Source organism: Equus asinus, chromosome 18 (genome assembly GCF_041296235.1).
Source record: "Equus asinus isolate D_3611 breed Donkey chromosome 18, EquAss-T2T_v2, whole genome shotgun sequence".
Taxonomy (NCBI): domain Eukaryota; kingdom Metazoa; phylum Chordata; class Mammalia; order Perissodactyla; family Equidae; genus Equus; species Equus asinus.
This window is the reverse complement of record NC_091807.1, coordinates 3,045,482-3,189,660: the sequence shown is the minus strand read 5'-3', so window position 1 is coordinate 3,189,660 and position 144,179 is coordinate 3,045,482. Positions and strand designations below refer to the sequence as shown.

The window sequence follows — 144,179 nt, the reverse complement described above, 5'->3', positions numbered from 1 at the left end:
CTAAAATGATATAGGTGTCATGACAATATGACATTTTCCCAATCGTGTACTCTAGAACTCATACATTGAAATCCAGTCAGAGAAACATTATTTAATTATATATTGAGGGTGGTGACATGAATCTGTGACATGCAGCAAAAGTTAATGCACTATCGATATTTCTTTCATAGAAAAGTCTTCATAGATGGTTTATTTTGATCTCAATATTGGCTTTAGCATCTTTTAATTCTTACATGAAAGATACAATGACCATTCACTGTGACATAATGATCTCCTTTACTTTTAAATTCCCAATAAAAAAACTGCAAAATGGAGATATCTATACAATATCAAAATTATGATGTCGCTATTTGACTTGAAGGTCACATTCTTTTGGCAGCTCTGAGCTGTCAGTCCAATGAGAATGGTCTCTGCTTCCTTTGACAGATAACTCTAAGTTCCAAGCACAATAAAATCATCCTAGTATTCTTCGGAACTGTGGTACATTTTTAATCACTTTCATTCACTTGGTCTACTTTACCAGGACAGACAAGATCACTTAGAATATCTGCTACAGCCATGGAAATCCTTAATTTGGGGAACGATTAAGGACTTATAATAATTGGGATCTAACAGTAGCTATGAGTTAATATTATTAATTTTATTTTCTATGTAAAAGTGCTTTGCTTATATGTAAATTGCCAAACCTTTACAATGATATTGTTATGACGTTATTAATTAATATTTGTTAGGTGGAGCACAGGGTGCCGATGGGGGGCCAAACTTCAACTAGAGATCATAAAAACTGGAATAGCCAGTTGATTACTTGCAGGTCCCAGAGGAAGTACACAGCACGCCTCAAGGGGTCACACGAAGAGGTCAAGGCAGGGCATAGGTAGAGAGAGACAGGCAGGACCTGGGACACACGCTTTATTTGGGTTCCTGGGTGGAATGCTTTGGGGATCCCTGGTTAAGACCAGATTGGTCAATTCAAACCCAAAGAGAGGGGTTTTGGTAAGCCCCACGGGGGTCTTATCTGAAGGAGCGTAAAGAAAAGGTCCTCGGAGGCAGGGAGACTATGGTCTCAGTGGCTGCTGGGGAAGTCACATCAGGAACTTAGAATTGCTGTGACTGACAGCCATCCAGGGCATGCCCTTCACCAGGAGCCAGTGCCAGTTTACCCCCACAGGCTGCTCGGCCAACGAAAATCGACGTGGAAGCAGCAATACCATGGAGTAGCTTAGCCAAACTCTTGACAGTATCTTACGCAAGAACATGTAAAGTTCTGGAACAGCATTTGCTCCACGATAGCAGTTCTGTGAATTGTCCAAATTCTGGTTTGTACGGACAGCAAGATTTACACTTTTCCTGAGTTCACTTGAGATTTAACAGGGATGCTTATTTCTGTATTGTCAGGCAAGTCTGAGCATGGCTATGTGCACTATTAACCCGGATACAATATACTTGCTTCAGAGACTCCTTTTATTTTATCCATTTGAAGACTTTCTGACTCTAGGTATAACTAGAGCTTATATTAATTAAATAAGGTCTTTCAAGACCTAACTTTTCACTATTTACTTTTAAGGTAAACAACCTGGAAGATATACGTCTTCATGAGTTGGAAAACCAAAATTCTCTTTGCATTTTTGCTCATTAAACATATATAAGTTACTTAGAAACTGGCCCAGGGCACTGCCAGTTGAAATAAACTAAAAAGGAAACTACTTTCCATTCTCCTTGTGCTGGTCTCATGGAATAGTCTCATTCACTCTTTAAACACGTCTCTCAAGTCTGACCATGGCTGGGAAGTTAAGAGAACATAATCACAATCTGGTCTCCTTGAATTGGGTGTGTCTGCTGGCCATCTTTCCTTTCCTCATTCACAATCCCAAATTAGCCTCGCAATTAATTAATAATCACTTTAATTCCTTCCCTGAAAAGCATGATAAAAAAGTTATATCCCCAAATTGAAATGTCTAGAGAGATAATCATCTGGAGATGAGGATAATACCTGCCTGACTTGATTTCAGTCTTGATATTTGGGAATATTTGAAAACCTAACTAAACTTTTTGTTTTCTTTCAAATTCTGTACCTTTTTTCTGGGCTTTTAGTGTTAGATAAACCTAACTAGAGATGATTTGATAATTTTTATAGGAAGCATTTGAGAAATTTATGTAGGAAACACTCATAGCACTGTGTTCCTTTAGATTTACCAATTTTATTTTCCAGAAGCCAATAGCTGTGGATCCACAAACATTGAAAAACAAGAGCTAACTCTTACTGAGGTGTTACTGTACGAGCTTCTTGTGAATTAGCTCATTTAATCTTCATGATACCCCGATAAGGAAGATACTTTTTTGGAGGGGAAGAAGGAGTCATCCTCAATTATAGGTGGGGATTCTAACCCAGAGAAGGTCACAGTAAATGGTAGAATTGGGATTTGAAGTCAGGCTATTTAGCTTATCTTGTCCTTACCTGCTATATTGTTCTTTCTCTCTATATTAGATTTAGGAAGAAATTATTCGTAAAAATTCAATAGCCTTACGATAAGTCAAAACAGAACCAACACATTCAAAATTGCATGGTGTGAGTCATTGCATAATTTTCAAGTCTATGAACTTCATTTATGCTGAACTCAACACCTTAACCACGTAGGAATATCTGATCTTAACCTCTTTTGGTGATGGACACTCTTCTTCATCATTTCCTGTGTGTAATATATGATTATCATTTGGATAGAAATGTGTGTGTATATATGTATTTATATACAAAACAGTCATGTGTTTCTTAACTATGGGGATACGTTCTGAGAAATGCATCATTAAGTGATTTCATCATTGTGCAAACATCACAGAGTGTACTTACACAAACCTGGATGGTATAGCCTACTACACATCTAGACTATATGGTACCAATCTTATGGGACCACTATTGTATATGTGGTCTGTTGTTGACTGAAATGTCATTATGCAGCGCATGACTGTATATTTACAGAAATGTGTATATATATATATACATATATATACACATTTCTGTATAAAAATGTGTATATATATTTCTGCATGCACATAGATATACAGGAATGTATATATATGAATGTGTATATGTATATTACAATATATATATTAGGAAAAGTATTGTTATTACTATTAGATTTTAAAACATAACTTTCTTTTTAAGTTTACATTGTTCTGAGGAGCTTCGAGAAGGAAAAAAAAATGAGTCAAATTACATTTTGGAATTTCTTTTTCCTAAATTAATGTTCTACATTCAGTGACCTCAGGAAGATATTCCAGAAAGGGGAGATAAACAACTTTAGAAGGTGGAAGCATTTCACGTATTTTGATGTTCAACAACACGGACTGTTAAGTGACTGAAACATTGCCAAGAAAAGTAAAACTCTGATGTCAAAACAATAACTATTTTTGTTATATTTACAACTGGTCACAGTACTTAAATGAATTTTGATCTCATGGATATATCAAACACATACCATTAGATACAGCAAAATTCACTTTAGGAAATTTCCAAGATGATTTATAGAATTTCTTAAAGGTGTAAGAAAATTTCTACATTAATACTTAGGAACGAGGGAAATATTTCTTAAATACAGTAAGACAGAAATAGCAAGAGAAAGTTTTTCAAAATGGCTGTTTCTTATAGCTTGTTTAACAGAGCCTTTCTTGTGAAATCAAAAATGTAACCCGTCAGCAAAATGTGCTTGCTAACTTCTCGCGTGTAAAACGACCAGCACATTTTCCTTAAACGCTATTACAGGGTGCAAGTTTTCTGCTCTGACTGTGCTAGGTTTGGACTCATTAAAGTATAAATTCAAAAAATTCCTATTGGAAAAGCATTACAACTAGATGCCCATATAGGCCCTTCTCATGGTCTCTTCAGAAGTGAAGAGATTTTTTCAGACATTGTTTAGTTTTAGCATTTGGTCAGCGAATCAATAAATGTAAAAGTTGTAACCTCGATGGAGATCTGAAAAGATTTGACGTTAGGTGTGGATGTGAAAGAGCAAGAATTGTTGAGACATTATCTTGGCAGCGCTTTCTGAGAACGTTCTAAGTTCCCTGAGGCTGGGACCATCTGCTTTTCATCTTGAGTTGAACACAATTTCTGACACATAGTAGGCAGTTAAAAAATATTTGTTGAATGGAAAAATGACTGAATGTACTTAACTGTTCCTGCTTAGCATTTAGAGGTTATTTTTAAAACTGTTAGAGTGACAAATATACTCATTGAAAACAGCAGAAAATATTTTCCTTTCACAAATCTCCAAGGCCTTTTGTGAGGTATGCTGGTTCCCCAGTGTGCCAAAAGCTGTAGTCACTGTTTTCTTTTAATGCAAGCACCGTGGAAGTCTTTGATTAAAGCTTAAAGAACCTAACTTTGTACTTCCAATTGTTCTCTTTGTGGAAATGTTAATTTATATCTTGAATTTTCCATTTTTTAAAATATCATTAATGGTTTTTCTGCATGATGACTTATAAGCAGTTTTCCTTAAAAACAATTCTACCTATTAAATACCATTTAACAATTATTTTATTATACATAACCCTCATAACAACCCTAAGATGTAAGTATTACAATTATCATTCCTATTAAACTAGGCCTGGAGACGTTAAAGAATCTGCCCGGGTTTATTCGACTAGTAATAGGGCCAGACTTGAAGACTAAACTGTCACCACCATACGATAGTCTGCGGTAAAGTTATTTTTGTTGGCATTGTAGTATACGTGCCACATTTATTGCTTTTATATACACATTTTATTAATTGATTTCTGAGTTTATATATAATCAATTTAGAATCTTTGCTTTAGCAAATTAATTTCTTTCAGTCTAGAATCAAAAGTACAAGGCTGGAAATGTCAATTTTCAAAGTATTTCATACAAATAATATAATTTATTTTTAATATTTTAAAATGTATTTTCTCTTACTTTTCAACATTCTTAAAAGGGCTTCTGCCCAGAAATATAAAAGCCTGAAGAATAAAGACAAAACTTGTTTATTTTTAAACACTAGATTTGTTTTTCAAATGGTAAACACTTCAATTTGTTTTGTTTTCTTACTTCCCAAAATGCTTCCATAGTCATGCCTGGATACAGGTCCACTGGTTTATGATATTCTAGTGTTTTTCAGGCAAAGACAAGTTTATTTTTTTCATACCATTCTTTTATTAATCTAAGTCAATATACCACTAAAAATTCTATAAGAACAACTGAATTAAGGGACAAATCTGAAACCATATTGTCCAGAAATGAGTGGAAAACACATGTATTTAAATTACAAAAATAAGTGCTCATATTACTTCTTCAATCAGCACAATTCAGATATGACTACTGATGGAACACACTCTCCGAGAGCCATAATTGTATTCCTATTATGCTATTTGGATGCTCTTAGCTGCTTGTGCGTCGGGAGCCACATCATGACCACAGAACAGACTGTTTCTTGCTGAAAGCAGCAGCACTATAACATAGTTCTTTATGAAAAGAGAGGCCAAGTACCGCCATGTTCATATTTTTGCATTTTCATTATTTTTGGAAATTGCTTCTATTTTCAAAATTAAACATTCATCAGGGTGGTTATCATATCCAGAGATAACTATATAACTCAAAGTTATTTTTCTTATTGTGGTAGTGTAACAACTGATTTAGGGGGTCAATATAAAACCTTAATTCTATTATAATCCTCTTAGTACCCGTATTTCTCTTTATATTATCTAGATGGACAAATAAATTGACCAATAAATATGTAACTTATTCATAAGTGAATAAAAACCCATAAATTTAGAGGAAAGACTTCCCCTGATTGTGTATGGAGATAAGCAATCCCTAGCTCAGTCCGTTTACATATTGAGTAAATTAGAGAATAAATGAATGAACTGTGCCCATCTTAGCTGTTTGTGAAAAAAGTCACAGTGTGGCCATGGTGGGAGACCATAGATGCCCACTGGAATATTACACATACTAAGGGAGAGAGGAAATCTGCCCCTTTTTTAATTATCGGAGTTTCTTAATGGCATAAGGTGAGGATTGTTGGTTGAGGTGTCAGAGACCCGAATGCTTGTCAGTTCTGCGTCTAACGCTGTGTGTCCTGTTGCTATTTATTTAACCACATTGGGTCCCAATTTCTTCATAAAGACTATCATCACTTTCCTTGACTCATAAATTTGTGGTGGCTATCAAAAGTTAAAAGATACTGTGCAAAAAGAACCTCCCAAACAAAAAACATTGTCAACTGTAAAGAGTCACTAAGAGATTTTTCTTATCAATATAAAATTGAAAATTGTCTGGAGTTTGCCTTATTTAGATGGAATCTCAGCCCTTAGTAGCTCGTACCTTTTAAATCTTTGGAATTTTCCACGTCTACCCCAAGAATAGCAAATGAAAAACTTCCTTGATGAGTTTATAGATCACAGAGATGACCAGGGAAAGCATGCACGTCATTAAATCAGATGACTAAACTGAAGCCATCATTCCAGATTGCCCCGTAGTTTCATGTACCCAAACCAACATCAACAGTCTTGTGTGTATGTGCATGCTCTCATGTGTGTTTGTGTGTATATTTGTCTGCATGTTTGTCTTTATAATAAACGCTTATTATCCCTTCAAGGAAATGTGCTAATATTCAACTCCTGAATAATCCACTGCATGTAGGAACTATTCTAAGCCAATAGTCTATGTCTTCTAGGAAACCCCTCACAAAGAAAAGGGATTTGTGTTTCTCACAGGACAGCAGAGCACAAAGATATTTTACAGGAGAAATAACTAGTTTGTCCAAAAAGACCAGTCTTGGGCCGGCCCGGTGGCGCAGCGGTTAAGTTCGCACGTTCCGCTTCCCGGCAGCCTGGGGTTCCCCGGTTCGGATCCCGGGTGCGCACATGGCACCGCTTGGCACACCATGCTGTGGTAAGTATCCCACGTATAAAGCAGAGCAAGATGGGCACGATGTTAGCTCAGGGCCAGGCTTTCTCAGCAAAAGAGGAGGACTGGCAGTAGTTAGCTCAGGGCTAATCTTCCTCAAAAAAAAAAAAAAAAAGAAAAATTAAATAAAAAAGACCAGTCTTAAAAAGACACATGTTTTATGTTACCTGGTGGAAATGATGGACTGATATTCCTTGTAAAAGGGATCAAATGGCAATAAGAGGAAGCATATCTGATAGCTACAATATCAGGAACAATTAGACAAAAGGGGACAGCAGCACATAACAGACAGCATACATCTGTTGCTACAGTGTGACTCCTCCAAGGAATCCGAGGATTACACAGAAAGATGAAGGGAATTTCATACATTTTGTCTCTAGTTGACATTTCAGCTGCAGAGACACCATAAACTTGTTTTCAGGCTAGACTAATACAAGCAAAAAAATCTAAATCTCATTAAGCACATGTGATACTCAAGAGAAAAAGAAAATGTGATATTCAAGAAAGAAAAAACTTTGTTTTCCAATAGTTAGCTAAAAGAATATATACTATTTCTTTTGTTGAAAGAGTAGAGTCAGTCTTGAAATAATTAAACTTTGCAATACACACAGCAAGAAGCTAATTTATGATTACCACATAGAAAGGTACTCTTTTTTCTATTAAGAAATTGAGGAATGACCATGTTTAAGTTGTACCGGGTTTCAGTGGCTGTGATGTCTTATTGTAATCAGCTATCTAATTATGTTGGAATGGTGTAAAATTTATGTGAATTTAACTGTTCAGTGGTCAAGATATCCCAAGTTAGCACATAGAGCTTGGAAAATGAAAGCAACGTAGTCTAAAACTTTTTAGGAAAAGATGATTTTTTTGTGGTAAAGTATTAACCTATTGTTCAGTTTCAAATACACCTATCTACTTTCTCTTTTTTTTGAAAGATTTTATTTTTTTCCTTTTTCTCCCCAAATCCCCCTAGTACATAGTTGTATATTCTTTGTTGTGGGTCCTTCTAGTTGTGGCATGTGGGACGCTGCCTCAGCGTGGTTTGATGAGCAGTGCCATGTCCGCGTCCAGAATTCGAACCAACGAAACACTGGGCTGCCTACAGCAGAGCGCGCGAACTTAACCACTCAGCCACGGGGCCAGCCCCTACTTTCTCAGTGAAGAATTATGACTAAAAATATATTAATGATCCTTTCTTTAATCAGCACACTTAACCCAGGGGACGTTTCATTTATAGTGTCTACTCTTAAAAGAAACCACAACACAATGAACAAATATGATAACTGAGGACTTATTGAAACTATATTCTAAAATCTCTGATATATATTCTTCTATCATCCTAGGAACAATGAAATAAAATTACTTATAAGAAATATGCCAAAATTATGTTGCAATATTTTCTTCTATAAACTTGGCAAATAGTGATTTTTACTGTGAAACCAATAAAAGTATTTGGTATGATTCTTATCACATCATTATTTTTTTCAGCATGCCTTCAACTTTCTCTAACTTACACATGCCATTGGGACAGAGAAACATCGCCCAGTTTAGTAGCACACAGCTGATGCTATGGAAAGAGAGTTTGCTTTGCCTTTGGAATAGTTGATATCAGAATGAGGGGTCGGCTGTTTTTAGGTTAACAAGTAAAGAGAAGTATTTGTTGGGGTAGAAAGGTTAACGTACATAGTTATTTTTCAGTGACCACTTTGCATTAGGTCATAGGCTGTTTAATGACTTAGTCCACTTGGAAATTTAAAAATTCAGAGGGTCTTGGGAGAAAAGAAAAGAAAGAGTTACACAGTGCTAAAATATTTAGAAATATTAATTGCTTTTCTCCTACAAGGCTGTGGTTTATATAACGTTGAGTTAAAATACAGAAGGACTTCATTGGTAAAAGCAACAGATGCAGGGAAATTCAGATATAATGATGGTGATGATTATCTATGACGTACACAGTACTTATATGTGTCAAGAATTTATCTAAGACACACGTATAGATAAAAGATAGATAAATAGATATGCATATATATAACACATGTATATATATAGAGAGAGATACATGTCGATATGTATATGTACACATAGATATAAGACACTTGTGTATGCATATATGGAGAGAGTAAGACAGAGACAGAAAGAGAAAATGTCTTTACCACAATCAAGCATGAGGTAAATACTATTATTACCTCCATTTCACAAAGAAGAAACTGGCACTAAGAATCAAATTAACTTTTCCAATATCAAACAGCAAACAAGATGTGGAGGCAGGATTCAAAATCAAAAGCAGGAAGGCCTTGGAGTCCGCATGCTGAACCTCTACACCAACCTGGCTTTCACTGCTCATTAAAGCCCCAAGCTTCTATAAAGAAGAAAAATGTCAAGTTGTACCCCTAAATCTCCCTTCAAGCAAGTAGCTTATGGTCAAGTTGTTATTTATTGTCCCTCATTCCAAAGTGGTTCAAACACTTGACAAACTTCAAAGTCTGTTGTGGTTGAGTTTAAATCCTGACCAACACGTCACTTACTGGATGTGCGACATGGGGTTAGTCACTTACCATTTCTGAGCCTCAGTTTCCTCATCTCTAAACAATAAGGAATAATAATTTTCTTTTACTATTGTATACAGAATTAAGCAAAGATCAATCCTATGTGATCAACGTGAAAATCTTGGCATAGAGGCCAAGAAATAGAAAAGGCCTAATAAATGAAATTGTTATTATTAATATAAGGTTGCCATCATCATCATCATCATCCTTTGGCATGATGTTCACTTTTTTTAGACAAATTAATAATTTGCAAGAAGCATTTCCTAAATATATATTGAATAATGAATAAATGTTCATGCTATCCTGCAACATTTTAAAGAATATCAGCTCTAGTGTATTGATACTCTGATTGTTTTAGACAATACTAACCCTTTACATTAAATTGAGAAAATATGCTTTCAAGGTGGCTTCTAAACAGTAGAATTTCATGATCCATTTGCAGAGATGGCCTAGGAACCACTAAGAAGTGATTCCTTGGGATTAATACATTATTATGTGTTGATGCGTCTCCTTCCAATGTATACCCATCCCTCTCTATTCCTTCACTGAGCCCAAAGCTATATTCATATTGGTATCTATCTGACTTCAATTTAATCCCTGATAAACTTTTGTGGTCTAGCCTTTTGCTCTGAGCCTTTGGATTCATCTTTTTCTACAATAATAGCCCTGATAACTTCTGTACTTAACTGGGGTCTTAAAGCCCAGTTATGTTTATGCAAAGCCAAGTTAAGTTATGTTTAAGGAAAGCTGACATCTGGCATAAGAAACACCTTGTCATTAAGCCATCTTTGAGGAATGAAGGTCAGTTTTCAGAGATCCTCAGCTCTTTATATAGATAGTCTCCACAGTCTTGAACATCTCTAAAAAATATAATGCTTTATATATATAAAAAATTTACCATGTCTGGTGATCCCATTTTAAACAGATTTATTATTGAGATCACATTGTAAATGTAGTAACAAAAGACTAGTGTTTTCCTTCACAAGAGAAAACGTTTCTCCACAGACTCCTTACAATTTCTCTTTCTTTTTCTTTTTTTAAAAATTAGCAATAACAGAATAATGATCTTTATATGCAGATCTAAGAACCAAAACATTTTATTTGGTTCAACAAACACTTATATTGTACCTACTACTAATGATATCAGCTGTGATTCATTATCTATTTCACATTCATTATACATTTTAATTTTGGAAAGAATCCCATAAGGTAGGTATTATCTCCACTAACAAGAGAGGGAAAACTAAGAGCAAAGAGATACATAGTACAAAAGACAGTGCCTGCACTTAATAAACTTCACAATTTACTATGGTGGGAGACAACTGTGAACACAAAAAGCTTAACACTAGCAATGACATAAGAATAGGCTATACAAGCCCCCTATATAAGCAAAGTGCTTTGAATGCACAGAGTAAGGAGTACATGATACTGATTGGAGAAAGCTGGGAGGAACTGGCCTTTGAGGCAACTTGAAAGAATGAGTGAACATCTGAAAATGGGGGAGAGGGCTGTTGAGGCAGAAGAAACAGTTCGAGCAAAGGCACAGAATGTGAAAGCGTGATGTATAATTGGAAGAGAGAAGGTCAGCATCTCTACACTGACATGTGGCTGTAGTATGGAACGTCTGAGGAGGAAAGCAGGGGAGGCATCATGGTTCAGAGCTGCTCGTCTCAAACTTCAGTGCACGTCAGTATCACTCAGTAGTGATTCCTGCGTGGGCCCAAGACTTTCCATTTCTAACAAGTGACCAGGTGATGCTAATGCTTCTGATTCAGGGAGCACATTTTCTGAATTACTTGTTTGGGGACATATGAGTTGTATATTTTACTTCTGAATTAAAGTTAATTGCAGAATGTAAAAAATTTTATTGTTTATAATTAGTAAAACAAGATTCAATTTTGGCCTGCAATGTTAAAATCCTATGAGTGAAAGGGTAATTGAATACAAGCCTGAAGGGCCTACTGAGAAAGGACATATTACAATGGAGTCTGCAGTTCATATGACTGTATAATGGAGTGCTTGCTCACAGCCTTAAGGATGAAAGCACTGTTGATATTGGCCTAAGACCAAGGCGCTCCTAAGAGCAATAATTAAAGTAACAATCAGTGCCCTGGCTGTAGAAACACATCAACAATACACCCCAAATGGAGACTAGAGTGGCAAAGCAACACTATGTGACATATGCTAAAGGAGATGCCTTGTAAGAAGAGACCAAAGAAAGGTCTTCGAGGTGTCTCTATTTGAAGAACTACTGCAAATGGTCATGAAGTGATATGCAGCCCAATGATGTCCAGCTGAAGTGGACAGGGGGAATTAAAGTCCACCTCCAATCCTTGCACCTTGATTCCTGACATTGAGGCACGGATGCAGTTTTACCAGCACAAAATAACCATTTGTCTAGATGGTGCATCCCTTTCTCATTCATCTCCCCATTTTGGGAGTCTGTTTTTTCATTAAAACCCAGGAAGCCAAAGAATTTGGGACAATCTGTTAGTTCCTGAATTATGGAGAGAAAGCAAGCACAATCCTAAGGCTGGTACTGTAGTAGTTGGTTACATGACCTTAAGTAGGTGGTCTAACTCTTCTGGGCTACAGTTCCTTAAAACACAAATTGAAGTAGGTGGAATATGTAATCTCAAATACTCTTTCATCCCTGAAATTTCACAATTCTACATTTAAAATAAAGGAAGAGAGTATGTGAATAGCAAAAAAATTCACAAGCATTGATACCTGGCAGATCTGGGTTGAAATTCAGAATACTTCCTTGTTGAATGGCTTTGGATGCATCATTTATTCTGAGTTTCTGCTGACTCATCTGCAAAATAGGGGCAATAATTCTGACTTCATAAGAACAAGTAAAACCAAAGAACAATGGCTTTCATCACAAATATTTTCTTAAACTCGTTGAAGAAAAAAATTTCTCCCATTATTTTTCTGCCATTGGTAAGATAAAGAACCACATAGAATGAAAATTCACACCACCCCCATATCAAGTCTCTCCTCTTTGAATCCTACTAGGTTTAAATCCATAGATAAATTTCTTTAAAAACATAGGAAAGAAGGAAGGAAGAGATGGCAAGACATGGAGGAGAGAAAGAGGGAAAGGCTATAGAAGAGAAAAGAGATGTCTTTTAATTCTAGAAGAAAACTTTCTTTGATCCACAATGACTAAATTAAATCATGGCAGAACAAGGACACATTGAACACACGGAAAGTTACATACAATACAAATTAAATTTCCAACAGCTATATATATGAAAAGGATGACCACAAAAGAAACAAACATAAATGGCAAAAGGAATATTTAATGGGTATCTGTATAAAGAAAAAAATCAGTCCATAAGATCTTAAATTCTCAGGAGGGTTCTTACAGGATGAGAAGTGCAATACTATTTTCTAGGAATGCTGGAAACAGTGTGGGCCTAGGGGCTGAAACCAAATCCTATCTGAATCTTGATTCCAACACTGGTATGCCAATAATGTGAGCTTGGGCCAGTTATTTACATTCTCTCACCTTAATTCTTTCATCTATCAAATGTAGATAATACTACCTACTTCTCTGATGAGTTTGTTGCTTACTAACCCAGTGCCCACATAATAAAATCAACTTAAATACTCTCAGCCCAGTTTCTGAGCTATCTCTAAGTTTTATCTCTTATTGGGATTAAAAGAGATATTATATTTAAAATTCTTGCACACAGTAATCATTCAGTAAATACTAGCTTTACTAATATTAAAGGATTAGCATAAATGTGCTCTGGGAACATGCAGTTAAAGATATTTACATATAGATACCATCATTTCAATTATTTTAACATCCTAGGATTTTTAGCTCTGTCAAATTAATCTAAAATATTTATGCTTTCTTCAAAAACTGATAAAGGTTAAATGAAGATTAAAGAATTAATTTTCTACAGATCTGTTACTTTCTATGGGACAAAGGAGAAATATGACCACCTCAAGATTCACATTTTCTATACAAGTCAAGTCATATCACCACCATTTCTGAATGTTGGTCAATTTATCCAAGCAACCAAACACAGTGACACCAGCAGTACCTGCCTAAACACAAATGAAACAGTCAGCCATCTACGTGTGAGCCCTGAACATTGTTTTCCAGAAATCTCAAGATGATAATGCCCCAACAAGTATCCTTTATCTTCTTAGTACCTGAAATTCCAAACTTTAGTGTTTAAGTTTAAAGCTACCATCCTTCCTATCACATTCCGATGCTCCTGAAATACGCATTGTCTTGTGTAATCATTGGCCTCCATACTTATTCTCATTTACAGTCATGATTTTGACCAACGGCCTCACCTAACACAGTCAGCTTCATAATCCGGGTGACTTTGCCACTCCTTGTTGACTATGTATTTATAGTCCAAATGTAATCCCATTTGAAATGATTAGAGAGCGGGAATACTGCTCAGGCCACAAACTAAATGTTCTCTTATTACCATATTTTATAAGCAAATATGTAGGTACATTGTATAGATTTGGGAAAGTACAAAAAGTCAATGAAGAAAATCAGTATCACTTTCCCCTCAGAGACACCCTATGTGAAGAGCAACATAGAACTCATACTCTGCTCTTTTCATACATCATAAGTATTTTCCCTGGTGATTAAATATTTTTGTAACTGTTCTAATGAGTGTGTAATATGCAGTCATACATTTGTACTATAATTCATTTCAACAACCCCATCGTTGATGCCAATCTTTTAGTATCATAAGTGCATGACAATAAATATATTTATAAATAAACATGTGAGAATTATGTATTACTTCAAAATAACTTCCCAGGAGAGGAATTCCTGATCCAAAGTTAATAAAGCATCTATTTTTGGTAAGTACTTTATTTTGCTTTCCAGAAAGATAGTACCAGTTAACATCAAATAAGATGGCTGTTTAAAATTTTTGCAGTAATATGTACTTTCAGTTTAATGGAAATATAACTAATTCATTGTAGAAAATTTAGAGAATATAGGAGAAAATAAAAAAATTCCACTGAAAAATTTTACTGTTTACAATGAATAGTTCTTTTTTTCACCAGAGCTTTTTTGTGTGTATTACACACAAAGGACAATTCAAAACTCAGAGGAATCACTCTAGACATGACTGTCTCCCTTTTGTCTAACACCAAGTTCACCGGCCCTCAGATATCCACCTATAGAATAACTCCTACGAGCTTTGGGGCTCCTCTCCAACCAATTTTCCACTATTTTTCTCACTTGTGTTGTTGTAAGTACCTCCTATCAGGTCTTTCTATGTCCAATCCAGCCATCTTATATTCCATACTACATGATGTTGGAGAATCTTCCTTCTGATATTGAAATACAACCCTATCATTACAATGATTACAATGATTCATTTAAGATAAAATTCTGGTTTTTCAGTTGTGACATTGTTCCCTTCATTCATCTCTTGACATTGTTCCAGCAGTAATTTGCCCTCAGGCAAGGCCAAGCCACTTGTTCTTCCCTGACTGTGTTGCTTTCATTAGTATGTCAATTACAGATGGACGCTTTCTGTAGCAAGCAGGGGCTCTGGAGGCACACTGCCTGTGCTGAAGTTCTGGCTGTGCCGCTGTTGACCTCGGGCAGTTAACTTACCTTTTCCATGCTTCAGTTTCCTCACTTGTAAAATTGGGATGGTGACAGTGCTTACCCGGGGATAGTTATGAGGACTGAGTGAGCTAATATTTGTAAGGTGCTTGGAACAGTAACGGGCACAAGTGTCTATTAAACAAGGGCTTTCCGTGTTGCCTGTTATACTGCTTAATTTGTACAACCTGCCTAAAGTTGATATCTCTCCAAAAGTTTTTCTTCTGAAACTAGACTGAGATGCCTGCCTCTACTCTTTTACCTTTGCCCTATCACTTTCACAGTGTTGAAACGGTCCGCATTTGTGACTCCCCAAACAGACAGTCGGAGTTGTCGGAGAGGAGACGTGGTCTTTCCTCTCTTCTTTGCCAGTATCCCAGCACAAAACCTAAGCAATGCCCTCCTAGTTGTGGTCTGTTAGTATCTGTTTTGCAAATGAACAATATTTTATAACTGGTAGTTTTGGTTAAGGTCTTGTTCACCACTTGTTCTTTTTGTGTGCATTATGTTTTCAAGACCCTAGTTAAATAAAAAAAATGTTTTAAGGGCCAAGCCTCATATTACAATAAATTACAAACTTGTAATCTAATTTTAAAAAGAGACTGAGTCAAAATCCACTTTGATCTGGTATTTTACTGTGTTGTTTTCACAGAGAAAACAAGGAGCACAGGCCACATAATACAATGAAAATTAACAACCAACCAGCCTTATTTACTGAGATCATAAGTTGTAGTAATCAGAACTAAACATGATGAGAGGACATGAAAGAAAAAAGTCATCTACCCTGCTTTAAAAGACAGTTGAGGTTTTCTTGGGTTTCAGAGCACATACCCACAAGATGATTTAGGAGTATCTAAAGATGTATAACAGGCTACAATTCAGAAAATAAGCAAATAAAAACATGCAGTGCCCATAGGTATAAAGAGGCCATAAATAGAACAAGTAAGACAGAAACTTTGACCTCAACATTTGAGTATTGAAGGGAGATAGAGTTTTAATTCAGATGATAGGAGATAGATGATAGATAAGACAGAGACAATTGTACAAAGATTTGAAGAGAGAAGGCTAAAATAGCTCAGAGAGATGAAGAGCTTACTCAAAGTACTGAAAGTGGAAATAAGACAGGCAGATGGAAAAGAAGTTTTTGGAGGATGGAAAACAATTGGCAGATTTTCTCTGCCTAACAGTCTATCAGAAAATGAAATAGGTGAATGTACTACAAATCCTGAAGTCTTTTCCACACGTGTCTAAGCAAGGATGAGTGAGGTAAAAGTACTTTGTAAATCATGTTATAAAAACATAGATATTCTTATAATACCACTAATATTATTATGTAGTTTATAACAACACTAGTAACAGTAAATAATAACATAATAATAGTATTACAACTGATGATGATGAAGATTACCATTATGATAATAGACTAGGGGAAGCAAGACATAAGTACAAATACAGATACTCTACATAGCGTTATTTATATTCTTGAAAAACTGAACACCTGGGTATCTAACATGAACTACACCAAAGAATATGGTATTCTTTTCCTAATGAAAAGAGCTTCAAAGGCAAATAAATAATTTCCAAAGTCTTTTGGTCTCTGAGTCTCTCTTACACAAGAGGAATTTGATGAGTTAAGTGTAAATGCATAAGAAACATGTGGATTACATTTTCTTTAAAAAAACACAAGGGTTTAAATATTAAGGAGAAAAAGTGTTTGGCACAGTGTATTTTTTGTGAAGCCAAACCAAAAACATTCAAGACAGTTTCAGATTGTAGTATGACCTTTAACGTTGTTGTGTTTATGTCTATTAAGCTAATCTAAAAATAAACACAATTTTTAACTAGGAGAACTGAAGCAATCAAACCTGCACAAAGGTATGGACTTGAAAGGATAATTTCTTAAGGGTTTTACTGAGTTTCTTCTTCGGTTTTTTTTTTTTAATAATCTGTCATCTAGAGAGTTGTCCAAACAAATGCCCACCATATGTGTCATACTCTCTGTCTATTCCACTGTTTCTTTATAACGTTTCTGGTTCACGTAGTAAGGAGAAAACATCTGAATATGTGTAAGAAAAATGTCAGTCCTCCTCTAGTGGTGGGATTAACTTAATTACAATGTGCACTCTTCAGTTGGTTCAAATGTGTTTTCAACCTGAATCATTTTTTAAGACTTTTGGCCTGTACTCTACTATAATCTCTGCCTATATATTTGTTGGAAAGACACTTTCTGGGATGACATTTTGTTTCCGTAAATAGGCAAGATTATTATGACACTTGAATAGCTGGCATATTTTGAGATTTACTGGTAGGTAAGTCAACGTGATGGAACATGAGCTACGACAGGTAATGTCCATCTTGACAGCCTACAGCAAGGGGAAAGAACAATGAAGTAAGAATAGGACAATTGGTGTTTTTATTTTTGTTATTTGCTGCTGGCTCACCTGGTGACTCTATTCAAGCATGCTGTTTCAGTGATTTGGGCTCATTTCTTTGTTCTCCTTGAACCAGAGGTACTATAAAGAGCATTTTGCTATTCCTCAGATTCTCCCAGTCATCTGGCTTTGCCCTCATCTCCTTCAGCCATTTCACACCAAGTATAAAATCCTGTCAGTTATTCCTTTGAACGTTTCCTCAAAATCATGCTTTATTTTCTCTTCCCATTGTCATCTTCCAAAAGTAGGCCCTTCCCTTATTTCTCTACCCCTAAAGTTTTAAAAAGGGAGAAATCATCAGTCTCTCTTCTATTTGAAGTATGCCCCATAGCTTGTTGACAGCAATTTAACACTGGAAGAATAAAAAATCTAAAGCAGATTTTTCATTCTATCACTGTTCTACTTAACAGTCTTCAACAACACCTTATTATTCAAAAGCTAAAAATCTAAACCAGAATACTACAAAGGAGTATTTACTCAATAAATATTTGTTGAAAGAATGTATTCCTCTCATTCATAGCCCTCCAAAACCTATATCCAAACCACCTCCACTATTTTTTGAAGCATACAAACCTTCTGTGGTAGGCAGAATGACTCTCCAAAGATGTCCATATCCTAATTGTTGGGACCTATGAATATGTTATGTTACATGGCAAAGGAGACTTTGCAGATGTCATTAAGGTTACCAACTTTTAAAAAGGGAGTAGTCTAGATTACCCAGGTGTGCTCAATCTAATCACACCAGCCCTTAAACACAGGAAACATTTTCTGTCTGGAGGGAGAAAAAGTGTCGCAGAAGGCAAAGCAAGGGATATGCGGCAGAAGGGAAAGTCAGAGAGAGTCCAAGCATGAGCAAATTTGACAGGTCTTTGCTGGCTTGAGATGCAGGGACCCAGATATAAGGGCCTAAGAGATCAGTAGGAGCTAAGGGAAGCTTCCAGCAGATAGCCAGTAAGGAAACAGGAACCTCAATCCTACAACAATAAGGAACTCGATTCTTCCAAAAACTTGAATGAGTTTGGAAGTAGATTCTTCCCAGGGTCTCCCAATAAGAGCCCAATTACTAATGTTTTTATTTCAGCCTTATGAAAAAGCTGAAACCCAGAGCAGAGAAACTAGCCAAGTCAACAGAACTGTAAGATAATAAATTTGTGTTGTTTTAAGCTAGGTTTTCAGTAATTTGTAACTGCAGCACTAGAAAACTAATATTCTCTCAAATATGTTGTCCTTGAGTTATGCCCATGTGTGTCATTGCTTCTGTACCTCTGACTGGCACACCTGTGACAATAACACACCTTCTATATCACTTCCCGACTCAACTCTAATCCACGGAAACTTCTTTTAAAAAACTGTAATGGATCCCTCACAGCAAAATATTTTAATTAATTAAGATTTGAAAAGGAAAATACTTAGGAGAGTCTTTTAGGTTTGACTGAAAAGGGCAATATACCTTTTGGATCACTTGCTATTATGTATAAAACTTTCTTGTTTGACTTATGACCATAGGCATTTAAGTAAAAAAAACCATTTTAAGCCAGTGCTTAGTGAACATAAATATGCATGTATGGCACCTGGGGATCCTGGTAAAATGCATATCCTGGTACAGTAGTTCTGGGTAGGACCGGAGATTCTTCATGCCCCGTGAGCTTTAATTGTATTGTCATTTACTTTTTGTGTGACCTTGGGTAAATTATTTCAGAATCTAAATCTAAATTTTCCCATCCATAAAATGGATAAATGAGACCATAGATATAAAAGAAAGGCTTCTTTTTGTGCCCTATGGCACATCTCCTTGGCCCACTCTAATCTAAGCTGTTTTTGTCATAAATACGGTACATCACAGTCATCAGATCCCACATGAAACACCAGCTATATTTCTCTGCTTTTCTGTTACAGCAACTCAAACAGACCCAGCAAAGCATCCCAGAAATGCAGTTAATGTCTGTGGAATAACCCACCAGTCAGTGGGGCTCAGGAGCCGGGGATGAAAGGCCCAGGCTCTGGATTTTCATTCAGAAGTGGATCCAGCACAGTTCTTCAGAGAGACTGAGCCCCACGGTGGGCCTGAGTCCTAGTTGTTCCCAGTGGGAACAAGCTTTTTTTCCTTTTGTGTAACTTTCGCCATCCCTTCATTTCTGTTTCCTGGGATTGCTTTCCAAATAAACCACCTTTTCATAAGTCCTCGTCTCAAGCTCTACTTTTGGCAACACAAATAATAGTCTCACCTGTTTTGGAATGGGATGAGGGGCAGGAGAGAGGGCAAACATTCGCTTATGGAGTAGCTCTTGTAATTGAACTGGGTGGGGAAAATGGCAATCTTAAAGATTATGGAATTAGCTCTCATTTTTATTTGCATTGGAAACCTTGGAGAGAGAGAACAACAGCCTGATGTCAGCCACCTACCAACTCAGGGAATGCTGGGAAGGCCAGAAGGCCTTCCCAGAAATTTTTGAAGACCTTCGTGTCCTTCAGATTGGGGGTAGACTTTGCTGAAATTCAAGCCCAGGATTTGATAGTAAAAATGGCAAAGGAGACTCAATGTTCAGTTTTAGTGGATCTTCCATGCTAAAATTAGGGCAAACATACAGAATAAGTAGGAGCCTGAGATCTGGGATGGCAATTTTTGGAAAACATGCATTAATGAGGAAAACACTAGCATCTTTGAAAAGTGCAATGTGTCTTTTACTGTAGGACAGAATTAATGGAAGGAGGTGATGCCGTGAGAGAGAGGCCCCTAGTGTCAATGAAGATGACATAGTTCCAGAATAACAAAGCTGGCACCTAGCCATCAGAGTAATATTAAGGAAGGATATCCAAGATCTTTCAAGAGATCTTGAAAACTGAGTCTTACTTGATACTGAAATTTAAGTGCCCCTAAACCCTGGTATCTTACAGCAAGGCAGTAAGTGGATCTCTGGCCTAAAGCTATCTTGCAATAAATCCAATTGTTCCAGGACTCACCTTGTGGACATTTCTCAAGACTCAGTTTTTAATCAGACCAAAAATATTTAGAAGCTGGTACAACCCTCACATTGGATTTTCAATCTGCAGAATAAGAGCTATTGGGGTGGAAGACCAAGAGCAAACTTGAGGTTACCCGCCCCTCTCCACACGCAGTCATGATAGTGAATCAGAAATAATGCTACATTCAAGGTGGGAGTGTGTGATCACAGGATCAGAGACAACCTGACAGAATGTAAGAATGGCCTCTTGAAGGCTCAGCCAGGGTGCCAGCCTGGGGAAGACACCTATGTACTTAGGACACTGCCTTCTAAGACACAGTTTTCATATTTAATCAGCAGCTACCGTATGATGCCTTGTACCCAGTACTAGAACACACAGATGTGGGAATCAAATGTTCAAAGAAGGATTGACCACTCTCACCATCCCTCCCAGTGACCCACTGGGGAACTTGTGCTGCTCACTCCTGCAACTTTGGACTCTGCAGGATTCAAGGTCTTGAACTCTAGTAGGAAAATGCTTCTTTAAGGGGACATACTAAACGTCCTCTGAACCTAAAGCTTCAACTTTTGTCTAGTCACGTTGGGCTTCATATGCCCATAGACCAGCAAGTAAATAAAGGAATTAGTAAATTGACAGCATTATTGACCATGATTATCATGAGTTTCTACAGTCACTGCCATATAATGGAGGCACAGAGGAAAGTGTTGGGCACTGAAGAGGATCACTGTGGCATCTCCTGGTGTTTCTATGCTCAATAATAACAGAAAAAGGCATTGGCAGCATCAATTGCCTGATAAGGGGTGAGGCAACCAAAGACTCAGACTCCTAAGGGATGAAGACCTGTGCGTTTCTTTCTGGCAAGCAGCTTATATGCCAACTGGAGAGCCAGCTAAGTATGAGGGGACTCTAGAATGGGTGGCAGAGCAGGGAGAGGAACATCAGCTACAGCTCTGACACTCACTGCTAGAGCAGGAACTGTAGCTCGCTACACTAAACCTGTTTTAAATCCTTTTTTCAAGAGGTTATGGTCAACCAGGACTTTGAAGAATTATGAAAAAATTGAACCTAATGTGAGGCAGTGACATTTTTGAGTATGAAAAGGGATGCTGGGCTGGCCAAGTGGCACAGTGGTAAAGTTTGCACATTCCACTTCAGTGGCCTGGGGTTCGCCGGTTTGGATCCCGGGTGTGGACATGGCACTGCTTGGCAAAGCCATGCTGTGGCAGGCATCCCACATGTAAGGTGGAGGAAGATGGGCATGGATGTTAGCTCAGGGCCAGTCTTCCTTAGCAAAAAGAGGAGGATTGGCAGCAGTTAGCTCAGGGCTAATCTTCCTCAAAAAAAAAGAAAGAAAGAAAAGGGATGCTATAGTAGACGATTTGGGGGTTCTGTGTTAAGGTCCCCTAAGCCCACCTATAATTTCAGCTGCATTTGTGGAGAGCTCCCATGCACTCTGGCAGCATCTAGTCTCAGGTGTCTGCTTCTCTGCTTTTCTGCTTTATAGCTCCGTGAAGTTACTGGAAGCTCACTCACTCTGCACACAGGGCAGCATGGAAGTGCAAGATAATTAACGCCACTGGGGCACAGCCCTCAATAACAGTGGACAAGAGTTATGATGAAGGCTCATCCTCCCATCCTTCAGAAAAACAATGCTAAGGCCTCCAGCAGGCCTGAGCCCTGCTTGCCCATGGTGGTAATCCACTCTTATTGGCGTTTCTTCCTTCCGTGTCTCATTCAGCTTACTCTGTCATGCAGTCTGTCTGCTTTCCTCACTTCTACAATAGTTGTATTAACAAACATGGGGCGTCCCTAGGTCCGTTCTCAAGGATACAGGAAGCTGGTTACAACCCTACGACAAGTGCCTGCCCCTTGCTTACACCACAGTCTTCCCAAGAGCACCTGCCTGAAGGCAATGTGTTTGAATCTGGCACAGTCAGACCTGGAGCAAAACTGTGCCTCAGATGAAGGCGGATAGAGCTTAAACTTTGGGAATTGTAACATTCCAGGCTCAAGGTGACTCCTAATTGGTTCCATTTAAAATAGAACCACTTATGTCAAGAAAATGAACGTGAATAAAATGATAAGTAGGTGAGAGTATGAGTAGGCATGCTATGGTTAATTGATATGAAACATAATCATTTTATCAAACTAGATATGCACAGTGAATAGATAAGAATAGTTAGAATGTTTTATAAAACTTTTGAAGAAATAATTTTTTTAATATTATTTCTGTATATATTAGATTCAAAGACTAAGAAAAGTCCTAGGATCACAGAATGTTAAATAAGGAAGGACTTTCGCGAGTGGCTAATTCCATCCTCTGTCCTTCTGTTGTCCTGCTCACCCAGAAAATGCAACAGTGTTGAGACTAAACACAGTACCTGGAGCCCCATGACCTTGGGTCCAGTCCCTCTGTGACCAAGTTACCTGCTTCCCCATCTCGGTTTCTCACCTGTGCAGTGGGTGTGATCACAGGAGTAGCTAATTGCAGGGTTATTGATGAACTGAGTGACTCAATACATAGGGGATCTTGGGACAATTTGTCACACGCTAAGAACACAATAAATTTTATTATTATTTTGTTTTTCTTCCTTCAGCAACTGTTTGTTGAGCACCTACTGCATGCAATCATTGACCAGATACTGGAAATATAAAGACAACCGTCACAGTCTCTGCCTTCAAGATGCTGAGAAACTGGAAGAGATGAACACAAGATTGCACAGGACACCACAATAGTGTAAATGAACTGATTTCCCTGGAGCAGTCTTTACAGACGAGATGATGGTTTAACCAGCACTGGAAAGTTAAGTAAGAGCTCTCTGGGAAGTTGCTGCTGCTGCTGCTGATAATGACGATAAGAAATAGAAATTAATAATACAATCTTTAGTTAGTGGTCAGCATTTACTGGGCCCTTATGTTAGGCCAGACAATTTGTAGTATCAATATGTATTATTTTGTTTAATCTTCAGAAAGATCCCATGAGTTTAGTTTCATTTTTGTCTCTAGCCTTGAACATAGAAAACTGAGGCTCAGAGAGATTGTGACCCTTTCCCAAGATCACTGGCGAAGTAAATAAACGGCAGAGCTTCCCAATGAGCATGGATAAAATGCTTTATAAGCCACGAGACAAAGAGTGGACAGCACACCTAATTGGGAAAAAGCAAGGCATGACACTGCAGGAGAAAAAATTCAGAGTGGCTTGAGCACTGAGTGATCAACGTGCTAATGATGGTGGCAGATGGCAAAGAATCTTGAATATTTTGCTAAAGCTTGAAAGTAATACAGCAGGACCCAGTAGGAAAGGAGAAACCTGTGGAAGTTTATGAGGGGAGAAAAAAGAGTGATTGCTACCGTTTACCAAGAAATTTACTTCCATTCACTCTCTCTCTTAACTCTCCCTACCACCTGTGTGCTACGTAAGCGTAAGCATATGCTTGTTTGCACAGAAAAGGAGGCTCACATTCAGAGAGGTCAATCATTTGCCTTGGGATTTGGGGAAGATCACTCTGGAGTCAGCGCACTGGAGACAGATCCTAATTGGAGAGGAGGGTGAGAGGCAGGGAATGATGACGTCAAGAGTGCCAGTGGATTCTGGAGTAGGGCACTGAGCAAGAAATAATTCCATTCAATGAGATTTCACAGTCCAGTTTGAGGGGTGGATGAGGACAAGGAATTCAGGCTTTTGAAACTAGGTTTCAGAAGAAATGTAAAGGAAAAAAAGATGATGATAGTTACCATATCAGTAATATTTTACAAGACAGTGATCTTTAGTTCCAACATTGTAGAGAAAAATAAAGATGAGTTTGATTTCTTTAGTTTTCATTTCATATATAAAGGGCTAAACCAAGTGTTTTCCAAGTCAGAGAAAGCAACCACGTTCCCCTGAGGTTACTACAAGAAGGAAGGTGGCAATGCGCTAAGTGAAACAACACTGCACCCTGACCCCAAAGGTTGACCCAAGAACAGAGCAGGGGACGGGGAGGCTATGTCTTGGTATTCCCTTTCTGGGTTTGACCTGGGAGTGAGGAAAGTCTGTTAGATAATTTGAAGAGAGTACTAAACTCAGGGACTTGTGACTCACTCCTTCAGTTGAGATCGTTTGGGTGGAACCACTATGCTCTCCAAACTCTGCTTCCATGGGGTGGCCCAGTTTAATAAAGAAGGGGGAGTAACATGGATGACGCTCTCTTGGTCCTGCTGTAGTTCTAAAGTGGGAAGTCACCAGGTCTGTGAGCAGCCTTTCTATAGTGGGATGAGGAAGATTTGTGTCAAGGCCAGGAAGACACACGGATGAGAATTGTGTGTCTTAGCCAGCTGAAACGCGGGTAAGCTGAATTAACTAGGTGGAAGCAGACCATGCTCCTGGAAAGACTGTCACAGCCATAGGTTCAAAATCTCAAACTTTACTCTCAGAGGCATGTGAGAGGCCCAACCACAAGGTGGATGAGACTGACAGAGAAGACGTCACCTAGAACATGTGCAGGAAACAGAGGAGGCCAAACGAAAACAAGACAAAACTAAGGCCACCGTGAAGACACATGAATGACACACCCTTCCTCTATCTCAAAAACCCAACCTTTTAGCAAGTGAAGGAGGGCAAGGAGGGGCATAGCTGAACCGAGTTTCTATTAGTTCTTTGTTCCTATTTGTGTCTTCCCCTCTTTTTCTGCTTTTTGTGGTTTTAATTGAGCATATTATATGATTCCATTTTTCTCTCCTTTTTTTTTTTTTTTTTTTTGCTGAGGAAGATTCGCCCTGAGCTAACATCTGTTGCCAATCTTCCTCTTTTTCGTATGTGAGCTGCACCAACAGCATGGCCACTGACAAGTGGTGTAGGTCCATGCCTGGGAACCAAACCCAGGTCACTAAAGTGGAGCACACCAAACTTAACCAATAGGTCACCAGGGCTGGCCCTTCTCCTTTCTTAGTATATCAGTTATACTTCTTTAAGAGGTTGCCCCAGAGTTTGCAATATACATTTACAGGTAATCCAAGTCCACTTTCAATTAATACTATACCACTTCATAGATAGTGTGAGTACTAAAAATGACAAAGTAATCCTAATTCCTCACTCCCATACCTTGTATCATTACTGTCATTCATTTCACTTACATATAAGCACACATTGCAAATTTATATATGATATATACATAAGCATACATAATTGAAACTTTGTTGCTATTACTTTGAAAATATCTGTTAGATCAATGAAGAAGAAGAAAAATAAAAGTTTTTATTTTACTTTCACTCATTCCTTCTTCAGTGCTCCCGCTTTCTTTATGTAGATTTGAGGTTTTGACCTATATTATTTTCCTTTTCTCAAAAGAAGTTTTTTGCATCTGGCCCCATGGCCAAGTGGTTAAGTTTGTGTGCTCCACTTCAGTGGTCCAGGGTTTTGCTGGTTTGGATCCCAAGTGTGGCTCGAGCACTGCTCATCAGGCCATGCTGAGGCAGTGACCCACATGGCAGAGCCAGAAGGGCCTACAACTAGAATATACAACTATGTCCTGGGGGGCTTTGAGGAGAGGAAGGGAAAAAAGAAAAAAAGATTGGCAAAAGATGTTAGCTCAGGTGACAATCTTTAAAAAAAACAACAGGTTTTTTCCCAACATTTCTTGGTCTACTGGCATAAATTTCCTCAATTTTTGTTTGTCTGAGAAAGTTAATTTTTCCTCACTTTTGTGTGTGTGTGCATGAGGAAGATTCACCCTGAGCTAACAACCATTGCCAGTTTTCTTCTTTTTTTTTTTTTTACTTGAGGAAGACTAGCCCTGAGGTAACATCTGTGCCAATCTTCCTCTACTTGGTGTGTGGGACGCCTCCACAGCATGGCTGATGAGTGGAATAGGTCCACACCTGTGTTCCAAACCTGCAAACTCGGGTCACTGAAGCAGGGCATGTGGAACTTTAACCATTCGGCCATGAGCCGAGCCCCCTATTTTTCCTTCACTTTTGAAGGATAATTTCACAGGGTACAAAATTCTAGATTGGTGGGTTTTTTCTTTCACATTTTAATATCATGTTCTACTTTCTCCTTGCTTGCACGGTTTCTGAGAAAAAGTTGGATGTAATTCTTATCTTTGTTCCTCACTACATAAGGTGTTTTTTTTCCTCTGGCTTTTTTCTTTATATTTGATTTTATGTAATATGAAAATGATGTGCTGAGCTGTAGTGTTGTTTGTTTCGGCATTTATCCTGCTTGGTGTTTTCTGATCTTCCTGGATCTGAGGTTTGGTGTCTGACAGTTTGGGGAAATTCTCAGTAATTATTGTTTCAAATGTTTCTTCTGTTCATTTGTCTCTTTCTTCTCCTTTCTCAATACATGTATGCTACACCGTTTTTAATTTTCTCACAGTCCTTGAATGTTCTGTTCTGTTATCAGTCTTTGCTCTCTTTCCATTTCAGTTTTTGAGGATTCTATTGATAGATCCTTTAAGTCAGAGGTTCTTTCCTCAGCGATGTCCAACCTACTAATAAGCTCATCTCTGCTTGCATTGTCCATCTCTTCTTGCATGCTGTCTACTTTATCCATCAGAGCCCTTACCATCTTCATCATAGTTGTTTTAAATTCCCTGCCTGAGAATTTCAACATCCCTGCCATGTCTGGTTCTGATAGTTTCTCTGTCTCTTCAAATTGTGTTTTTTGCCTTTGGCATGCCTTGTACTTTTTCTTGAGAGCTGGACATGACATGCAAAGTAAAAGGAACTGTTGTAAGTAAGCCTCTAGTAATGTAGTGGTGAGGTGTGGGGAAGGGGAAACAGTCTATGGTCCTGTGAGTAGATCTCAGTCTTTCCGTGAGCCTGTGCCTCTGGACTGCGACCTTCACAAGTGTTTCTCAGCTTTCTTCTCCTCCCTTAGGTGGCACAGGATGGCTAGGGTGGGCTTGAAGTATTTCCCTTTTCCCATATGGAAGGCTAGAGTGGGCTGGAGCTAGGTACTTCCTTTCTTCATGTCACTTAGACTCTGATGATACCCCAGCAGGTTAGGATCTGGTTAACTAGCTTCCCCTGAGGTCAGGCCTTGGTAAGAAGAACAGAGCACTCTAGGGTATTTTAAACGGTTTCTTTGCCCAGTCCCCTGTGGGAATCTTGAGGGGATTTTTCTCAGATATTTACTCAGAGATAAATCTCATAACCTCATGGGGATCCTCCTGTGACTGAGTCCCCCTGGAATTTTTAGCTCTCAGACTTGTCCACTTTGCACCTTCCCCAACCTGCCAATTGGGATTCAGGTTTTCCTATCCCAGCACTGGGTCCCAAAGTGGTTTCTTCTGAGTCTCTGCTCCTGTGAGCTACACCTCCTGTATTTGCCTGTCTGTCTCTCCAATCTTGGGACAGCGGTTTGCCCTGTGTCCTTTCTTCTGTTAGGATGCAAGAAGAGTTCTTGAGTTTTCAGTCTGTTGGGCTTTTTGCTGTTAGGATGGAGTGGCGACTTTCAATCTGCTTACATGCAGAACCGGAAACCGGAAGTTCATCCCTCCTCTTTTCCAGCGTGCTTTCAGGCCTCAGAGAGAAAGGGCTCGCTACATTTGTCCAGGCCTACTTGTGGATGAGAGGGAAACAAATTACACTGCCAAAGCATTATTCAGGCCCTTCAAAGTTAGAAAGTAATTTGAGTATATTACAGCATTCAAGAGGGCCTTCTTGCTGGAAATTGTCCGAGGGAAACAAGAGAGGCCACTCCCTCTGCGTGCTGTAGAAGAGCTCTGGCAATTCAGGAGCGTGAAGAGGCAGAGACCCGGGGCGGCAGACCCAGAGAACCACAGCAGAGTCGAGCTGCCCTCATCGTCCATTCCTAAGCTCTCACAGACTCAGGGCCAGATAAAAGTGCTGAGGGTTGAGAAAAAAATATCCCAGGGTTTGTTTGGAGAGAAATGTCTATTTGAAATTCATATATTAATAAAATCTGATGAAAATATGATCACAAAAATCTCTTTGATACAGTTATGACTCACGGTGTCACGCTGGATACACCTTCGAGGGCGAAAACGTTACAAAAATTCTGTACTGGGCACTTAAGATGGAAAAAGTGCCTAAAGAATGTGTATATGTCTTAGGGGATCAGATAATGGGAGGCTAAAAGAGCTAACCAAGAGTCGGCTGAAGAATCATTGGTTCATGGGAATTCAGGTTCCTTCATTTTGTCCTCAAAAATGTTTTCAGGACCTGCAAATAATGCTGAAACTTCCAAAAGTGTCAACTTAAAGCCAAAAGTTTATAAAAATGGTTGGACTATTTCAACCACTACAGATTTTGCAACTATGCTGTGAGGCATCCAGGGATGTTCTTTCAAACCCTCTGGGCAATAAGTGATAGGAGTATGTGTAAAAAGGAACAACCTTGTGAAAGGATTGAAGATTTTCCCCCCTGTTCCCTAAAAAAGCACTCGCTTAAGCGCCGCAGGAAAAGAAGGACTCCGGGCGGCCTGATGGCACAGGGTTCAGTGCGCAAGGTCCGCTTTGGCAGCTGGGGGTTCACCAGCCCAGATCCTGGGTGCGGACATGGCATCGCTTGACAAGCCATGCTGTGGTAGGTGTCCCACATATAAAGTAGAGGAAGATGGGCACAGATATTAGCTCAGGGCCAGTCTTCCTCAGAAAAAAGAGGAGGATTGGCAGCAGTTAGCTCAGGGCTAATCTTCCTCAATAAAAAGAATTAGAAAAGAAAGACTCTTCCTTGAAAATGTGAAGAATCCTCTCATTAGTGCTTGCTTTTGAGTTTAAACTTTGGCTGTAGGTAGATTGCTAGAAAAAGAGACTCTGAAGAGAATCTTAACCCTGAATTGGAGTGTGACCTTATAAACTGTGAGACCCCAAGATCTGGAGGATAGTGAATAAAGAGCTCAAATTTGTGCTTCCATGGATGGGACAGGAAGGCTCAAAACATAGAATAAAATACCCGCATTGCGAAAGAGGCTTTTACATTTAACGTCATTTTTAACCCATTTATGAGTTGGAACTTACTGTCCAGCTTAGAGATGATAAAAACAAAACTCAATAAAAATGGTATCAGGCTCTATATTCACTAAAAATCAGAGCCTGGATTCCAACCCACCTTTGCCTTGCAGAAGAAAATAAGAGTAAAACTCTGCTTTTTCAATGATCTATGCTTCCTGATGTGACCAAACCAGTATTTCTTATAAATTCTTCAAATACACAAGAGGAGAAAAGGTCAAATAACAAAGAAATATTGAAGACTGGTATAATTGTGAGAGTGTAGTGTACTTTTTACATGATTTTATGTTTTAATGTGCATTTACTTTGTCTCAAAGACCATCCACCTTCCTCATTGTATGGTCCCCGCTGTTCATTTTCTTCTTGAACAAGTTCTTCTCAAAACTCATTGACTTCTTATTTTAACTTGATTTGCTTGGTTTCCACACTACTACTTACCTCTTATCCAGAAATTTCTATTCTTTAGTTCCCAGAGTCTAGCACATGGGTTCTTGGATTCCCTCTTTTTGTTTTTCTCAGATTCATGCTTTATTTTGCCAGCCTACACTTTTATGTATTTCTTTAAGAAAGGATTTATAGTAAACTGAGTTTTTACCTTTCCAAAACACCCTTGTTTCTCACCTTGATTAACAGTTTGCCTAAGGATAGATATCAGTTTTTAAAACCATTTATCCTGGACATCTGAAGGCATCATCTTCTGGCCCATGAGAAATGCGATGCCCATCCACACAATGATCTCCGGTGCAGTAGATGTTTAATTTAACTTTAACTTTTGTTTTGAATCCTCCTGCCAGCAACTTTTAAGATCTTCTCTTGTTCTAAATTTTGTGATGTATCTAGTTGTATTTTTTTTTCATTGAATATTGCTTTTTACATAAGGGATTCGTTCAATCTGTAAAGCACTATTTTGGGATGGGGTTTTTCTTTTTTGCCTTTAGGAAATTCCACTCTATTTTCCCCTTGATTATTTCACTCTCTTTATTAATTTCTCACTGCGACTGTAACAAATTACCACCAACCTAATGGCTTTAAAACATCACAGAGTTATTATCTTACAGTTCTAGAGATCAGAAATCCTAAAGCCAAAGTGTCAACAGAACTGCATTTATTCCGGATGCTCTCACGGAGACTACCTTTCCTTGTCTTGTCCAGCTCCTAGAGGCTGCCTGCCTGCCTTGGCTCACAGCTCCTTTCTCAACTCATTCAGACTTCTGCTTCTGTTATCGTGTTCTCTGACTCACCTTCCTACCTTCCTGTTATAATGACTTCTTGTGATTACATTGGGCCCACCTGTATAATTCAGGGTACTCTTAAGAGCCTTAATTTAATCAGAGCTGCAAATTCTTTTTAGCCATGGAAGGTAACGTATTCACAGGTTCTGGGAATTAAGACGTAGACATCTTCGGGAGCCACTATTCTCTACCATGCCCTCCGTTTCCTTCATTCTTTCTGGAATTCTTCAGCCTTTCTGGAATTTCTATTTCATAGATGTTGACTTTCCCAGAATGAACGTCTATATCTCTAAGAATGTTTTCTTACATTTTCAGTTTTTTCTTTTTGTGTATATTCTTATAATTTTCTAGACATTTTTCTTTAAATCTATTTTTAACATTTTTATGTTGCTGATTGTGGGGTGTTTTTCATACCTAGCAGCTTGTATTTATTTTATGAGTTTTTCTTCTGTAGTGGCTCCAAACTTGACTGCTCTTTATCTGATATATCTTTTTAAATAATTCCATCTGAATTTCACTATGGAGTAATTAACTAAATATTCGTTCTTATGATAGCCTCACTTTGCTCACCACTTTTTTTTGGTGATTTGTACTTCTGTATTCTCACCTCACTGAATTTTCAGGAAGGAAGTGAAATAAATATATGTGCTCTGTGTTACAACTTGACCTGGAAGTTCTGTAAGTCAGAATTTTAGATTAGCACTGCTTTACAACAGTAAATAGATCTTCTGTGATGGATGGAGTAAATGATGAGAAAACCTGAAGAAAAGCACCTCTAGGAAGAGAAATGGAGGCGATTAGAAAGGCAGGTGAGTAGCAGTGACAGGCAACAAAATGTGAGAAAAACAAAAGCTATGAGAGAGCCATCCTAGTAGGGAGTGGACAGAAATCTGCAATATTTGAAAGAAAATAATTGCACTTGAGATGAAAGTTAAACTGACCTCCTTCTACAAGGATGGTAGGAGGAGAAATAAATACAAGGCAGTACGTTAAGCATTAAGAGACCTTCTTAATCTAAATGCCAAATGAAGAAATCAGTTTAGAGCACGAGCTTCTGTGGGAGCTGCAGTGGTCAATATTTAGGCTTTTAATATTTTGAAGTGTTGAAAAATATTTAAGGTTATAAATTTTAATCCAAATAAATTGGTTTGAGTTATGCAATAGCTCATGTTCTGTGTTAAAATTCAATAAAATACCAAAATGTGATGCATGAATATAGTGGGTATTTTTGCTGTCTAATAGGCGTAAGAAGTGAGGTGTTTCTACAAACATTGAGGGCATGAAATTTGTTAGACTGAGGATGTGACTTGACCTTCACTCAGTGCTCTATTCCATTCTATCTGAGTCAACCAAGAGACACTAACTGCAGACAGACTCCATGGCATCTTTACTGATGACATGCAGCCACTCCAGCTTGAAGAGGTAACCACTGTTGAACAGGACCTGACATCGGCAGCAAAACCACAACTGTGCTAAAACCAGGGATGTGGAAGAAACTGTGGCTTCCTCGATTGTTCTTGGTCAAGCGTGACTACCAGCACCCAGCCACGTTGGCCTGCTGATGGCCAGGAACATGACGTATTACCAAACAAGGACTCTAAGGATGCATCAAAACTTATCCACACATAGGCGCCCTCATTTAGGACCAGAGACAAACCAGTGTACTAGTTGTAACGATGTATTGGTTGCCTGCCTTCATCAAAGTCGTATCGTTCCATTTAGGTTACCAACTGTAAACTTAAATCTGTCCCATCTTTGCCCAATCCTTGCCACACAACTAATTGGAATGTGCAATGACATGACATGTGAGGTTCTTCCATGTGGTGGTTACGAGCCTGCTCCTTGGATCCAGACTGTCTGCATTTAAATCCTATTTCCTCCACTCATTCACCATGTATGAGCTTGAACATGTTGCTTAACCTCTCTATGCCTCTGTTTTCTTCTAAACAACCAGGATAATAACAGCACATACCTCTCAAGGTTATTGTGAGGATTGAGTGTCAATATATGCAAAGACCTCAAAATACCATGGAGGTTAGTAGGCACTAAAAGAATGTAAGTATTGTTAGCATGCAGTTTCTTGTCTCCCTTTCTTCTAGGAATAAATGAAGGGCTAATGAATCAATGTAGCAATAGATTGATATGAATAGCTTCCACAGGAATAATTATTCTGCTTTTTATTTTAGTAGTCATGAAGCTGACTGCTGCTTGAAGCACTTCCGTGGTGTGCTTGGACAGCCAACAACATTGCCAACTCAAATGATCCTATGGAGAAAGTCAGACCATACTTAGCCCCTTCTGCTCTGGCTTCTTTAGTACAGAAGTAGATCTGGACCCCCTGTCCCAAGGGCGTATTTGAGGCCAACCACACGTTTTCTACTTGCAAGCTCTTTCTATCATGTTTGAGTTCCTGTCTTCTTTCTGCCTACATTTCCAGTAATGACTCTTGTTTTAATTTTCAAAGTTGTAAGGGTTAACTACTTTCTCATTCTTGCTCTCAGAACTGCATTGCATTCCACCCTCTTGTTGGAAAGGGGCTCTGTCCTTAAATGAAAGGCAAATTTGAATACTACTGAGTCATGATAAATGGTGAAACCTAAGCCCACAGGACTTTCATCTTTGAACATATTTTTACCCTGACATCTTGAAAGTATTATATGGTGCAATTATCTCCATAAGTATTTTTTAAAACTTTTTTTCCATTCCAAGTGGGACTTCAAGTTATTACCATTATCATCATCCTGTGACTACTCTATGTAAGGTGCTTTAAAGATGTTGTTAACACTGAGACGTGCATCACAGGATCTTGGCCAGTGACAGGTTAAGAGTCTGTTTAGGGGAATTGTACAAGCACAGAAACATCATGGTCCAGGCAAGATTTACTGTGTGGCTTATAATTGCAGCAGATAATAAATGCTAATGCAGAATAGAAATGGCTTTGAAGAGTCTTAATAGGTGAGTATGTTTGAGACAAGGAAAGTGAGCATATCAGTGCATCCATCATAGGAAGTGTGCAGTGGGCACACATTGTGGAGTCTGGAAGGCAGGTGACATGTGTGAGAAACAATCATAGCACAGTTTGGCCACTGTGTGGAATTTTAATATGGAATCATTTTTCTATCTAGTAAAAACTACAAAGAGCTCGTAAGAGAAGAGGAAAACAACCCCTAAATATCAACAAAAACACAACATGCATAATGGCCGTTAGGCAAATATTCTTCTTGCTGTAAGTGAATATTTCTTTTGTCTGTCTTTTCCTTCTTTCCCTTTCTTTTTAATGAGAACCTAATGTTCCAAGAATCCATTTGATTTGGCAAGCTATATGAGACACCAAGCAAGAGCATCTTTACTTACGTGAAACAAAGAAATAGAAAATAAAAAACAACCAAAAACTAGAATGCTTGTCACCTGAAAAAACCAGGAAGTGAGGAGAGCCCAGGTGTAGTATACAATATGAAATGGGTGCCAGTGTCTCCAGAAGGCCTGGCTTCTACTGTACAGCCAGCTGCATTGTATTCCACAAAATGGCCAAGCCTGTGGTATATTGGGTGTCTTGTTCTTTGCCTCTTCAAGGGTTAAAACAAACAAGAGAAATTGGGTGATGATTATAATAGGAAGAATATGGGTGTGGGAGGTATGAGAAATCAGCGCCTGGGGCCCGAGTTGGTTCTCTCTTCAATGACTGGAAGTCACAGTGTGGCCTGATGACCAGAAAGGATGCCAAGACTTCCAGTAGACTCTGCAGTCCAGGCCCATGGGAACGGCATTCTGCGACGATGAATCCAAACATCACTTTCTCACATTTGCCAAAACAACCAGCCAGGAGAAGGATGTTCCTCCCCCACGAGGCCCTGCTTCGTCTCCCAGGATTAGTATTGCTTGTTGCTAATGAACCATTAGGACCGCCTCAAACACACCCTGACAGCTGCAGAAGGTTTTGGTAACAGCCTTAATTCCACTTTCCCTTCCATCTGTCTGCAGATGGTTCAAATTTGACCCCTCAAAAAAAAAAGTATCCTACCACGAAGCAATTACTATGCTTGTAGATTTCTTGCAAAAAAAAAAGACAGGATTGTTATATGCAGGAGAGTCTTATAATTATGGATTATGTTGGGAGTTTGACACTCATTCTGGAAATGGAGATTTTGACACTACTTTGGGCTGGATTGCTAATTTTTCATTTAGATTTATTCAAACTGTCAATCATAATGATGTAGAAAATAGAAATGTCAGCCATAAATGCTGAAAGAAGTCAGTCCTTTCAAAACTATTAGCACTGCTTTTATTTTTCTTTTTCAAAATATCTTTCAATGACAACAGGATGATACAACACCAGAATGTTTCTATTTATTATGTGCCATCTGGGTTTCCTTTATTATTTATATAATTCTTTCCACAAAATTTTTCTTTTGAGAATTATAAAACAATTTCAAGGTATTACTTCAATATTCATCACCCTTTAAGGAGATTATCTCAGTAGGAATAACATGATGTGAACAGAGTCCTAGAATACTTCCACGATTGCAGCATCTTAGAATCTTTCCTGCCTGCACGTTCTCTGCGCCAGTCTGTCCTCTGCAAGGTGGGACCTCAGGCGCGGGGAGGGCGGACGGGCCCTGAGCCACTGCCTTAGTTTGCCGCTGAGTAGCCAGTGATCCACTTCTCCTGATGCTTGATTCAGTTCTCCTTCCAGCAAACTTTTCCTAAACTGGACTTTTGACACCTAGATCACACGTAAGTCATTCTTCTTAAATGTCAGTTTTCTATAATGATTTCATTCCTAATTAAAAGTCTCTGAAATAGAAGAAATATCATTTTTAACCTATCAATGCAATATTTTAGAGCACTTACTTTGTGCAGAGTGTTGTAGAGCCTACAAATAAAAATTACAGTCACTTATGTCAAGAAGCATATCAACTGGAAACTAGACTCTTGTTGGTGAACGTGATGCAGTCTATACAGAAGTCAAAATATAACGATGGACATCTGAAATTTATATGATGCTATATAAATTTCGAAGTGACCTCATTGAAATAAATAAATAATTTTTTTTAAAAGAAACGTATCATTCTCTAGGGAAGTTATCTTAGGGAATCAAGGCCTATGCGCGTGAACATATAATGAAGACAGGCTGTGTGTGATGGAGAGTGAATGGCGTGGGAGCTGGTGCCTGGCTGTCTGCTGGTGCCCGCGGTGCTTCCTGAGCTGCAGTGACCTTAGTTTCCTGGAGAGTAGCTTCTTTCTGGGAGAGGAGAACAATGTCACCTACTAATTTTCAGTAAGAATTCTGTAGGCTTGGGCTTAATTTTGGACATTTTAAAACATTTAAATGTAAAATGAGTCTAGAAAAACATTCGGATGTTATGCATTTAGTCTCAAAACTTTATGTTAAAGGTACAGATTATATGTGAAAAACACGTTTTTTCCTTTAAATAATTTTCTAAGTACTTTACCAGTAGCTTTCTGATCTGTGATGGTGAATTTTACATGCCAACTCGGCTAGGCCACGGTACCAAGATATTTGGTCAAACACTAGTCCATGTGTTGCCGTGAAGGTATTTTTTAGATGATATTAATATTCAGATCAGTGGACCGTGAGTAAAGCAGATAACCTTCATACTGTGGGTGGGCCTTACTCAATCCGCTGAAATAAATGTTTCTTAAGCACCTGAGGTTTAGTGATTGTAATCTCAACCTAACTCTCCTATGCTGTCTAAAACAGGTCTTAAGAGAAAAAAGATGGACATCCCCAAAGACTCTTCCTGCCTGCTGGGGGCCTTCAGATTCCGTCTGCGCCTTCAGCTCTTTCCAGAGCCTCCAGGCTGCCCGGCCAATCTTGGACTTACCCTCTGTGAGTAAACAAACTAAGAATAAATAAACACACACACACACACTCACACATCTCCTATTGTTTTGTATCTGGGATGAACTCTGACCAATATACCATCAATCTACAAATCTAATAAAATACCATAAAAACAGACTGCTGAAAGAAAGATTCATCTCAATGCTTCCACAGAAATCATGAGAATGACATGGAGGTCAACAGAGAACTACCGCTGTGAACGTCTGACTGTGGCCTTGGACCGCGGTGGCTGGAGCATACTCTGGCAGGGAGAGGACGGCTAAGCACGATCATGACAGGCAGGGGTCTGGGCTCTAGACTCGGAGACGAAGGGCACCCTGCCTCAATATTCTTGGCTGTATGTTTTGAGTAAGGCATTTAAGCTGTCTGAATCACAGGCTCATCATTTTAAAATTGTAATTGATTTTAGAATTACATATTATAATAATAATATGTGATTATGTTTCTATCCATAGAAAACATACTCTACAGTATTTTACCTATTTTTACTGGAAATCTTCTTTCTTCCAAATGTGAGTGGATACTTGATTTTTTTTAATCCTTTGGTGAAGTTGTTGTATCATTTCAATTGAATGATTATTATCTTTGTTTTTGTTTTTTGAGGAAGATTAGCCCTGAGCTAACTGCTGCCAATCCTCCTCTTTTTGCTGAGGAAGACTGGCCCTGAGCTAACATCCATGCCCATCTTCCACCACTTTATATGTGGGACGCCTGCCACAGCATGGCTTGTCAAGCAGTGCCGTGTCTGCACCCGGGATCCGAACCAGAGAACCCTGGGCTGCTGAAGCAAAACGTGCACACTTAACTGGTACGCCCCCGGCCGGTCCCTGAATGATTATTATTACTGAAGAAGTGCTTCCATGGTTAGCTCATAGGCTTCCTGGGGACAAATGAGAATTAATATCTTACTCTGTGTTCAGCTTTGGCTCAGTGGTTTACATATAGAAAGGTACTCAATAAGTATTTGTCACTGTCAGTGGCTGTTGCAGAGGGGGTATTCAGCAAGCATTTCTTGCCTACCTTTTCCACATTCTTGCAGTTGAGTAAGACCATGTGAATAGTTTGAGCCAATTAAATATACGCAGAAAGTACACATTTCGTTTCCAAAGTGAATCCATAAAAAAAAGTAGAAACTGAAAAGACTAAGTGTTCCAGATGTTGCAACTTCGAGACACAGAGCCGCCCTACTTCTGGTTCTAGGCTGGTAAGTGGGGTAGAGGCCTCTGTCGGCCTGTGTAGTGAGTGTGAAATAACTGCTTCTTGTATTAAGCCTCTGAGGGTGAAGGATTGTAATCTCAGCCTACCTTCCTCTCCTGTCTAAAGCAGTAATGCGCCACACTTACCCGTCAGTAAGAAGCGTGACTTTCCCAAGGAAATGGAGACTCCAAGCAGCCATCGTGCTGAAATATATCAGATTATCTACAAAACGTTTGCTGAGAAGACAAAATGATGAGGCGATTCAGACCAAAAAGAGTGTTTTCTTTTTACCATTGTTTATATATTTGTTTTTAAAGCTTGACATTTAGGGAATTTATATATTTTTTACTTCAGATAAAGTTCATTTTGAAACTCTACAGAAGGTTTAATTAATTTTCAGGAGACCAACATGTATTTAATGGGATTTGATATTTTTAGTTACAGGGCACATTTTAATATTTAAGATAGACCCTTTTATCTGCACAAATTCATAAATTCAGGTTCAGTAAGCTGAAATACCATTTTCACTGTGACTCAGACATCATTGTGGAATTGGATTCTGTCACAGTCTGAAGACCAGGAGCCTTTAAGTATCTGAATAGTTAGATATTGAAATGGCTCTAGAATGAGTTTGAAAAAATAATTTCAATCGTCTCTGTTGGTACTTAGAAGAATTTTTCAAGTACCAGTAAAAACAATTTATATAACTCTAATGCTAGTGCTATATACAACTATAACAGAACATATTAGAATGCTTGACCATTGGTGATAAGCTTTATAATGTTTAATATCTTGAGCTGTGTAAGCCACGTTTTCTCATCAAAAAGTATAAATCATTTTAAACTCAAAAGAGTGCATTTCTTTAAAAGTTTAGAGGAAAGTACTTTAGACCTAAGGGGAAAAAAAGTCAAGAAATAAATTAATTTCTTATATTGTCTAGAATTGTAATGCTGATATATATTTCTAATAATAGTCATTCTAGATTTTAGCAAAAAAATATATTCAAAGTAATTTAACTTCGATTTGCAATAATCCAGCTGGTCACAGCTAGTTGTTTTCAACAAAAATCGCCTATATTAATAATAACACTGGGAATAAGGATCTAACACATTATTTACAATCAATGAAAGTTATATTCAAAAGGTAAAATGTTTCGTTTATAAAAGTTTCCATACAAATACAATCTCAACTCTACAAAAGTAATTGAGCTTGCAAAACGAAATAACGAAGACAAATGTGAAAAAAATCCTTTGAGACAAGAAATACCAAAATTATTTTCAAATATGATCCATAAAGAAATTCCATGAATTCCCACAAATTAGGAAAGAACTAGCAAAAAGTCACATTTTAAAGACGTTTAAAGTCACATCAAAAGTCAGGATGATTTTTGTAGGCAATATATATGGTTAGCTCCAGGTAAGTTGCACTCATTAATTGCATGGCAATTTGAAGACGTTACCTGCAGAAATTATAATAACAGTTTACATGTACATAGCATTTTAGAATCTGTGGGATATGAATTACTTATTAATTAGGAGAAATGCATTAAACATGCATAATCAGTAAGTCATGACGGAATAGTGTTCAATGCATAAGTATTTAAAATATTAATTAAATATGATCCTTTCCTTAAAAAAAGTTAAGATAAAATATATATGAAAATAATAATGTCTACTTTAAATTGTGAACTATGGTCATATGACCTCTATTCAGGATGGCTATTGCTTTAAAAGAAATATAAAATTATTTTAGAGAATAAAATGAGAATTTCATTTATGCTCAAGTCCTGCCCATGAAATAGGGGTGGATAGGGGAAATCAGTCTAGAGAGAAAAGAAAAACTTTGCCTAAATGAGGAGAACAAATTCTAGTTAAAAAAAAAATCAAGTTATAATTGAGGAAAATTATGCATGCTAGATCAAAATCATGACATGGAGCAAGAATAAGAGTCTAAATTATTTGGAGTCTAGAAAACCAGGAGCAAAGTCAGTTCTGTGTGGGGCCAGTGCCTTCAGTGTGGTCTTGATAAAAGTACAAAGACCTTGAGACCTCTTATAGAGTGTAGAGTGAAAGCAGCTTCTTCAGGGACTGTGCTGAAATGACCACATTGGCCCTTACAAGTCTGAGAGAGAAAAAAAAAAAGCAGAAAATTGGATGTACTTTCCTGTTTTATAGATCCTGAGCTCCTGTGAGGTGAATCCACATCTGAATCATTTCTCTCTTCTGAGAACTGCTCTCAAGGACAAACAAAAAGCAGGAGTAGCTATAACTCCACACACCCTGCACATACTATGCATTAATGGTACCATGTCTTAGATGCTTGAGAGCTATGTTATTTAACCCTTATAACTATGTTACTCTTGCCCTCAGCCTGTACTTTAGATGGTTAGGTTCATTACCTACTGGGATGATCAAACCTACATTTCTGAAATGTCTGAGTTCTTGGGCTCTTCTCTTATAGATTTTATATTATCTTCCATTGATCTTTGTTGTGAAATATGGAAGCAATAAGATGCACCCTAAGAATCCCCTGGATTCCATACATATTTCTTCTTGCCACAAATTGTTAGCAATCTATTTTCCCCTTGATTTTGTAACCTCCTTCCATCCCTGAGGGTTTAGTGATATGAAGAGCTCAAACAGCCAGGTGTTAGTCTCTGATCCCAATTTAATGAAACACTCCTTCATCAGGAACTAAGATCACAAGCAGAGTAGCACTCAAGTTTGCATGAAGGTGAAGATAAAACTTGCAAAGTGGATTATTTGTTGCAAGGGAGTCAGAAACATACACCATGAGGAACAGGTGTTTACAGTGTATATATAGCATTTATTAAAGAAGTATACATATATAGGATTTATTGGAGAATAACTCACAATAGAGAATTAGTACAGCACACACTGTCTCCTGAACTCTTATTATTCCACTACTTAGGCAGAGTAGAGATGATCGAAATGCACTCTGGTCAGTGTTCCACCAAAGGGGGTCTCTGCTAAGATCAGAAGGCTGGAAGAGCATCTGAGAGCACTCCAAAACAGCAAAAGAGCCCCAAGGCCACATGGCATTCCAGATACTCCAAGACAGCACAAGCCCCAAGCCCACACTGCATTCCAGATTTATAGGTTAGCCTAAGAAGAGATAGGAAAAGCCTGGCTTCACTAAGAAACAAGAAATGCATCAAGATATCTCTGGGCCCGGGTACAATGTTACGGAGGATGTATAAAAATCCCCCACGTCTGCATACTGAGTGCCCTGGGAAAGTCTCACATGCCAGAAATACATATGCAAGTTGAAGGCCTTCTTGTCTCTCTGTAGGTAGGCTCTTAGTACCACTGACCCACCTTCTGCTAAAACACCAAAAGGCAGAGAAACTGAGCCTCCAGGGTCATCTAGACTTGTCTCTTAAGAGGTTATAGATGTGCTAGTGAGAAGGGTCACTCCCACTTCCCTGACAGTTTCCAGACCAGTGTATTCTGACTGTGGAAAAGATAGCACCACATTTTAGCCACTGTTTCAAAGCAAGTTCAGCAAAATTTGCAAGACAGCAAAATCAAACTTGGAGGGTGTTGTCTTCCAGGTGGCCCCAACACTGACTCTAGGCCATTTCACTTTTCTATCAGATCAGCTGGTACATAAGTTAAGTAAATTCAATGGATGTGGATTGCCTTCTTCTCTGGCTGTGGAACGAAGTTTTTCCGTTAGAAGCAAGGAGGTGTGGGGTGCCGTGACTGGAAGGCACTCTGTAACTGCATGGACAGTGACGCTGAGGGAAGAAACAAGGTGCAAGCTAAGGCAAATCCGCTTCTCAAACATATGTCTATTTCAATGAAAATAAGTTTTGCTCCCCAAGAGTTGTTTCTCCCTCTTAGAGGTACATTGCTCAAGTTGCAGGAACATATCTTTCACCTTGGAGAGACTATTCCTACATGCCCTTAGACATGCCACTGACAAGGCAGAAGCCAAAATTTTCATTTGTTTTACTTCTTACGCCCTACACAAAAATAACTTCCTACTCATTTAGGTTATTCTTGCTACTCCTTCCTCACTAGATTCAATCAGCATAAATGTCATGGACCAGTGGGATGTTCTGAGGACATTCAGTATACCGATACCCCTCACAGGTGAAAGTGAGCTGTTTCTGTTGATCCTTTCAAATTATTATGGAGAAGAAAAAGAATAAAAGCACTTTGCCAGCCAGATCAATAGCTGTGTCCTAGGTTCCAAAGGCTGCTTTGACTTACTGCACTCAGGGTGCACGTCTGGAACAGCAGTTACAATTGGAGTCATCACCTGATTAAGTTTAGGACAATCTACAGCCATTCTCCAAGGTCCCTCCTGCTTTTTGCAAGTGAGCTAAATGTGTGGGGGTCCTAGGAATTGATATTCATTCATCCTTTAATCCTTTAGAGGGAAAGCTGATACATACGGTTCCTCCAGAGTAGAGGTTTTGCTTTAGGTTTACTGTTTAAGTAAAGATGGGCACTTCCAGGAGCTAGCATTTGGCCCTTCTTATAATGGCTACTGCGGGAATTCTGTCATTTTCTTAATCTACTTTACCCAACTATGTAATTAGGAACTGGGAAAATAACCAGAGTATGGACCCATGGATTCAATAGGCCCACTTTGAGATAGGCTTTGGCCAAAACTCTATTCATCAGCCAACTTCCATAAGCTTCAGGGTACCATAGTGGCATTTTAGGTACACGGGGATTAGTGTCAACTCAGAGCCAGTGTCTTGGATTTTTCTCTTTCCCCAGTGCACAATCAAGGCAAAAGGGCTGTATACCCTAACAGGAGATGCTTAGAGGAAGATTTTCAGTCTGTACATATGACAGTGTTGCAGGGACTTCTTCAAGGGGACCTGGCCTCCCCTTCAATAAAGGGGTTCAGATTTACAGACTAGCTTGGGTAGAGGAATTGGGTGAATTGGCCATGACTTCTTATGGCAATGACTCGAATAAGTTTTCTGCTCCACATATTTCCTGTAATATAGATCAAGTAATATTTTATGATTATTTATTTTGTCCCTAGAATCTTGTAGTTAATTAGCCATGCCCCAGATCCCTACAGGTTAAAACACTCTGAACGGCGGTCCATCCCTACTGCCAGTGCTGGTCATTGAACTGTCCTTATCTCCGATGGCCTCTGTCATTCTGGGATCCCAAAAGTCCCATTAAAATCATGTAGATGACTTTAAGGGTGGTAACTCCCACCATCAGCCCCAATCTATGGATGACAGCCAGCACCAAGTTTTCAAGGATTCTGTTATTTCCCTCTAACGCATTTCTCAATGCCCCAGAGTTGGGAATGTTTTCTGTAACTTTCAGGCAACATTGTCAGAGGGAGAGAAAGCAAATTACACACAATAATTTTATTCTAACATTACCAAATTTGTAAGTGTGTTGGATTCCTTCTTCTAAATAATTACAGGGACGTGCTGGCATCTTGACCTCATTACACAGTCCTCTGTGGAATCCATGCTTTAGTCAGTCAACCAAGCACACTTAAAGCTATTTCCAGCCAATCAAGTTAGTACATTAAATCCTGTATCCAACAGATATAGCCAACGTAACTTTCTACGCCACCTCCTTAGTCTAACATGTTTAGGATCCATTCACACACATGCTTCTCAGCTTCCAAATGGTAAACATGAGAAAGTTACTTCTATCTCTGTGATGTGTAGGCTATCTACTCCCAAGATGACCAGTGATGCTTCTCTGGGTCTTATTGGAATCTGACTCTAGTTTTGTGTCTAGAGGCAATGAGGTGTGATGTGGGTGGATTGTGCAAGAAGCCTAGTTTCCTCAGAAAGAGGAAGGGAGTTGCTTCAACTGGCAAATGAATTTGGGGATTCAATTGTGCGATTCATTTAATTATGGAAATCTAGAGTTTCCAGCTTCATCTGAGAACACCTGATGTTTCTGCCCGTGTCTAAGGGAGTCATTCCTTTCTCACTAAATCCCCTAACATCAGTAGAACACACTTGGCAAAGACATCTGACCACTCTGCTTCATTATTCCCTAAACTGTACCATCAGACTTCAGTCCTGATCATCAGTCATGTTTACCCTGTGTACATAATGAATAAAAAAATTTCATTTAAAGCTGTCATGAAGTTCTCTGGTTTTCTACCTGTTTTTGAGCCAACAGTTCAAAACCTTGAGCTGACTTCTTTTGGGGAAGCCCTTCAGTGCTATCTCAGGTACTTTTCTAACCTCTACAATACTTGTAACCATTGTTGCTGCCATAGTGGCCAAGTTCAGCAGATTACTTAATTTCTTAGCGCCCTGATACTTCAGGTGGTTGTGATGCCACTGCATACCATGGATTACTAAAATTCCTCTCTCTGCCTGCAAGGGGGTCATGCCTACACTCATGCTCTAATAAGTGAATAACTCTATGCCACAATCCTTTCTTGGAGATTTGTTTCCTGGGACCATTCCTTACAGGCAAAAGTGTTTCTGTCACATTCCAACCAGGTAAACAGAAATCACTCTGAGTACTTAAAATAGCAAATTCAGTGCAGGAAATTGGTTACACAGTGATGGAAGAGCTAGGGAAATGGTAAAGCAAACCAGAGATTAGCAACATCAGGATGCCAGTTCTTACTCATAGGGGCAAAAAGGAGGAGCAATATTAAGGGAGCCTAAGGCCAGGGTACCTGGCAGGAGCTGGGAGTGTGGCAGAAGCTGCAGCCACAGAGGAGCCATAGTCGCCACTAGAGACATTGCTGCCAGAGATGATGTCCAACATAGAGCAGGAGGGGGAATAATATCCTAGCTTCTCCCTGCCTTCTAGTCTCATGCTCCAATCTCCTGCCAATGCCAGGGATCAATCTTCCTGTGACACTGAGTGGAACATTGGACGGTCTAGGATGAGAAAGCAAATAGTCCCCACACCTGCAAAGAAACAAATGTGGTTGCCCTTTCCAGAACAGAGCAGTTTACTCAGGAGGAGGAACCATTCCTCCCTCCACCTCAAAGCGGACGCTCTGGTCACAGAGAACAATCACCACCGCCCAGTGAAGAGGACGTCAGGCTCTAAGTGCATGATTAATCTATAACACGGCTATTACGAGAGTCAAAACTGACCAAGTATGCGTTGGGATACTTACTAGGAGGAAGAAATTGAGGAGAAACAGACATTTACTTATGAGAAATGAAGAAAATAAAATAGAATTAATTTGGCAAAATTATTGATAGAAGGCAACGTGATAGAGATCCAAACACATGGTACAGCCAGACCAAGGAGGTTGAGAATGTGTTTAGGACACAGGGACTGTATCCATTTGACTTGCTTTATCAGACACAAGAGATGGCATCACAAGGAGACGGCAAATGCTTTCAGATTATCGTGATAAGTTGTTCTCCCTGATGAAATCGTAAATGGCTGTAGTTAATTATACAAAATTTAGAAACAAGGAAATTAAGTAGTCAACAAACGTTTTTGATGTTGAAATTTATTCAAATATTAGTTTTCCAGTGGTAATCATAGAAGCCAACGTGGTTTGTTAAAATTAAGCTGGACACATCATAAGGATTTTGTTTTTAAAACCAGGTGGAGCTAAGTTTAGGGGGCAAGGCTGGATATGCTGTTATGTCTTTAATGATATGTGTCTGTGACTCTGTCTACTGTGTTGCACCTAATTAGTAATAGGAATATTGTGATTTGTTTTAATTCTACATCTCTATTTTCCATCAGTGAATAATTCAAACTAGCACATGGAACACATGGGATGAGCAAGGTCTAAATTATTCACAGGTTTGAATATTGGCTCCTAGAGGGATAAACTGCATTAAAAATACAAATTCCAGGAAGTCTAATTCCTAAAGGAATTGTGCCTCTCTTGCTGTTTTTTTTTTTTAAGTTCAGATTACATAAATACCAATGGCATTTGTTGCAAAGAGATTCTTTGGAATTTTTCTTTGTTCCACTCTGTACAACATTGTCATTATTGAATTTTTTATAGCTCAGACTTCCACTGACATCTGAAGAAGTTGTCAAATAACGTTTTCCAATTAGATTTTTTTCTTTCTAAAGTATCCTAGCTCCAGGAAAATATTAATACTGATGTCTAAATGAATTATTCTATTATGTTTAAAGAAAAATACATGAAGAATCACAGAACTTTTAGAACTAGAAGAAGCCTTAGGAATTGTCTAGTTCTATTCTTCCTATTTATAGATGAGGAAACACACCAAGGAAATTTCATGATTTTTTTCAGAAGCACATAGGTTGTTAGTAACAGATCTAGGTCAGGAATCCATTTTTTTTCCAAATAATATAAGAAAGCATTCTTTGAGTAATGCTTCATTATACAGTAGGATGTTTTTTTTTGAGCATGTGATATAGCTCTGGTTCACGGTCATGAATAGTTGCAAACATCATATAGTCTCTTTTATTCTTAAGAAAAGCAAGACTGCATATCCAAGGAGTAACTCATGCCTCACTGTTCTCAGCTCCAGGTTATTTGCACATAAATTCTTCAGTTCAGAGTCATCTGACAACTATTTTTTCCTTGTTTGTCTATGTTGAATTCCTTCCAGAATTTTTCAGCTTTCCTTTCTGTCTCCCTCTCTCAACTGGAAGACATTTTTAATCTTAGCTATTCACTGTGGAACTCTTATCACCTCTGAATTTGTAGTTTGACGTACCATAGCAGACAGGAACCAGAAAATTAAAAATGCAAAGTCACACACCAATGCTCCTATAAGTAGGCCTTTTTTTAAACTCTTGGAAACATGTGTAAATGACATGTGCATAGGCAGATTCGCCCTGAGCTAACAAGGCTAAAGTTTCAGGGCCCATTATTTGCACAGGCCCCTCCAAAGCCCTGGAATGGATCCTAGCATTTGTCTTGACATAAGTTTTTCAAATTTTTTAAAAAATAAGCTATTTTAACCACAATCATGTAAGAACACTCTCTCTTTCACTCAGATGCCCCTCCATCACACTTTCCCTTTGCAGGGGGTGGGGGTCAAACTAAGGGGAAATCAAGTTGGTCCATATATATAGTTTGGATTTGGATTTAGTGGCATATATTTAACGTTCTGAAACCTTTCCAGGTATAAGTAGGTAATCATATCCTAAGATTTGAATGGCTTATAGGAATATTTCAACTCTTCACTGTGCTGTTTCCAAAGGGGCTGAGAGCACGTTAGTCAGTGAACAGGTCCTATGAATGTTCTACCACCAAATCTAAGAAAGAAGTGGAAAAGAAATACCTGGGAAAAGTAAGGATGAAAGCTAGTTGTTGGAAGAGTAATGTGTTCTATTACACATGTGTCTCAACCAGGTAGTTAATACAAATTTACATGATTTTTCTGAATTTTGTGTTTACAGTATTCCTCAGTTTTTCAAAATTTGTTAGTTGTGATTTCTCACTGTCAATATTCACTTTCATACATAACTCAGTATTTATTTCGTATTTTTTTTAAAAACTCCCCTCTCCCCTGCTTTTATGTTTCAGGCCCCACAAATCCTAGCTCTGCCCCTGGGTGATTAACTTTCCAGTGTTAATCTTTTCAGGCTTCAGGACATCCTGATCCTGGCTCACTCCAGAGGCCAGAGCACTGCAAGGCTGGAGCAGGAAAGACAGACTCTGAGCAATCAAAGAAGTCAAAACAGGTAAAAACTTCTGGGAAGTGAAATAAAAGGATCAGCATCAGAGAAGTTGAATTCTGTTGACAAATCTACAGGGATCATCATGGTGCCAGAAAACAGACAAATTTAGAAGCCTCATAGGCCCAGACGCATAGCAGAGAGCAGGGAACAGAGGTAGCATCCAAGAACATTGCCATGAAAAAGCTGACATGTCTAAGACGTGCCTTTATAAATGTACACTGCCTGATGGGCGAGTAGTTTGTCCTATTTCAAATAGTCAGTACAGACAGCATAACCAGTGTCACTGTCAAGGAAAAAGATTTAACATCCATATGACTGGGGACCACGGTCCCTAGAAATTGAAATCACTACTTTGTTTTACTTGTATTAGTATTGTTAAGATATATAGTTGACGCTGTAGAAAAACTAGGTGGAGAAGGAAAAAATATGCTCTCCACACACTCCACATACACTCACACTAAGTTCTGGGGTTCCTTGAGCAGGGAGGTTTCTCCGGCTCTATTTTCATAGGATTTAAAGGAAAAAGAAAATGGGGATTATCTCCCTCCTCCACAAGTTTATGATAATCTGATGCAGAAATTGGACTAGATTTCCAAATAGTCATCATGATATCTCAGTCATGAAATAAGCTGACCAGTAATTTAGTTCAGGGAGCACAGCTCGTTGGTGGTATAAGCAGTTAGAAGCCAAACATCCAATTACTCAGATCAGGATCTTCATACTCTTGTCTTCTTACATCTTATATGTGAATGTGAGCACACAGCAGGCTCTCAATATTAACTGTTTAGTAGATGGAGAGGCAACCTGGTGCAGTGGAAACCATGAGGTTTGAAGATACACAGACTGAGCTTTCCATTCTAATTCTGCTTTGGGCAGTTATTTAAAATCGCTATAATTCAGTTTTCTCATCTGTAGAGTGGAAATAAGAAAACCCCCTTGGAGGGTTGTGCTGAGGACTCAGTGAGGAGACTTCGTAAAGTTCCTGGTTATGGTCACCTAATAAGTTGGGACAATTAGTAATCGATACCTGAAATTCTACACTTCCTAAGAGGTGTAGCATTTAACAGGCATTTACACACTCTCTTCTTTAATCCATGTATCTACTCTATAAGGTAGGTATTATCATCTCTCTTTTCCTAACAAGGAAGAGCCCTTTTTCCCAAGTCAAACAACTGACAAGTGAGGGTAAGAAGATTCAAGTTAAATATTCTTATAATTTCTTAGCTTTCTGACAGAGAAGTTGCAAGTGAAAATATTATGTGTTTTTAAATGATTCATTCTATCTACTTTAGCCCTGCCCCAACACACACTCACTGTGAGAAATGAGGACACTTCACAAACATTACATTGATTCTACAGAAAAATCAAGATTAAAACATAATTTTGATTTTTTTAGCAGACAAAACAAGAGCTCATCCCTAAAGAGATTAGAAAGTTGACATTTTCAGATGAAAAATAAGATGTCAACACAAAGAAGTTATAATTCTTCCAACCTATTATTCACTATCTTAATGAGATCTGAGGTTGACCTGAGTAGAAAAATAACCAGGATCCTTCAGACCAGAAGCATATGTTGAATAAACTGATTCTGTGTTCCCAAGTTACAAATAATGTTCTGCAATTGCAAAATCTATCATAACTCTATTTGGCTCATGAAAACTACATTATTCTTGCTCACTCTTCTAAAGTACCCTTCCCTTTCTGGCCATTTTTTAGTTCCTCCTACTGTCTCTCTTACTTCAGTTGGCTAAGAAGTTATTAAAATATTCTCACAGTAAATGCATTCAATATGACAATAGCAAAAACTTTGGGGGGAAATGTGGTATTTTAAGATTCTTTTTTTGGTTAGATCTGGATTTGAATCCTGGCTCTGTCACTTCTAGCTGAGTGCCCTTGGTCAAGGGCTTAACTGATGATTTCAATTCCCTAAATTACTAAAAAATAAAAGAAAAAGAAAAAAAAGAATGGTTTTCATATTATATGGTACCATATCAGTGGTAAATGATTTATGCCCTTTATTTAATCCCCATAACAACTCTACGAAGTAGTTACTTTTAATATCTTCATTTTACGGATAAACACACTGAGATTTAAAGAAATGGTCCAAGGATGTACACTTTCTGAGTAGCATCACTAACACTCAAATCCTAATTTTTTTATATTGCTAACGGCCTCCCAAATATGCTATCTGCATCTTGCTAGTTCTGACAATTCCTTGAGATAAATTCATGTAATACTCATGGTATGTAGAGGACTTTTACTAAATATCAGTTCCTGTCTCTTTGTATCTATATAGTATATTTAGTTTTCTCAAAGTAGTTTCTATTTCCCACTTCATTTGATCTTCATCTGACAGATGAATAAACTGAGAAAACATGAGACTAAACGATATCAACAAATTACCAAGGGAATCGGTCCTAGGACCCCGGGTTCTCCTCTTCACATTTGCTACCTTCTCCTCTCTAAACCTTCAACCTGTCAAAATCTTACAAAAAGAGGCTTTCATTTTTTATTTCTCTTGAGTCCTCCCTTCCTTTTTGTTTCTAGGCAGAAAGGCATTTGCTTATCTTCATAAAGGGATGAGTTCCTTGATGTGCAGCACCTGATCACACACACTTAAAATGATTACTCTGTAATCTTCGGGATCATCATGGCAGCAAGGCTCCTCTCAGCAGACTTTCCCTCCCCTGGCCATGACGAGCCTTAATGGAATCTGGCCTGCGGAGTGTCTGGGCTGTGCAGGAGGCAGTGTCACAGCAAGTGCAAGCAAGTTCCCGAAGCTCAACCTTCACAGCATCGTGTAACTCAAACATCCCTTCAAGGCACCACCCGCCTTTTCCAGTGGGAATCTATTGAAATGATTCTCTTGGAAGCAGCGTGGAAGTAGGGGGAAGGGTGTTAAGTATGTGCTTTTGGAGGAGAGTGCGGATGGGTGAGTGGGTGGAGACAAAGGGAGGGGGAATGACAAGCAAAGATGGAAAAAATAACCGCTACTGCCACCAAAATATTCTGCTCAAGGATGAGGGAGTACACCCTACAGCTGTTAGGGCTGTTCAGCATATTTTGCATATTTACATATACCAACTATTTCCCAACAGCCTTGTGTTTGTTTTAAAATCCCACGCAGAGATGTCTGGTAAAGCTGTCACTTTAGAAAGCTTATTTTCTCGGTGAAGTTTGCAAAATTATTTTCAAAATTCTCTCTATATATCATAAGCTGAGCAGAAGAGACACTGTCATTACCCACATAATAGAGAAGTCTAGACAAGACCATCGACCCATCAGACAACATTCAGAGCAAAACACCCATGTTTTAAGGCAAAGAAAGCACCTGGTTGATTACAGCCAATTTTTTAAATTATTATTTTTGGTTCAATACTAAAGGAAACAGAGAACTTCACCCAGTGATCCTGGGTTAGTCCTGAACCCACTAAAGTGTGATTTTCTTAACTGCTGTTGACTCTCATCTTTGATTTAGAAATGTTTTTTTAAGAAAAATGATAACACTGGATGGCTTTCCCATGTAGCCATTTTCTTTTGGAAACATAAAACTCCAGAAAAGCCCATTTGTAAAAGATTAGGGAACTTCCTGAAGAAGGAATGGGGTAGTTTAAAGCTATATTTTCCTTTTAGCAAGATCCACACGAAAAGCATAGAGTGTCAAGCCTAAAGGGGAACAGATTCTGTATTTTTTGGCAAGATCTTAAATCTTCTGTTGCTATATTTGGCTGCCTGCAAATAGTCTCTTGTACAAGTGCAAAGTAAAGATCAATGCTGGTGTTCTTCATTCAGCCACAGCCAAACTTGGTACGGAAAGTAAAACAGTTGTGCTCGAGTGATATTTCTAAGAGAGTCTGCCTCACTTATTGATCAACAGCATTCCAGAGCATAGGTACCCACTTTACACATTAAATATATCAAAACATGTTTGCTTTCCATAACAGTTTTTCCACTGCTTAACTGAGAGCAGATGTAATGATTCAATCTGGACAGAAATGTAAAAGCTTTACCACGTCAATGTGGCAATGTGGTCATATATAGATATTCAGTCAAATGTGTGTAAGTAGGTCAAATGAGATGCTTGGAGACTTAAGACATCACAGGATGGGCATATGTTCCCAAAAAGGGAAGCAAAACAATTAAATGGTAGTTGATTGTCCCCAGAGAAAACACACTTCAGCTAGGAAGAATCTGCTCCAGATGTCTGCTCTCCACCCCCCGCGTGCCTGTTTGACATCAATACCACATAACCCTTTGGACTCCAAGGCACTGTAATAACCAAGTGAAATGTTTGAAAAAGCAGCAGGAAATTCCTTCATATGCAATTATTTAAGTGAATAAAGATGAATCCTACCCAAATGACCACTGCAAACATGGAAGAAGTCTTGCTAGTTCCAGTGATATAGTAAATCCTCCCAGATTTCAAGGCTGATAAAAAAAAATTGATTGAAATCTAACAGTAACTGTGGTAGACAGAATAACGTCCTCCCAAAGATGTCCACGCGCTCATCCTCAGAACCGGCGAATATGTTCCCTTACATGGAAAGAAGGACTTTGAGACGTAATTAAGGACCTTGAGATGACGATATTATCCAGGTGGAGCCAACGTAATTACAAAGGTCCTTAAACCTGAAGAGATGGTTAGGGTGATGCCACGTGAGAGGGACTCGACCCAGTGGTTGCCGGCTTTGAAGATGGAGGAAGGGGCCACTAGCCAAGAACTCTAGAAGCTGGAAACAGCAAGGAAACAGCTTCTCCACTAGAGCATCTGGAAGGGATGCAGCTGACACTGATTTAAGCCCACCAAGACCAGCGCCGGATGTCTGACCTTCAGAGCAGCATTCAGATCTGAATATTATTATTCAGATAATAAATTTGTGTTGTTCTAAGCCAGTAAGTTTGTAGTAACTTTTTACATCAGCCATAGAAAACTCATACCTCTAGTCCAGTCTACATATTGCAGATAGTTAAGAAGTCTGTGCCAAATCATTTCACCTGTAATGCTGCAGAGTCTACTGAGTTCAATACTGATTTCCAGACTTCGCACTTTCACATTAAAGATTCATTTAATAAGAAAATAGAGGGCCGTGTAGAGAAACTCTAGCTGCCTTTAAAAATATAAGGTCTTGGAGTTCTTTTGTCTAGGTACACTTCTTCAATGTCAATGAATTGTTAGGAAAGTTTTGTTGGTTTTTCCATACTACTTATAGCAAATTCCATATAACAATGGTAAAAATGAAGCAACAAAAAACACCTCTCCCAAAGAGTAACCGGTAACTTTAGAAGCATCGTACTAGAAAATTCACAAGCCTCTTGCTGTTATGTAATTAACATAGCTCATTTCACTTGCTCTTCCATTATAAACACTCGTTTTATAACCCACTCCTCACTGTAACATGTAAATTCCTTGTCTCCTGAAATTAACCTCACGCACAAAAAAATCTACGACATTTTAATTTCCAAAGATATTTATAAGTTGCTTAATTGAATAAGAAGAAAACAGAGACCTGTAGTTAATTGTCAAGAAAGGCAGACAAAATCAAATGGTACATTAAAATATAAACATTAAGTTCACATTAAATTATTTATTGAACAAATTGAAGATGACATCTGTTTTTATTACAAAGTCCTCCATCATCTTATATCACTGATACGGTTAGGTGACCTGTATTTGAGGAATGGATAGAAACACTAAAATGTCTCCCTCCTGAACCCCAAGAAAACCAGAAAAAATTTATGATTTTATAATTAGCTTGTAAAGCCAAAGGTTTTATGAATTATATATTTTCCTGTAAATTAAGAATGACAACATAGTTAAGACTAGTCAATTTCTTTTTCTGGAAACGTAAAGTTAATACAAAACTGCTCATGGAACGAACAAATCTGGAATTTCATTGTATTTCAATGTTGTAAGATAATATTTCTATTATTAGCTTTCAATTTACCTAATCAAGTGACAAACATAAAGTTCACCATATTTTTTTATAAAAGTATTTCGCTAGATTTATATGATGAAAACAAAATGAACCCATGTTTTTCCCTTTCCATATATGCACTTTAAAATGATACAAATAATTCACATGAAAACCCTTCCATATGTTGTATATCCAGAAAAATGTAGGGAATAGTATTCTTAAATCAGATATAATATCCAAGATTGTAAATATCCTAAGAAATTAAATCAAGTGTGTAAATAATCGTTATTAAATTTTGCCCTAGCCACAGCATATAAAATGTACATCTCCATTAGTATAAAGAGACATCATTAGAAAAGTTCACATCTTATGCATATACCAAAAAAAACTAATTAAAGAATCTTGTATTCTAAAAGAGTCATTCTTAGGTGGAAATTTAGTAGTCCACAAATTGTTACAAAGGAAGCTAATTGATGGTGACCTGCCCTTTTCTCGGAGGCGTCACTGTTTACTTACACAATGGAATTGGTAAATTACACTTAATCAGTATTTCTTGCAACTTTAAAAGGAAATTCAGATAAATTTATTTGATCAAATTAATTTGTTATTTCAAGGGAACACTAGTTTGATCAATTATTTGAAACTATAAAAATATTTTTCAAACAAACGTAAAAGCACAATGGACAATAAAAAATAAGAAAATTACAATATTTTAATAATAATGACTATTTCTATACTTTGGAAAAGTATACAGAGTAAACTTCTAAGAGAGCACTAAAAGAAAACCTACTGAAAAAATTCTGAGTCTGTTCTGTGAGCAGTCTCCACGATCGTGTTACCGAGGTGATCAACATTTGAAGCTGTTCAGACTGAGCCTCCTTGCAGGCCCCACCCATGCGCCAATCCCCAGAGTCATCGACTTTTGTGTAGTTTACATACTCGTCTTCTACATTATGGAACTAAAACTTTAACCCGATTTTTCTAAAACGACTTTAATAATAGTTTTAATGCTTTAATAATAGATTTAAGGGCTCTTGGGCCATGTTTAGAGAGTAAACTTTAATTTCTCTCAAATAAGCCTTAAATTTTCTGAAAGGTGTGTCTTTTATCCTAGTGGAAAGAAAAAACCAAAACCGAGTCCTTGGGGTCCCGTCCATTACAATTGGCAGGCTGACAGTCTCGGTCCCCTGCGCTGTCACGCTCCTGCCGTCCTCCCGTCCGCCGCGAAGGCGATGCATCACACGCGTTCGAACTGCCGTCAGTACCCCTCTGTAAGCGCGGCGGTTCTAGGGAACTCTTTCCATCCAATAACTGACACAGTGTCAACATCTGCTTCCAATAAAGTTGTTTCTTTTTTTTCTCAAAGTAGAGTAAATCTGCTGACTGAGACCGTAAAGGGTTGTTTTTTTCCTCCTCTTTTCATGCGGAGGATTTTTTTCCACCATATTTGCAATTTTTTCCTCCAAGGCAAGTAAAAAAACTCCAATAACTTCAAAAGAGATGTTTTTATTCCAGGTGCTAAGGAAGCCCAAAATATAACTGAAAAACAAAAACTTTGGTGATTTAATACAACTGTTGCCTTAATTTTTGAGACAATAATACATAGGGTCCTTGATGAATAAAATTTTGGAATAGGTAAGAAAAGTCAGAGTTAGACCTACACACCGCTAAGAGGTAATTTATTTTCCTTCATAAATGGCACAGTAAAATCTCAGAGATAATTAAGAAATTTACATTTTATCTTCAACACCTAGTAGAAGACAAAGATTCTCTTGCAACTTTTTCTTGTGGAAAAGCACAGTCATGTATCTATTTGATTGCTGCAGAAACGGGTGTGAAAAGTAAAGAGAAGGGACATTCAGGAGCTCAATTTTATCATCTACCTACTCAACTGATAGACATTTGTGGTAGCTGTCATTTACTGAACATCTACTATAAGCCAGATGATTGATCATATATACATATGATTTCCAACCTTCACAGCCCGCCAGTTATGTATCATTATCCCACTTTACACATGAGATAAATGAATGAAGCCCCAGATCATACACATCTAACAGTGCCTAAGCCGGAATTCAGAGAATGACCTAATGTCCAAGCCAATGCTCTCTGCATTCATTCATTCTGCTTCTCTATTCATCCCCCAGTCAGAATTCTACCATAAATACTTTCCTTTTCCACCACTTAATGCCACTGCCCCATTGACTTAATTCAGCAAACATTGTGTACCAAACGGACCTTCAGTATGAGATAGAAGGCAGTTTTTTGAAATATAGTTTCTGATTACCACAACCAGATAGTAAATGCAAAAGCTAGATTGTGAGAGATATCCTGCAGGTCTTAGAATAGGAATGGGCAAATTCTATGTGCAGAATGAATAACAAGCTCATCAAGGGCATTTTTTATGCCAGTTCTCAGAATTTGTTTTTTTAAAAAGTCTGTTATAAAGTTAAAGAAATAAATTGCCCAATTATTTGCAACTCACTACGTTCTCATTTGCAAACTTTAAAGCAATCCTGGCCAATTTGGCTTAAAATAATAAGGTAAATAATTTTAAGGGAAAGAGAAGGAAAAAAATTAGAGGAGAAAGTTAGGAGGGGACGGTTCTTAAGAAGAAACACTGGTTTTTAAAAAGTTTAGAGGCTTTTTTCAAATAAACAATGAGGGACCAAATAATCTGTTAGGATCTAACCTGTCACTATTATGTTGTTCCTTCACTTATGATAATTTAGTGGTCGAAGCATAGATTAGATGTCCAATAAATGAGATGATTTTCTAGGGTCTAGTTTACAGATCTTTAGAAAGCTCAAAGAAAGTCTAATTTGTAAAATAGCCAAAGGTGAAATGGTTCCAGATGAAATTGGGGAGGGAAGTCGGAGCCCTCACTTGGGCAGTCTGGAAGCCTCCAAATGCAACAGAATCATTTTGAAGTCAGAAAATCAGACTCAGAGATAGCATGTGAAACTTGAAATAAATTCAGAAGATCATGCTAAATTACAACTCACTCTCTTCTATGACTTCTAGTGGTAATGGTAATATGGTCATAGCAAGGGGATGCCAGACAATTTTGGAGACATGCACTCATTCTCTTTTTACTTAGATTTTGATCCACAACTTGTATAGACAAGGATCCAACCCTTGCAATATGCCAACAATACCTGGGCCTGTTCTCAACAGGGGAATCTCACTTCTAAATCTTTCCTGTGTTCAGGAGAATTCAGCTCCCAAAGTTTTCTTGGGCCCCCAGAGCCAAGGAATGTTTCATCGGATAGTTAACACAGAGCAGAGTCTAACTTCAGGGATAAGCTATCTAACTGTCTGCTCTCTCCTTCACCTCAATCCAGTGGAAAATAAGGAAAGGAGCAAAGAGGGACTACCTTTCTTCTCCTCTCAACTGGGAAAATAAAATAGAATGATCTGACTGAGTCAAAGTACAATGCTGTTTCAGAGAAACTGCAAAGGAGGTTAATATATTCCAAGAGGAGGAAAATAAATAACCCCCAGTGAGCCATCCCATGGGAACTGCCAACTACTTGTCTTTGAAAACTCAGGAGGACACAAGATGAAACCAGTTTTATAGATTCATTCAACTCTGTGCTCCATAGATTTGGGCAAATTACAAACAATTCTATCAAATCAAATCGTAGATAATGTGACCAAGCCAGTCCCTGAAAATCTACGTTCATGTCTTTAGTAAGTGGGAGATACTTTAAGTACGGGCCTTACATTAGGTAAAAATGTACATGTTGTGTTAAGGAGATTCTTGTTACGAGAAGCAATGAATGGAGTGATGAGAATACAAGAGAGTGCATAGATCATAACTCACAAGATGCACCAGGAAAGAAAACTAATGCATAAAATAGAACTAAGAGAAATGTTTGAAAATTATCTGTGAGAACTCTGCCTAGCTAAGTGGAAGTTCTTATATCTAAAATGTCCACACACATAATTTAAGATGGAAAGTGGTATTTCACTCAACTTTGTATTTCACATGGGTGGGGACAGGGATGGGGGAAACTTGAGAAACTTCTTTACCAAACCAAAACTTCTATATAACACTAACTTCTTAGCATGACATGACCCATCCCTGGGAGCAGCTGAAAGGACGGACTCTGCATTGAAAGTCCCTAAAATACCAATAACTGCTACTTTCATAATCTTAATCTTTTCCTGAGGCTTAATGATAATTCCAACTTCACCCTATTTAAATCCTGAGGGCCATGTCAAGCTGAACCCTGGGTTTTCAATAATAAATTTCAAATAATAAATTGTCAATTTGTTAACCTAATTTCAGGAACTGTGATATAAATCCCATTTTAAATTTCACTTTGCCATAAATTTTTTTTTAAAGAATTAAATCACCTAAAACCAGATTTAAACCAAAAAAAAAAAAAACCTGCAAAAACCTAGTTTTAAAATATTACATATAAAATATATTATTTTTCAATTTACAATGATGGGTGACATTATCAGAAATAGCCACTGAATTAAAGGCTTTGTGATGAGTCTAGTACTTTTCCAAATATTATCACTTCAAACTATCTCCAGGAAAAAAATAATCCGCTTAAAATACAACTTTAAAAATTGCCATGAATGAATAACTAGCAACAAGGAAAATAAGTCACTGACATTCACAGGTGGCATTGTTAAATGCATTTTTCCCCAGTAGTTGAATATAAACTCTGGTTCACTTATCAAAGTTGGATGGACTAGAAAGGGAATTATAGACTCCAGCAAACTTTCCATTTGAGTGAAAGTTTACGCAAACTTTCTTCTTAGTCAGCCTCCAAGTCCTCTTTGGAAGATATCAAAGCCAGGAAATATCCTTTCTATAGTGTGGTCATTAAAATGTTCCTTTTCAAGCTATCCATGTAATTCTACGCTAAGTGAGCTGGCATGAAATTAAATCTTCACTGAGATTTAATGTAAAACAATACTATATTGGCTTGGCTACGGTGCTACTTTTGTCAAAAAGAGGAACTATCAAACACTTGAGGTAACCTGGAAAGCACAGAGCATCTCACAGACATCTTAAAGACAAGCATTTTAAACATTTTTGCCAGTGCTTCTCTGAGAGCAAGTTCTTTAAACAGAACTTAACAATTTTTACAATATTAAAAAAAATATATCCCTCAAAAATAGCCCATCAATGCTAAATCAAACTTTCTGTATTTCTACAAAAATAGATGCACACAGAGCTACAAAACTGTATTCCTGAAAGACTGAGCATTTTCATTCGTGTTTCATCTTTTCATGACAAGGTGGTTGGTTCCAAAAGAAAAAAAAATCAAAATCAAACAAAAATTAAACCATACATTGATAAAAGTAAGACAAAAAAAGAGAGTTGTACAGTTGGCAAAGGCTCAGATGAGGGAAAAAAACAAACAAAAATGCTTTCTTTAATGTCTAGTACCCACTCTGCTTTCTCAAGAAAAGGCTCAAACCAAAGTCAGTGGCTGGCACTTCCTCTTCTCCTTGCATGTCTATTGTGTCCCACTGCAGAACGGGAAGCCCTGGCAGCCTCTTTTCCCAGTGGGCCCATGGAATCACGCTCCAACCTGACTTGCTAAGAATGTGAATTTCAGTACCATGGTGATTCCTTGCTCTTGTCTTGATGCTGTAGACCTAGAAAAGGTGACAAGGAGAAAGACAAAAAGCATTCACACATGCAGCACTCAAAAATGGGCATAATCTGTAATACACTGCATACGGAAACCAAAAATACAATCTAGGCAACTGTGAGGCATGACCCAAGGAAGACCTGATCTCTAAGGAAATTCTGTGCTTGAGTTCACAATTTTCAAAAAGCCAACCAACACAGTCGGTGACAAAAACTGTAGACTAGAACAGTGCTATTTCTACAGTACAAATTCTTACTGTGGTTTTTATTTTCTTGGAGTATAAGTGAATAGAAATATAAAATAATATAAATGAAACTTTTTCATCTCTAATTTCAAAACGAACTGATACTGGGGCAAAAAGATGTAACCAATCTTTGGACATTTAGGCAGCACTTCAGTTAATACTTTTCAGCAACTGTCAGAATGATACCTTTGGACTACGGTAGTAAATAAATTCTAGTGTTATTTGGAAACGTATTCCGTAACAGGATTGCTAATAAATTATAGTGAGCAATTAGGCATGGTTAAAAACCGAATCTGGTATTGTCAGTAAAATAGATATAGTTGGTTCATAGCTAATAGCACAAACCTATATTCCATTTATAAATTTACTTATTTTTAGTGCATCTTCCTCCAGAAAGTATTTAAGATGGCTTATGAAAATCCACACTTCATAGCAAGAAAATAAAATTTACAGTAAGTTTTAAAAAATAATGAAAAAGGCAAATATGCAAATATGTATGAACACCAATTCAAAGCTAAAATGATTAGGAAGAAGTTTATCAAAGAGAAGACCCAGAAAATGTGACTGATCTGGTTCTAAAATAGTAAATTGACTAATTTCTGATATTGGCAATTAGCAAAGCACCATCAGTTTACACCCTCTTGAAGTCGCTTTCTTCAGCTTCCTTTATTTTTGTCCTGAGGCATAATCGTTTGGAAGAGTAAAGACTCAGAATAATAGTGCTCTTAAGTTGTTTAAAACCAAATATCAAAACATGAAGGTGAGGCTATTAAACAAGCGAGTAGAAATGCAGTGGGGTTGCTGTTGTGGGGGTGCTAGGATTGAGGGCTGTCTTCTGGATCCTTGATCCAGAACTGTTGTTAAGTCTGGGCCAGATGTCGTAAATTGAATAGTTCAACGAGCCAGTATGGTTTCAAATTGTAATTGTAACTAAAACAGCTGCAGTGATTTCATTTCTTGTCCCTCAACTTGTCAAAAAATTTTATAAAACAATGGGTGTCATTACAAAACAGACACAATTAGTCAGTAGTTGATGGGAGACATTAAGACAATCTACAAAACAGATTACATGAAAGTAGAGAGAACAAATAGAAGGAGACAATGTAGCACCTCACAGAACCCCAGGGCACTATCCATGGTCTATAGCATTTGTGTACTGGCAAAAAGCAACTCTTCCTGAAGGCTAAAAGATTAGTTCCATCTTAATTTGTTTTTTCTGTGTACTAGCATCATATTTAGATACAAAGTCAATAGTTTTCCTTTCCCATTTCAAAAGAAGAAGAGGAGGGGGATAAAGAGGAGGAAGAGGGGGAGGAAAGAGGAATAAAAAGGATCTGGGGTATACCAATTCTCCCCAAGTTTGCTTTACTCAATTTTGAACGATTTTGTGGTGAGAATAATTTGCAACCTGACATAGTCTCTGTCGGGTGACTCTTATAATCTAAACCACCTTAACTGACAATCTGCTGACTGCATAAATATTGTTTTCATTATTAAAACATCTCATCTTCTGCATGACTCAGTATTTCCACACTTGAAGCCTCCATCAATCTATAGAATGTCAGCACTGCAAGTCATAAATAGTGTTGGAATCATCAAGTGGCTTGAGTATCTTTTTTTCCTCTTAAGTAAAGGCAATCCCTAGTTTACTTTGCAAAGACATATGACTCTGTCAAAATCATGTTAGCCTTTTTCTGTGGACAAGTACTGCATTACTTAACATGGCCCTAAATTTTCCAACCAGAATAACAGAAAGCATTCTCTCATTATAACTTCATCTCTTGAATTTTTTTGTTTCCAAGTTTTTGCATTACTCCAATGGAAACCTTAAAACAATCAAATCATCTATGGCCTGCAATATATTAAATATTTAATGTAGTCCTTGTGGTTTATATTCTTCTTGGTGTTGGGACATAAATCAAAACCTTTCTTTAATTAGCAGATATTCACACTTGTAAATTTCAAAAAAAAAGGCATAAGTAAAGCGCAAGAAAATGAACTACCACAAAAAACCCTACTAAGTTTCAACAGAGAAGCAGGGCTATGATTTTTCTTGTTAGACCGTGATGAGGGCAGATCAGGATATTTAAGAGCCAGTCAGCACATTTATTTTTCCCAGCAAGGGTTAAAGGGGACAAGATCGTTAACCCATGATCCCTATGTGATCTACATATATTTGGGATTTCCTCAGATTTTCTTACCAGAACACAAAATCCACTGTGCTATAATTTTGCTTCTATTCAGGCTTTTTTGCCTTCTCACTTCCCTAGCTCAAACTTATGTGAAATTAGTTCATAACACACCCTGAAATCTCTCCGCTGGCTGTTTGAAATTACCCATGTTTATCTTCTCAATATTAGTAACTCAGTTTTAGTTCTATTGTTTAGTCTATGAGATTTCAGAAGAAAGGAAGATAAACATCATAAAAATGATGTGAGTGAACATTTTCTTAGGCCTGAATATGCCAGGCACTGTTAGAAACGCTTTACATGAAATCTCTCATTAAATGCTCCCAACCATGTTACAATAATATCCATTTTACACACGAGAAAATTGGGGTAGGAGAAGCTATGCAACTATTAAGCGGTAGGGCTAGTACTGAAAACAAGGTGGTCTGATATCAGAGTCAATGGTCTTAACCAGAGCAGGGACGGCTGCCCCTGTGTGGACTACAGTGGCTGTAGACATGGCACTAGCCTATACTCCGGCAACTCACAAGTCAAGATCCTTTCATTAAATCAACTCGAGGAAAAGTTAATCCAGTTTCTATATTCCTTTTTGCACTGTTTAAAAACCCCTTCATTTAACAGAACTGATATCAGCATTTACAAAATAGCTCTCTTTGTGATTTTTTTAAACTATTCATCTACAATGTTTTCCCTAAGACACAGTAAATGATTACACAGTAGTTTGTTATAGTTCAGATGAAGACTACTCCAATCGTAATAGGATATGTCATATTAAGCGATGTGCTTTTTGATGTGTCTTTGATACAACCACCTTGCCCCCCCTCCCCAACCAGACTTCCTCAGTGTGAACACTGAAGACACAGGATGGCCATTTGGCTCATGAGGTGGTTGTCAGAAATGGGACCAGAGAACAAAGACATCACGTTTCTGGCTTCAGAGTTTGAGTGTCTGGAATTCAGCTAGGAGAAAGGTGTGAGAGGAAATGTAAGCCCACAGACCCAGTTCCTCACTTCAATTCCAACACCACTCCTCCTGACCAGCAAAAGAAAAGGAAAAAAACCCTCCAGACCAAGGAAGAGAGCAAAGGAAGTATAAACAGAGAAAACAAATGTAGTATAATTAGGAGCAGGAGAGAAGTCTTGGTCAAGGAAGATCATAATATGATTTCCCTTTAAAATATAAAGAATCTGACTATATAGCAAGGCATTTGAGCTCATTGCCTGATTTTTTATTTTTGAGGAAGATTAGCCCTGAGCTAACTGTTACCAATCCTCCTCTTTTTGCTAAGGAAGACTGGCCCTGAGCTAACATCCATACCCGTCTTCCTCTACTTTATATGTGGGATGCCCACCACAGCATGGCTTGCCAAGTGGTGCCATGTCCACAGCCAGGATCCAAACCAGCGAACCCCGGGGCCACAGAAGCCGAATGTGCGAACTCAACCGCTGCACCACTGGGCTGGCTCCTCATTGTCTGATTTTTGAGGTGAGATTTTTGGGAGGCAACAGCTTCACAGATTCACCTCTTGCAAAAGGCTCTGGGAATAAGGAAGTACAGATGGCAACAGGGTGTGTCCCAGCATGAAAAGCCTGGAGACCTCCCCCTCCCAAGCTTCCCTCAACCCCTAGGTGTCTTGCGAAAAGATCCTAACGTTCCGTAGGCCCCTAAAGAAGGGCACAGGAATTCGCTCAGAGAGAATTCTGGTGGGTCTGCTAGTTCGTCCCCTATCTATGTTGTGGGTGCCCCACGGCAGAAGAAATGGCACGGGCCAGCCCAGTTGAATATCTTGGAGGGATCACAAACACTAGGAAGCTATTTAAATCAGTCATTAGCGGGGGAGTCCTGCACAGAGAAGGCACTGAGTAAGAGAGCTGGGGGAAGGGATAGGTTTGAAAACAAAGGCCAGGGTAGGAATGAAATGACAAGACCAAGAAGCAGACAGCAACCTCTTAACTGACAACTTTTGTGATGTGACTGACTCTAGGAATCCAGAGGCAATCCCACGGAGAGGGCAAGGGAAGAATCTGAGAAGAGGGCTCAGCTCCAAATGCGACATTGTTTTAAAATGAGAGCAATGGAGAGATCCTTGGGTTGGACTAAGAATACTCAGAATTGGCAAGGTTAAGTTTTCTGCTTTTGGGTAGAAATAAATACTAAATTGGGTTACTGAAAAAGTTATACTCCAGGACCGCTGAGCTTCAGTGGCTGTTTGATTGTCAGTCATATTCACCAGAAAAGCTCATCCTCCTCCTAAGGAAGTGCCATCACTTGACAATAACATTGACTATGCTCTTAAGGAAGCTGAATATGCTTCCAATTAATTTTATTGCTGGAGATAAAAGAGGTAACGTGGTAACCACACACTGAGGAACATGCTATTGATAAAAAGAGAAGAAGAAAGAGACGAACATAAAACATGGAAGTGTGGGTAGGATATCTTATGACCTAAAACTAAAGTACTTAAGTGAATAAATAGAAACTTTTCACTTCACAGATATTAAGAGTCTAGAAACCCTTTTGGATCAGAATGTTTGCTATTAGACCAAAAGAAGCTGGTAGCTTATTCCTAAAAATGAATCCCCTGCTTTAATAAAGATAAGTCATATTTATTACAAATATAAATAGCTACAACACTGTGTTGGATGTTAGACCAAAACACTCAACTTTCATCAACAACTTGACATCTAACACTGACACTTGACAAATGATCACAAAGCAATCCAAGAGACAGTCATATTATCTTCTCCTACTTTATAACATTATCACTGGTAATGATCATCCAACTGCATTTGTTAGTCTGAGCCCTGGGGCAATCAGTTTAAATGCCAGTTAACAATTTCTAAATAAGATCTATGTGGTGGTAGCACCTTAACACTAACATAGAGGAAAAAAATGAGAGCAAGAGCTATCCAATTTGGGAACTACGATTTCATTTCAGGGGAATATCAAGATAGATCATGTTTAATAACCATGGAGACCCCCCTTCATTCTTTTTTAAAAATATATTTTTTTTTAATTTTAAAATATCGTAGACTTCTTGTTTAAAAATCAAGATAAAGAGTATTTAGAAAGTAAAAAATTCTACACAATATCCCATAATCACACAGCTTGTCGAGGACACTCCGGGTGCACATATGTCCTCACACTACTATTTATATTGTGCTGAACATGCTTATTTCACCAGCAAGATCATCTTGGAAAACCATTCCGTGTCAGTACATGTAGGTCAACCCTTTGGAAGGCTGTACAATATTCATTCCACCCTATATCATAAATTACCCAACTCTCTACAGATGCCCACAGTTTGGATACACACACACATATACAATATACTTGTTACTTATGTGAATAATTTGGTAGATAAGATAAATTCCCAAAAATATGTTGGTATAATTGGTGAACCCAAGCATATATCTACATTTACATTTACTGTCTCATTGTGGGTGCTAAATGTTTCAGGAAATTTGTACCAATGTTCATTTTTTCTTTTACTATTTACTATCATTACTATAGATTAAAAGTATCTAATTAAAAGTTCCAATTTGCATCTCTGTCAGTATTAGTGAGGCTGAACATTATGTGATTTTGGCATTTCCTTCTCTGCGCTTTATCTTTGGCCAAGTTTCTATGCTTTTAAGAAAGCAATTTCCTCATTGATTTCTAAGTGCTTTCTGTATATTATGTATATCAGCATTTTTTACCATGTATTCCAAATATTTTTGCCAGTTTGATGAGCACTAGGCACCTCCATACTTAGTACTTACATGTTGGATAATAATTTTTTAAAGTCATCACAAATAAGATACATTTGAACCAAGCCAAAGACTAAATTTATTATGACACTTGAACTACAGTTACCTCTTACCATTACAACTCTTGCACACTAAACCAATGATAAAAGATATAACTATTACAGTGTAATAATTTATTGGCAGAGGGAGGTTTTACTCTGTGTAGAGATGTTTTTCTCAAGGGACATTTAGAATTGACTTAACATCTCCATGTAGTAGGACTGTCAGAAACAATGAGATGAAAACTGTCTGAACTTGTCAAAATATCTTGAAGTTCAGATTCAAAAGAGGAGTAGAAAAGTAAAACCCACTGAACCGGGTAACACTTGTAGACCATAACTCACTACGTTATTACAAGCAGCATAGCACCTGCACACCTGAGGCGAACACTGCAGGTGGCAGGCAGTTCAGTGCCCAGGTGTTTCCCGCTGCTCCTGGCCCAGATGGCAAGCCCCCTTAGCCTACCTGCCCTCTCACAACCTTCCTCCCTCTGAAACCACAAGCTCTCTCATGCACAGAATCTCCAGCCTTTGTCTTTAGCGACACCCACTTCTTCAGCCTAGCGCACGTTAAAATGCCCAGCTTGAAGGAAGATTGGCAAGTACTCTAAGCATCAGGATACAGAGATACAAGTCTACACCAGTCATTGTAAAACTGACCTTGTGGACAAAAAGAAACAACAAATCACAGAGTTAGGTAGTTTTTGCTCATAGCGGTAATTTACCATGCTCAAAATTTGAATGTCAATGTGATAACCTCTTGGATGAGAAAAGCTGGGACCAGGAGGTGCAGAATGGAATTGAGACACTGCTCACAAATTCAGTGGCCTCAATTTCAAAAGCAGATATAAAAAAACTTTGAAGACAAGAATAAAGGAAAAAGGGGTGGGGAAGAGTGAAACGGAATACCCTCTGTAATTTCTTCTACAGACTTTCTCCCAGAACTGGAGAGGAGCAAGACCAAAAAATGTTTGGATCACTTATTGTAACTGAAACCACAAGTTCTAACACTCTCAAGAGATTCTAACTATCCAGACATCTGTTGGATAACAAATGCAGCCAAACATGCATCTTTAAAGAGGTTTCTAGGTTATGCAGTGACAGCTTTACGATGCAAAAAATAGATAATCCAACCAGAGAGGAGCTAATCGGGACCCATGGCTTACCCGTAAAAACATAACGAGGGACCCAACATCGACCCAGGACACGCTGCACCTGGGAGCAGGAGGTATTCAAAGACTCCAAAATTTTAAAAATTACTTCAGAACTGCAGAAATACAAATGTATTTTTATGCCCACTTGGTTTAAGTAATCAATCTCTCCATTAAATCAAAACACTTTGGAAAATATTCAGTAGGAATGAGATATGTTGCACATATATCAATTCTACATTGACATCAGTAATTTTTCATCTCACTTATATGTGACATGTACACAAGCTTACTCTCTGACATTTTCCAGAAAAGTCTGTTTAATCCAAGCAAACATAAATAGGGCTTCAATGATTATGAAGATTCTAAGTGTCACCTGATATGCTCAAACAAAGCAGCCATAAGAACGAGCATCGTCACACACGCTGCGGGTTGACAAAAGTTAGGACGTTAAATCTCCAGTATATCAGGCTGTGTCCCAAAGGAAAACGGTATATTTTGCCTCTCCTCAGTCTCTTGCCAGACTTTGTTTTTGGTCATCTTTTTGCCAAGGAATTTGGAACATGTTGGCCACACACAACTGTCTGTGAAACCTTGTATTGTTGATAAATAGAACAATAAGAGAAGAGTTAGGCAGCCCAAGAGAGAATAAACAGAATCTGTAAATTCCACAGGTCATATAGAATTTTTCTATAGAACGTTTGTAGCCTATCTGAAAGCTGATGTAAAATTGTCTGGGGACAAGTTCTGCAACGGATTTCTTCATTCAAGCTGTTTCTTTTAGCTGCACCCATGTATGTGAGATGAGAAATAGCAAAGCATTGCTGAAAAGATGATTTGCTGCTACAAAAGACACCAAACCCTGAAACAGGTCTTATAGCACTTTGACTAATTCTCCCTTAGAGTCCCATTACAATTACCCAGGAGTGTTTCGAACCTCTATAGCTCTCCCCATAGGCAAGCACCTGTCTCCGGGGCTGACATGCTGTAGGTTGAAAAGTCCCCAATCCCGACCACAGCTAGTTGATGACAACTCCTTTAAGAAAAAAATCAAAAAATGACAGCAATGCCTAAGTTTGCTTGCAATTTTTAAGGAAACACTTCAGAAAGCAAGAAATGCTACTCAGTTTATATAGCAATAAACAGAAACCTGTTTACAAAATCAATACTGGAATGGAAAATGAATCCAGTTTTAGTTCACAAAAGTTTTAAAGATTAGCATGTATTAATGGAGTTTTGGTGAATCTAATTACATGCATAGTCTAAGTTGCTTGTGCTGCACATAAAATTTCCTTTGATCTATATGAGTGACAGGAACAAATATCTCACCAATACGTAAGCACGATGGGATAGGATCTATTTTTTTTTTGTACTCTTTTATTCCACATGTCAGAGTGTTCTAGATAGAGAAAACTATGTTCAAAAATGTCAAAGTTGTATATACCAATAACACTTCAAATTCTTATCTTCTTGATTCTTTATCCTGCTTCTCCCATTGTCTGCCCAACCATTACAAAAGCACTCAGTTTTCATTGTATGGCCAATATCAGCAAACACCATTACTGGGAAGTTTAGCTCCAACAAATATCATGGTTATTCTTCAAAAATAGAAACAAATTAAGTTTGATAAAGTCAGGAAGGGATAGAGGCATTTAAAGCTTGCATCTCAGTTCATCATGGTGCCTCACATCTCCAGAGTGAATTTCTTTTTCTGTTTGGAATGTACTATGTTTATTAAGAATAATGGAAACTTTAGTTCTGCATCATGTGTCACCATCTAGAAAACACAACCACGGGCATGAGTGCATTGGAATCTCCCAGTTGTGTCAGAGTAGGAAGCATAATCTCAATTTTGTATCTAAGGAAGAGGAGAAATGGAGAGGTTATGAGACTTGCTCAGCATGATACAGTTAAGCGATGATCTGGGTCCTGGAATCTACTTTTTGCTTCTCTGGTTTTCTCATACACATCTCTGGACACACACTTCTACACCTCTGCAAAGATTAAATTTCCCTATATTGACCATTATTGTTATGATCCCCTAAGTGATTTGCGGGGGGGGGGGGGAGTAAATTATTAATAAAATCAATCTCTCTCCTCTGTTCTTGTCTGTCTCTTTCTCTTATCCACATACACACACACACACACACACACACACACACGCGTATATAGACATATATTTTTTCTCCTCCTCCCTCTCTCCTCCTTAAATTCATATTAGTGACCCCAATACCTTCAGCCGCAAAAGGAAACACAAGTTGACAAACTAGCCTTCTCTGCTTTCATTGAATTATATGTGCATGCACACACCACACAGACATACACATACAGGATTTCTTGTCATCCTTGTTTTCACAAGAAGGGCATATAGATGTTCTTCATCTTTTTTTTAGACAGCAATACCACATAGGACATCACTCACTCAGGGATGCCCCTCTTGATAGCATCACTTGGTTCCAGTGTTTTGCTACCATGAACATCATCACAACACACATTTTGTACATATATCCTCATGCGCCACTGCTTGTATTCATGTGGCATAGACTCACAAGAGGAAGAATGCTGTGCCAAAGGTTATGAGTATTTTCAACTGTAATACATTATCCAGTTTACTTTTTAAAAGAACTTACAACTCTTTAATTTTCTACCAGCAACGTATGAGAAAAAGCATAAAAGCATTTTCCTTTAACCAAGATGTCTTTTACAAGGATTCACATACACACACACGATTATTTGTATTATTTTGCAAATACATCCTAAAACATTCAGAATCTTCTCAGAAGGCTTCTGCACTTGTTTTAGAAGATAGGAGGGGGAACTGTGAGACAAAATCCCCATGATTTGGACGTTGTGACATTATGGCACCATTCTAAGGATGAGGGCCCAGAAGAGAGCATGGCCACGATCTGCGTGGCAGCGGAATTTCATTAAGGTCCTTCAGAATCCAGCCATGAACACTTGAACCTCACGGCAGGGCTCTGGAATGCATTTCTCCCTCTGATGCACCATCCAGTTACTTTTCATCCAGCAGATCTCCCTCCATGGCTGGGATCTCAGAGATGGTTTCCATTACCCTCTGGTCACCAAATTGTCATTCTGGACATGTGCCCTATACAACTAATACCATTCAAGAGTATGTAAATATTTTAACATATCTTTGGTGGTTTTCTTCTCTCAGTGGAAAATAGGCTTATGAAATAGGCCCAAGAAAAAGAAAACAGTTTGTAGAAAGCGTGAAGCATTCGGTCATTAATTACTAGAGGCTTTATTGTTACTGAATCACAATAAACTGTAAAGAGAAAGTATGAGTTCATAAACATTCTGCCTAGTAATTGTTTTAATCTGCAACTACTGCTTTGTAACATTTTAACTATTATAATTGAGATAATGCCCTCAAGGTAAGTATCCATAAATCTGTAATCTTTACTGAACGGCACACTCCCCTTGAAAAGTCACATAGTCCTGGGGTTGGCCTCTATAGAAAAATGCCATTTGATGTGTCTACTTGCCGAAATCGAATGATTAGAAGTGAGCTTCTCTGCCTATTCTATGTTACAACATCTTTAAAGAAAATTTTCTAATCTCCTCTTCATTTATAAAAATTGCTAATAATGTCAGGAAAGACTCCAATGAATCACTAACTCCATAACCTTCAGAATTCAGACCACTGATAGACACGCCCCATGAAAAGTAGTGAAGGGCACAGGAGGAAACTGCTTTTAGTTGTGCCCCTATAACATATGTTACTTTGATGCTCTCTCTTCTCCAGCAGGAAAAATACCTTAACGCTTTGTTTATAGGACTCATCGTATCCTGTTAATTATTACTGTGACGCTCCAATGCTTTCTCTCCGAATTTACTCCATCTCTCTTTCATTGTAAAGCCTGGAATTGAAGCATGATGATATCAAGTAAATATTCAAATGGCTTGTTTTGGTAACCTTCGTTTCCTTTAGTCTTTTTTTGCAAGTGTATATGTTTAGAGAGAGAAATGATTTCCCAGAGGTTGTTGGATGAAAAGCTCCACGGTTTTAATACCCTTAATACTTCAAATTAAATTCCAAAATTAGTAAAATTTTAAAAACGAATGTTAAAATAGTTTAACCAGGTTATTCTGAGAATGTTTGTGCCCAGGTTTGTCAGCACCAGACCACCTACAAGAAAGCATGAGTCTTGAGATGTGATCCAGAGAGAGCAAACTCACAGCTGGATGGAAAACAAGCAGGCGCGTGATGCCCATGTCTTTCACGGACAGAAATTGCATCTCCATTTGCTGCTCTGGTTCATTAGCTAGTTTTCACTCTGCTTTCTTATTTCCTGTACTTGATAAAACAAAGATATTTATGTTTCTACACTGGATTTCAATGTAAAGCATCCTTATAGGATTGAGCAAGACTGACCGTCAGAATCTTAACCAATGAAGTAGTATAATTAGCCTATTTCAAAGGGAACACTATAGAACAATTTAGAGCAATAACAATTACAACTTAAACTGCATTAAAATACAATTTTTGTCATTTATAAATGATGTCCCTTTCACAAAATATTCAGATTAAACCAGAATATTTTTAAAAATATAGTTTACAGGGGCCAGTCTGGTGGGGTAGTAGTTAGGTTCACATGCTCCACTTCGGTGTCCCAGGATTCACAGTTTTGGATCCTGGGTGTGGACCTACGTACCACTGATCAAGCCATGCTGTGGCAGCCATCCCACATATAAAATAGAGGAAGATGGGCACAGATGTTATCTCAGGGCCAATCTTCCTCAGCAAAAAGAGGATTGGCGAAAGATTTTACCTCAGGGCTAATCTTCCGCATAAAAAACATTACATAGTTTACAGGCCTTATACCGTAAAGAGTTCAGAAAACCATATAAAGTGGTTTTAATTTTTTAAAAAATTATTTTATTGAGGTCATAATTGTTTATAACATTGTGTAATTGCAGGCATACATTATTACTTATCAAACTATGAACAAAATGAAAAGACACACCACCAACTCGGAGAAAAGATTTGCAAATCATATGTCTGACAAGGGATTGGTTAATTTCCAAAATATATAAAAAACTCATACAACTCAACATCAGCAACAAAAAACCTGATCTAAAAATGGGCAGATGATATGAACGAACATTTTTCCAAAGAAGATATATAGATGGCCAACAAGCACATGAAAGGATGTTCAACATCACTAATTATTAGAGAAATGCAGATCAAAACTACAATGAGATATCACCTTACATCTGTTGTAATGGCTATAATCACCAAGACGAAAAACAACAAGTGTTGGAGAGGGTGTGGAGAGAAGGGAACCCTCATACAGTGCTGGTGGGAATGCAAACCGGTGCAGCCACTTTGGAAAACAGTGTGGAGATTTCTCAAAAAATTAAAAATAGAAAGTGATCTTACTTTTATGACAGTATCTGACACAAAGTGTCTATGAAGAGGAAAGAATAAATAAGACGGATATATGTGTACTCCCAATTTCTCTGCTGGCATTCAGTGCTCCCTAATCTCTACCAAAATTTAAGTCCTCAAAAAAATGTTTCCCAGGTTTCTTAACAGAGTAATTCTATTTGCATGATAATGAAGCCCATTGGTATGAAAGTCTCTTCAGCAATAACTCAGATTATGCCTCAACATCTGAGAGAATACTAGAAACACAGCTTCCTGTACTTACGGAAAATTCACAACCTACACTTAGCAAGTAATTTTTACATTTGGTAGCTATTGTAGTTTTATTTTTGAGTGAGAAACAATGTCCCATTCTATGATACATAATCTTGATTTCACTCGATATCTGAAGATGTGTTCCTTAGTGGGAGACGAACCAGATAATGCTTGATATCTGGCTATAACTATAGTCTGGGGCAGAATCATACAAAGGTTTCCTCACCGAATCTACTACTTAGCAAATGTGTGGCTAATGCTTATATGATGAAGTTTATGAGAAGCAGGAAGTACATGGATACATGTTAACTCCCTTTTAGTCCCAGAATTCCTGAACTTGTGATATTGTATAGAATATTGTTTTATTTTTAATCTTAGGCTCTCAATATATCTTAGCAAAAAGAACATATATACCTCAACTCTAAGCTGTTCATGTATATTTTATATTGTTATTGTGACATGCTTCAAAACAACAAAGCAAATAAATTTATAACAAATTGTAGTGAAATAACATGAAGGATCCTAAGAAATATAAATCTGTGAATCTAGAGATGAAACAATCTCAAGGTACAAGCAGCCTGTGTTTATAGAGAAGTCACACCACAAGGCATGACTACTTTTCCTTTTGGCAAATTCAAATACAGTGGATGAAGTGGAAGTTATAAATAAAGTCAACTTTGTATTCAGTAAAAAGGCCTCATTAACACATTTTTACTTTTAATTCAAACTGGCTGGGATATGCAACACTGTATGTCTCTCATTAGGTAAATTATTGCTAATAACAGGAAATGACAATGACAGCATTTCAGCGAAATGTATCTTTTGGTTATGGCCACTGAAAGACAAATAGTAGCTCAGAATTTACTTAATGTCATCACGAAAGGATCTGAGCCTGACAAGACGAGATGTACACTTGCATTCATATATGCGTATCTAATAATACGTTGTATCACAATCACAAATATCTCCACGTTTCACTCTCTTCTTCCTGACAGAGAAAGGGGCCAGGTTCAGTCCTCTGAGCTTCCTGACTTTAGTCCTATGTGTCCGGGCACCCTCCCTCCTTCAGCTTACCTTTCTAGCTATTGTCTTCGGCCCCACTCACCCTTCCTAACCTATACCTCTTCATGGCAGCTTAAAGGTGAAAGTTACTGATAGAAGTTGAAAACTACGGCTTTTATTCTGGCGAAAAAACTAAGAGAAATAGCATTTCCCAATGAGCACGCCATGAGAAGTTAATAAAGAGGCTAAAAATGAAATATGCCCATAAGAAAATCAGAGTGCAAAAATTCCCTCCTAAATTTAACATGTTTCTTTACTGAAGAATGTATAATAACCTTTTATATGCTAAAGTGGATTGTGATCTCAAAACAGGTATGTAGCAGGCAACATTTACAAATTCACTTCACCAGTGACCTTTCTTCTTTTCAATTAAGCCCCTATTATCACATTCTGGAGCCAGTGTTCCCAGAGAAACCACAGAGCCCAGTTTTGAGACTGTGAAAGGAAAGGGCGAAGCTGAGGGTGGGATTGGTGCAAATAGCCCTTTGGTAAAGATGGGGATTTTCACAAGTAGAGCAGATGCAGATGCGCTACGATCATTCCCACACCCCGATCATCCCAAGGTATCTGTAGGTAATATCTAGTCAACAGAGGGAGCAGCAAGTGAGAGAGAACCAGGCGTGACAGGAAAATAGGGTCAGGACAAGGGTGAGGCAAGCGAGGCGCCTTGGGTACAAAATTTAAGGAGGTCTGTCCTTGCACGACCCTGAGAGTGAGAACCCTGCCAACGCTGTGCCGAGGCATCTCCCTCGCCTCACCCCAGCTCGGGCCCGAGAGAAAATGGACCATCTCACCTCATTCTTAGGGAAGGATTTTGCCTACCAAACCCCAGAGCTCTATTCTATTCCTATATTACCACACTCTGTAATAAATTTTTAACAATTAATTACAGATATAGGAAATGGTCTTTGAAAAACTTTCAGGAAATACAGAAGTATACAAAATAGAAAGTGAGGGTCTCTCTCCCCCACAATTCTACTCCTAGGTATTTACCTAAGAAAACCGAAACACATATTCACACAAAAACTTGTACACGAGTGTTCTTCCAGCATTATTCTTACTAGCCAAAAAGCAGAAACAAACCAACTAATGAATGGATAAACGAAACGTGGTAGATCCATACAACGGAATAGCGTCCACCCCCAAACACATGTGCTACAGGGACGAATCCTGAAAACACAGGCCAAGTGAAAGAAGGCAGAAATGAAAGGCTACATTGTGCGACCCCATAAATATGAAATGTCCAGAGTAGGAAATCCATAGAGGCAGAAAGTAGATTAGTGGTTACAAGGTCATGTGGGGAGGGGAGGACTGGGAGTGACTCCTAAGAGATATGGGATTTCTTGTTGAGATGAGGGAAACATTCCGGAATTAGATAATGGGGATGGTTGCATAACATTGTGAACATCATAAAAGCTCACCGAATTGTACACTTTAAAATGGTGTAGTGTATAATATGTGAAATATAGCTCAACAATATTTTAAAAGATAAAAAAGTGAGAGTGTGTCCACCTTCATAGCTAGAATTTATACAGTAACTATTATGTGCAGGGCACATTTGTAAATGTTGTACTTCATTAACTCATTTAATCCTCAAAACAACCCAAGGAGGCATCTTTGAAAGACAAAAATTTGAGGCACCCAGAAGGTTAAGTAATTCACCCAAAGTCCTGCAGCTAGTAAACGACAGAGCTGGGCTCATAAAATCGGGCCATCTGGATTCAATGCTTAGGCGCCCACTAATTACCAGTAGTAATGATCATTAAGAGTTGGGGGCATATACTTCCAGATAATTCTCATTGAGGGAGTACAGGTGCACACGTGCATGTTTGTGTGTGTACGTAGATAAAAATTATACACCCAGGACCATACTGGGCGTCAGCAAACTACACTGCACAGGCCAAATCAGGCCCACCGACTGTCTACACACAGCCCATGAGCTAACAAGGAAAGAATGGCCTTTACGTTTTTCAATGGTTGAGAAAGAAGAGAATAAAAACAAAGAGAGTAGCATTTCATGACACATGAAAAGTACATAAATTTCAAACTTCAGTGTCCATCAAAAAGTTTCATTGGGACACATGCTCTGTCATTTAAGTTTCATCTGTGGCTGCTTTTCCACTACAAGAGGAGAGCTGAGGAGTAGCAACAGAGACAATACGCCCTCAAAGCATTAAGTATTTCTATCAGCCCCTTTACAGAAAAATTTTGCTGACCCCTGGTTTATACCATATCTCATACTCTAAAACTTCCTTTGGTCATTAAGCCTTATATCATGGCCAACCTTTTGGATTTCCTACAGATTTCCTCAATTTCTTTAAATGGCTGCAAAATAAAAATGCACCTAAAATTATTAAACCTTTCCCCTGTTGATGAAAATATCATACCCTTTACCAAATTGTTCTGAAAATGGCTGCATCAACTTATTTATCTCCTAATGGAATGTGAAAATGACCTGCATTTTGGTGGCCTATGTACCTGGACTTGGAGAAGTTTCATGACGGTCTCACCTGACTGCAGGCTCTTCCCTCGGCTGCTCAGTGCCACCCAACACGGGAGCTGAGTCCCGGGCCGAGCCCCTGGTTGGGCTGCATGGTCAGGTCAGTGTTGCATAGACTGCATAGAGGGACTCATCTCTCTTTCTTCTCAACTATTCTACCTTCTTAGCTTGGGCCTATTACACAGAAACTTCTGTTCTTTTATCAGTAGTTAGACAAGAAGAAAAGTAGCTACTACTGTCTTGTCATGCTCCTGTAGTGGATACTGCGGTGGGGTACCAATTGCTCCCCACTCCATGTGGAGACGTCCATTCCCCTGCTATTGGCAGCTCATGACTGTCAGTCATTTCTCTCTTTGGGAATTGCCTTCAGGAGAGCAAAGCTACCCTGCCTAATGCCATGCCCCCTTTCCAGAGGGAAATCCATCCAATCACTTGTCAGCGCAGGGACATAGAAGCCCATCCACACCGACTCAGGACAGGACAATTATAAAGGGCCATCCAAGCTCCCGAGCTCCCTGAAGAATCTCCTAAGGCTCAGCTGAACTTAATCACAGGGAGACTTCTCCTGCCCAATTCTTCCCACAGCCCACAAAGATGCTGCCCTGAGAACACAACCCCATAAATTATCTACAGTCAAATCTACACCTTAGAGTCTGTTTCTTGGAGAAACTGGCCCAAAACACTCCTCTGTAACTCTTCCCAAAGGAAGAGAGATGTGACATTTGATATGATGCCTGGAGTTAGAAGAGCACAGGTGGCTTAGCCCCTGCCACTGCCCCTTTTGGTCCAGCCCCAGGCAGGGAGGTGCAGCCTCCTCCTGTGCCTGCCCTTTGGAGGGAGAGCACACCAGGGTCCTGCCTCAGATGATGCTTTTCAGAGGCAAATTTGAGCAACCAGCAATCTCTTTTCACAGTAAAGGGGCTGTAAACTGTGTGACAAGGAAGATGTCTATGGGAATCTTCTCTGATTCTCTAGATTAGGCAGGAAACCTAATCTAGGATCTCCAATTCAGCCCAATCAATGATTATGCTAATAATTTGATCTTCATCTGCTTGATTCCTTTGTCCTTGTTTCTCAACTGGGTCAAAACTACGGAATAGGGATGAATCATGATCCTCATCCCAAACCCACACTGACGAAGAGGAGCACTACGTACAGCCAGTAGGTTAATCTTCATCCCTCCTTACTAATCATTAATAGTCTAATTTAACAGTCCTAATAAATAATCTATTTTACCTATATATACAAGGAGATGCTACCCACACAACTTCTTAGATTGGAGAAGGTCTTAGTTCAAAGCCAGCTTGAGCACTTGAGATTTAGGCAAGTAGTTCTCAAATGGAAAAACCGAGGCTGTTTCCTTACTTGTAAATGAATCTAAGAAGACCTATTTCAGACTTGGTTTAAGGATTAAAAGCAAAAAGATATATCTGAAGTACCTCTGGCAGTCCCTTGCATAGTGGGTACTCAATGAACGTTGATTCATAGCTCAGTAAGTATCAAGAACTATGGGTCCTTGGGTCCTCTCTAGATTCTTCAGAAAGAACAAAAATTTTCTCTTCTCCACTCCCAAAAGGTAGGAGGATGAATTTTCCCCCCCTCAGTGACTACTTAAAGATGAAATTAGGAACAATGAGTCAATGAATCAGGCCCACACCAAAGTTGACAAGTACAAAAGTAGATAACAAGTGACAGAGAATTAGAAGCAGAGAACAAGCAATCACGTCCATCTTCCCCTTCATGTTACAGAATGCACAGAGGGGGTGCTATAGACTGAATGTTTGTGTCCCCCCAAAATTCCTATGTTAAACCCTAATGCCCAAAGTGAAGGTATGGGGGGGGGAGTTTGGAGGTGATTAGGTCATGAAAGCAGAACCTTCATGAATGGAGACCCCAGAGAGCCTCCTTGTTCCTTCCACTATACGAGGACGCATTGAGAAGAGTGTCTGTGAATCAGGAAGCGGGCCCTTGTCAGACATTAAATGTGCCGGTACTCTGATTTTGGACTCCCCAGCCTCCAGAACTGAGAACTAAATGCTTGTTGTTTAAGGCATCCGGGGACTGGTATTCCGTTAGAGCAGCCCAAAGTGACTAAGACAGGAGAGGACATTCCCTTTGTCTGCTAAGGGCACTGTTAACCCTGCTAAGGGCCATGTTAACTCTGGTCACACAGGCATCGCGAAGTGCTGGCTACACATGATGGCAGCTACTGAACTGGGACTCGACTCAGATCAGGCCCCAGGCATCAAACAACTCAAGAGCTGCCTTCTCTCTGCTAGCACGTGCAGAGGAAGAAGCGCCTGTGGTGGGTAGCCCCATCACATTCTCTTCTCTTAGAGAGGGAGAACCAAGGCCCCTGAGAGTTTGCTTAGAAAAACAGCTTGAACCCAGAGACTCCACAGGAAGCTGAAATGGGTGAGGCCAGGCAATGAACAACCTTGGAAAGCTCAGTGGAGAGAACCAGTAACCAAGATAAGAATGTTCCACTCATGTCAGGGAGAATGCCACTTGACCCTGGGCATTTACTACTCTGGGGAGTCTCTGCTGTGAAGCAGCATTCCAATTAAAGCTCCTGCACAGTATAGAAAAACCAAGGACAGAGGGAGTTTCTTTAAACCTCTGGAAGGAGAGTCCTAATATGTCACAAGGTGTTCCCGGAAAAGAACCCAGGATTGGAGGCAGAGGTGGGCGACTGGAACGCAGAGTCTGGGGACGTAATCACTGACTCGATTTGTCTTTTTAGCCTCTGATGCCTGTGCTGTCAGGAACTCAAAACCAATAATACTGTTAACATAACCAGTCTGGTCCAAAAAGAAGCTCCAACATTTAACACTACGCCCTCAGAACTAGCGAATTCCAGAGAGGAGCTAAATGCTCTGTTCATAAATATTTCCCTTACCAGTTTTTTTCTAAATCTATTGAAAATAAACTTTATAGTAGTCTTTTAAGTCTGGTGTTATTTAAAATAGAGAAAAGGAGGGACAGAAATAGAGAGAGGAAGAGAGGAAGGATGAGGAGGAAGGAAGGGAAAAAGAGAGAAGGCAAAGGAGAGGAAGGGAAGAGAAGGGAAACCCACTCCTTTCAATACTTTTCTTCTTTTCAAAAGAGTAGACCATTGACTATTCTCAGAAAGCAGTTTGTTTTATAAATCATTAATAAGACCTAAAAAAAGGAGAGAAAGAAAAACTACTGACACATACTTTTTCTGAACTCTTTTAGGCCTTACACATGGTACAGAGCACAGACGCAGAGAGACTTAAAGAACAAGGCCCATTCTTTGAAACATAAGGTACTAGAGATCCCCATTCAAAGGAACAGATCACCAGCTGAAAGGTAGTCTTTGTCAAAGGGGAGAAAAGCTCCCAGGCCCTTCCCAGGCTGTACTCGCTGGGCGAGTCACAGCAGTTTCTGCAAGAACACAGGAATTGTGGCAAAATGCTTAGTTTCTCTAAGAATACTGGCAAAGTTTCACTTTACATATAAGAGAAAAAATATTTCAAAGTATTTACAACATCCTCCATTTCTCAATATTGATTTCTTAACTTCTCTTTATGGAAATCCCCTGGCTCACCTGTATCAAACCCCACACTTGGCACGATGTCCACCGTTCCGTGAAAGGCTCCAGCCCACGCTGAGGTAGCAGTGGTGACTGTTGTCGGGTCTGTCTTTGCGACATCACACTGGGGAGCAGGTATCCTGGCTGCACGCACTGACGGCATCAGCAGGGGCCCATAGGACGGATCCAGGGCAGAGCCAGCAGGAGGGTGGTGGTGGTGGTGGTGGCGGTGGTGCATGTGGGCATGGGGGTGATGGTGCCGCATGTACACGTCATGCATGTGGCTGTAGGAGGGGCTCACCTGAGATGCCAAAGGGTAGTGCCAGGACTCAGACACAGGAGGGGGAGGGGCTGGGCCGGTCTGATGCAGGCCGTGTCCCGGCCAGGGGTTGGGGTCGGCTGCGGTAAAGGTGCCAGGGGGTGCAGTGACCTGGAAGTCAGGATGAACGCCCCCCAAACAGGGTGCAGGTGGCGACTGGTAAGAGCTGGTCCAGAAGGAAGTTGGGAAACTACTCCGCTGGCTTGAGAGAGCTGAGCTGTCTGAGAAGACAGAAAAATAAATTACTTACAGAAGATTCAGTTTTAAGATAGGCTTGCCTCTACTTGTCCAATATTTGACAAGCAGGCTAATGAGTATGCACTTTCTGTCCCCACACAGAGGTGAACTGATACCAGGTAAGCCTCTGAGCTCCCATGCCAAGTCAGTGCACAGGGTTCAAGTGCTCAACAGGTCCCCACCCCGCCATGTTTCCTTAGGGTAAGCTTCACAGTCCGAGGAGAGGTTCACATGTCTGGGGTGGAAAAGCTTCATTTCCTCCTGAGAGTCTTGCTGCCGTTGGGTCTGGACAGAGGTCACAGGTAACATGTGTCGTAGGTAAAGAAAGCTTATGCCATTGAAGTGATTCAGGTGAGTTGAAATGATCATGTTTACCAACTTCTTTCAAATGCAAATACAATTTTCATTCAAACTAAACATTTTAATGCCAAAGTAACAAACAGAAGTAAGATCGCACTAAATTATGCTCACCAACACTCATTTTTCATCAACAAGAGTGTATTCCAAGCTTACTTTCCCTGTAGAGGTCTGGGGGTCTCTGGACTGAGAATAACAACAATGACAGTGACCAAACGCCCGCCACCAGCCAGTGGCTGTTCTTGGATGGTCTTCTTGGATCCTCACTGCAGCCCTGTGAGGTGGTTGTGAGTATCCCCGTTGCAGAGATGGGGAAATTGAGGCAGGGAAGAAGCCCAGGACTTCACGTCTGGCAAGCAGGAGACTGGGCTTTGAAGACAGGCAGCCTGTCCGGATGGCTGGCACTCTTCATAACTGCGCCACAAGAGGGCACAATTGTAACTACAACCCCAGCATGTAGGATTTGGTAAAGACTCTTCTGTGGAAATCATGAGTGGAGGCGATTCAAGTAGGAAAAATGGATTGAAGGATGGTGTTTGGGGAGGGGGAAATATCAAAGAATAGCACGTACAGAGAAGAGGAGGAAGCACCTCTGCGACTCCGCCTCAGCGCAATTTCTCCACTCAATTGTCAAAACATATCTATAGGTGACCCACTATGCACAGACACACGAGGTTGGGGATGACCAAACTGACGTCGCTTTTCCTCACAATCTGGAGGTGGACAGGTAAGTAAATGGACATGTGCAACGTGATGTGGTCAGTGCTCTCATGGGAGAAGCACAGAGAGGGACAGAAAGCGACAGCTAAACTGAAAGGGTGAGTTGGCTGGGCCTCGTGAAGAGGTCGGGAAAAGTGTTTTAGGCAAATGAAAGAGTGTGTGAAAAAAGGCCAATAATTACACACACACATACATTCACCCCTTTGAGGAACAAAAATGAGTTCAGTGGGTGGAAGCTGGCAAAAAATTAGACTACAGTGCAAGAAGGATTCAGATCGGTATGGCCTTGCCAGCCACATTCTGAATGTGGGCGCTGCCCTGAGGAGCTCTCAGGCCGCTTTGAATGGTTTTGATCTGGGGAGTGTTATAGTCAGATCCATGTTTAGAAAGACTGATACCTCTAACTATGGCCTGTTGCCTACGGTGTGGTGTCACTGAATGAGCACTGGACTAGGAGTCTAGAAAGCTCAGCCAGAGAGCAAGCAGCTAAGCAATTACCCTATCTCATCTTCTGACCCCAAATGGATCTGTTGACCTCTCTGTGGCTCAGTTTCTTCCACTAAAATACGAGGCATTTGAATTAAAATTCCAAATATCTTCTGGCTCCATACATTTTCTACTCTGTGAAGTGGCCTATAAATTATTTCTATCCACTGATAAAGGTAAGGTTGCTCAGCACATTAGTCAGGCATGTCTAGTAAGATAGTATTTTCACACTGAGTTCCACACAAAAGAATCTAGCTAGATCTTTCCATAGAATGAAGGATATCCTAAGAAGTACTCCGAAATAACAGCATTCAGAAGTCTGGTATATCCACGTTCTCACTTCATAAATTTACAGGACAGAGTTTTCTCACCTCAGGGAGAGTTTATATAAGTTGAATCAACCACCACATATGGCATTTGACTGACATCATCAGAGTGTCACTGGGGTGTTCAAACATTTCCTCTCTCCAGCTGCCCGAATGGCTGTGGCACCAGCCTTGCAACCTCTTCAATTCTCTTGTGGTCAGCCCTCCACCAGAGCCATCGTCATTCACCCCATTCATTCCGTGGACAGATAGCTATTCAGCGTTTCAAATTCAAGTCTCTCACCCACAGAATCTCCATAGATCTCAAACCTCTTGGGGAAATCTAGGAAAGGATGTCCTTCAAGCGGCAAAGGACGGAAGCGCACACTGTTCTTCGAGTCTTCAAACAGTCCTGGCAAACTTTTAACTGATTGACTTTGCTTCGCCACAACTACGATCTATCAGAAAATAGCACTTAGAGTCAAACTTACTGGCATTGAGGCAAATATGTTTTATGAAAGAACTGTCTTCCTTTGACATACGAAAAATGGCTGCTAATGACAAGAAAAAATTGTGAAAGCTGTGAGATGAAAATTCACTTTGCCTTAAATGATGGCCATTTGTGGAATACTTCTGTCACACCCATAATGAAAGCTGTCAATGTTTAAAGTTTAATACCCATACAAGGAGTTTACAGAGGCTCCTTACATTACGTGGTGCAACTTTGTCACCATCAATCTGCCACTTTGCTCTCACACATCCAATCTTTGGGACCAAACCCTTCCTTCTCCTCATAACCTTTATCTCCTGGTGGAGCCAGAGTCCCATTATGAAAACTGTGGAAGCCAACGCACAGGCGTGTGCCAGAGATACCCAGCTCCCCTGGTGAGAAGCCTCCAAAATGTCAAAAGCACCTAGAGAGGACGTCATTTCTCTGGATGCTTTCCTTTATTTATTTTCATTCATATAGACATGGACCCAATTTCATTTTAGAGATGCTTCAGCACTTTGGGCATGCAAACACAAATGTGAACAATGAATAAATTCCTTACCAAAAAATGCTATTCTATTTATGAAATATTGAACTGTGATCAGTGAACACATTATCATTGAAAGTGGAAATCTATTTTTAAAAATGTACTCCATAAAGGCAGAACAAAGCTTTAAAATGCCCCAGGGAAAAATAAAATGAGAAGTAACTTAGTATTTTCCCAGTTGGTACGTCTCCAGAGATGAATATAATGTTTGCAGAGATGTAGGCAGCCCCTTTCCAAAACAGTGTTGCATTTTACAAGTAAATGAAATAATATTGGATAGAAAATATGTTTATGAACAAGTCTACACTTCAAAAACACTATTTGGTATCTTATTGTTAAAAAAAATCTTGATACAAAGAAACAGATGATACGCTCTCTTTCATGCCTGGGAATCAATGAGCTTAGTTCATATGCATGTAAATTTTTTCATTACATGAATCCTTGCTTACGAGTACTTAATCACAGCCACATTTGTTGTATGAAAAGGCATATGAAAAACTGTGCACGAGCAACTTCCACGCAATATTACTTTTCAGGATAAAGGAGGCAATTCAGCACTATGTGATGTTAACACTCCATGGCGACTTTGGGCTGAATGGGACTGGGTATGCAGGTGATGTTAACACTGACAGCCTAACACGTATGAAAAGTCTAAACAGACTATGGTTCAGTTTGCATTAGGAATTAAAAAGTATCACTTACATACACACACATCCTTATTTATAAACAACAATAAAAAATGACAAAATTGATACATTACCCAGTACAATCCACCCAAAGCATACCCAGTGATGTCACTGTGTGATTTATACCACAGACATGTCTGAGAGACACAGAAGACATGGGACATAAAGTGGTTCTGTCTGTTTCATAGTAGATGGGGCCACCTTTTACATTAACTTTAAATATATGTAAAAGAAATCTAAGGGCAAAAAAATTAAGCAAGAGAAAATTCAACATTTAAATTAAAAACTTAAACATTTTATTAATTTTGAAAAAATGAAAACTACATTAAAAGGACAATGGTACAAAAAATGTAGAATCTCTATCTTGTCATCTTAAAAATCTCTAGAAAACATATTCTTAGAATAAATAGTAATTTAAAATATCAATGTTAAAAGACATTTACCGTTTTACTAACCTCAATGAAAAGAAAATGCTACTCCATTCTTAACATAAAAGGTCCTTGCTGTCATTTAATTCCTCATCTTCTTCTCTGCTTCCCATGAAAATAAACTGTCAGGTCAGAGGTGAAAGGGTATGTGTTCCGAAGTTTTCGGTCATTCAGGAATGAGGCATTACCATGATGTCCAGAGACTGCCCTCTGGTTATTTTGTTCTAGAGTTGCTCAGAATGGGCCTTGAGACTCTACAATGAGAGTTTCCAGTGGCAGTATCAGATTTCCACACTCCTTGGAGGCAGAACAAGGAGGAAGGTCAGGCCTCACTTTCCTCTGTGTGTTTGTTCTAGACTTCCCAGCAGTGATGACCTCCAGCGCCTCCTGGAGATGTACCTAGTCTCCTTCCCAGTCTCAGCCAGCTAAGGAGGCCTCCAGCTAAGGACACAGGCCTCCTCTCCTTTCTTCTCTTTGCTCTTTTAGGCTAGTACTCATTCTGAGAGGTCTTTCCTATGAGCATGAGTTGCTCCAAGCAGATACTATACAGATCAATCAACCAATAGGTACTTACTTTGCAACTACAACAATAAAAAATATCAATAAGTTTACCACTCAGCATGGTTTTTAAGTCAGTGATATATTTTGCTATGGTGCAACAAACTACTCCTCTTAAACACACACACACACACACACACTTTCTGTAATAATACTTGGGCACCGAGATCAATACATAGACATATTTGAAGCCAACATTTCTATTTGGATGGGGACAAGGAGGCAGTCAGATTCATTAAGTTTCACTGAGAAGCCTTATTCAATCTCTATTAGAAGGTTTAATGGGACAAGAGGTAATTGATGCGAGGTTGTGCCAAATAAAGTACAGATATTTCCTGTTGACTGTTTGCCTAACAGCTGCAAAACACCTAAAGAGGACTTCCCCAGCTCCATCCAGATACACATGAAAGTATGACCATTATTCCATTGTTAGCTGACACTCCATCCTAATCTAAAGATTTACTGTGAAATATATTATGCAATCAAACATAATTCAGTTTTAAATTCCTTTGTAGCACTGTAGTACTTGTGCAGCACTGAAAAAACGGCATGCCATAAACTAGACCCTTTAATTTAATACAGCTGGTCAGCAGTTCCTGCATAAAGTATTCCTGCCATAGCCATCAACATTGTCAATAGCCTTGAATACCTACTATGTCCAAGACACTGGTTTTTGGCCAGAAATACAAACTTCCAGAAAACAACATTTCTGGATAAAGATCCAAGGCTCCAAATAAGTGGAAACTTAAGGTAGAGAGAAAAGGCATCTGATTTTCATTTAGCACTTTGCGTCAAGCCCTATGCCAAATTATTCATAGGCATTATCAAAATATCTTTACAATGAACCTAGGAAATGGGTATCAATAAATGCATATTATAGTTGAAGTTGAGCTCAGAGAGATTTTAAGTAGTTAATCCAAGATCACGTTGCAACCAGACAGTAATAAGACCCAAACTTGAACCCAAAACAAACAGAATCCAAAGACTGTATTATCCAAACCTATGTTGCTTTGGCAATTAATACAAAATCCCCAATAACTCTCTTTACTAGACATGGGAAGCTCAATTAATCATACTTTTCTCTAAGATATTGCTTTCTAAATCTTTAACTACATTTTGTGGATCTCCTATGAATTGTATCCAAGTTATGTATCTTTATCTAAAACTGGCTAATTCACAATTAGAAACAACTATAGCAAAGTCGTATTCACAAGATGAGAGAGTCCAAGATAGCGGGGTAGGAAGACCAGCACTCACCTACGGCCATGGACACATGGAATCTACGCCTACATACAGAGCAACTCCTCCTAAAGAAGAACTTAGGGCTGAATGAACAGCTTCTGCAAACAAACGACAGAGGGACCACATGGAGACTAGCAGGAGAGATGGACACACAGTATTGATAGGAACCCCATCTTCAACATGATGACCCACAGAAGGCAGGGATATCACTGAGGGGCCCATGTGCAGACTTGCACGCCCTGGAGCAAAGCAAAACAATAGCAGTCTAAAGGAAATTCAGACTACATGTGAAGGAAATCCATTTACTAACCCTAGAGCATTTGCCAAATGGGTGGGAAACTGCTGGACATCTCTTTGGGGTCAGAGGGATCAATGAGCACCATTTTTTGTATTCCCCCTCCACCTTGATAAAGCAGGCAAGAGCACACTCCAGGGGCTCTAAGCAGCCTTCCAAGGCCACCCCAATGCACCCTAGGACCCCCAGCTCCAGCTACCCCCCTCAACATGGCCCCAGCATGGTGTACCTCTGGACCACCCTGACACCTCTTCCAGCTCCAGTTACCCAATGGGGTAGCCCCAGCATGGCACACTCTAGTATGCTAGAACCACCCGTTCTGTCCTATGTTCTCCCTAGCTCCAGCCAAGCTGCCAAAGCCACCTGACACACGCAATCTACACAGGGGATGCTCCTAAACAAGGCCACTCCTTCAAGACCAGGAGAGGTAGCTGTTTCACCAAATTAATAGAAACAAACATAGAAAATCAAACAAAATTAAGAGATGGAGGAATATGTTCCAAATGAAAGAACAAGATAAAACCACAGGAAAAAACCCTAATGAAACAAAGATCCGTAATTTACTTGACAAAGAGTTCAAAGTAATGGTCATGAGGATGCTCACTGAACTGGGGAGAAGAATGGATGAACACAGTGAGAACTTCAACAAAGAGCTAGAAAATATAAGAAAGAACCAATCAGAGTTGAAGAATGCAATAACTGAAATGAAAAATATACTAGAGGGAATCAACACCAGATTAAATGATACAGAAGAATGGATCAGTGATCTGGAAGACAAAAGAGTGGAAATCACCCAATCAGAAGAGCAAAAGAAAAAAAGAATTTTAAAAAATGAAAATAGTTTAAGGAACTTCTGGGGCAACATCAAGCATACTAATATTTGCATTATAGGTGTCCCAAAAGGAGAAAAGAAAGAGAAAGGGGCAGAAAACTTATTTGAACAAATAATGGCTAAAAACTTCCCTAGCCTGGGGAAGGAAACAGACATCTAGGTCCAGAAAGCACAGAGAGTCCCAAACAAGATGAAGCCAAAGTGATCCACACTAAGACATATAATAAGTAAAATGGCAGAAATTAAAACGAAAATCTTAAAGGCAGCAAAAGAAAACAACCAGTCACATACAAGCAAGCCCCAATAAGACCATCAGCTGAGTATTTAGCACTTTGCAGGCTAGAAGGGAGTGGCAGGGTATATTTAAAGTGCTGACAGGAAAAAACTTACAACCAAGAATACTCTCCCCAGCAAAGTCATTCAGAATTGAAGGAGAGATAAAGAGTTTCCCAGACAAACAAAAACTAAGAGTTCATCATCACCAAACTGGCCTTACAAGAAATGCTATGGAGTCTTCTTAAGTGGAAAAGAAAAGGTCATAAATAGAAATAAGAAAATATATGAAAGAAAAAAAATACCACTGGTAAAGACAAATATATAGTAAAGCAGTAGCAGCCACTTAAAAAGCTAGTATGAACGTTAAAAGACAAAGTGGCAAAACCAAATGTGACTACAATAAGTAATTAAGGGATAGACAAAGTCAAAAGAAGCAAAATATAACATCAAAAACAAAACACGGCAGGAGGAGTAAAAATGTAGTGCTTTTAGAATGTGCTCGAATATAAGTGACCATCAGCTTAAAGCAGACTGCTCTATGAAGAGGTAGATACATATGAACTTCATGATAACTGCAAACCAAAAATCTACAATAGAGACACAAAAACTAAAGAGATAAGAACCCAAATATAACACTAAAGAAAACCATCAAATCACAAGGCAAAAGACTAAGAGAAGAAGAAAGGATCAGAGAATAACTATAAAAACAACCAGAAAAGAACAAAATGGCAAAAAGTAAATACCTATCAATAATTACTTTAAATATAAATGGACTAAATGTTCCAATCAAATGACAGAGAGTGGTTGAATGTATAAAACACAAGGCTAATCTATGTGCTGCCTACAAGAGACTCACTTCAGATTTGAAGACACACACAGATTGAAAATGAAAGGATGGAAAAAGATATCCAATGCAAATGGAAATGAAAAGAAAGCTGGGTTATCAATACTTATCTCAGACAAAACAGACTTTAAAACAAAGACTCTAATAAGAGACAAAGAAAGGCATTACATAATGATAAAGGGGTCAATCCAAGAAGAACATATAACATTTGTAAATATTTATGCACCCAACATAAGAGCACCTAAATACATAAAGCAAATATTAACAGACATAAAAGGAGAAATTGATAGGAATACAATAATAGTAGGGGACTTTAATACCCCACTACATCAATGGATAGATCATCCAGATAGAAAATTATAAGGGAACATTGGCCTTAAAAGACACATTAGACCACATGAACTCAAGAAATATTCAAAACATTCCATCCAAAAACTGCAGAATACATAATCTTTCCAAATGCACATGAAACATTCTCCAGGATAGATCACACGTTAGGCCACAAAATAAGTCTTAATAAATTTAAGAAGATTGAAATCATAATCAAGCATCTTTTCCAACCACAACAATATGAAAATATTAATTAATTACAAGAATAAAACTGCAAAAAACAGGAACATGTGGAGACTAAACAAGATGCTTCTAAACAACCAATGAGTCATTGAAGAAATCAAAGAGAAAATCAAAAAATAGCTTGAGACAAGTCAAAATGGAAACAGACCTTTTGAAAATCTATGGCAAGCAACAAAAGAAGTTCTAAAAGGAAAGTTGATAGTGATACAGGCCTATCTTAAGCAATAAGAAAAATCTCAAGTAAGCAATCTAACTTTACACCTAAAGGAACCAGAAAAAACAGAACAAACAAGGCCCAACATTAGTAGAAGGAAGAAAATAAGAAAGATCAGGCCTGAAATAAATGAAATAGAGACTAAAAAAACAGTGACACTAAAGGCTGGTTCTTCGAAAAGATAAACAAAATTGATAAACCTTTAGCCAGACTCATCAAGAAAAAACGAGAGAGGGTGCAAATAAATAAAGTCAGAAATAAAAGAGAAGTTACAACTGACACCATAGAAATACAAAGGATTATAAAAGACCATTACAAACAATTATATGCCAATAAACTGGAAAACCTAGAAGAAATGGATAAATTCCTAGAAACACACAAACTTCCAAGACTGAATCATGAAGAAATAGAAAATCTGAATAGACTGATTACAAGTAATGAAATTGAATCAGTAATCAAAAAACTCCTAAAAACCCCAAATTCCAGGATTGAATGGCTTCACAGATGAATTCTATCAAACATTTAAAGAGTTAAGACCTATCCTTCTAAAATTATTACAAAATTTGAAGAGAAAGAAACAATTCTAAACTCATTTTACAAAGGCAGCATTATCCTGACATCAAAACCAGACAAAGACATCACAAAAAAAGAAAATCACAGGCCAATAGCCCTGTTGAACATAGATGCAAAGATGCTTAACAAATATGAGCAAACCAAATTCAACATCATATGAAAAGGATCATACACAATCATCAAGTGGGATTATTCCAAGGATGCAAGGATGGTTCAACATCTGCAAATCAATCAAAGTAATATACTACATTAACAAAATGAAGAATAAAAATCATACAATCATCTTAATAGATGCAGAAAAAGCATCTGATGAAATTAAACATCCATTTATGATAAAAACTCTCAACAAAGTAGGTATAAAGGAAATGTACCTCAACATCACAAAGGCCATATATGACAAGCCCACAACTAACATCATACTCAATGGTGAAAAGCTGAAAGCCTTTCCTCTAAGATCAGGAACAACATATAACACCCACTCTCACCACTTTTATTCCACATAGTACTGGCAGTCCCAGCCAGAACAATTAGGCAAGAAAAAGAAACAAAAGGCATCCAAATTGGAAAAGAAGCAAAAGTGTCACTATTTTCAGATGACATGATGCTATATATAGAGAGACTCCACCAAAAAACTGTTAGAACTAATAAATGAATTTAGTAAAGTTGCAAGATACAAAATTAGTATACAGAAATCAGTTGTGTTTCTACACACTAATAATGAGCTACTCAAAAGAGAAATTAAGAAAACAATCCCATTCACAATTGCATCAAAAAGAATAAAACACCTGGGAACAAATTTAACCAAGGAGGTGAAAGATCTGTACTCTGAAAACTATAAGACACAGGTGAAAGAAATTGAAGACAACAAAAATAAATGAAAAGATATACCATGCTCATGAACTGGAAGAATTAATATTGTTATAATGTCCAAGCTACAGGTTCAATGTAATCCCCATCAAAATAACAATGGCATTTTTCATACAACTAGTACAAAGAATCCTAAAATTTGTACGGAACCATAAAAGACCCTGAATAGTCAAAGCAATCTTGAGAAAGGAGAACAAAGCTGGAGGTATCATGCTCCCCAATTTCAAACCATACTACAAAGCTATAGTAGTCAAAACAGTATGGCACTGGCAAGAAAACATGCACATAGATCAATGGAATAGAATAGAAAGCCTAGAAATAAGCCTGTGCATATATGATCAATTAATCTACAGCAAAGGAGACAAGAACATATAATGGAGAAAAGACATTCTCTCCAATAAATGGTATTGGCAAAACTGGACAGCCACAAGCAAAAGAATGAAACTGGACCACTGCCTTAGACCATATTCAAAAATCAGCTCAAAACAGATTAGGGGCCAGCCTGGTGGCCAAGTGGTTAAGTTTGCGCACTCCGCTACGGCCACCCAGGGTTTCACTGGTTCGAATCCTGGGCACAGACATGGCACCGCTCATCAGGCCACATTGAGGTGGCATCCCACATACCACAACTAGAAGGACCCACAACTAAAATATACAACTATATACTGGGGGGATTGGGGGAGAAAAAGCAGGAAAAAAAAGATTGGCAACAGTTATTAGCTCAGGTGCCAATCTTTAAAAAAAAAAAAAATGGATTAAAGACTTAAATGTAAGATCTGAAACCATAAAACTCCTAGAAGAAAACATAGGCAGTCACCTCTCTTACATTGGTCTTGGTAATATTTTTTGGAGCAGTCTTCTCAAGCAATGGCAACAAAAGCAAATATAAACAAATAGGACTACATCAAACTAAAAAGCTTTTGAACAGTGAAGAAAACACTCAACAATAGAAAACTGCAATCTACTGAATGAAAGAAGATATTTGCAAATCATACACATGATAAGGGTTAACATCCAAAATATATAAAGAACTTACACAACTTAATATCAAAAAAACAAGCAGCCTGATTAAAAAATAGGCAGAGGACTTGAATAGATATTTTTCTAAAGAAGACGTACAAATGGCTAACAGGCACATATAAAGATGCCCAACATCACTAATCATCAAAGAAATGCAAATCAAAACCACAATAAGAGATCACTTCACACTAGTAAGAATGGCAGTTATCAATGAGACCAAAAAAAACAAATGTTGGTGAGGATGTAGAGAAAACAAACCCTCATACACTGTTGGTGAGAATGTAGACTGGTGCAGCCACCATGGAAAACAGTTTGGAGGTTCCTCAAAAAATTACAAATAGAAGTACCATATTGATCCAGCAATTCCACTTCTGGGCATTTGCCCAAAGGAAACAAAAACAATAATTCAAAGAGACATATGAACCCAATGTTCACTGCAGCATTATTTACAATAGTCAATATATGGAAGCAGCCTGAGTGTCCATTGGTAGATGAATGGACAAAGAAGGTGTGGTATATATACACAATGTAATATTATTCAACCATCAAGAAGAATGAAATATGGCCACTTGCGACATGGATGGACCTAGAGGGTATTATGCTGAGTGAAATAAGTCAGATAAAGACAAATACTGTATGATTTTACATATATGTAGAATCTAAAAAACAAAACAAATGAACAAACCAAAGAAAACAGAAACAGACTTATAGATACAGGTAACTAATTGGTAGTTACCAAAGGGGGAAGGGGTGCAGGAAAAAATAGGTAAAGGGGATTAAGATGTAAAAACTTGCAATTATAAAAAGAATAAGTCATGGGGATGTAATGTACAGCATAGGGAATATAGTCAATAACACTGTAATAACTTTGTTGGTGACAGATGCTAACTAGACTTATCCTAGTGATCATTTCATAATGTATATAGATATTGAATCACTATGATGTACACCTGAAACTAATAGGATATTGTACATCAATTATACTTCAGTAAACAAAAGTAAAAGAAGGAAAGTGCTATTCACAAGTGGAAAGTAAACAATACATTTGAAATCACAGAAATTTTACAGAGAAAAGATTTCAACAATCACCTAATTCAATGCTTATTTACAAATAAGAAAACTGTAACCAAAGATTTCATACAGCTTACTGCTAATAAATTCTCCATCAAGGACTTTTTTTTCTAATCCAGGGTACATGGTATGAACTCGGTTCATCTAACTCAGTCACGTAATCATTCAATTCATATTCATTCCAGATTTTCCATATAGAAATGCATTATCCTGAGCATTAGGGAAAATGACGTGAGATAACCGGATATGATATATGCATTCTCAGTGGGTGAGGGAGAGATGGAAATAGAGGAGCTTGCTGTGTGTGCCTGGGCTACCCTGATAAACTAAACTGCCATACAAAGCTCTAAAAATCCTTGTCTCTAGAAATCACTCTTCATTTCACTCTACACATGCCAGCATTTTTGCTTCTCATTGAACGCTCTAAGCTCAGTCCTTCCTCAGGGCCTTTGCACTGGCTGTTCCCTCTGCCTCGAATAATCTCCCCCTAGATATTCATGTGATGAGGAGCACTCTCACTTCCTTCAGTCTGTGCTCAAACAAAACGGTCTCAGAGAGAGCGTCTATTATCATCCTAAGCAAAGCAACAGCTTGCGTCTCATCATATATTTATTATCTGTCTCTTCCACTAAAAAGCTCCACAAACGTAGAGGCTGAGACTCTCCTGTTCATGACACAGGCCCACAACCTAGAGCACAGTGGGACCTGGACACTTGCTGCAGAAGTCAGGAAATGAGGCCAGAGAGAGATCTGACGGCCAAATTGAAGATGATGCCAAGAAAACTGTTTAACCATTCCTGAAACATTATCCTGATCCACCCTTTCTATCCTGAAATTTGGCATCTGTCCAGGGGGCTTCTCCATTCAGTCACGTAGAGTATAGGAAAAACACTAAACTGCAAATTTTTGCATGTTCACAATACCTTGCTTAAAACTATGCTGGTTGTGATACTGTGACAATCACTCTCCCATCGAGCTGTAATTTAGGGTTCTCGTCCCTCTGTTGCAGGTGACATGATCACCAGGTGGCAGGGCCAGTGGGTGACAGGAGTAGGCCCTGCCTAGAGCCCTCTCCTAGGACGACTGTCTTCACAGGATTTAAGACTGATATCTCAAACTGTTCACTCCAGCCAGCTAACTCACTGACGTTTTCCTAGGTCACCCTCCACAAGTTATTAAAAGCGCTCACCATGTGCTATCAAATAGCATGTTGGTTGATTCCATAAGCATCTTAGGCTTCCAAGGACTCAGCTCTCAGTTCTTGTAATATTCACTAGTCAATCAGCAGCTACACTTCCGAATCACCTCTATTAAGGTCACTTGAGTTTATATTCCACCTTCCCCTCTCTAGTCACTGATTATCTTAGTGTTGTTCACATTTGCTACTTTCACATTACTTTTTCTAAAAAGAAAAAAGAAAGAAGGTAGGAAGGCAGGCAGGCAGAGAGGCAGGCATGAAAGAAAAGCATCGTATCTACAGACCGGGCCAGGCAATCTCCTACGGCCAAGATCTCTCCTACAAGAAGCACAACCACCTCTCCAGTGCTGAGAGGGGACCAGCCATTCATCCCCTCTCACCTGGCCCCTACCACAGGTGGGTGACCAGGTGACAAACCCTTCCTTGTCATAGGATCACCCGGGCACCGGGTCAGGTCTGATTCTGAGACTGTGACTCAGTATGTCTGAGTTTGGCGGCCTGCGATCTCTGTTTGTAACAGCACTAGATCAACAAGGATCAGATGTGAGCCTGCACTGGAACCCCTGGGTGGCTCACCAAAACAGATTAGCTACCCCTGAGTTTCCGATTCAGTAAGGTGTGGGGTGTGACCCAAGAATTTGCATTTCTAACCAGCCCCCACCTGATTCGGACATTCCTGGTCTTGGAAACCACATTTTGAGAACCGTTTTACGAGATGCTTCTTGCAACCAGGTGAGCTCAGCAGAAATGTCCATAACACATTCCTCTAAAACTACTACTGGGACGATGTATTATCTTTTCTCTAACCTTGTAATTATCCCAATCAGGACGTCACCCAACGATTTTCTATGTGTCCAATTCAAACACACCTCTGTGACGTCTATGTAGAGGGAAAGCGAGAAAAGGATGCCCATTCTACTGGTTTCCTTTCCAGAGCTAAGAACAAGAGCTAAGCTAGGTAGACTCAGTCAATAATGTCTGGATTGTACACTACAAGGAGTAAACACCACGACAAAGCAGGACAGAGAGAGCTCTTAAGAGAACACAGAAGGCTTTCAAAGTCTGTATTTCTGCGTCAGACTCAAACCTCTGCTATGTCACCACGTAGCACCTAGTGGAATGAGCAAGAGCTAATTTTTAAAAGCTGATGCAGGCACGCCTATTATTTAGACATCCAAATTGGGCCATCGGGGCTTAAGGAATGGTGCTTCTCAGCTCGATGCTGCCACTATAAACTTGAGCTGGTTGCATCACTACTTTCCATGAGGAATTAAGGGGTGTGACTGCATCCTTTCCAACCCCACATTCCACATGTGACAAAACGGATCCAGCTGTTTGTCTGAAAGAAATTCCTTGCTGTCCTTAAAAATTAAAAAGCAAATGGATATCCGTCCTCCAGGGGCACGTCTCCAGCTGGAACCTGGTACAGGCAGTTGCGAAACAGAGACGGTGCCCTGGAGAGCATCTGCTTTTGAATTCTTACCTCGCCAGAGGGGGGTTAGCCCCATCTTGCTTTTTGAAATGGCAGATTCTGGATGGAGGGTGCTGGCTTGGCCCAAAGCTCTTGAGAAGTGTTCATCCACTACTGACCCAATGTCTCCCTGGAAATAAGTGAAAAGGACACAGCGAGAGTTAAGGTACTCCATCTCGGCAGGCTGGTCTTTCTCCTCCTCCTCCTCCTCCTCCTCTTGTTTGCTGGGAAGGGTGACTTCCAGAGAGTCCTGCATCTTGCTGTATACCGCTAACTTCTTCTGGGATGGAATAAACAAAACACAGTATCAAAGACAGTTTGTAAAAAAGCATTAACTAGTTAACTTTTCACTTAAAAAAAAGAATCTAAATATTAGCATATGTTCACAAACTGATTGTTTTGCATCTGCTCTACTCCATCCTTCCCCTCCCCAAACCAGCCTTCTCCTTCCCATCCTGAAAGAAAGGCTGTTATTTCAAATGTGTAAGAGTTTTAAAACTCCATTATCAAATGGTATGCTTTCAGAGTGTGAAAACAGGTTTGTTTTTTTCTTAAACTAGATACACCAAAAGGAGAATGGCTTTAAAAAAAAGTGACTGATTCCTTCCAGTTTTTCTTCCTGTTTTCTATTTTAAAGATTTAATGTGCAACAACCTGAGAGCGTGGGATGGGGAGGGAGGGAGCAAAGGAGGCCTGCCTGTCTGCCGGACGGGTGGAGAAGAAAAGAGCTCCTCATAAACGGAATACGCTAAAATAAAAACAGGAATGTAGCATCTTATACAAGGATTTGGCAGATGTGCTGAACTCATTTCTCAAAAATCAAACCAAAATGACAAAATAAGTCTGTGTGAAGATTCATTCTGCATGGAACATATTTTTCAGATGTTCGTCTTACCACCATTATCATAGAGGGAGAAATGGCATTGCTGTGGCTTATAGAAAATAATACGAGATACCAGCAAGGGCTAGTATGACTTTCAAATAAAAATGAGACGGGCTTGATAATTTTAAAATATTTTTAAAACATACAATCATACCCATAATAGTAGTTAATAAATATCATGCCAAACACTCTTGTAAAACTTTCTATTTATTAATGACGCCCATTTAATCTTTATAATTCTATAACATGGTTAGTGTTACTATCCATATTTTAAAGATGAAGAAACTAAGGCACAGAAAACTGAGGTAACTTGTCAAAGGTCACAGAGCATGTAAGCGCTGGAGCCAGAAGGCATAACAAACACATGCAGGCGTACACAGGCAGGTGCGAGTCTGTGTGGGAGGAGAGCAGGGGATATCCAGAGGGAAAAAAATCAAAAATTTTGTTTTGTATTATTTCTCTCGGTACTAAGTTTCTAGTTGTTACTTTCTTATTACTGCTTTTTAATATTTCCAAACATTTCTCATCAAGCACATATTACTTTTATAATCAACAACCTCAGTGTGAATTATGTATAAGAAGATAATGCTAAAGATCATAAAATTCATTATCCTAATGATGAAATGACCTTTCTATCCTCTGGTTGCCTGTAAAACCTATTCCTTTGTCATACCATTTTTCTTACTTCAGAAAAAAATGCATGCTGGGAAATGAATGTGAGTTGAAAAAAATAAGTCATTCTAGAATACTCAGTAAGCACATAGTTTTGCAAATGTTATCAAAACACATAACCCAGACTCTTAGGTTTCTAATGTAATTACTGGCTTCAAAATCTATAGCCTCGAATTATAAATGCATCATTCAATAAATTGAACCCTTCCCCCTGGCAATGAATATGCTGTTCTTGTGTGACATGGGTCCTAAAATGTTCAGGCATATTACGAGCAGCAGGTTATTATTTAGGGGCTGTTATTTATAAATATATACATTTCTTTTTATTTAAAATTTGTGTCAATATGGTTATCGCTTGGTGATGAATAGATAATTCATTCCTTGTGAGTGACTGTGCCTTGCTGATGAATAGCTGATTGTAATGACTGAGTGGCTATATTTCTCACAATCTGTTTTACACAGATTTCAACATGTTGATATTTTAACTTCAATAGTAAAAACACCACAGTCACATAGGCTATGTATAAAATGAGAGGATTGATCTCAAGTGACCTCTAACGTTACTCCTAGCTTTAAATTCCATTATAAAATTAGACAAATATTACGATTTAGTGGTCAAATCATGGTACTGTTTCTCTTTGTGCATGTGTATTTACCTGAAGTTATACTGTTTTAAGCACACACACACACTCTCTGCCGAATCTTCAGGCATAGCAAAAAGAAGCACTGTTTTTACGAGAAGGAAATTAAAACTGATCTGCAGAGTAGCTTCACTGTCCACAAGTGTTCATTATTATTTATGAAACCGATTTCTTTTTCCTACTGATGTCCAGCTCAGCATCAGTGTGAGAGTTGAGTTTTGCATCTAATTGTTTCATTTGTTTAATTTTAACTTTTATTATTTAAATGAGAAAGCTCTGCTGTCTTAATTATCCAAAGAAAGGCAATGTTGTTTTTTACCCCACTTAGCAATTAATTCTTAGGTGAAATGAAATTAATTAAAGTTTTATATATATATATATATATATATATATATATAGAAAAGATCTGTAAACTACAAATCCTGATATAAATGCAGCATAGTATTATGACCAATAATAGCAATAATAAAATATCAATTTTTAAATTGATGGCAGTTGAATATAATCAATAGATTTTCAATCTATTTAAGATCACACAATTTTCTAAATGTTACATAATTTCGTGTTATTGCTCTTCAACCAATTGTTGAATGGTTGGATACAAATAAATTAATTAATCTAAAAATTACACACTTTTAAATATGAAATGGGGAGAAAGTGAGCAAAATGTGACATTATATTAAAATGCCATTTATTAGTCAATTTTCTAAAAACCATTCTTCTGTCAGATGCACTAATTCTCTATATTCTTTAGTATTTCATATATATGTAATATATGTCTGTATACATATATCTGCTTTTATATAAATATATACTGATACACAATTCTTTTTGATATGCAAACATCTGTGGTTCTATAAAATATCTATATTGACTCTTCTATTTAAGTAAAGTTTTTTGAAATGATTATAAAATATGTTTCCTTTTTTTCTCTCTCCCAACCCTTTAAGGTAGGCCCTCCACTAATTAAATAAATTTGCTTGGAGACTATCAAACAAATAAAATAAAAAGGGAGCCTATGATACACCTACCAATAGGCAGGGCACAAGGCATCTCTACCATTCCTTGTTATACTTTTTTCAGATAAAGTAGGTCAATTTTCACAAATTGTAGTGAACCAATTTAGATATTTACATTTACACACACACACTCACACATCCATTTACAGCCTCACTACCAACTCCACTGGTTAAAAGAATTCCAAAGTATCCAAATGGCCTAATAGTTCCCTAAAATGGAACACGCAATTTGCATAGATTTTTTAAACATGCAGCGTGAGCATGAAGAAAACAGGAACACAGAATTGAAACAGCAACTGATTCATACATGGCCAATCCCACCACCCTACTGTTCTTCTCCAGAGGCTCTTAAGCCTCAACTACTTTCCCTGCTCTGTGCTCTGGTGACTGTGAATCAATTCTTTGCCTTTTCCTTAACTAAGGAGATACTCATGTGCGCTTTTGCCATATTCTGTATTCATTTGGTCTTTGCTCCTTGGAATGAAACTTCCCTGGTGTTATCTTCTTTCTTGAGAATAATATAGAAAATTCAAAACATTGAGAATAAATCTCAAATCATCAGAACCTAGATTTCCTGAATCAAGGCAATGTAGTTCATACGTTTCTTCAAAGGCACAATCATTTCCTAAAAATACTCCAATCTCTGAAAAATGTTCATACTTTTCTTAAGAGACCCTGAAGAATTGTTAATAAAAATAAAGTCATCAAAAGGAACTTCAAGGACTATAAGTTGGTTTATTTAAGGCACATTAGCCAGGGACAATTTTTCCCCAGGTGCAATGACCTGGAGTTAGGTGAAACAATGATGGATGGAGTTAGCAGACACGAAGTTAAAACTAAGTCACAAAGAGGTTAGAGCTGCAGTGTGAAGAGTCGGCCTCCCGGGCAAACCACGCCCAGCCACCCCGCAGCCTGCCATCAGGCACGACAGAAACAAACTCGCCCAGGAATGTGCAGGGGAAAGGATTTGTCTGACAAGAGAAAGACTTCCATGTCAGGAGCCAAATACCACGAACTCCCCAAGGCTTAAGCCTGCAAAACGCCAAGTGATTACTGTGCATATGTGGAAACTTTTTTCCTAAGGAAACAAAAGTATTTTAATGAATCATTGGATATTTGGAAACAGCTTTCTTAAAAAAAATTTCTTCTGGCTATCTTCTCTAAATGCAACGGTTCTTTTATGTTCAAAAATATGGTGGAGCATTTAAGAAAGGACTACTAGCCGGGAATAAAGATCTCAAAATTAGAAAGTTCATAAAAGCAGTACATTGCACTTTGATCACATTTTTTTTGAATTTACTTGGATAACAGAGCTTTAAAAATATCTCGGAGAGCTTTGAAATTTTGATCCTTGGCCTATCTAGAAGAGGAGGAATCAGGTTAAGGGAAGGTGGGTCAGGATAAGGAAGATATGCCACAGCCCTTCTGCGTATTTCATTTCACTTATCCCTCACACACACGCAATACTTTGTCTGAATAATAACTCCTAATTTACACACACAAAAACTGACTGACTTGGCTAGGATCATCTAACTACTAAGTGACAGAGAGGGAATTAGAACCTATTTCTGTCTACAATGCACATGCCAAGAAAATAAATGAAAGAAAATGAGTCTCTATATGATATTTATTTCAATCGAATAAACAAATAGAAGTCCACAGTCAGCATGGCATGACACGCTAACTAAGGAGAGTCTAAAGTTATTTATAACATTAAAAAAATTAGAGATGTAAACATGTATCAGAGGTATAGCTATTAAGTCATGGAGTAGATGCATATCTAGATGAAACTGAACTTCTATATCTAAAAATGTATTGTCCCCTTGGCAAGTCTGATACATAATACATTGCCTACCATTTTTCTGGAAATCCTATTTTGGAAATGTGAGCAGCGCCAATTTGTGAGAGACAGTCACACCAAGAGATTCTATATTTTTTTGCTTTTTTAAAAAAATGTTTTTCCTTATAGTAGGCAAGAGCAAACCAAAAATATTATTCCTTAACATGGTCAGCTATTTTTGAGCACACTTGCCTCTCAATGATTCTGGTCGTTAACAAAAATCAAACTCTTCCCCTCCAAGGATGAAAATTTTCCAGTTTTGAGGATGTTCAAAAAAAATGTGCCACGGGCTTAGGGAGAATTTCAAAATTTGCATTCCCAAAATGTTTTAAGCAATGATCACATCATAAGGGTATGTATTCTCTCTCAAACCGACGACTTTGAATACAATCGTTTCTGAAGTATAAATTTCTGATATGTTTTTTGTTTGTTTCTTCTGGGTTTTTATTAACGTTTTTTTTAAAGATTGGCCCTGGGCTATCTGTTGCCAATGTTTTTTTTTTCCTTCTTCTTCTTCTCCCCAAAGCCCTCCAGTACAGAGTTGTATCTTCTAGTTCTTCAAGTTCTGCTACGTGGGACGGGGCCTCAGCATGGTTTGACGAGCCATGCTAGGTCCGTGCCCAGGATCTGAACCAGCGAAACACTGGGCTGCCAAAGCGGAACAGGTGAACTTAACCACTGGCCACGGGGCTGGCCCCATCTAGTATGTTTGTATAATCCTATTACTAGACTTAGGGTATGATTTCACTTTTTAAAATTTATCTGTTATTCATCAAATTGTCAATTAATTCCTATTTTGTGCCACTAACTGTGCAAAGGCTTGGAGCCACAAAGATGAAATTGTTAGCCTGTCCCTAAGCTCAATCTGCTTATAGTTGGTTGGGAGAGCACTGGAAGAGCCTCAGGGTTTACCCATATGGCTAATTATGTTATTTCTCTAAGTAGCTAATATTTAAAAATGAGAAAAGGAAGAAGGTAACATTAGGTAAATTACTAATTGTTTTCCTGTTTCTGAGGAAGCTCAGAAGGAAAAGGAACACAGTAGAAAGAGAAGTGGAAAGAGAGAGAGGATTTGACCAAAACCAGTCCATGAGTTCGGGTAAGTCATGGAACCCTGTGACCCTCAGCTTCCTCTTCTGAGAATGAGAGATTCTGACCTGATTGTCTCAAAGGTCTTGTCCAACTGCATATCCTAATAAGCCACACGCGGGAGCTCTAGAAAAACTCACATGTAATTTTGTCTCTTCTGCTAGCCGCCGCCTCTGATTTTGCAGGACACTAACCAAGCAAACCCTACAGACCACTGAAGACTAACTCATTTCCAGGCACAGCTCATCTAGCCCAATTCCTACCAATTCGTTTTGGTACTTCCTTTATCTATCTTCATAGTAACAAGAAAGGACGCATCCATCGAGCCCCCAACTAAATCACACAAGATCAAAAGTTTGGCATACTAAAACAACATAGTTCTAAGAGGAAGAGGACACCTCTTTACTTTAGGTCATTGTTTCTTTCTTTTTCTTTTTTTGAGCTCTACTAAAGTACGAGACAAGTGAAAAATAGTTCAGTGACCCCAGTTCAGACCCTTGTAAATTACTGGCATCAATCAGGTATCTTCTGAAATATTTGCAAACACGGCACTTAGGACTCATTTCTAGCAGCATGCGTTTGGGTCTAATGGTTCAAGGCACTCTTGGGGTCTTCCTAAATGAATAGTTAAAGCAGAAAACCAGCTGCTTAAAGAGATGCTTTTTGAAAGATTCAGGTCAGAGTTTTGCCCAAAATTATTTTGTTCACTGTCTCTGCCAGAACCTGGAATTCAAGTATTTACAGAGCCTTGGTTTCTTGAATGAAAATGTTTTTTAGAGACAGTACCTTAAATTATTATCTATTACTAGATGTATTAATTTTGGGACTTTTTAAAAAGCTAGCTGGAAAACAGGGCCTATGGGAATGGGATCCAATTTAAGTGCCCAGGTTTTAGAACGACAGTCACCTAACTCACAAGTTTGCTTTAGGATCTGCCCTACGCATCACAAGCATAATATTTTTAGTCTCATTGCAAATTCCGTTTGCCCAGAAATATACGAGACAGAAATATGCATACTGCCCAACACGGTCAGCACAGCATCTCTTCTGTAGTAGCTCAAACAGTCACTGTACAGGATGGTTCTACCCTCTGAACATCCTCATTTCCCTCGATGTGAGCCACGTGCCTGCCATCCCCAAGTCTGTGATATGCGAGACTTTCCTGAGTGCTGGGTGAAGTTGGACTTCCCTGCATTTAACCAAAATGCCCTTCACTTGAATTCCCAGAGAGTGTCACCTTGTCCCAGCATTTGGTCTTCTGGTGAACACATCCTCATTATGCATGATTTTATGGATTTAGAGCCTGCCCTTACTATCGTTATTGTAATCTCCATTCTGGTTGACTGCCAGAGACAACAGTTCAGCTTAGTTATTTTAAAGTTTAATTTTTCCTCTAGCTTTGAATTTTCTGGCTGAAAAGTTATTGGGAGCATAAAACTGCGGGGCACTTTAAGCTTCTAAGTCTCTGCAGTCAAGTTAATTTGTGTCGTGTGGAATTATAAGGGCTGTTCTTTCTCAAAGAAGTCCTGTATGAATTCTTATAAATCCACTTAAGTCCCTGCTTACAGTTGCAAGAAAATTAGATCCTCCACCTTAAATAAGTTGACTGTGTATTGAAACTATTTAAGATGTAATTGTACTCTTTTCTTAATGAATCTAAACTTACATTGGAATGGCAATGATATACGAGGCACTTCAAACTAACTGTTAACGCCGCTTCCTGCATATTATTTTAAAATAAATAAATGTTCATTTGTTAAGTGGATATTCTTCCTCATCAACAAAGGATGCAACAAGGATGGCAAAAGTCATTAGCATAATACAAATGCTTGCAAAAGGACTTTGGAATGCCCAAACTAAAAACATACACTACCAAGGACTTGGAAAGAATTTCAAGCTGCAAGGCCAAAGAATCTACTGCATATTAATCTTCTTTATCAAAAAGTTGATTTCGAGCACTGAAGACAAAAATAAGCTTATTGTGCAACAGCGGAAAAAAAAAGCTTAGAGGCTGCAAGGCATGGTGGAAAGATGCTACACTGGGGAGCAGGGGATCTGGTGGTCCTAATTTTGTCACTGATTACCTTTGAAACTTTTAGCCAGGCATTTCAGCCCTATGAACATGTATTTTCCCATCTCTAAAAGAGGGGTTAAAGTATGTTTTTCCAGGGTTTTTTCCTGACAAACAGAATCTCAGAGAGGTTTTCTGACCTAACCAAGGCGGCAGAATCCAGAGAAAGAGTTTTAAAAACGCCTCACTGACATACAACTGCAGGCCTGCCTCCCAAGGGCACTTGAGTCTGTTAAGTGGAAGCGTGCATGCAGACTCACCCAGCTGTCACCCTCGGAGAGGACCAAGTAAACGTGTCGAACTTATATGAAGTCCTAAGTGGGACTGTTAAAAAGCCCCTTTGCACATTTAGAAAACTGGCGATTCTTCTTCTCTGCCTTCACCGCCCCCTCTGGAAACTACACAATTCTGAAAATTTGCTTAAAGTATCTTCTTAACGTTAACATTATGAATACATGGGGGGTGGCTTCAGACAACAGATAGTCTGCACTTAAGATGAGAAATCCACTGAGTATGAAGGGAATCTATGATTTCATATTATTTCCCTCAATTTTTCCTGACACATATTTTGACAATTTTTCTCTCGGTTCCTACTTTCCCTGTTAGAATACAAGTACATTCCTTTCTGCACACGTTCGGCACTGTCATCATGCCTCGGGAGCATGTGCTGAGAGACTGAGTTAAGAGTTCTCCCGAGGAGATGTTAGCAACTGATGTATTAAGGCCATGAAGACACGGTGGGCCTGGAGGCCGGGGAGCTCAGCATCCCTCAGCAAAGAGGGCTCTATAACACGCACTGTAAGATTAATGCATAGGCATGCAATTTCTAGGAATTAACATCAGGGGCTATAAAATTTATTTTTCAGATATATTTACATATTGCTTTGAATCATTTAGCCTACTGTATGCCTAAGTAACACCCTGCAGTGCAGCCTGATGTATACACAGTTCACTGTGTCCTTAAGACACTAACCTACCACCTGCCTACAAGGTATAAGATGATCAATATAAAACTAAACTTAAAATTTGAAGTGTACATTTGTGCTTTTAGGGGAAAAGCTGAGAGTACACACACCTGGAGTATGAAATTCTATTATTTCAAAAAGGATTTTCAGCTATATGATCACACCTCAAAAGGAAAAATATACCTATGTTTAAAATCCATTATGATGAAGCATTTTGATATACCAATTTACAAGGACTTCAGAGATATACAGATTTGAGAAAAAAAACTCAGTTCAAAGGTTCACTACTACACTGGAATACAGAAGTAATACAAAACTTTAACATTCTCTTTTCTAACATTTTCTAAATGATCATTAAACTTTCTTTATAGCTCCATCACTTTTCCTGCTTCTTGTCCTTTTTCCTCCCCAAGTCAATTGCTCAAATGCAGTATGAGTTGTAGCCCTTATTTCTGTCTCCCAGGCAAGATGCTATTAGGGGTCACTTCCCATGTACGGAGAAAACAATCTTCATGGATAATAATGATAAAACCTTATGGAATGCAAAAACAACCAAAATATGTATTCTCGGATGACTGCATCAGGGCCAAGTCAATATTAGTCCCACTTCACCCACGCACTGCATAGTCTAAAAATGCTGTCAGCCTGATAAGAATTTCCTGATTTACTCTTTTTTCCAATAAAAAATATAGGTCATCAAAATAAACTCCTGACAGTAAAAGAACAGTAGTCACACCATCAAGTCTCTTTTTATTTTGCTGGCCGGTGAGGGTCAAATAGTCTCTTTCCTTGACAAGAAAAGTAATCTCAAACAAGCCATTTTAGTGAAAGCAGCATGAAAATTTCCAAGCTCACCTCTCAACTAAGCTGTTAAGGTCAGCGCAGCCTGACATCGCCTTGAGCGATACCCACAGAAGTCCAAAGCATGTGGACGTTGATCACCACTTACTATACATACAACGCATCGATGTGGGCGATTCAAGGGGAAAGAAGCTCATTCTTCAGTTTGTTGATGGTCTTAAGTGAAAGAATGGAATTTGGGCACTGAGTGTCAGGGTTATTGCAAAAGTTAGACAAAGTACTGGAGTGATTTCTGATTGAAAACTAAATTTTATGATTAGAAATTTATAATTTTTCTGATACTGAATTTTATTTTCTGGCTGAAAAGAATATTACAGTTCCAACCCACACCACAGATTCATATACTGATGGAATTATGTTCACAACTCCAGAAAATAAAACCTTATTCACAACTTCTACTAGTTCAAGTTATTTTTAAGGGGGGGAACACCTATCTGTATGTTTAGTAAAGTCTGAGTCTGTTGCTTGTCCACATTCCAATTGATAATTGGAGGCTTCTACAGTCTCTGAGACGGAGGAAAGGAGAGGAGGAAAAAGGGTGATTCATTTGGGATGGAGTGGTAACAAAGCACATAAACTGATATCCAGCGTCTCCTTGCCTCACCTGCCTCAGTTGTACCTAGATAGTTTTCTCCACTACCTATATCTCTTATACTTAAAGCCAAAGAAAAACAAACGGCAAAACCAAAATGTTTTAATCTGTCACCCTTAACCACAAATTACAAAACGCTTTCCCATCTCCCTCCCTAAAAGTAATCTTGCTTTGAAATGCTGAAGCTGCTGAATATTAAAAAAAAAAAAAAAAAATGTGATAGCGAGACAGTGAGGTCCTGCCTCTTTTGCCCCCCTTGGTCGTGGTTCAGCTGATACTGTTTAGCAGATAAGTCTAGAGCATGCACCCTTCCAGAATCAGCTGAATTTCACAGTCCCTAAATTCTAAACAGAAGTTATGATTTCTTTCCACAGAGTAGCACTATAAATCTAGTGAAGAAAGAGAGGTAAAGAAAATATAGAAATTAAAAGGCCAAATTAATTAAAGAGCCAAATCCTTAAGACAACAATAAAACATATGGTTTCTAAGAAACTAAAAATATCAGTCAATGAATTCTGTGTATGGTAATTTCCAAACCATGCCTAGGTCCCTGATAAGCGTCTCCATCTCAGAGTGCATAAACTGTATTTTTTAAGTCTCTTCACATCAACCCACCCTAATTCCCAGAACTGAGGACCCTATTCTGGTACAACCCAGTGTCACATACTCACATCCATGTTTTCTGTAGCACTAACTAAGCCTTGACACACACTCTTGGTGTTCAGAGAGGAATGTCCAGGGGTACATAGTGCCAAATTCCCCAGAAACGCGCTCTCCCTTCTAAAGGAACTATCATCTCCCTGGTTCCTGAACTTTCTTTATCAACAGCATTCCTGGTCTGCGCATGTGGAGACCCAGTATCCGGTGACCCAAGGTTACCTGGGTGGGGAGGAGGGGGGAGGGTGTGCAGGAAGCGGGGGAAACGGACACTTCCAAGACCTAACTATAACACCTCTGTGCTTTGATGGAATTAAAAATGAATGAGGGACTTTGGGATCAATCCCTGTCCTCTAAGTCCCTAAGTGGTGAGAAGACAGACTCTGCGGAGTTCTGGTAGCATTTGACAACCATTCCACTAGACCCATGTTCCACCATAAAGGTCTGAGAAAAGTCACTCCCTGAGCTCACGTCCAGGGAGGCTCCCCTATGTCAGGAATACATTTCATCCTCTTCATCAAGAAACCCTGAAACACTCTGCCTTTCCAAAGGAAACAAAATATTTAGTGTAAAGGAAGTTTACTCACATACTCCTAAGACAGATGCCCTTGGTGAGTTTCAGAGAACTGAGCCCTAAGAGCTAAGGTGGCAATGAGAAGCAGCCTCTGAGCTCCGGCGACAGGAGCTCAGTGAAGCCCCGAGCCAGGTGATGCCTCTCATCGAATCCCCACCCGACCACCAGCAGTTCGTCCCTTCCCGAAGCCTCTCCTCCTCTCTTCGGATGCCTTTCGGCTCAAGGGCACTCCTGCAGGTCCCAGAGCATCCTCCGCACCACCCGTCCCGGCAGGACGTCGCCGGAGCCCACGTCGATACTCCCGGGGCCCCTGGCTCCCGCCCCCGCAGGCTGCCCGGTCGGTGACTCACCTGCTGGCCAGGTTGGGGCGCCGGGTGGTAGCAGGCTGTGGGGCAGGTTGCAGCTGCCACAGGGTTGGGCAGATACTGGGGCGCTCCATACGGCTGGGGGTGATACATCACCTCCGCACAACTCATGGCAGCCGGGGCAGCGGCGGCCCCCGAGCTGCCGCCGCCGCTCTGCGCGCTCGCGCCACCGGCGCCGCCGCCGCCTCTGTCGCTGCTCCAGCTGCTTCTGCGGCGAAGGCGGGTCCTGGGCGGCCGCGGGCTCCGCGCGGGGCGCGGGCTCGGGAGGGGGTGGCAATCAGCGGCGGCCCATGCGCGGGCACCTGCATCTTCAGCCCGCCGGTGGCCCCTGCCCGCGCTTATCGAGCGGCTCGGGGACGCAGCGGCCCGCCGCGCAGCGCGGGCATGACAGCGCCGGGCTCCGGCGGGGGCAGCGGCGCCCGGGGCAGCGCCAGCCGCAGCCGCAGCCCCGGCCCGGGTCGGGCAGCCCTGGGCGCCGCGGCTCTGCTTTGCATAGACACAGTGCACGCCCGGGGCTCGTCCTATCCCCGGCGCGCCCGGCTGGGCGAGGACGGGGGCGGGGGCAGAGGGAGGGACGGCCGGGGAGGAGCGGGCGCTCGGCGCCTCCGGGGCTCTGAGCGCGGCCGGCGAGCTTCCTCCCCCTCGGTCCGCGGCGGGCGGGTAGTGCGGATGGGGCACCCCGGGGAGGGCCGGCTGCGGATTGGAGCAAAGTTGGAAGCCCTCCCCGCCTCCCAGCGTGGGACGGTGGTGGAGGGGAATGGTATGCGAGCGGCTGCGCTCCCTGCGAGCAGCGCGGCTCCCACCCTGTGTCCGTCACCTGGCCGCATGGGCGAGGCTTCCCAAGCCCACGGAACTTCTGCAGGGAGCTCCAGCGCAGAGGCCAAGTGTGCTGAGAGGTGGAACAGAGCGGTGCAAAACGCCCTGGGATCAGCTCCTGCGTTAAATATAGCTGTAAGTGAGAGCTGACTTTATTGCAAGTGCGCACATGCCAAGAATGCAGCACAGTTTTCTACAAGCAATCTCCGCCTTAAGTTTCCGTCTTGATACTATGACATTCTTGTGGGACGTCAACCTGTTCTGGCTTTTCCTGCCTGGGTTCCACAGAGCGACAGACAACAAGAGTCGATTAAACCCGTTCAGCTACTATTTGAAGGTTTATCTATTTGGAAGTGGCTTATAACCCTCTCCAAAATGAAAAGGAAAATCTGCTTGTAGGAATATAACTGTATTTTGATAGAATCAGGTAAAGTAGAAAAGAAATATACTTATTTCATAAATGAGCAAACTCTGACCTTTAACCCTATCTCTCCTCCTTTATACAGGTATCCTCTTTTGTGACACACAACAATCTCTCTGATTTTCACAGAGATTATCCTTTGTCTGAGGAAAAGTCAATCTGATGTCAAATGTACTGATGTTGTTATGGTCTGAATTCTGTCTGTGCCCGAAAATACATATATTGAAGTCCTAATCCCTAATGTGGCAATGTATTTGGAGACAGGGCCTATAAGGAGGTAATTGAGGTTAAATGAGGTCATAGGGTGGGGCCCTGATCTGGGCCTGCTGTCCTTATCAGAAGAGAAGGAGACAGGGGAGATGGCACTCTGCACTGGCACAGAGAAGGGGCCTTGCGAGGTGTCCCAGCCAGAAAGAGTGGTCTCCCCAGAAACGAACCCTGCTGGCACCTGACCTAGGCTGTCCGCCTGCAAACAGTGAGACAATAAATTCCTGTTGTTTAAGCCGCCCAGCCGGTGGCATTTTGTTATGGCAGCCCTAGCAGACTGACACAGATGTACAGTACTAATATGTTATTAATCTTTATAGTGTGTGTGTGTATAACTCCACAGACACATACATACCTAAATACTATACACTCACACGTGTACACACTCAAACATACAAATAAGCTGTTATAATTGGATAAGAACTCTTTGCTAACCATAACAGCTCTTATGTACTCACTCATTCTTTCATCCATTGAATATTAAGAATATACTTACTCAGGGCTTACACAGTGTGGACTTTAAATGTGCTTTTTGTAGTGGAGGAATATTCCTACCAATAAGATTACAAGGATTTATTTAAAATGGTTATTACTGCCTTTCCCCAAATTGACTTCCCCAGGTCACATCCCTTTCTCATGTTGCAGATTCATCTATTTGACTTCTGTCTAGATGGCTCCACATAGATGTCCCATATCAATCTCAGTCATGAAAGCACTATTATTTTTCCCACAGCCCCAACCTGATCCTCCTCTTTTAATCTCCATCTCAGATATTGAAAGTCCCACCCATCAGTTACTAAGCTAGGCATCTGGGAAGAATCCAGCATTCCTTCCTTCTCCTCACAGTCTGCACATCTGGTCTTGGAGTCCACTTGATTCCAACTTCTACATTTCTACTGACTCTCTCCCCTCATCTCTTTCTCTCTGCTGCTACAATCCTTGATTCAGTCAGCATCTCTTGGCTACGCTCCTGCCAGAGCCTCCTACCTGATTTCCAGCCTCCAAGTTGAACCCCCTTCTGAGCCATTCTTCTCAATTATCCTCCTACTCGTTTGTCCCAGCCACTGCAAATCCAACAGAGTCATGATATTTTATCCCTCTTTTAAAAAATTTCACAGTAGCTCCCAACAGTCTTCAGTCACAACTCTTTAAGTTTCAAATTCTGGCCCCTGCCTGTGTCCCCAACTCCTGTGACTGTCCATACAGCCACCTGTATTGAGAACTCCCTTTCCAGGAAGAAGCTATGGTATCCCCTCCACCAGTCCTTTTTATACACGACCAGAACAGCTGGACCAACACCCTCCACCTTCTTCACTTGCTAACTTCTTTTTGTTCTTCAAGGAATCATCTTCCCTAACATCCGTTGAAGACCAACCTTGATGGCCCTGCTCTCAGCGGCGCCTGCACGCCGGGAACACTGCTCTCACCATAGCAATGACGTGATTTGAAACTGCTGATTTGCTCATTCCCCTAACACAACCATGGCTGCTTGAGAGCAAGGACAGTGACTTTCAGCTCTGAATTTCAATCATGTAAGGCTTGGCTTAATAAACATTCATTGAATAAATGTAGTATAAAAAGGGGAGGAAAAACTCTTAAAGGAGCTTGCAAACTTGTGGAGGATCCAAACACTTGAAATCAATGAAGGTCAGAATATGGAACACGGTTTCAGGACTCTGTTTCAGGCTTTCTACTGCATATTAGAATGAAGTCCTTGTGACATGAGGAAATTTAGGACCTACAGTGTTAAGTGACTAAATTAGGCCAGAAAGCTAGTTTGTGACAGCAGCCCTTCCTTAACCACAGACTTCCTGTTTTAAGTACTTGACGCCTCCCACTTTATCTTCAAATAATATATCTGTAGTTGATTATTGTTTGGTACAATTATGTGTTCAATATCTGTCTCCTCCGTTAAACTACTGCAGAGACCATTTATATCTCGTATAGCTAACATTTGGAAGATATGCAGTACATATTTGTTGACTTAGAAAATAAAGCAAGAACTAGATCCAACATGTCCATACTTCTAATTCTGCATCTTCCTTTGTGCCTCACAAGGCCTATAGTAGGCTGTAAATATTTAACGTATGGCAAAGGTGTAGTTCTTGCATACTAACGAGTCATGTACTCAAAAGTCTGGTGGTATTGGCAAAATCTTCCTATAATGCAGTATCTTTGTTTGGATACCTCCCTTCATTTCTACATTGTACTAGTGGAAGAAAATTAGACAATAAAAATAAATTCTGCCCAGAATTAGAATCCAGAAGAAGGACAGACAGAGTAGAGGGAGAAAATAACCTGTCAAAGGTCTTTGTTTGCTCATTAATGCAAAATAGGAGAATCCCTGGTAAGGAGAGCTAACAGGAGCTAACAAGAGTTCTAGTAGGAGAGCAGATGTACCTGACTTCTCCCAGATGTTTAGGGTTTTAGAACAGAAGAGATTCAAAAAGATCGTCTAGTCTAAAACATCTTTCACAGAAAAGCAAACATGTGGTCTGATTAAAGTCTCCCAGGGAACTGGAGGCAGAACTGAATCCAAAGCCCCAGGTCTCTTGACTCTTAATTTAGCTCTCTCTCTATCATCCATGATAAGGATACACTAACAAACACACATGTATATTTACATGCATGCATACATTATACACGTGTACATATGCACACAAGTACCTATTTATACGTATTCATTTATGCGCCTACATACATACGTGCATGCACGTAAGAAGAAGTTTTAGATCAGATCATCCTTTGGTCAACTTGGGGTTGTGGAAAAGGAGTTGGTAGGGAAATGTAGGCCAACTGCATTTAACAACAGTGAGTCACCCAGTTCAGAGAGTGCCATCTGACCACTGACGTACTCATTGTCATGTCTACTATGTAGAGGTGTCACACCTACTTGGAATAAAATACCAATGGGATGGAACTTGACTACTTACATTTCTGAGCTAAAGTTCCTCAAAACTGATCCATTTATCTTTTCTCCTCCTCTTCTCACACTGCTCCACCTCTCTTCTGGTTCAGTGCTGATGTGGAACTCAATCCTACCTGTCTGGTGTTTATCTTTCTACTCTTTTCTATTCCAGCCACAGCAACTTTAATAGAACACCAAAATGATCTTAAATGTGCCCAATTCTTCTGAGTCAGGGGCTTGTAGTCACTATATTTTTGACCCCACTCACCAAATTTTCCAGAATGTTCCAAATTTTCCAGCTGGAACTTAGTGAGGAGAACTCCCCAAACCAGGTTTATTTGGAGGGGTAACCTGAATTGGGTATGTCCAATATCTCTTGGGATAAGACAGGGCAAAAAGAGGGGCAGCTTTTGTTTTTGAGTCATGATAGCCAAACTTGTCTTTAACTTGGGGTCCCAGTGTAAGAGAACATATGAGACCTATAGCACAGGTGTTGGATATCTCAAGCTGTGTATCCAAGCCCTCTTCCACAGCCACCAAACAGCTGACTGTGGCCAGCCCTCCAGCCTCAGCTGAGCACTGAGCGTACAGCCTGCTCTAGGAAGCATGGCTCTCAGGAAGTGGACTAAGGTTGTCTGCACAGGAAATTCCCAGGTCTTGAGTACAGAAACATTGTTGTGCTAGGCAGAATAATGCCTATGCATATATTTACCTTATACAGCAAATGGGAGTTAAGATTGCAGATGTAATTAAGGCTACTAACGAGTGCGTTTTAAGATAGGAAAATTATCCTGGATTTTAAGGTAGTAAAATTATCTGGGTGAGCCCAGTATAATCAGAAGGGTCCTTTCAAGAGGGAGGCAGGAGGCAGAAAAGTCAGTGTCACATTGATGTGAAGTGAGAAAGACTCTGAAGGCCCTTGCTGACTTTGAAGATAGAAGGAAGCCGTGAACCGTTAAGTACAGGCAGTGTCTAGAAGCTAGAAAAGGCACAAAGTGGACTCCCCTAGGGCCTCCAGAAGGAAAACAGCCTGCTAACACCATTGTAGACCTCCAGAACTAGAAGTCAATATATTTGCAGTGTGTTAAGTCACTGAGTTGGTGGTAATTTGTCACAGCAGCAATAGAAAACTGATATAATAGTTTAATGGGGGAGGGGTTGCTAATGGGAGGGCTTTGGGTTGCACATGCCCCCTTTGTCCTACAGATTCCTATGAGGAGAGGCACAATAGGAAGAAGGCCGGTGAGGAGTTCTCCAAAGCTCAGAGGCCAGGGAGGGACTCTTGTTGCCTGGATCTAAGGGTGGTGCCAATAATATCAGTGGAATAGACGTGAAAACAGAAGGTCAAAACTCACATGTAAAGCAATAAGACCACTTCCTTCAGTTGACCTTTGGGATCACTTGCCTTAGTTGGGCCATCCTCAATGCCCAGCAGCTTTCCTGTTTCTCTGGTGTGCTTACGATGTCCTCTTGCAACTGTGGCCTCCTGTCTTCGCCACCATTCTCAATCTCTCAAATTCACTCCACTTTCTTCCTTCCATTCACTTTTTGGCCCACTTGCAATCAGATTTCTGCCCCATCACCCACCAAAATTTATTAAGGTCACCAGGAATGGACATGTTAACAAGTTCAAGGTTCATTTTTCAAACTTCATCCTAATTGATGCTTCATAAATTTTGACCTTGTGGATTAATCCCTCCTTAAGTTCTCTCTTCTCTTGACATCCTTCCATGACATCCCTCTGTCTTATCTGTTTCCTTACACTTTGGCTACTCTTTCTGTTTCCTTTGCCAAGTCCTCCTCTATTTAAACACTAAATATTGAATTTCTTAGCTGCTTAGACCTGGGCCTTTTTTTCATCTTACTCTATCCTCATCCTAAGAGATCTCATCCATCTTCAAATCACCTCTATATGCAAATAACTCAGAAAAATTAGCCTCCAGTGCAGAGCACTCCCCAGAGTCCAAGACTTGTCGAGTGGGGATATATCTTATATGGGATTCTAAAGTTGATAAAGAAAGCAAATGAAACCATGTGCAGCCCAAATTATTACTGAAAATTTCTTCAATCCCCCACAATGAACTGGATACACATATACTGTGTCTTAGCAAGTTCAATACCATTTGACCTCCAGTATTGCAAAGACTGCCTTTTCTTGGGTTGACCACCAGATGAAATATTGGTTCATGTTTAGAAGCCATGTCTTTTCAAAAACATGTTAATCTTTAAGGGCTAAAATCATACTCAAATTGGCAAGATAAATACATAAAGTGAGAGAGGCATGTGGGAATTTAGACCAACTCAAAGAATAGTCGATTCTCTCTCTCATCTTACTCTTACTTTGGGCTAGCTCAATGTCCACTGAGTTGAATAGTGAATATAGTACTTGCTTATCATAAATTCTCTCTCCCTTTCTCTCTCTCTCTCTGTTTCTCCTCTCTCTCTGCCTCTGCCAGCTTATCTCCACAACCACCTAGCCATTTCCTCCTGTCCACTCTGCAACTTTGTTCTAGCACACACGTCATCCACTCATTTGCTTTGGTACAATGAACCGTCTCCCTCAGTCTTTGAATGCCCCATTTACTAGGAAAATTCTTCCCCCTACACTTGGCCTACCTACTCTCTAGGGCTTAACTTAAGCATGCTTCCCAAAAGGCACTTCTCAGTTTAAAGTACACCCTGTCCCACCCCCTATTCTCTCCAGCGACAGCCTGCTCACCCCCGCTCCCCTGCCCCCATCCTGGTATTTACCATATTTTGAAATACAGGGTTTTTCTCAACTTTTTTTTCCTGTCTCCCCATTATGATCCATGAAGGCATAAAGCATGTATGTTTCATTCGCTACCATATCAGAGCACCTAAGAACTATTCACTAAATATTTGTTCGATAAGGTAATGACTTTATGCTTTATTTAGGGATAGTTTCCTTTGAGATTCAACATAGTCACAGCTGTAGGGATAGTTTTTGTTTAAAAGTAGATTTCGCCAGCTAAAATGTAGGTTATAGACTTGTTAGATGACAGAGCATGTGCTTTTAGGAGAGAATGAAGAATAATGAAGGAGGTTTATATAGACCAGGTGTTTGTGATTTTTGTGCTTTTATGGGGAAGATGATGATAAACGGAACTCACATTTTATGAGAATTTGCAATAGACCAAATTGCTTTTCTTTCACTCATTTAATCCTCATAATAATCCTATGAAAGAGTTGGTAACACCATTTAGATATGAAAAAGCTGAAGGTTAGAGAAATTAAATATTTTAAAGACCACCTAGCTGATGAGTGGCTTAGCCAGGATTTGACCCCAGGTCTAATTCTAAAACACTTGTGTTTTTAAAAAATTATTATTATATCATATTATCTAATAATAAATGGACATTAAATCTAATGAAATGGTCCATATATATATGTAACTTTACATCTTTGAGTGAAGGAGGTAAGAAGATAGATTCACCAAAGAGTTGACAAGCCTGAGAGAAAGCTTCCTGGATCCATTATTTATCTATTGGGTCAATTTAACTAAAATTCCTGCTGAGCCTGTGTTTCCAGCTTTAAGAATTGGTTTGGAATAGATAAAGAGTTCCTAAAAACCCCAAGTTCAATGGAAAAATTAATTACAAGGGATTATAGGAGTAGGTTCAAAATTTTCTCTTGGGGTAGAATTGACAACTTTATCTCAAAAGTACTTTTCTGTTTAATTTTTTCTGTTCTTTTTGGTTCCTTTCATAATCTATGAAAAATTGAATAGCATTTGATATTACCAGAAACATAGCCTTAGTTTCAGGAAACGGGGACTTTGAATGGAGTAAGGAAGAGTGACCAGGTGGCCAGGACAGAAGGCCAGGTAGGAGAGGGTGATCAGAGAAGTCAGTGGGCAGCAGACTTGCTCACCAGGAGGGTAGAGGCTGGCATGCTGTGGGATGACTAGTAAAATCAGTCACCATTGGGCCCTCAGATACTCGCATGAAGAATGAATTGAACAAAACCTTGGCTTTAGACAAAACTCTCAACTTCAGTTTTCTCATATCTAAGTGGAGATAGTCACACTCACAGGGCTTCTGTAAGGATTAACAAATAATGTTGATAAGGCCCATCCGGAAACCTGAACCATACTGACTCCAACATGTTAGCGTCTTTGCCCGCCACAAACCTACCTCGGCAAATTGTGGAATAGACAAAAATCTGGAACAGGACCTATCTCAGAGAAACTAAAAACTTTTTTAAAAACATAATTTGGAAGTCTTTTTAAGAGTTCTGATCTAAAAATGGACAAGCCAACCACCCAGTCTTGTGGATTCAAGGACAATCTAGGGCGTAGGAATGGCAGAGTTATGCATGACACATGCGTCTTATGTTTTGCATTATGCTATTCTCTTCAGCCTGGTAGGATTTAACGGGGAAGCTGTAACAGTCAGCGCATTCTCTCCATGGACTGTTTGAAAAACATCCGTGCAAGAAGTTCTTCGGCAGTGCTCCTTACAGAGCTATCATTTGTACTCTGATTCAAGGTGGTGGCTTTTTTCCCGCTGAGTTTCCACCTTCAGCAAAGTAGCACCTTCCCTGACTTATTTACTCCCATGAGCAGGACTTCAGGGTAAAGCCATGCTGCTCGTGACAAGTCGAAGGCCTCATTTAAAGGTTCCGGGGATGAAGCTTCATCGATTTACAATTAATAATGAAGCTAGTTTTAATCCTCATGGTTTGGTTTGTTTAATAAGTGAGATTTTAAATATCTCGGGTGACCCTGCAGAGACACACAGCTGATGGCAGCCTTGCCTCGCGAGTTTCTCACTCCCAGGAGGTTTGGCGCGACCCCCACCCCCCCCCACCCCCCCGCCCCCGGAGTACCGTTACTTACTACTGGAATGTATTCCTGAAACGGTCAATATGTTCTCTCTGCAGTTTTTTCTGGTCTTGTTTTCCTTTAGTAATTTTGGCTGGAATTGTAGGATTTCATAGTACTCCTCATCTGATATATTTTACAGAGATTTAATAATAGAGGAATCCAAGTTGGGGAAGATGAGCTGAAGAGATGTCAAGACAGTTCTTAGCCTGTATTAAAGGATCAGCAAAGAGTATGTACTTGACCATAAAATAGGGTCATTTGTCCTCATGGAAGATAATGACAGACCATTAGTGCAATGTGTACCTTGAGTTTTTTGTTTGTTCTCTGCTAGTTCTCCTGGTAGCAATGGCAGATCTGGGCTTATCTAACTACATTGTCTCTGTCAGCCTCTGACAAGTGGGATACATTCACATGAGGGCTGGCCTGGGTATGGGCATAATTCTGTCCATGGAATGGAACAAAGCTAAGTAGGCCAGGGAGGATTAAAGCCTTGAGCTTGGCATCATTAGCACTGTGTTCCAACCCACCGGGCTAACTAGCCACAGACAAAGACCAATTGGACTAATAAATCACAGCAGCCAGAGCAATCTGGTTTGAATTTATTTCTCATTTTTAATACATTAGTTTTATAATTTGATTTAAATATTTTAGGATAAATGAAGCCAAAGGCCCATGTTACTCTCATTCTGAAGAGAGAAAGCAGAGAGGAAAAGCTATCCCACATGACTTCCCATAATCACGAGGCACAAAGTGGCACCGAGGCTGTATGCTCACTTTGTACAAGAGGTGTCTATCTGGGACACCGAGAGTAAATCATGATTTTTATAACTAATTTATGTTTAATAAGCACAGAAGAGGCTTTGCATTTAAGGAAAACTTTTTGGACCACTTTAAAGGTCAAGAACTTTTATGAAACCAAAAAATTACTCTTCTGTTGTGTTGTTTGTTTTTGCCAGATTTTCATGTGTTGTGTTTGATCCAGAAACAAGGTATGCATGTATCTTCAAATCCTAAAATTAATTTAGTTGCATCCCAGCTTTCACTTCATTGTCATCGTATAAATAGGCCACTAGAGAGGATTTCTTAACATTATGGTTCCTGTGGCTGTAGATGCCTGGAACATATTCAGAAACCCACCTACTTCCAAGGCCCATTATAAGGAGCACCTCTTCTAGGAAGTGTATCTTAACATTTGAAAATTGGTTTTCAATTTTCAATTGAAAATTGAAAATTTCAATTTCAAATTTCCTTTCTACCATCATGATTTGTATTGCCTGCTCCTTGTATTTGGTGACTTGATTGCTTGTGATTATTATTATTATTGCTCTTTATTTTGCTTGATCACTTCAACTATCATAATTGTCTCTCTTATGAAAAGATAAAAAGCTAAATTCCATGAGGGAAAAGTCAGAGCTGGAAATTTCTGTTGTGACTCACACGGCACCAAAGGTAGCTACCATATAAACCTGCTGACGTGAATTTGAACTGAACGACTCTCCCTGTGACCGGTGAATGCTGTGGGATTGTTAATCTATAAATGTTACTGCTTTGGGCTCTTTCAAACACCAAATAGGAAGAACACAGGTGCTAAGGATTTTTTATGTGAACTTTACATAGAAAATATACCTTTCATTATTTTTTAGCCTTATTTTCAGTCCTTTCTTTGATGAGTAAATTATAGGTCTTCAAACACGTCTCTTTTCATATTATCTATAGAATAATGTCAAAATGTTGGATGTGTTGAGTAACACTTTTGAAAATGCTTTTTTGTTATTTCCTAAGGATTTTAATGTGAGCAGTCTCCTTAGTATAGTACAACTGTAGTACAACTGAAAAATACAAGATCCATTGAGAATTCAGGAAATATACATCATCTCCAGTAACTACAAATTCTAGCAGCACATCCTTCACGTGTTAGTAGCTACAGAGGCCGCAAAATCAAGTCCATCCTGGTGGTATATTTAGGAGTAGACTTCCTGAAAGTATGTAGCCATAGCAGAACCTTGACCAGGATAAGGGAACAAAGTAACAATAGTAACAATGATAAGAAGAAGAAGAACAATCACAGTTAACCTTTATATGGAGCCTGCCATGGGCTTGGCAGGTCTTAAGCACTTTTCCATTTACCAACTCATGTAATCCTCACAACAGCCTCATGAGGTTCATGCAATAATCACCTCCATTATACAGAATAATAAACCAAGGCATCAAGTGTTGAGTGGTTTGCTCCACGTTACTCACCCAGGCCATCTGTTTCCACAGTCCAGCTCTTAACCAGTGTGCATACTATGTCTCACAGTGGGTGCTCAAGAAAGTTGATGTGTAATTTTGGCAGTTCTGGATAATTTTACCCATTCTATCATAGGAAGTCCCAGTCTTTTGTCTACAAGCTTTCTCAGCAGCTGAACAGACAGCATCATCTCCAATGTCTACAACGATGTTCTGTACTCCAGGTGACAGTGGTCTTCTCCAGAGGGACAAAAGCATGAGTGACAACTGTCCCTTACATGCACCACCTTCCTGGAACCTCAAGGAGATAGAGACAGTGAAAGCAAACAAAACAGTACCTCCACTGCCTTAGGACTTGCCCACTTTCCTCACTTATAGCATCCAAATATAAATTTTGTTTTCTTAAAAGTGAATAACTGAAACAATGATATGTCTGCTGCCAACTTTGTGGGATTAAATCTCATAAATTCTCAAGGACCGAACTGTTTGTTTATATTTTCCCTGGAAGCACACCATGTTCTTTATAGATAATAACAAATATTAAAAAAAAAAATCGTAAAAGTAATTTCAGAACATCTGATAATCAGATCATGACATCATCAACTTCAGATATGCTGAGAATATGAGGAACTTGACATGAACAGATGGGAGAGAGAAAGAAACGTGGGAGATATTCTTGGGCAATGTGAGATTCAATAGAGAATATTAATTGTTACTTCAAGTTCAGGAAACGTGCAAAAATTGGTCATTAACCAGAGCATTGCTCCTCAAAGTGCAGTCTGCAGTCCAGCAGGATCATCATTATCTGGGAGTTTGTTAGCAGTGAAAATCTCAGGCCGTGGCCCAAACCTGCAGAATCTGAGACCACATTTTGAGAAGATCTTCCGGGTGATTCCTATGTGCAGTAAAATCTGAGATGTGCTGAACTGGAGTGCCTCTCTACGCCCATATCAAATCACTTACAGTCAATCAAGCCTAACTTTAAAGAGCACAGCCACCTGGTAGAATAGACCAATGGTGATATATTTATGGAAATTTAACTATTATTAAACCATTTCCTAGGCATTTACTCATTTAATAGCCTCATTCTGCCTATGAGAAAGCTAGAATATATATATGTTTTTTATGATAAAATTGTTGCTAGGAGAAACAATCACGGGGCCAAATGCATTGAGGCGGTAATTTAAACCCAGGTCTTCTAAACACAGATTCAGTACCTTGTTCATTCACGGGCAAACCATCTGCAGTTGGCGGAATATTTTTAAGTTGTGTCTTTGGAAATGCTAAAAGGTTGACGGTGTTTTTCTAAGACACAACTTATTCCTCCTCATAGCGTTCAGTCATGAAAGCAGAAAAGGCCATCTCAGTCAAGCGCAGGCAAACGCGGTCACTCCAGGCGCTCCCAGCCTCATGCGCGCACACTCGGCGACGCGAGGGCCCACGCACCTGTCACAGGTTCCCTCTCAGGCCAGGGCGCGCGGCCCACGTGGCGCTGCGGCACCGAGGCTAGGCCCTGGCTGCCGCGGGTCTTAGTCCTGACACCCACAGAGCCATCTCTACCCAGTTTCCCACAGTGTGGGGACACCCTTGGGAGGCAGAAAGCAGAGGCATGGGTACTGCGTCCTTTGAAGTTCCACTGATGACTGACATCTCCTGCTCCTCCTCCCTTTTCAGGAACCGACTTGTGGGGGAGGGAGGGGACGGAACCCGCGCTCCTGTGCCTTCGCCTGTGTCTAGCTCGCCAGCTTCCTCTACAGCTCTTCCCTGTCCCCTATCGCTTCTACCCAGAGTTCTTATCTCTTCAGAGGCAGGAAAAACTTGATCTTCAAGTATTCTTGTGTGGCTTTTTTCAAAGCTTAAAAGCCAAGAATTTGTTCTCCAGTTTCCATAGTTGCCACCCCCCTTGAGGCATGCCTGCCTGAAGTCTAGTGGCCTAAATGGAGGAGAGGTGACAGGGTAAAACGGAATGAGGGACGGCAAGAACCAGTTAATACTTAAAAATATTGTCCTTCCTGGTGTCCTGTAGTTCTGACGCCATACTACGAAGGACTAGAAGCCTTGGACTCTGGAGTTTAAATCGCGGGAAATGAGGCTCCCTCCAGTCTGTCTGTCGTAATACCTGAAGTGCCACCTCAGATCTCAGTGATACTCTGTAAACATGATCGGCAAGAAGGGGTGTCCGTCGGCAAACAACCAAAATGGTACGTTGTCTGAGAATGGTTTCATGTGAGGCCTAATTACAGGAATTATGATTATTTAGCCTAAAAAAAGTAAAGGCTAAAGGGAAATAAGTATTTCAATGCCTATCATATCATGTGGAAAAGAGTAAACTTTTGTTGTTGTTGTGTTTTGCTCCAAGAGGAGAATTAGAATCAAGGAATTAAGTTTAAGACATCAAATCTCAGTTCAAATTAAATTTGGCAGAGATGACGCTGCCGTTTTCATTTTGCTCCTGGTTAGAGCAACATTATAGACGAGCCCCAATTCCTGAGACATCACTTGAAGGAGAAATCCCCTAGGAAGGTGAGCTTCCTAACCCGTACTGAATGATGATGTGAGAAAGAAATAAACTTTTTATCATATAATGCCAGTTACTAATATTTTGTGATTTTTATGTTATTACAGCATATCCTCTCCTGCTTGACTAATACAGTAAGGAAGAACTTCCAAAGAAAGGAGTTTAGCAATGGACTGGATTTCCCACACAGAAGTACCTACCCTATTATGGAAATTTTCAAGCAGTAAATAGAAATCATTTATTAATAAATGTATTCATAAATCATTTATGCATCTATTAAACTATGTATTACATGAGTACATACTATTCACCAGTGTGCGTTACTCTGTTATGCACAGGAGAAAAAGTGGTAGGCAATACCAGCATGACCTCTCAGCATCGTCTAGTAGTTTTCATAGGTGATTCTCATGTTTGCTTCCAATTCTAAGTTTTTTAGTGTCACTTCAATAAATTAGTAGAAGATTGTTACCACCGTATCCTGCTGTACAATGTTGCTATAGCATTTAGCCATCTTCATTTTTTCTATATACATGATGATACGTGTGTATATGTATATACACATTTTTGTGTTTATGCAGACAGATTTTATACTTCTGGCAATTCACCTGATGATTGTCAGGAATTGTGAAGAATTTGAGATTTTATCCAACTTGCAAGTTAACAAGTGAGTTTGGATGCTGGCAGAAGGCAAAAGACTCCTGGATCAGAGACAAAGGACAGTTTATTATTCACAGCAATAGCTGTAGCCAAAATATCAGCATTTTCACTGCTGCCTGAGTCCTAATTCCTACGAGGAGGAATGACAAGGTCCAGGAGATACATGCACTTGCAATGGGTTGCATTACAGAAAAGGAATCCCAAGTTTAGGAAATGCAGCTGCAAGCAAGCCTGCCGACACTTTGTCCCAGAGAGAGGCATTAGTGGAAACAAACAAACCTGCTCTCTGCTCTGGAAGGAGACCCTATCTCTTTCAAGGTTATTCTCTCCATAAACATCCCTGAAAAGATAATCAGAACAAAAGGCTGTCAGTGCTTCTGCTCACAAAACATGCAGAAATGCTAGCAGTCCATGGAGAGTAGCCTTGCAACATGATACCCACTAGATTATAAGCTGTCATGAACCAGAACTAAACCTACCATTTTCATCACCATATCTTCAATTCCTAGCACAGGGCTTGGGGTGCAGTAACAGGAGCTAACACATCATATGCCGGGCCCTTTCCAACACATGTGGTAACTCACTTAATCCCAGCCACTACTGTCAGATAGTTACAAATCTTACCCATGCTTTTCTTTGGAGGAAACTGAAGCCAGAATTGTTTAGCAACTCACCTAAAATCATACAACTAATAAACAGAGGAACTTAAATATGCATTTCTTGAAGAAGTGAACTGAGTGAATGGATGGATGAGTAACTGAAATAGAAAAGAAGCATTTGCAATTATATGCATCAAGCTAACGACGAGGTTGCAGTTTTGAGTTTGAATTCAGCGCATCTCTGTCCTAGACCTCATGCACTGCTAAAACCAGACTAAAATCCGAGGCTAATGCATATTCCTATATTATTTGTTGATTTCTGTAGCTGTGATGTGCTCAGAGAGTCTACATGTAAGCCTGTGCTGAAACATGTTTAATTAAAGCTTTACTGCCTAGGTTTAATTTGCCTGACTTGGCCAAGCTTCATGGTAAAAGACTAATTCTCTCTGAAAAAATATGAGAATTTATTTCATACTTATTGTTCTTAGCAGTGTGTTCATTGGCAGAACATTAAAAACAAGTAGAATTGCTCTGTTTTATTAGCTGTGGAATAAATGTACAATGGAAAAACTAGCTCATGACTGAAACAGAGAGAAGTCATTTCTGTGCTATGTAGCTGTCCCTGGATGTAGACAGGACTGGAGCTACACAAAGTACATACCACACACTGTCTTGATTTTTGTTTTTCAAAAAAATTCAATCTGTTTTTTTACTTCTAATCTCCCTCTTCATAGAGTTATCTTTTTGCGCAAGTTGTAAACATAACATGTCCAGGGTTAGAAGGAGACTGAAAAATATGTGTTACTATATATCAACAGGATATGCATGGAGAGCAAGGTGGGGGAATGGAGGAAAAATTTGAGACAATCAGGAAAAAAAAGGTATCCCTAATTCCACACTCTAACAGAGAATTATTACCACATTAATTTGTATATTTTCTTCCAGTATTTACTTTGTCAATAAATTCACACACATATTTATTGAGTACCTACTGTGTGCATGATACTGTTTAAGATGCTGGGGATATAGGGATGTACAAAATGAAATAGACAAATGTTCCTGCCATACATTCTAGAGATAGCTTTTTAGATAGTATACGTCAAATTTTGAAGACTACCTTTTAAACATATAAACATTTTCCCATGTTCCTCTTTGGTTTTTATAACCTTCATTTTTAATGACTAAATTCTTTTACCTGAATAGTTAATGATTTAAACTACTTTTCTGTGGTTGCTATATTCGTTGTCTTTTGTTTTTGGGGTTTTTTTAAGCAAATAATCCCATAGTGAATATCTTCACAGATTGATTTGCCTCCATATTTTATACAAGTCTATTCTTTCAGTTCAGAGTTCCCCTGGACATGCGCACACCTCCTCTGGACACTGTTCTGCTCGTGTTTCATACAAAACTCTCATTTAACATACAGAATTTTCTGCCAGCAGAATCATCATTGAATGGTCTCAGAGGTGCCGAAGAGTATTGCTCCTGAAATCTCCTCCATCCATGGCTGAAATTTAAAGGTTAGAGTTCCGTCTCTGTTCTCTTTTAAAATGTCCATACCACTGCAGTACTAACATATTGCATATCTAGAATCATCCACACCTCTACAAGAACAAATAGGAAGACAGTAGGCTTGATAGGGAGAAGAAAGCAGGAGACCAGTGGTGACCACATTGCCTAAAGAGCAGGCAGGTACGTTTCTGCATATATATATATATAATTATTTCTGTGAAATACCTAGATAGCTAGTTTGGTATTATCTGACATTGAAGAATTCTGTTCAAGTGTAAGCACGTGTGTAGTTGGCTGGGTAAAGGGTGCTGGTGTGAATCTCATTAGTGTAACATTTTAGTTGTCTGGAGTCAATAAATAGGAGTGATATTTATATATTGTCAAACTGTTATAATGCTTAAGGGTAAGAAAAAGCTGGGGATGGAGCAGATTCGCAGATTATTATAACTGCAAGACTTGGTACAGTTATTTCATTTTCAGATAAAGGAGCTGAGGATTAACAAAACTGAGAAATTTGACCGAGTCATAAAAATAGCATGCTATTTCCATTCTAGTATTCTTTCAGCTATAGCTTACTGCTTCCATACCTTGGTGAGCACTTGAACATTTTATAGCGGCCTTTGAAAAACTCTAAAGTCTTTCATCTTTTTGGACGAAAGAGGAAATCAGTAGAAGCTTTTCTTTACTTTTATTTTTCCCTTTTGAAAAAAATGGAGTCAATATTTTTCCTGAACTGCTTTATGAACATATTTTATGTAAAAGGGAACAGGAGGGAAAAGGAGAAAAAAGACAATAGAATGAAACAACAATTTAAAAGGAAATTAAGTGAATTAAGACTTTCTTTAATTTGTAACAATATATAAAGCTTCAACTTGTGTTTTGATATGAAAATTCAAGTTTTCTTTGCATTACACTGGAAGGAGCCATTCAGGTTCTCCTTTGGGGGCCGTGCTTCCCAGGACAAAATAAAGCCCCTTTTTTTCCCTTTGAAAATTGAGCCAGGCATGAATTTTGGGTTTCTTAAGACAAAGTCCCCTGTTTCCTTAAGGAAGGCTAAATAATGTTTTTAATTGCTGATGGATTAGGCTCTTTTCTAACAGATGATTGTATTCCTCTCCAAGAGTCTGATAGTCCTATTATGAGAGAAAAAGAAGCTGAAAAACAATTTGTGTATTTATTCATGAGACAGAAAAAGGGTGCGGGTGAAAATTCTTGGAGAAACTGGGAAATTGTGAACTCTAGTGAGAGGAGTGTAGAAACCCAAGGACAAAAGCCTCTAAGCATGGTCCTATAGTGGATCTGCTTTCAGAAATTCCTGGAGCAAGGACGCAGGGGACAAAGACCTTACAAGAAGTGCTAGTCTAATGCCCAGGAGCTGTACTGGACAAGAAACCCAACTTCAGCCAACTGTGCAGTCATTACATGATGGACATACCTTCTTTGCCTGCTGTCCATGTAGGCTTGGGGTGATTGAGAGAACAACCTGCGCACATCATTCCAGTCTTCCCAGCTCACAGCATTTGGCTGCTCCATGACGTTGATTGCCCACAAGTTCCCAGGACATTTGTAAGCTGGTGGATTATAAGTCACTTATCATTGCAAAGAAATGTGAGTCTGTATTTGGGGCTGAATGGAATATACTAAATAAGACTGGTGGCACTTAAATGCCTCTCATTACTCACTTTTTGTTAAAGTTGATCTTTTTCTGCTATGGATTTTTCTGAGAGGATTAGTGAATACTTGGATAAAAGGAGATTTTTGATGACTCTAAATGTCTTCCCTATCAACTCCTCTAGTCCTCAAAGGGTTTGTGATTTAGGAAGTGACAGTGAGAAATGAAAGGCTATCATGCCTGTGTAATGCGCACGCTCTTGGGCCTGAAGTGGCTGGCAGGGCTCCTTATTAACGTTGCCTAGGGCATGTTTAGTGCTTAGGAAGGTCAGGATGCTGCACCAAATAGGAATCTAATTTAGATTCAGATTTCAAACAAACAAGACTCTCTCCACCAAAATCCTACACAAGATCACAGAATCAGGACAGAGAAGCAAGAGCACAAAATGTGTGTCCCCGACTGTCTACAGCCCTTAACGGTCAAGGGAGGCAGAGCAGCACTCTTACTCTGCTGTCTGGGGATTCACAAGGAGAGGTTACGCGGTCTGATTAGCAGCAAGTGCTTTACATAGAAAGATCATTGGTAGGTCAGACCACACGAGAGTGTCTAATACACCACAGTACAAGTGTCTAATGCATCATGGGCCTTAAAAATTTAACCTCTCCCTCCCCAAAAATACCCATAAGCAATCAATGAGATTTGTTTTCGTTTTGTTTTACAATACTTAGTTTAAAATTAATCTGGATATTTATCTCAATTCACCAGTTCTTCAACTGAATTACTTAAATCATGTAAGACTATTTTGGACAGAAACAAAGATTTGAACTATTTTCCTCCCATACTATTATAGTTTATTTTTTACTGTTTACTGGATCATTAATGGAAATAAAGTAATCTTTTCTCTCTTTTTCTGTATTTACTATGCTATCTTGAAATGAGAAAGAGAAAGAGAGAGAGAGGGAAGAGAGAGAGATTATATTCCATTCCTTTTTCTCTGCTCATCTTTCTGGACAATTATTCATTCTTCAATAATGCGTGTCAGTTGAATTTGCACATGTTCATATAATTTATAAACTGCCAGAACACAGTTTTGTGCAACTACCAAATTAAAATATTATGCCCATTAAAATGTAGCATGCCTTATTTAGATTATGCACTATTTCTTAAGGAATGAGAATGACTCAAAAGAGTTTATGGTTATTTACTGAGGCCTACTTCTATTGTAAAACACATCAGGCCATAACTTCCATGATAGGTGTTACATGCTGAGGGTTATTCTCTTAAAAGGAAAATAAAAGTTAAATTTCTTAATTGTAAAGTTTAATATTTAAGTTGTAGTTATCAGAAGCTATATTTAAATTCATGAATTACTGCCCACTCCTCAAAAGAACTATATATAGATGAATACTTTGTTTGCTTTGTCTTTATTAGTTTGGTTACATATTTTTAGATATCTATTAGTTTTTGAAGTGTATATTAAGTAATTTAAGTATTAAGTAATAACTCATGGAAGTAAATGTAATTTCCTATTAACTCATATTGAGACATAATTTGTGTACAAAACAATTTCTTCTTTTACAGGTATAGTTTTGTGAGTTCTGAAAAACATATACAGCTGTGTAACCACCATCACAGTTAAGAAATAGAATATCCCCATCAGCCCTCCAAAATTCCCTATTCCCACTTATAGTCAATGCCCTCCCCCAGCACCACCCCTGCCAATCACTGTTCTGTTTTCTTTTTCCCCAGTTTTGTCCTTTCCAGAATGTCATATAAATGAAATAATATGGTATGTAACCATTTAAATCTGGCTTCTTTCACCTGGTGTAATGCCTTCGATACTCATCCATGTTGTTACATGTATCATTAGTAGTTTGCTGACTTTTTATTGCTGAGTATCATTCCACTGTATGGATGTACCACAACATGTTTTCCCATTCACTACTTGATACACATTTGGATTGTTTCCATTCTTGGTGATCTGAATACAGCTGCTGTAAACATTGGTATACAAATGTTGTGTAGCTCTACGTCTTGATTTCTCTTGGGTAAATACCTAAGAGTGGGGCTGCTGAGTCATAATGCTAATGAATGTTTAATTTCGTTTTAACATTTATTCACTGCCTCTTCCTATAAGAAGGCTATACTTGATATCAGGCTTCTCCATGTGACTTCCTTTAGCCAATAAAATGTGAGCAAAAGTTGAGGCCAGCCCAGTGGCATACTGGTTGAGTTCACACACTCCCTGTCGGTGGCCCAGGGTTGCAGGTTCAGATCTCAGGTGTGGATGTAGCACCACTCATCAAGCCATGCTGTGGCGGCATCCCACAGACAAAATAGAAGAATACTGGCACAGATGTTAGCACAGGGACAATCTTCCTTAAGCAAAAAGAGGAAGATTGGCAACAGATGTTAGCCCAGGGCCAATCTTCCTCACCAAAGAAAAAAAAGTGATCAAAAGTACCTGTGCAGCTTCTGACTAAAAGCTGTAAGGAACAATACATGGTTCTTCTTGATGCTTTTCCCTCTACCAGGAGAACTGCACGTCCCTTATTGGGCTGCTCCTCCAGCCTGGATCTAGGAAAGAAGACACATGGAGAGCATAGTCAACCCACAGTCTGCGTGTAATCTGAGTGAGAACTGAACATTTGCTGTTGGGTGAAACGGAGGCTTTGAGTTTGTTACTCAGCATAACCTAGCAAAAGCTGACTGATAAGCCTTGGACATGCTTCTTTCTATGTGCTTAATTTCACGTAACATTCGAAATCTGCTACAGTGAACTTCTTTCTTTACTCCCTTGAGCTTGATATGTGATCATCTTTCATTTCTACCCTCTTTGCTCCTTCATTATTATTTTCATTGGGTCACCTTCCTGCTGCCATTCTCTCCAAAACTAATTCTTTAATCACATCCTTACATCTTCACACTAATTGTGCTATAGTAGATGTTTAATTAGTCTCACTGTTTTGAGTCTATAATCTCCTAGCCTAAATTGTGCATTCACACTGCTAAATAATCTTTTTTAAAAAACAATATCCTCCTTTTATTATGTTACTACTAAAACCCTTCAGTAAGTAACTACTCATGACTTGCAGGACCAGTCTGACCCCCTTGCTTTGTTTACAAGGTGCTTTCTGTTGGGTCTTGAATGTCCTCCTCTGCTGCGTCCACCATCACCAACACCTCCCAGCTCCTCCAGTGAACGAGCACTCTCTTCCGATCACACGGAGGTACTCCTTGGTTCAGGATTTGCAGCAGATATTTTTATGTCCTTTGTGATCTATTTTTTCTCATCATTTTAAATCCTTTAGCTGTATCTTAAATTTTATTATTTTAGGCAAAACTTTCTACTGATTCCACTCAGAGTTGCCATTGGCCATGCAAGCCATTCTCCACAAAGCAGCCAGAATGACTTTTAAGAACACATATCCATCATCCCTTCTCTTACCCTACTTAAATTGTTTCACTGGCACTTAGATAAATACTAACTAACATCTTGATGCCATGATGGGTTGGCCCCTCCCCACCTCTTCGGCCTCTTCCCCTCCCTCCTAGCATTCTGGCCATAGTGGTCCTCTTTTTGTTCCATTGAACGTCAGGCTCCCTCCCGCCCTGTGATGTCTGTGCTTGCCATTTTCTCTTTTATCTCTAGTTAACTCCTAGTTAATGCCTCCTTATCTTTCAGATCTCAATTCTGTTATTACTTCCTCAGAGAAGCCTTCCTCGACTTCTCTGAATGGGTCCAAACTTCTCAATATATTCCTTGATAGTACCATTTATCCACCCTCCTTCAGTGTGGCACAGTTGTACTTTTACGTGTATTCGTGTGATTATTACATCTACCTGTTTGGGCTTCAGCATTGTAGAATCGTCCTATCTATGGAACAATATCTGGAACATTTATTTGCTGGATGTTTCTCAAAGATCTGCAGCCCACAGTACCTGCCCCCTTCTCTCTGTGTCTGCACCATCCTGATTGGTAGTCTCCTGTTGATTTGTAATAAGCTCTCTATCTCTCTGCATCGGCGTTTCTTCTTGTTTGCCTATCTCATCACGATGCCAACAAACACAGGCACCTAGTAGGTTCTCTGCTCTTAGTTGAATAAATGAATGATTTCTGGTATTTTTGAACATGAATGCTCTTAGATTGAAGGTTAGTCGATGTAGAGCAATTAATGTATTTAAATACATCAATATGTGGCCTCTTCGAAAAATTTCAGTCCATAGTTTCATTTACGCATTTAAACAAAACTTAAACCCTCAAATTTCTGTTGTCATCAGCACTGTGACTCATTGCCAGATAAAATTTCAAGCATGAGTGATTTTTTAGTGTATGTTCCCAATATTGCATAGGGCAGAATTATACTAAAATTTATTTGTGGTTTATCTGAAATTCAAGTTTAGCTGGGAATCCCTTATTTTTATTTGCTTAGTCTGGTAACCCTAACTAGGACACTCCTTGAAATGGCAATGGTTACTCTCCATTGAGTGCCGACTGTGAGTCACACACAGCACCAAGTGCTGTCTGTTGATTATTTTATTTCATCCTCACAAGCAAATGAGTAGGTCCTATAAACATTCGCTTTGGACTTATGGAGAAGCTAAGGCACAGAATAAAGAATTTTCTGAGACATGTGACTATCAAGTGGCAAGTCTTGTGTATACATCTCAAGGTATATAACAACTCAGAGCCTGCACTCCTAACCATATAGTATACCACCTCATCTAACACTATCTAAGCCATTGAACATGCACTAGGCAACTACAGAGACAACAGAGAAACTTTTGCCATCAGGTGCTCTGAATATTTTCTAACTATGGTAATCCAGAGATCACAGTGTAATACTCAGCATGGAATTTGTGAAACAGCAAATGAATTTCTGATACTCCTTAAGGAATTTCAGGTCTTTTGACTACTATATGGATTCTGAATTTACATGAAAGTGCTACAATATCACCTTCTGGGTAAGTTAGAACCTTGGTCTATTATTGCCCATGAGTTAACTGTTTAAGAACTTTCTATGACATAGAGAAAAATCCAGATATACTTTTCATGTCCTTCGATCAATGTAATGGATATCTCCCTTAGTGACAAAAACATCTCCAAGATGAAGCCTCCTCTGAGGGTTTGTAAAGATTTGCACTATGCTCGCCATTTTTAGTGGTAACTTTCAATATTAACAGACCACCCAGTTCTTTCCACTGTAATCCTGTAAATACAATGTGAATGGGTCCATTTTCTTCTTGAATGTTGTTACTTTTGAATCTCTTTTCTAAGAATTAATTCTAATTTCCCTCGTTTAAATTGAATTGTTAGGCGACTTAAAATAGTTTTTGAACTCTATCCAAAGGCAACTTGGGCACAGTGATCAGTTGAGTAATTCTTGCACAGAATTTAAATATCAGCTTCAAAGAAGGTAAAGAAGAAATTTTAAGGTATATCATATGTCAGGAATATCAGGCCTTCAAGGTGTTGTGCATTCAATCATCCCTCTACAACTTGTTTCAAGGACATGACTCTTCAGGTTCCATACAAAGTAAATCTCTGCTCCTTCATCACTAGATAACTCACCAAGCAGTGGGTGTCAGACACACATTTAAGATGGTATATCCCACACCGAGCCCGTACACATTCTTTCCCTGGTTCATTTAACCTAGCTCCCTCACTCTTTCTCACCCTCTTTACATCACTCTCCTGAGATCTTGTCACTGGGCGCACCCAGGGATAAGCTGCCCCCGTTCCCTGATGCGGCAGCAATAATACAAAGTCAGCAGCGAAGGCTCTTGAGTCAGACAGACCTCAGTTCAAATACCAGATCTAGTTGTTAGCTGTGTGACCATTCTCTCCCTCAATTTACTCACTCAAAAAATCACAGTAATAATAGCACCAACTTCTTAGGATTATCATAAATGTTAAATGGGTAATGCGTGGGGACCATAGGAAGAGAATAAGTAGTCAAAATGTTAACAAAAAACAAAATGTTAACAAAAAAGGAAAAACAAAATGTTTTTTTTTTTTGTCTCCTAAACATCCATGGATCCCCTCACTAAGGAGATTTGTGAAGGTCCATATTTGCATACTCATTAGGTACAGTTTCGTGTGTCTGCATGTTAAAAACTGTGTCAGTTCTTGGAGTAGAAGATATTTTGCAACAAAATAAACTTTGGAAATCTTCATGGTCTGCAGAACTGATTATAGATCCACAAGTAGCTGCTTATGGTGATTGCAACAATATCTCCATGTTGGTCCAGTTTTTACTATAAATGTTGTTCTTAACAAATAATAAGTACTTGAAACCCTCTTTTGAGGGAAAATTAATAAATAGTGTTTGAGAGGGTGGCACTGGTTTCTGTTAAGTAATATATTTTGTATCAAAATAAATATCCACAAGGCCCCTTACGCAAAAGCTCTATGCTGAATATTTGAAAAAATGGACAAACTACTCTGCGTATTAAACATCTGATTCTTGAATTCATTCCTTCAATAAATATTTGAGAGACTACTACATTTCAAACTTTGGTCAAAGCTCTAAGGATGGAGCATCGAGTGATACCATATCCAGGTTCCTATTTTTATGTAGTTTGCATTCTGAAGAAGACACACATCAAGTAAATAACTACTATTTTCACTTGTACAATTCTATGAAGAAGTCTTAGTTGATTCTATGACAGTGTGTATTTGACTGGGTGGGGAATGGGTGAATCAGAGAAATCTGAAGACTTGGAATTCTCATTTCAAACAAAATAAAAATTACCAGGTAATCATATGGTCTACTATTCTTCTTAACTAAAAAATGGATTTCTCATGTGTATTTATTAAATTAATCAATCATATATGTAATTATGGAAAATTGGAGCTATCTATACTATATCTCGATCAAACCAGAATCCTCTCTGAAGGAAAAATTTGCATTCTAAAATCTGCTGTTTTCATCAATTTGAGGATAGGACATAACTTCTTTAGAAGGATCGTACCTCCAAAACTCAAATGTGAGTGAATGAACAGATAGAATTTTATATAGTGATACCATGTTAAGTTTCTTTGGCTACCACCACTTCAGGACTGTAACTCATGTGTAATGACATTACAATTATGACCAGAAGGTCACTTATATCAGAAAGTCAAATACATAATGGAAAAGGACTCCAATTCATAAATTAACAAAATTTATTAAGCTCTTCCTTTGGATCAGACCCAGGGCTTTGGGTGTGTAGTAATAGTAACCATCTTTCTCTGGGGGAAATCAGGAAGGCTTTCCCCTAAAGAATATCTTTACCAGATTTCTTTTTTCAGTTTTTTTTTTTAATTTTTAATTGCAGTAACATTGGATTATAATATTATATAGCTTTCAGATGTACATCGTAATATATTTCAAATTCTGTGTGTGTGTATTACATCAGGTTCACCACCCAAAAACTAATTATTCTCCATCACCTCACATGTGAGCCTAATCCCCCCTTTTGCCCTCCCCCCTCCCCCAGGCCCCTATGGTAACCACCAATCCAATCTCTGTTGCTATGTGTTTGTCATTGTTTTTATCCTCTACTTACGAGTGAGATCATATGGTGTTTGACTTTCTCCCTCTGACTTATTTCACTCAGCGTAATACCCTCAAGGACCATCCAAGTTGTCACAAACAGCCAGAATTCTTCATTTCTTATGGCTGAGTAGTATTCCACTGTGTATATATAGCACATCTTCTTTATCCATTTGTCCCCTGATGGGCACCTAAGTTGCTTCCAAGTCTTGGCTATTGTGTATAAGGCTGCAATGAACACAGGGGCGCATGCATCTTTATGCCTTTGCATTTTGAGGTTCTTTGGATAAATACCCAGAAGTGGGATAGCTGGATCATGTGGTAGATCTATTCTTAATTTTCTGAGGATACTGCATACTGCTTTCCATAGTGGCTACATCAGTTTGCGCTCCCACCAGCAGTGTACGAGGGTCCCTTCTCTCCACATCCTCTCCTACACTTGTTGTTTCCTGCCTGGTTAATTATAGCCATTCTGACGGGAGTGAGGTGATACCTCATTGTAGTTTTGATTTGCATTTCTCTGATAGCTACTGATGTTGAGCATCTTTTCATATAACTGTTGGCCATCTGTATATCCTCTTTGGAGAAATCTCTGTTCAGATCTTTTGCCTATTTTTTAATTGGGTTATTGGTTTCTTTTGTTGTTGAGCTGTATGAGTTCTTTGTATATTTTGGATATTAACCCCTTATCTGATATATGGTTTGCAAATATCTTCTCCCAATTGTTAGGTTGTCTGTTCGTTTTGTTGATGGTTTCCTTTGCTGTGCAGAAGCTTTTTAGTTTGATGTAGTCTCATTTGTTCATTTTTTCTTTTGTTTCCCTTGCCCAGTCAGACACGGTACTTGAAAATATGCTGCTAAGACCAATGTCCAAGAGCATACTGCCTATGTTTTCTTCTAGAAGTCTCATGGTTTCAGGTCTTACATTCAAGTCTTTAATCCATTTTGAGTTGATTTTTGTGCATGGTGTAAGGTAATGGTCTACTTTCGTTCTTTTGCATGTGGCTGTCCAGTTTTCCCAACACCATTTATTGAAGAGATTCTCCTTTCTCCAGCATGTGCTCTTGGCTCCCTTGTCAAATATTAGCTGTCCGTAAATGTGTGGGTTTATTTCTGGGCTCTTGATTCTGTTTCATTGATCTATGTGTCTGTTTTTGTGCCAGCACCATGCTGTTTTGGTTACTATGGCTTTGTAGTATATTTTAAAATCAGGGGGTACAATACTTCCAGCTTTGTTCTTTTTTCTCAGGAATCCTTTGGCTATTCGGGGTCTTTTGTTCTTCCATATTAATTTTAGGATTCTTTGTTCTATTTCTGTGAAAAATGTTCTTGGAACTTTGATAGGGATTGTGTTGAATCTATAGATTGCTTTAGGAAGTATGGACATTTTAACGATGTTAATTCTTCCAATCCAAGAGCACTGAATATCTCTTCTTTTCTTTGTGTCATCTTTGATTTCTTTCAACAATGTTTTATAGTTTTTGGTGTACAGATCTTTCACCTCTTTGGTTGAGTTTATTCCTAGGTATTTTATTCTTTTTGTTGCAATTGTAAATGGGATTGTATTTTTAATTTCTCTTTTTGCTACTTCATTGTTAGTGTATAGAAACACAATCGGTTTTTGTATTTTGATTTTGTATCCTGTGGCTTGACTGTATTCATTTATTGTTTCTTAAAGTATTTTAGTGGATTCTTTAGGGTTTTCTACATATAAAATCACGTCGTCTGCAAAGAGTGATAGTTTCATTTCTTCTTTTCCAATATGGATCCAGTTTATTTCTTTTTCTTGCCTGATTGCTCTGGCTAGGACTTCCAATACTATGTTAAATAAGAGTGGTGACAGTGGGCATCCTTGTCTGGTTCCTGTTCTTAGAGGGATAGCTTTCAGTTTTTCTCCATTGAGAATGATATTTGCTGTGGGTTTGTCATATATGGGCTTTATTATGTTGAGGTATTTTCCTTCTATTCCCATTTTATTTAGAGTTTTTATCATAAATGGATGCTGTATCTTGTCAAATGCTTTCGCTGCGTCTATTGAGATGATCATGTGATTTTTATTCTTCGCTTTGTTAATGTGGTGTATCATGTTGATAGATTTGGGGATGTTGAACCATCCCTGCACCCCTGGAATAAATCCCACTTGATCATGTTGTATGATCTTTTTAATGTATTGTGGTATTTGATTTGTTAGTATTTTCTTGAGGATTTTTGCATCGATGTTCATCAGTGATATTGGCGTGTACTTTTCTTTTTTTTCTGTTGTCCTTGTCTGGTTTTGGTATCAGGATAATGTTGCCTTTGTAGAAGGAGTTAGGAAGCCTCCTTTCCTCTTCAATTTTTGGGAAGAGTTTGAGAAGGATATATATTAAGTCTTCTTTAAATGTTTGGTAGAATTCAACCAGGGAAGTCCTGGACTTTTAGTTTTTGGGAGGTTTTTGATTGCTGTTTTGATCTCCTTACTGGTGATTGGTCTATTCAAATTCTCTGTTTCTTCTTGGTCCAGTTTTGGAAGGCGGTATGTTTCTAAGAATTTATCTATTTCTTCTAGATTATCCAATTTGTTGGTATATGGCTTTTCATGGTATTCTCTTATTATCTTTTGTATTTCTGAGGTGTCTGTTGTAATCTCTCCTCTTTCATTTCTGATTTTATTTATTTGAGCCTTCTCTCTTTTTTTCTTGGTGAGTCTAGCTAAGGGTTTGTCAATTTTGTTTAACTTTTCAAAGAACCAGCTCTTGGCTTCATTAACTTTTTCTAATTTTTTTTAGTCTCTAATTCATTTATTTCTGCTCTGATTTTTATTATTTACTTTCTTCTGCTGATTTGGGGATTTTTTTGCTCTTCTTTTTCCAGTACCTTTAGGTGCACTTTTAGATTGTCTATTTGGGATTTTTCTTCTTTGTTGAGGTAGGCCTGAATTGCTATAAACTTCCCTCTTAGAACTGCTTTTGCTGTATCCCATAGATTTTGGTATGTCATATTTTCATTTGTCTCCAGGAATTTTTTTATTTCTCCTTTGATTTCTTCATTGACCCAATAGTTGTTCAGTAGCATTTTGTTTAATCTCCACATTTTTGTGGCTTTTCTGGTATTCTTCCTGTAGTTGATTTCCAGTTTCATACCTTTCTGGTCAGAAAAGATGCATGGTATTATTTCGATCTTTTCAAATTTATTGAGACTTGTTTTGTGGCCTAATATGTGATCACTCCTGGAGAATGTTCCATGGGCATGTGAAAAAAATGTGTATTCTGTGGTTTTTGGATGGAATGTTCTGTGTATATCTCCTAAGTCCATCCGGTATAATGTGTCCTTTAAGGCGAGTGTTTCCTTATTGATCTTCTGTTTGAATGATCTATCCGTTGATGTAAATGGAGTGTTAAAGTCCCCTACTATCATTGTGTTACTGTCTATGTCTCCTCTTATGTCTGTTAATAATTGCTTTATATATTTAGGTGCTCCTATGTTGGGTGCATAGATGTTTACAAGTGTTATATTCTCTTGTTGGATTGTTCCCTTTGTCGTTATGTAGTGCCCGTCTTTGTCTCTTGCTGCAGTTTTTGTTTTAAAGTCTATTTTGTCTGATATTAGTATTGCTACCTCAGCTTTCTTCTCTTTGCCATTTGCATGGAATATCTTTTTCCATCCTTTCGCTTTCAGTTTGTGAGTGTCTTTAGGTCTGAAGTGTGTCTCTTGTATGCAGCGTATACACGGGTCTTGTTTTTTTATGCAATCGGCCAACCTATGCCTTCTGATTGGAGCATTTAGTTCATTGACATTTAAAGTAGCTATTGATAAATATGTATTTATTGACATTTTGTTACTTTTTTTCTGGGTGTTTTAATAGTTCTTCTCTGTTCCTTTCTTTCTCTCTTGCTCTCTTCCCTTGTGGTTTGATGGTTATCTTTAGTAATATGTTTGATTTCTTTTGTGTTACTTTATTTGCTTACTTATTGTAGCTTTCTGATTTGTGATTACCATGAGGATCCTATATAATATTCTATGTAGATAACAGTCTATATCGAGTTGATAGACTCTTTAACTTGACCTCTTTCTAAAAGCTCTACTTTTTCACTTCCCTCCTCCCACATTTTATACTTTTGAAATCATATATAGTCTCTTGTTTAATGTGAGTCTACCCATTATCTTCTTATCATTGAAATAGGTAATTTTAGTACATTTGTCTTTTAACCTTCATATTATTTTCAGAAGTAGTTGATCTGCTACCTTTACTATATTTTTACCTTTACCAGTGATTTTATCCCGTTTTTTTTCTTTTTGATAATTTTTCTATCCTTATTTGTGGTCATTGCTTTCCCACTTAAATAAGTCCCTTCAGCATTTCTTGTAGAACTGGTTTCTTGGTGATGAACTCATTTAATTTTAGCTTGTCTGGGAAGCTCTATATATCTCCTTCAATTCTGAATGACAACCTTGATGGATAGAGTATTCTTGGCTGTTGTTTTCCATTCAGAACTTTCAATATGTCATACCATTCTCTTATCGCCTGTAGGGTTTTAGCTGAGAAGTCCACTGATAGCCTTATGATCTTCCCTTTGTATGTCACTTGTGGCCTTTCTCTTGCTGCTTTTAGTATTCTCTCTTTATCTTTAATTTTGGACATTTTAATTATAATGTGTCTTGGTGTGGGCCTCTTTGGGCTTATCTTGTTTGGAACTTTCTGTGCATCCTCCAGTTGGATGTCTGTTTCCTTCCTTAGGTTAGGAAAATTTTCATATATTATTTCTTCAAATAAATTTTCTGCCCCTTTGTCTCTCTCTTCTCCTTCTGGGACACCTATAATCAGGATGTTATCACACTTGATATTGTCCCAGAGTTCCCTTAGACTGTTCTCATTCTGTCTAATTCTTTTTTCTTTTTCCTGTTCAGCTTGGGTGATTTCCTCCAGTCTTTTGTCTAGCTCGCTGATCTGTTCCTCTGTATCCACTACTCTGCTATCGAGTCCCACTAGTGAATTTTTCATTTCCAATATTGTATTCTTCATTTCTGATTGGTTCTTTTTTACCTTTTCCAGTTCTTTGCTGATGATCTGACTGTGTACATCCAGTCTTCTCCCAATATCTGTAAGCATCCTTATGAGATTTTTTTTGAATTCTTTGTCGGATAGGTGGCTTATTTCTGTTTCATTTAGTCCTTTTCCTGGGATTTTGTCCTATTCCTTTCCTTGCAATATATTCATTTGTCTCCTCATTATGCCTCTTTCTCTGTGCTTATTTCTATATATTAGGTGAGTCAGTTATGTCTCCTGATCTTGGAGAAGTGGCTTTATGTAAGAGATGCCTTATGAGGCCCATCAGTGTGCTTCCCTCTCGTCACCAGCCCAAATGATCCAGGAGTGACCACTTTGTGGGCTACTTGTGTCTTTATGCTGTGGCAGGGTTGCTTTTAATGCAGGTACCCAGGGAGTCTAGTCTTTCTTTCCCTGGCCAGCTGTTTATAAATCTGGTTTGGGGAGCCTCAGCACCATTGGCTACAAAGTCTAACAGCACACTCCTGTTGCAGTTTTCCTGTTAATTGGGTAGGTACCCAATGTAGCTGGTTGCTAGGCTCAGGGGCTTACAGTTGTTATAGGCCTCAGGCCTACAAGGCTGTTGTCAGTTCTCTTAGGAGTGCAGCTGAGTGGGGCTGGCCCTAGACATGAGAGCACTCAATTGTTTCAGGTGAGGCTGATCCTTTTTATGGGTGTTTGTGAAGCATAGGTCTTCTGTCACTGATAAGCTTCACCTCCTACAGGACTACACACAATGTCAACATAGTCCTGGTCCATGCACACTTTCCAATCCCCTGGAGCATACCCCAACACCCCACTGCAGAGGCCCCCACCTCTCCACCAGTGTCCCCCACAGTTCACCTGGTCCTCACACAGGCCCTGCCCCACAGAAGGGGACATTCTTGCCTTCCTGTAGAAGATCAAGGCACCCAGTCAATGGGTGCCGACAAGTAGGCTGAAAGCTTGCTGTTGGGCAGGGCTGGTTCCTAGGCTGGGCAGCCTGCCCTGGCTGAACTAGATTAAATCTTCACTCTAGTGGGTGTGGCATACCCCTGGGCTAAGAGGCCAAGGGAAGAATCTCAATGGCATCCACCAGGGTCTGTGTCAGCATGCCTGGACCAGGTCAGAGCAATGGCCCCCACCATTGTCTGAGTCTGTGGAGAGGTCCTTCCTCTCACTGAGATGCCCCCAGAGCCCACCAAGTGAATCTCTTTTCACCAAAGGAATGTCAGCCTTCTCTCTGGTGATTTTAGGTTGCTGCAGTGAGTGAGTTTGTGTGTGGGCCCTTTAAGACCCAGGTCATTTCGGCTTTCATCCAATAGCTTTTCTAGAGGTATCCTTGCTTCAGTTAATAGCCAGTGAAGCCAGATAGTAAGACCCCCGTCTCAGTTGTGCTGAGTCTGAAGGATGCTTATAGCAGTATCAGTCCCCGCTCCAGACCTCACTCCTGCAGGGAGGGCTGCATACCTTAGGCTGGCTCCCGCCTGCCTAGCTGAGAAGCTCCGCTGCTCCCAAAGGTGGCTTTTTTCCTCTCCAGCAGGAATTTCTACCTCTTCCACCTTAGTCAGGACTGTCCTTTGTTGTGGGGGTTCTTTTTATCTAGTTTTCAGTTTTCTATCCAGGGTAATTTTTCCAAAAATAGTTGTAACCTGGTTGTGTTCATGGGAGGAGATGAGTTCAGAGTCTATTTACGCCGCCATCTTGACGAGATCCGGAACTATCCTCTTCGCAGGATTTTTAAGTGTGAGTAGATACTCATCAGATGAGAGGAGGGGAATGGATATCCTGGGGCTAGGGAAGAGCTGGGAGAAGCCCTAGAGGCTTGAAAGGGCATGTTCAGAAGACAGAGAAAATGGAATGGAGTTTTGGGAAACAATCGTAGCATTTTGTGTAGTAACATTGGTCATACTAAAGAGTTTAGATTTTACTGTTCTTAGTGGTGAACCAACAGCGATTTCCAAGTAGCAAAGTAACAAGATCATATGTACTTTTTAGTAAGTTTGCTCTGCTGTTAGCAGACCTCTGAATTAAGTTCTCAGGACTAGGCAGACCACAGTGAAACAGACGGACAACTACAGCAATAATCTGGCGAAGAGATGATCTCACTCTACGCAATCCAATCCATGGAATTACTCCGTCCGTGAGAATTATTCCCAATGTGAAGTCACAGGGAAGTTTAATACATATAGGACTGTGAGATGATGTTTTAGACCAATAAAACATATTTAAGCATAGCACCAACTAGCCTACTAAAAGTTAACATCATAGGTGAACAGTTTTTGACCAGAGAAGCAGGGAGCCATAGTGCATGGGCATAATCCTCATCAGCAGCATGAATTTGACCTTCAACCCAAAATGAAAGTCACGGCTTCAGATTTTAAATAGTTTCTTAAACATCAAACAAAAGCTAAAATTTTTCAACCAAATATGTTCCTTTTCTTATCCTTTACAGATAACTCGCATTTCTCTGTTTCGTTAATGCTGTGGTCACCGATGTCAGTTTCTTCACGGGGGCAACTGGCGGGACCCAAAGCTGCTGGGAGAACTCTCTGCATGGAGTTTCTAAGCAACACACTTTGCGTGTGGTCAGAGTTAAAGTTTATTATAGTCCAGGGTGTTCTGGCTGCTGTAGAAAGATTTTTGTGTGTGTGGTTTGGTTTGTTTTTTTGAATTTTCCACCGTGCCTATTAGTAATTTATAATCAAATGCAAAAAAATTGTCTACCACAAGGAAAGTTACAGGTTTGAAAGCAAACAAAGACATGAGCAGTGCTTTTCTGAATCTTGATCTGTGTAGAGAGTCAGATTCACTAACGCTGTCCTTTGAACCACTTTTCCTGCTTCCCTGACTCTACTATTTTTCAGTGTACTTTTTTCCCCATGTGGCAGAAAAATCAATGGCATCTTCCTTGGCATAGGGGTTGGGAGGAATACAAGGTGAAATCAGGAGAGTCTCTTTTTAGTGTCAGTTCTGTGATCCAGCCACGTTCAGACCCTGCTGAGGACAGCCAAGCATTCCTCCCCTTTGTCATCTGGCTCTGACTGCAGCTGGGAGAGGGGCGTCCTGAGCGCGGGTTCAGTGTCCGCATGGCTCTCTTCTGGCTCTAGAATGCAGCAGAGCTGGCAAAGGCTGTAGAAGAATCTCAGGAGTACCCAGTCCCACTCTGCTGAGTCCTTTGTTGGGACTGGGAATCTGGACCATCCATGTTGACCTTTTGAATCACTTATTAATTCTTCCAGGCTGTGAAACACCGGGAAATCTAGTCATGCAAATGACTCCAGAACATAGCCCCTGAAATAGCCTTCTGCCTGGGAAAGAACTGGGTTATTAATTTACATGCTGTATTTGGTACTAAAATGGAGTTTTGAAATAATGTTTGATTGGAAGACAGAAGATGACAGCCTGTGTCAGACAAATGGTGTGAGTGAAAAATTTTTGTTGTTTCTCAGATTTGGGAGTTGTTACCATGGTATACCATAGCCTTTCCTGCCCAAGTTCAACCATTACATTTCACAATCCTATTTTATTTAATAGAAAATACACATTTCAATTACAAGTCTAATGTCAGGCCATAAAATTTATGGTTTCTAAAAATCTATTCCGTTAATATGTACTATATAAGGGTTATTTTAAAACTATCAACAACACTTGAAGCATTAAAATGTGCTTCTATTTAATGTCAGTAAGCAATTACAATAAAATAAAAGAACTTCAAAATTGGTTTTGTATAAACCATAAAGAGAAATAGAGTAGAATGGGAAATATTTTTCTCTTCTGCATTTAATTTATATTCAGAAAAGATGGTTTAGTTTCCATATTTTGGAAAACAGTGTTGCACATGGACTCAATTTTACTAAAAATGCAGTGTTTGTGTATATTATTTTCCAAGTCATTCCTTTTTCCATGAAATATGGCTAATTTTTCCCTTTTCTGCTGTGATACATTTTCACAATTTCATGAGTTACATGGTAATATTTTTTAATATTAGAGAAATTTAAAAAATATATTTTCTCCAACTTTAAAGCTAACACCAGAAAGTTAGACGAATGTCAAAACAATCCAAATAGATATTTAAAAAATTCAGGCATCCATATGTTATTAATTTTAGAGCCAGTCATTGAATAGACTGAACAATCAAAAAAGGGTTGATATTTTTCTATTTTATTCAGAAAATGTTATAATACCAAATTGATTTGCAATTTATCTTACATTTTATTTGAAAAAAATACATTTTTCTAGAGGAAAATCCTTTAGTGGCTTACCAATAAACCACATCCTTGCTTGCCATTAGTTGTAAAACTTTTGTTTGTTCCACCTAGATTCTGTGTCACCAGAGAACGAGGTTACTGTTAGTACTTGACTGTCAATACTTACCCAAAATGCTGCAGAACTCCACTTTTCTTCACGCTGACTGTAACACAGCAGTCCTATTTTCATACTGAAATCTGAATCATGTTGCTTCTTCATATGCTGAGATTTAAGGAGCATCAAGACCATAAGAACAGACTTGTGATTTGACAAACTGAGTTCAAACTCCCATCGGTCAGCCAAGCAGCTGGGTATCCTTGGAGAATTACTTACCTTCTCAAAGCCTCTGGTTCCATGATTACAAATGTGCGTATTGATAATTATCTGCCTCATACATTTGTCATGAGAGATAAATGGGATACGACATGTGATTCCAGAACTACAGTTTCAACAAAGTTGTTCTGTTTTGCTCATCCAGGAGCCCCAGTACCTACCTTGCCCCACACAAAGGAGACTGGCATAATGTTTGTTGAGTCAATGACTGAATAAACATTTAAGGAATAAAATGGATCAATGATTGAAGAGAGAAATTTACAGAATATGCAATATATTGATAAGTTCTACACATGATAGTTATCATTATTACTATTGTTACTCTTCCATGATACACTATCTACTTTTACCCTTAGACTCACCAAAGATTTTGTAATTTAACTTTTAAAAAATATTGTGACCAGGGCTGGCTCCGTGGCCGAGTGGTTAAGTTTGTGCACTCTGCTGCGGCAGCCCAGGGTTTCACAGGTTCAAATCCTGGGTGTGGACACGGCACCACTCATCGGGCCACGCTGAGGTGGCATCCCACATGCCACAACTGGAAGGACCCACAACTAAAAATACAGAACTATGTACCAGGGGGCTTTGGGACAAAAAGGAAAAATAAAAAAAATCTTAAAAAAAAATGAGCATTTAAAAAAAATATTGTGACCAATTATCATAATTCTGATAAATCAAACAGTTATGGCCTAAAATCCTGGACTACCATAAAGAAGATCCATATCTAGCTCTCATGAAAAGCCATTCATTCTTTTCATTATTTGATATCAGTCCACAAAGATTGTAAGAATCTTGACTTTCAAGGTTTAATTTACTAAGATATATTCATTCAACTGATTTTAATGAAAACGTAAAGACTGATAATTAGAATATATTTTGTGTAGGATGTTTTAAGACACATGTTCTCCAGATTTCTTTTTTTCAGTCACACTCTTAACACCTTCTTAAATGCTCCAAAATACTTCTCCAACACTCACCACGTGAACACGTAGACAGTCCCTCTCTCCTTGTCAAAGCCTCTTTCAGAGACTAGGGAGCAGTTTGACAAAGTCACACTATGGAAAAGGCATCAGTGTGCAGCCACGCTTGCTCTTTGCCTCACGGTGTTGGCCATTTCACTTGTGGACTATAAAGACTGAACATGGAACACCACGCCCCTCGGGAAGCTGACCTCTTCTGTGGGCTGGGCTTCTCAGCTCAGGAATTTTTCTATTCCCTATGAAGTTCGATGATGAGCCAAAAAAGTAACTAGCAGAACTTTGAAATCCCTCCTGGGTCATGCTAAACGAGGATAGCAGAGCAGAGGCAGTTCTTCGAGATGCAAGACCAATCCAGAAACCTGAGGCTGTGGTAGAATCCAGCCTACACTCAAAATGATTAGAGAAACTCTGCTTACAAATCTTGCAGGAAAAGGTAAAGGAACCAGACAATGTATGCATTTGTTGTCACCACACATCTCCTGCAATAGTCCACATTTATATGCTATTATCTTATTGTTGGCTACTATTCTAGGAGTACTTGACAGTGTGGCAGTACCTGGGTATTTTTGTTTTGTTACTAAACAGAGCAAACTCTCATTTCCTTTTAAAATAGAGCTAAATCCTCACTGCAGCTACTTTGGGATTAATCCTATAAAAGAATTTTGACAAGTCATGTGAAGAAACACATTTTTTTTCCTGTAAATAAACCACCAAAAATCCACCACAACATACTGGAGAAATACAGGTAAGGAGAATAAAGGATCTCAGTTCATTGTACTCTAGAATTGCTTTGGGGGAAAGTGTATAAACTGTTTTAACAGTTC

General features: G+C 39.1%; 1 protein-coding gene across 3 annotated transcripts; it reads right to left on the bottom strand.

Annotated features, from left to right (window-relative positions):
- Positions 1–54,895: 54,895 nt before the first annotated feature.
- On the bottom strand, positions 54,896–107,589 carry VGLL3 (vestigial like family member 3). Of its 3 annotated transcripts, none has more exons than XM_014865883.3 (4): positions 106,849–107,589; positions 94,647–94,911; positions 79,041–79,565; positions 54,896–58,869 (listed from the first exon to the last, which is right to left on the bottom strand). In XM_014865883.3, the coding sequence occupies exons 1-4, from the start codon at positions 106,972–106,974 to the stop codon at positions 58,826–58,828; spliced, it is 960 nt and encodes a 319-aa protein (XP_014721369.1). In that variant the 5' UTR covers positions 106,975–107,589; the 3' UTR covers positions 54,896–58,825. The 3 variants fall into 3 exon arrangements, with proteins under 3 accessions (XP_014721369.1, XP_014721362.1, XP_014721379.1); XM_014865876.3 differs by having other exon boundaries at positions 94,647–94,914; positions 106,849–107,585; XM_014865893.3 differs by having other exon boundaries at positions 94,647–94,764; positions 106,849–107,585.
- Positions 107,590–144,179: the final 36,590 nt, after the last annotated feature.

Coding starts and splice junctions, on each gene's coding strand:
- VGLL3 (XM_014865876.3), bottom strand. CDS start 106,974: ATGAGTTGTGCGGAGGTGATGTATCACCCCCAGCCGTATGGAGCGCCC. Junction 79,566..94,646: donor GCTAACCCCCCTCTGGCGAG/GTAAGAATTCAA, acceptor CTGTCTTCTCAG/ACAGCTCAGCTCTCTCAAGC. Junction 58,870..79,040: donor AAGTGTGGGGTTTGATACAG/GTGAGCCAGGGG, acceptor CACCTTTTCTAG/GTCTACAGCATCAAGACAAG.